General features: G+C 39.1%; 1 protein-coding gene across 2 annotated transcripts; it reads right to left on the reverse strand.

The window, feature by feature from the left end:
- Positions 1–40,812: 40,812 nt before the first annotated feature.
- LOC114474813 (neprilysin-like) lies at positions 40,813–97,234 on the reverse strand. 2 transcript variants are annotated; one of them, XM_028465347.1, is made up of 23 exons: positions 97,192–97,234; positions 88,988–89,164; positions 83,418–83,453; positions 77,831–77,992; positions 62,005–62,085; positions 60,973–61,068; positions 60,772–60,890; positions 60,571–60,636; positions 58,217–58,351; positions 56,634–56,735; positions 56,380–56,516; positions 55,324–55,417; positions 50,997–51,125; positions 47,894–47,992; positions 47,704–47,781; positions 47,418–47,521; positions 47,038–47,096; positions 46,831–46,950; positions 45,438–45,571; positions 44,998–45,063; positions 43,493–43,588; positions 43,259–43,335; positions 40,813–42,299 (listed from the first exon to the last, which is right to left on the reverse strand). In XM_028465347.1, the coding sequence occupies exons 1-23, from the start codon at positions 97,232–97,234 to the stop codon at positions 42,200–42,202; spliced, it is 2,310 nt and encodes a 769-aa protein (XP_028321148.1). In that variant the 3' UTR covers positions 40,813–42,199. The 2 variants fall into 2 exon arrangements, with proteins under 2 accessions (XP_028321148.1, XP_028321149.1); XM_028465348.1 differs by lacking the exon at positions 97,192–97,234 and adding an exon at positions 94,637–94,844 and having other exon boundaries at positions 42,200–42,299.
- Between the last annotated feature and the right edge of the window lie 21,350 nt (positions 97,235–118,584).

Raw genomic sequence — 118,584 nt, forward strand, 5'->3', positions numbered from 1 at the left:
ACATATTCAATATTTAATCATAAAATCAAAGAATAAAATAAAGAGAGCTCATAACAAAGAGAGGAGGACGGACAAGGGGGAGACGAACAAACATGAATGAGATGTACTGTGTGTGTAGCATGTTGTTAATGCGTGTAAGTTTGTAGTTATGGAAATATGTATGTGATCTATTGTGGGGAAAGTTGCTGATGAGAGTTCATTCTTGTACCTTGAAGATGTCAGGGTTGGACCTGGAGGTGCTGTTTGAGCAATGCAGCAGGACGTGCCACCGTTGGTTCTGTTTCGGTTCAACAGAGTGTAGCCCCTTCAGCCGATCCGGGCGGTTAGGCCTTCGCAGCTGGCTTAGAGAATGGCTCTTGGCTAACCCCAACGGGTCGCGGGCCGGGCTTCCTTTCGGCTGTTACGCACGTCACTAGATGCTGTATTCGTCCGAACCAAGCAGCTGTGGTTTCCAAAATCTAACTGTTTCAACTAAAAATAAAATGAAATAAATGAAAAGACTGGAAACATGAGGGAACACGTGTGAGCATGAACGCCCGCGTCCAAAAACTGAAGTTAGGAACGGCGTTCTTCCTTTTAAAAGCTTATCTTTGGGGTTTGCCTCCTGAAGAGGGAACTCCGTTGATTGGTTTAAAGTTGCCAGCATCTCAGCTGGGTGCCTTTGGGTGTGTCTTGGGTGTGTGTAAGTGTAAGACAGAGACAGACAACAAGGGATGATTCTAAACATAAAAGAATGCCTAATAATTAATTCCACATATTTCAAAACATCTTTTCAACATCATATCCTGAAATATCATGTATTACGAAAGAGTTTGATACCAAACACGACTAGGAAATAGCCTCGAATCACTTTAGGAACTAATTAATGCATTTTACCTGTAATTACTCATAACATAAATGTCAAAAATCATGTTATGCCTCCTCTTAACTATATGGTTTCCGTAGATACCTCAAACTAACGTTTGTGATGTTTTCTGGTATTTTTAAGCACTTTTAAATGATAAACACTTTAAAATAGCTTTCTGTTGTTAGTAAATTACATGACACGAGTGCAGACACATTTGCAATTTCAATTACAGTAGAAATCATTCCAAAAATGTTTTCATTTGTAACTTTTCAGTCCAACACATGTCCTTTGTTCTCATTTGAGCAGGAGAACTGGGGTTATTCCATTGTCCTGTGTAACCATTGGTTTGGGTTCGGGAGGTGACAACATCTGCAGGGGGTCAAAGGGGTCATTGGGACAGTTCTTTGATGTTACAGCATCCAGAGGTATCTGTTTGACAAAGGGGGAAGGAGAGGGATGTTCTTCTTTTGATCGTAATGTAGCAGGGAGATGATAACAGGAGACGACTGTTCTGGGATCCTTCTATCTTTTTGTTCGGCAGGAAGGAAAGAAGACCCCCCTTGGGGCACGTTTGCATTTCACAGCAAGAGGTAGACTCTCTGACTCCACGGACTGGTGAAGCCGGTGTTCTAAGTCAGGTCAACTTGGGGTTTTAGTTCCCTACATAATCCCCCTGTTGATAAGGTTTCAATGCTTTGAAGCTCTTATCAAAAAGTTCTTTTGAGGAAACAAAAGAGGGAACGAACCTTCAAGTTGAAGAAAACTGGAAACAGGTAAAGGTGTGTTGAGGTCCTCACACACCCTGACGAAAGTTCAGGAGTGACAAAAGTCCAACGTCCTTGTTGGAACTTGGAGGTGTTTCCCCCTGTAGGGTAGGGAAATCACTCTCACCTTGACGTTGAGATGAGCAGCATTGCCAGGAAGTCAATACTGGAGGCAACGCTGGGAGGTTGAAGCTAGAGCCCCTGGTGGTTGAGGATGGAGCCCCGGAGGTTGAAGACTGGAGCCCTGGCGGCTGAAGACTGGAGCCCCTGGAGGTTGGAGTTGGGCGACCATGGAGTCGATTCTAAGGTGCCGTTTGGCAGTGGGCACCAGTAGACCAGGAGGCAGACTAGGTGTGTGTACTATATGTTGCTATGCGTCCCTCAACAATGCTCGGTGCGAACATGTAATTTGGGATCAGCAGGATGGGGTAACATAAAAGTGTACACAAAACACATAGATAGCGTGGTATCGGTCAGTTACTCCTGGTGCACATCAATAAGACAAAGACAAAGCATGCAGGGTATAAAAGAATCAAATCTAAACACACAAAAGTAAGTCCCTAAGGGAGCTTAAACTAAATGAGAGAAAAAGAAGAGCTTTCTTTTGCTCTAACTAAATTAGGCCTGTGCCTATATAATGAGACGAGTAGGTGGTCTCAGTAGCAGGGTGTTAGATCTGCTAATGTTTGGGGCCTGATCAATGGGATGGCTGATTGGAAGTTTACGGATCAACCAGCACGGTTAAGTCCTGACCCTCGGGTGTGTCCTCGGTGGGCCCAGATAACGTAGTGGATTCTAGTTCCTAGGTCTGAGTTTATGTCGTCCTTGAGGTGGTAGATGTTATTGAACGTGACGACTGGTAGGTTAATTAGGAATGCTATCTCTCTGCTCGTAGGGTTTATTCAGCTCACGGTTGATGGCTTGTCTGTTGATTTTAGTGTTCTGTATAGCTTAATTTGGTTTTCGGTGGACCCATTTGAGCTTTGGTTCGGTTTTTGTGCTCGGAATCTTTATTTGGTACACCACTGGAGACAGTTTATCGGTGCCCAGGTAGGGTCCTGTCCATTTAGGAAGAAATTTTATTTATTTATTTATTTTTTCGGTTTGGTTGCATGATGATTGGTTTTGCCGGCGGGCGGAGTAAAGCTATAATGCCAGACGCGGTCTCCCACCTGTAGTTCCTCTTGTGAGGCTTTTTGGTCGTAGTAGGTTTTACGGCCTTTCGCGCTCTCTTTGAGGTGTTTTTGAGCAAACGCGAACGTAGCTCGAAGGTGGTTCTCAAGATCGGTCGTGTAAGCGGTAGCGGTGTTAGCTTGGTTTTGATTTTGACTCCTCTGTGTCTGGCGTAGGGCATGTCATGGGCATGTGCCAATATCACCCCCCTTTGGTTCTGTGGGGCAACGAACGCATGCGTTTGGGAGTCTGCAGAAACATGGACCAAGGTGCCCTTGACTATCTGTAATGAGCGACGGGCAGCGAACAGATGGCTGGGTGTGGAGGCAAAGTCCGAGGAGACTTTTAACGTTATTGGGTCATTGTCGGTGAAAGCGGGTTTTACCGGTGCGATGACCTGCGAGGACATTTGGGTGTCGGTTTCGGCAGCCGCACAAGAGCGCGTAGTAGCATTCACTGACAACGGGTGGGGCTCAGCGAGCTGGGTGGGGTCAAAGGACCAGGGTGTCCCTGATAGCGCTCCCTGTTTGGCGAGGGCATCGTTGATGTGTTGGTTCTGAAACGCAAGACCATCGGTAGCGAGGGGGTTGTTGGTTAACGCGCACAGGGAGGTACTTTTGGTCGTTAGAGTACGGTCTACGGTTTTAGTAGCCGGACGCATTTGGGCCGGAGACCGGCTGGGGGTCTCCTTTAGAGCCCGAGAGTGGTTCAGTTGGTAGCACTGAACTCCGTCGAGTGAGTCATGCTGCAGCGGCAGTGGTTGCCTGACTTGTGCCCAGATTTTCAGGTTTTGAAAGTCGATCAGGGGCTCAAATCGGTTGAGCAGATCGATACCTATGAGAAGAGGAATCTGGTTGTGGTCTGAGATGTAAAACGGGTGCACCAGGGTCAGGTGCCCTATGGTGACTTGTACGAGAGCCTTCTTCGTGATAACGGTGGCGTTGTCGCCATAAGGTTCAATGTCAGTGTGGCAGTCTTGGAGTATCAACCTTAGGTTGGCCTCCTTGGCTAGGCTGCGCAGCTCATTGAACAGTTGGGCGGACATGAGGGATATGTCTGCTCCTGTGTCAAGTAAGGCTTTGTTAGTGAGCACACCTTCAAAAGTGGCTGAAATGTAAAACTTTCGGGCGATTCCTCTTTCGTAGAGGTTGCACAAGAGTTGGTGAATTGGTGGTTCACCTTCAATGGACTGATGTCCATTGGAAAAATGGTGGTTTGGTGCATGTGTTTGCACCAGCAAGACAGCACGAGGCGAATCATCGTCATTTTTTCGTTTTGATTGTTTTGGTTTATCATTGGTTTTGTCATCTATCATTTGTTCAAACATTTTCTTGATGGATGCCATTTCTTTAGTGATTTGGTTAGATAACCTGATTTCTAAACTTTCTATTTCATTAGATTCATCGTCTGATCTTGATCTGTTTGGCTGCTGGTCGTATGACCTTTGATTATATTTGTGATACCGAGGTTTTGAGTGTTTGTTTCTGAGTGGAGGTGTTCGGCGGTCGTTGTCGTGTCTTTTCCACTGGTCAGAACGGTCGTAATCATACCACGGTGGTCGCGGTCGGCGATCTTGGTGGTGTGAGTTCGGGCGAGAATTTTGGTGCCGAAAGTTTTGTTTTGGCGCATAATCTCGATAATCGGTGTTATCTTGGTATCGTTTTGGCTTTATTCCATGGTACGGTTGCTGGTTGTACCGCGGAGGGGTCTGTGGTGCTTGCGGTGGAGGCATTTGAGGACTGTTGAGTTCCTTTTGAATGCCTTCCAATTGCAGCGAGTGAGAGTTATTCTTTATCGGGAACATTTCGCGAGGTGTGGATTTTGCCGAATTTTGTTTGTACAAGAGGAAGCCTCTGATTGCAAGATCGCGAAGTTTCTTACTGGACATGGTATAGGGATCTGCCGCGACGCCGAGATGGGTGCTCGTGCTGTGGTGAAGGTTTCTGAGGAACAGTTGTTTGAACTGCTCTTCTTCCTCCATACCAGGGTCGTTGCGATTACCAGAGTATGCCTGTAGCAAAGTGTGGTAATATTGTTGGGGTGATTCGTTTTTCCCCTGTTTAATGGTGTGGGCATAGTCGAAACCTGTTTGATGAAGTGCGTCAGAAAATTCATCCACCATGAGGCGGCACAGTGTTGTGTAATCCTTTCTGATCTGAGGTAGTTGACGTTCAATGAAATCATTGACAAGCCTGCTCGAGGTTGCTTTGATTAGGTAGATTTTATCTTCAACATTAGCCATTGGATAACTTTTTAGATAAAAATCAATGTCTCTCAAAAATGCTCTAGCATTTTGGGGTTCGTCGAACTTTGGTTCGAATCTCGGAATGTTTCTGGCGATTTTATCCAGGTCGCGGTTGGACGGTCGATTGCTATTCGGGGGCCTGGCGGGCGTCGGTCCGCCGTCAATAGGAGGGTCCGCGGAGGCATACCGGGATCTCCTTAAGCGACGCGGACGTACCGGTGGGTCGGTGGTGCGCAGGACTTGTCGAGTTGCGTCTTCACCTTCGGAGTCGAGATCGCCATCGGCCTCCGACATTGACAATGATGAGAGAGCCTGGCCGAGCTCACGTCTTGCGTCTAGGAGCTCTCTCCTGGTGAGGTTCAATTGTCGTTGAACCTTAGCAGTAGCTACTTTACCGTCAGCTACTTGTTGTAATAAATCATTAACCCTCTCTCGTTTTGCGTCTAATTCCTTAGAAAGCAGTTTAGTTTTGGCCCTTGAGGCTTTGATCGCCCCTTCTGCCTCAAGGAGGAGTTTCTTCCCATCATTTGACTCGTGTAGTTGTGCGTCTAATTCCCGGGTGGTGGTGTCGAAATCATGTTCGAGAACGCGTATTTTATCACCGAGTAGCACTTTGGATTTTTCTAATTCTTTATTCTCAGTGATTAATTGATTAACCTGATCTTCCGCTTCTTCTAGGTAAGTCACACGCATTTGGAGCAGTCCATTTTCTTCACGTGTTTCGTCATACTGGGCCGTGAGGTTCGCGCAGCGGGCTTCGCGTTCCTCGATGGCTTCGAGTTGAGCGTCTCGTTCGCGCTCGAGGGTTTTAACCCGATCCTGTTCGTATTTTAACTGGGCGGAGAATGCTGATATTACAAAGCCGAGCTGTTTAACCAGCTCCTTATCTTTCAGGTTTTTTGAAACGGCTGCAGTGACGCAATCGGCCACAAGGTCTCCTAATTCTTGAGGGGGAGATTCTCGGATTTTGGCATCAATTGTGGATTTTCCGTCCCCTAAAATTTCTGTGAGGAGGAATTCTAAGTTCTCGGCTGGATGGTCTTCTGAGGAGACAGACATGTTGATTTGTTGTGGATCAAAATCGTACGAAGAACTCTAAAGAATTTCAAAATTTCAAATAATTTTTCAAACAAAGTTTAAAAATTACAATGGTAGTAAATTGTTTTATCTTATTTCGTTTGTTCTTAGCAATTCACTGTTTGGTAAATAAAACTGAGTGGTAAACTTGAAAAAGTTTGGTGTGGTTTGTTTGATTTAAACAATTGTTCTTAGTCATTCAAGATTTGTTCTTAATGATTTAAGACTTTTATTTAAATTAACTTTACTTTAATTCAATTTCGTTGAATTAATCAACAGGTATTTTAATCAATTAAAAATGTTTTATTGAAATTAAATTCAAATCTTATTGAATTTATTTTAATCAATAAATGTTTTCCTCAATTAATTTAAACTTTAGTTTAAATTAGCTTTACCTTGATTCAGTTTCCTTAGATTAATCAGGTGTTTTTAATCAATTGGAAAAAGAAAGAAAAAGAAAAAAAAAAAAAATTTTTTTTTTTTAAATTAAATTCAAATCCTATTGAATTTATTGTAATCAATAAATGTTAATTTTAATTAATTAAATTCTGTTTAATTTATCAGTTTTTATTTCAGTTGTAATTTTCTTTAGGTTGATTTTTTAAGAATGGTTTGTGTTTAAATTCGGTTGTGTTGAATTTAATTACCTTAATTAAAACTGGTTTAACTTTATTAAACTTATTTTAATTAATAAATCCTTCTTAAATTAGTTGCTTTCATTTAATTAACTTCCTATTCAATTTAATTGTTTTTAATCAAATTGATTTGATTTTAATCACACTGGATTAATCATTTAGTAAAATGTGTATTTTACTTTAATCATTAGTTTATTTATTTAAACTGTTTTAGTTTAATTATTTTTCAAATTGGTTTAAATCTTGTTAAACCTTGATTTTAGTGCGTCACTTGTATTTAAATGAGTTACCTTAGTTTTAATAAGATTACCCTTTTAATGGCTTAACTTCCGTTTAGTTATGGGCCTTGTGTGTGCGTGCGCGTGCGTGCGCGCGTGCTTTTCTGAGAGATGACAAAATCAAATCGAGCACATTTAAAACCACACGATTTCAGCAAAATGACGGTAAAGACAGCTGTATCGATGCACAGTTGTCAAGCAAAACGTGTCTAAAGACACGCTGTAACTTAGATGTGTTTAAAGTCTCACTGGGCACGATAGGTTAGCTTGATGCTAACCGCTTAGTAGCAGGCTGCTGCTGCTAGGCTGAGGCTCTCGTTAGCCTGTTATTCGCGAGCTCGCCACGAGGGGCAGTCGCGTCTCAAAAAGGGACAGGAAGGCCTGTCTTTGTGTATGAGCGATGGCTTGACACACTTGCTTCCGGTTTCCGGAGCGTTACCCACGTGTTCCAACCACAATGAGCTAACACGAGCTAATACAACGATAGCTTGTCCGTTTTAAGGAACGGAAGATTCAGACGACTTACTCTTTGTTTGCGTCGGCAGATACCAGAGTTTCAGAGCTCTTCGGGGTAGCAAAGTCCTAGTTTGCACTGTCTGCGTATCTTTAACTTTTATACGGGGTTTTCCCGGTTCTGGCAACTTACTGTTTACCTCTGACGTCACAGTCACTGACGGCGCAGTGATTAATTTTAACTTTTTCTTTTGGCGCGGCGGCCTTTCATAACATTAGCGCTTTAAACACAGAGACACGGCGGTCTTATTTATTCAGTTTCTAAGCATTAGCGCGGCGGCTTTGCTTAGAATACAACATTGGTCGGGGCACGGCGGCTTCCGAACCAATCTGGCAACACGAGTGTTCAGTTTTTAGACCGGCTTTTGATTCCAATGATTATTCACTAACGCTGTGTTTATGGCTTCAGCTGGTCCCATCTGGGGTGCCAGAAATTATGTAGGAAGATGAGATGAGTTATTATTAATGGGTTATATAACTAAGAATATTAATTATGATTATTACTATTACTTCAAATTTGCGGGGTGCCACTCCTTTTAACAGGAGAAATATGTCTAAGTTTTTAGACTAAACTCATCAATGTGAAACCAGGGAAAAGTGAATTCTGCCAGACATCTACACCATAACCACAGCTTTAATGAATCAGAGGAATCAAATATTATGTTTAACCTTTTATTCAAAAGTCAACAATTAACACAGTCAAAACATCAATTGAAATGGGATAATTAAATCATGATAAAATGCATTTCTAGGCTAATAAAGGTGAGGATTATACGTAATAAAGTGAAATCACTAATCTAGAAGGATGCTAATCTACTAAATATTGAATAAAAATGCAGGATACATATTCAATATTTAATCATAAAATCAAAGAATAAAATAAAGAGAGCTCATAACAAAGAGAGGAGGACGGACAAGGGGGAGACGAACAAACATGAATGAGATGTACTGTGTGTGTAGCATGTTGTTAATGCGTGTAAGTTTGTAGTTATGGAAATATGTATGTGATCTATTGTGGGGAAAGTTGCTGATGAGAGTTCATTCTTGTACCTTGAAGATGTCAGGGTTGGACCTGGAGGTGCTGTTTGAGCAATGCAGCAGGACGTGCCACCGTTGGTTCTGTTTCGGTTCAACAGAGTGTAGCCCCTTCAGCCGATCCGGGCGGTTAGGCCTTCGCAGCTGGCTTAGAGAATGGCTCTTGGCTAACCCCAACGGGTCGCGGGCCGGGCTTCCTTTCGGCTGTTACGCACGTCACTAGATGCTGTATTCGTCCGAACCAAGCAGCTGTGGTTTCCAAAATCTAACTGTTTCAACTAAAAATAAAATGAAATAAATGAAAAGACTGGAAACATGAGGGAACACGTGTGAGCATGAACGCCCGCGTCCAAAAACTGAAGTTAGGAACGGCGTTCTTCCTTTTAAAAGCTTATCTTTGGGGTTTGCCTCCTGAAGAGGGAACTCCGTTGATTGGTTTAAAGTTGCCAGCATCTCAGCTGGGTGCCTTTGGGTGTGTCTTGGGTGTGTGTAAGTGTAAGACAGAGACAGACAACAAGGGATGATTCTAAACATAAAAGAATGCCTAATAATTAATTCCACATATTTCAAAACATCTTTTCAACATCATATCCTGAAATATCATGTATTACGAAAGAGTTTGATACCAAACACGACTAGGAAATAGCCTCGAATCACTTTAGGAACTAATTAATGCATTTTACCTGTAATTACTCATAACATAAATGTCAAAAATCATGTTATGCCTCCTCTTAACTATATGGTTTCCGTAGATACCTCAAACTAACGTTTGTGATGTTTTCTGGTATTTTTAAGCACTTTAAATGATAAACACTTTAAAATAGCTTTCTGTTGTTAGTAAATTACATGACACGAGTGCAGACACATTTGCAATTTCAATTACAGTAGAAATCATTCCAAAAATGTTTTCATTTGTAACTTTTCAGTCCAACACATGTCCTTTGTTCTCATTTGAGCAGGAGAACTGGGGTTATTCCATTGTCCTGTGTAACCATTGGTTTGGGTTCGGGAGGTGACAACATCTGCAGGGGGTCAAAGGGGTCATTGGGACAGTTCTTTGATGTTACAGCATCCAGAGGTATCTGTTTGACAAAGGGGGAAGGAGAGGGATGTTCTTCTTTTGATCGTAATGTAGCAGGGAGATGATAACAGGAGACGACTGTTCTGGGATCCTTCTATCTTTTGTTCGGGCAGGAAGGAAAGAAGACCCCCCTTGGGGCACGTTTGCATTTCACAGCAAGAGGTAGACTCTCTGACTCCACGGACTGGTGAAGCCGGTGTTCTAAGTCAGGTCAACTTGGGGTTTTAGTTCCCTACAAGTGTCTGTGGTATGAATATGATTGTGGTATGGTGTTAAGAATAAAGAGTAAGAGTCTGTCTACCATTAATACGTCTTGATAGTGACCTTTCTTGAGTTGTTTGCATTTTGATAAATTATAGATAATAACATTCAGTGTCGGCTCTAATGGGTCACTTCCTGGGTAAATCACTTCCTCTTCCTGTCAAATGGTAAATTAGTTAGCTTACCTGAAAGAGCACCAAGTTTAGACGACAAGTGTGATGCCTGTGAGTACCACTTTGTCTCATTGCATAATATGTCACCCATTCTTTAACTTTCTTGATATATTTATGGATGCTAATGCTAGGGAACAAACTAATACAAATGACAAGGGCAAATGATACACTAAGTGCTATGCTAATGCTATGCTAAGTGACATTAAGTAGTACATTGTATGTGATATTAATCCAATACATTTAATTGTGAAAACTTTGCATGTTGCAGTTTTACAGCAAAAGAGAATGATGTAAATTGGATGTGACAATTTGGCCAAAATGGGTTTGTTCAAGGTTGTCTTCCTTTTTTACATGAAATCTTGCCAAATTGGGTATTACCCATAGTGATGTTTTTATTCAATTTAATATCAGTATCCTGGAGCAACCTTTCCATGAGCAGAACGGAAATAACACACTAGGTGTTCTCTTAGATAATAGAAAAGTCACCGGGACCACCACAGTGCAGCCCAGCAGGACAGAGATAAACAACGCAAAGCTTACTCCAAACAGACTTTGTAGAGAGACTAGACTGCTGGTTACTTAATTAAGCTTTTTATCTCACCAAGTTAAATATGAGATTTATTACATAATGTGAACCTTTTTTGTACCACCCAATAATGACATAGAAAACAGAAAACCCAAGTATAGTATATATTCACTCACTCTATTAGAGTGAAACCGATCAGCTGCCACTGAAAGGAATTAAACAATGATCAGTATTAATGATGACCATCAGACTCATCTAACATTCATTGGTGGTGTCCCATCGTGTTGTACAGCAGTGCTTTGACAGAAGTAGCCACTTCAGGGTCAGTTCCAATGATTCCCCTGCTTTTCAAAGAAGCTCGGCTGACTTTGTTTCCTTTATCTAATTTTTTTGATTTGACTAAAGAGAAAACAGTGATCCAAGGTTTATTAGCCCTTAATTAGAGGAGCTCTTGACTGTGTTCAATGTGGACATTTATAGCCACATCTGGTTAATTTTAAAATACCTGCGTCTCTTCAAATTAATTAGTTGAAAATAAGCAATGTGATATTGTAATTTTTTTAAAAGTTGAATAAGAATAGCATTTCTTTACTAAATATGGTAGTTTTCCATCCAAATGATTACTGCTACATATTAGCAAAATTGCTCCTAAGGATATACGGATGTGAAATGAATAAAACAGCTTAACTTTACGTTATGTATATAACCCCGGTTCTATAAGTAATATGAGTGAGATGTCTCACTATGGGATGCAACCTCTGTCTGCAATCCTCAGAAGCATTTATTTCAATCTGCCAATCCTGATTGGCCGGTGAAGTGCGTCCGTTTGCTAGGGGGTCACCCACCTCCTATTAAAGGTGGGTGACCTATAAAAGGTGGGTAATAAAAGGCTGTCAGGCTGGCGTATGTGGAGACCACCTTCCTGGACGTAACAATGCCCATAGGCACCCCGTCCATCAGGAAGCCTGGGGCACGCCAGTGGCGCAGAGCCACGTCACACTCTGGAATAACCAAGACCCACCGTGCGCCATGACGCACAGGATCGAGCCCATGTGAGGCCACCCACAGTTGGAAATTCCTCATGTGAAAGTGACCAAGGCGGAACACGAGGATGGCCGAAGCTATCAACCCGAGTAAACGAAGACAATCTGAACTGAACAGATTTGATCCGTTTGGGACAATTTGAGACGTGCCCCGAACGTCTCCACCCGATCTGGTGAAAGATGCACGGTGAACGGCACTGAGCACAGGGACAGACCCAGGAAAATAATTTCCTTTGTAGGGGACAACATGTTCTTTTCCGCATTCACCACAAATTTGACAGGATATCCAGCAGAATGCGCGTGTGCACCCTGGCCTCCGCCTCTGATTGTGCCAAAAGCAGCCAATCTTCCAGGTACATAGCCAGGCGAATGCCCTGCTTCCTCAGCGGAGTGATCGCAGCATTTGTGCAGCGCACAAACACCCTCCAGCTCAAAGAGAGGCCGAATGGGAGAACGCGGTACTCGTAACACACACCCCGGAAAGCAAACGTAGGTACTTTCTGTCAGGGTGATACAGGTATATTGGAACGTGAAAATATGCGTCTTTGAGGTCGACAGACCTGAACCAATCGCCCTGTCACAGTAGGGAGGAATGCGTGAGCATCCTGAAGGTGTATTTCCTGAGGTACTTGTTCAGTGCCCGCAGGTCCAGGATGGGATGGATACCGGACCCCCCTCATTTGGGGACCAGATAGTACCTGGAGTAGAACCCCTCCCGAGACCGAGCGGGAGGGACCACTGACATTGCTCCCCTGCGCAGCAGGGAGGTGATCTCCTCATATAACACACGGGCCGACTGTCAGGGGGCCCGAAAGTGATTCATGCCGGCAAAACGGGGAGGGACTTGTCGAGGCTGTGGCGGGGCTGGCCGGGGATTGGATGGCCTTGCTGCTTTAAACTGTGGGTCCTGGGGAGGAAAAGCCCTTTGTCACGCCAGTGGAGACATGAGCGGTGGTTTCCTGGGGAGACAGACAGTGAGGCTTTCTGCCTCTGTCTTTTTCTCCTCACAGCACCCCTGACCAAGAGGGCAGTGGCCGTATACGTCTTAGCGGACAGGTCCGACTGGAGAGGGTCCGCTCTGGACAATGACACGGGTCTCCGAGGGAACACAGAGGGCTATCGCGGGAGAAGGTGAGCCGCAACGATGCCAGGTTGAGCTGGGAACCCCAGCTGGAACCCTGAGCAGCCACAGTTTGCATCAGCGGAGTCTCTACTTCACCCGCCTCCATGGGGACACCGTGGAGGTGAGGAGTCCTGCTCAGACAGGCGTCCCACTCTCCTGTGGAGGCTCTATGCGTTAAACACGACGCAGTGCTTACACAAGCCCAGAGTTTCGACCTCCATGCGGACATGTTCCAGACACAGGCAGTTGGGGCAGACCTTGTGCCTGTCCTTAGTGGAGATTTTATTCCCCACATGGACAGAGGTGAGCCCCCGTGCATCCCGCTCCGTTGGTGAGAGAGTCCTTAGCTTCTATCACCACATGACGCAGTTCGAAGAGCAGGTGGCTAGCTTACGCTACCACAAGGCAGCTAGCACATGTGCTTGCAGGGATGCAGGCCAACATGTGCTAGACCATCTGAGACGTCGAGGACAGCGTTGGTTTTTGAGACGGCAGCTTTTGCTTCTGTCCGATGCTCGAATACCGTAGTATCTGAGCTGGAGCCGGGCTACACACTTTTTAGAGAACCCAGAGGGAGGACCGACGTGCGCACGGGCCCGTAGGCGCCGAGGGCAGTGGAACAGAGATGACAGAGAGATGTGCTGAGGTCAACGTACCGGCCTTGTGGCAAGGCGCGTGCAGTGGGGTTAACACCGGAGTATAAGAGCCGCTGGGAACCAACGTGTGCCGGAGCAATAGCGTTGGTGGGAGCCGTCAGCCAGACCTGAGGCTCAGATGTTCACTACCTTTCAGCAGTGAAGGACAGTGCCTACAAAGCAAAGCAAGACAAGAGTTGTAATTTACCTACCTCACGACCTGTTGTGGTCGACAGCAGGCGCTAATTCTGCCAGCGTCCGTTGACTGGAATAAAGAGAATCCGCCTGTAGACAGTTTAACTGGCAAAAAAATGCGAAATAGCTGAGAAGAGAAGAGGTGTTTGAATGGTGCACGTCTGTCCGTGTCCTCCTTTTATAGGAGGTGGGTGACCCCTAGTAGACGGAGGCGCTTCACCGGCTAATCAGCATTGTCAGATTGAAATAAATGCTTCTGAGGAATGCAGACAGAGGTTGCATCCCATAGTGAGACATCACACGAAATATTATGAAATAGAACTTTGGTTTAACAGTTAATTTTATTGAGTGCAGGTAATTTCGAGCTATACTCCAGGTATTTATGTGCACTTAATCAAACAATAATTCAGTTTAATGATCCTCCCAAAGTATCTGCTTTGTCATTAATGTCTCCCTCGGCTCCAAGCGCAGGCAAACAGGTTTCTCTTCCTGCAAAGCACGGTGTGACTGTTTCTATAAACAGATATATTATAAAATCCCTCTGTGATCATTCCAAAGAGAGACAGACATGATGATAGTTTTTTTTTTATGTTTTTGAGATTGAATTGTATTCTTAGAAAGCAGGGAATACCACCTCTTGTGCACGTATGCTGCTGTTTTTTCTTCAAGTAACTTTATTACTGCAGATTCATTGGGTTGCCACGTGGGATCTGATGGTTCTATGTGGGATTATAGAGATTTCTTTTATATCATGTCCAAGAGAAGTAAGAGTTGTTTAAGAGCACTATTTCATTTCATCACATACACCAGCAATAGCAAAAAAAACCATTTCCACATTTACAAACAGTCTCAGGTATGTATTTAAATCTGTGACATTTTTCTACAATGCTAGTGACTTGAGAATCTGTGATTGAAAACCTGAAAATTTGGGAAAATTATTGTTTTTAAGGTACACTGTGCTTGAACAAATTATCAATTATTTCACATCAGTGATGATAGAGCAAGGGTATCAAATTAATTTTGTTCTTGGTGCCAAATCAGCAGGTCTTTGTACAAACTGCTGATGCACTGGATTTTTCCACATACAGTTGAAAAGTGGTGAAGTATCTATTTTCCGTTTCAAGGTAAAAATGCATTTTTGATGAATCATCGTCTTAATTAACAGCAAAAGAAATTACTGATATTGTGACTATCTGTCTATGTATTCCCTAATGGGTTGCCAATTAAGTTTCTATTACAGTCATACACCTGGAGTGTAATCCTCGACTGGTCAGTTTTCAGCTGCCACAGGCGAAGCTTTGCAGGTGGTCAGGGTCATTGCCAATTCCCTCTACTGCAAAGATCACAACCTGGAGTCTGTGATAAAGTGTCTGCATTGAATGGCACGAAGTGAAGGATTCATGAAATATACGGTGGGCTTTTGCAGAAGTTTGCAAAGTATTGCTTTTTGAACCCTAACATCCCTTTACCTCCGAAGTGTCCACATGTTTTACAAAGAACACTTTGTTCTCAGAAATGTCACTGTTTATTCACAGGAGTGAATGTTCTCTTTGAATTGTCTGCAGGTACTTTCTTTGTATAGAAGGACATCAAGAGGAAAACAAATCATCTGACTTTCAGTCTCTAGGGAGAAAAATACTAACTCAGGCCAAGCATGTGGAGAAAAAATGAAGAGAAAATTATGGAGTATTGAGAACTTTAATCAGAAAAAAGGGTTTAACTCCCTGTAGACTGCAGTTTCAGAGTAGACAAATAAAATCAGTTACTCCTGCAGTGTGTATGTATAATATCATTCAGAACAATATGTTAAATTAAGGTTTTATTTATTCATACAAGGTTTTTCAGGATATTTTTATCTCTTGACATGTTTCGTCTGTCAGTCTTCGTCAGAGAAGTTCTGCTGATCGCCTTTGATGTTTCCTTTGAAGTTTTGCTTGACTTCTGTGTAATAATTCCAGCAAGATTAATTTTGTCTTCTTAACATACTATTCGAAAAAAAGACAAAATTAATCTTGCTGGAACTCATTCAACAACAAACAAGACAATTATTTTCTTCCAAGAACCTGACAGAATCAGGCTTTAGGGGTGACTTTGTATTTACTGAATCTTATTATACAGAAACTAGGCGCATAGGTTAGAATGTGAGGATTATTGCAGACGGCGCAGTTACCACTGGGGGTAGATTAGAGTCCTGCTGACAATGAGAAGTGTTTCTAGAAAGAAGTAAGGCTGTCATTTTCAGAACACTCCCTGTGAGATGCAAGTGTTCATCCAATTACACCACAAGTGTCCTTGTTTCCATCCACTCATTCTCATCCTCTCCTAATTCATCTCTTATTCCCTTCTCCACTTGCTAGACCACCTGATCTCCCTCATGTTGTTGTTTCTTTTTTTTACCTTTAATTACTGTATCCTCTTTGACCATTGCAGCTATTATCACTCATCCCCTCTATTTGTTTTCAAAACTAATTATTTCATAACTTTTGATGAAGAAAATATTGGGGTTTTTTGTCTCCTGAATGAATCAATGAAATCATTTGTAGATTTGGTCTACTTTTAGTACAGTATTGTGGTTTGACGACATGTAACCTTTAAGTGGTGAGTTTGCTCCGTTGGTTTTCTCTGGGGTTATCTGGCTTTAAGATTTATTCCTCAGTCTAGTTTCAGTCAACGAAATTGATTAAGAAAAATAAAAAAAATGCCAAGTTCAGTCGAAAGGATTTTTTATGGCTAGAACATAAAAATCTATGAACTGTCTTTAGTCCTGGCCCATTGACTTTTGTCCTCTCTAGTATACAGCATAATTTATTCCATCTTTGTCTTTAGTAACTTCATCAAATCTTTTGGAATCTAAGGAGGACATCTAGGGACTCCCTTTTGTTGTTGTTCATAATTGCCACCATTGCAATAAGCACAGTTAATGTAAGCAAAATATTTTTACTTTTTTGGTCTTTTAACCACAGCAATCAGATATAATTTTGTTTGTTAAGCTATCAGTAGTATTATCAGTTTTATAAGATATTAAATCAGTAATGTTTTAAAATAACTGTCTTTGACTGAATGTCAATTGTAAAGGATATCAGGACAATCTTCATTTAATCTGATACCTGATCTTTGTAGGCAACAGGACAGAGGCATACATTATTCTCTACAAACAACATGAGAGAGATTCAAATTTTGATCTATCAGATGATCAAGACACAAGAAAGAGCTGGTACCAGTAGAATAATGCTAATTGTAAAATGATGAGGATGAAGAAGATGAGGGGATGTCCAGAGTAGTCAGATGAGAGCAGAGAGGCAAAAGGACAAGTATGATCTTCTGTGAACCAGAGGTAACTGCTACGGTTTAATCAGTTCCAAGATTTTTTTTCTGCATTATACATACAGGTAGAATATAACAAAATCTGTTTGAATTCAAATGAGGGATTTCAGTTTTACAAGTATAATGCACTATGTCAAGCAAAAATCCATCTAGAATAGAAAACATTTCATGTTCTTTCTCCTCTACAGGATGTTTGTTTGGTTGATACTAAGCACAATTAATGGAAAGATTGAAGGTTTTTTTGGAGGGTATCATCCATGGCATAAACAAATAATTAAATAAAGAAGCTGTATTATGCAGTGACCCACAGGTGGTGATTTGAGTGGGTCCATGGGAAATTCAATGGGTCCCCAATAAAAAAAGTATTTCTCTCTATTTCTTATATTCTTTTATTTCTTAAATTGTAGGGTCAATCTCTCTTAATGTTGATATGATATGGCTATAATTATCAGATATATTCATGTATGTTCAAAATGTATCTGAAATTAAACAAATACAATTTCAAATCAGAAAAGTTTATTGCACAACTGTCACAGTGGCAGGTTATATTGCACTTTTGTAGCAACATAAAAGAGCACCAAAATAAATGACTAAAATTCAAATGAAAACAAAATGATGTCTGTTGTACAAAAATAAAGTATCAATAAAAGTGCTAATTTTAACACAAATAAAACATTCTCATCACCATGACAGACTCAAACAATACATTGTCACCAAAATAAGACCGTAATCTTCTTGTCTGAACATCAACTAAATCAAATGAACTGAGTCAATCACAATGAAACTTAAAGCACAAACATTTTACTTTACAGTGCAAAGTCTGTTGAGAAAAATATAATGATGCAGATATGTTTGTGGTGCATTATAAGCAGCTAGTTAACTGGCCAGTTGTTGTTGTAGCGGCTAAATTAGCATGTACACAAGGGGATAATGTCTGCGCTGATTTAATGCATAAAGGGGTCCGCTGACGGCTTGCTTTCTTTTGCTAGTTACTGTGATTTTAAACATAAGTTGTTGTTTACAATGTAATCGTACCTAGCAACATCACTGCTTACTACTAAGAAGTTTGTATCTTTGACTTAGGGTCCTATAAAATCCGTTTTATTTTTTTCCAAATTCTGTGTTTTCCACTTTAATTTTTCTAATTCCATTTTTTAAGAAATATTTATAATTTTTTAAAGAAAAGATTAGTTTTAAAATCCTGTGAGAAAACAAAATAAATACTAATAAATAAATAAAAAATCATAATTAAACAAAAAATTATGTCAAAAATTAAGGGAGACACAATTAAAAGGTAGATATAAATTGTAGTGACATGGATTATTCTAATTGCTCCTTTTTAATTATTTATGTCATATAAAGATGTATGAGAACAGCATTAATGTCACTCAATTTGATCAACTTAGTTTAAATTAACCTAATTTAAATTATCCTATCTTCTGTAGCTCTGATGAGAAGTTGTTAGAATGTAACATTCTAATAACGTTGTTCCAACGGACTTTTATTTTGTAAACCGGAAGTTCCCATTGAAACTGTTGTACTTGAGGTAGCTTGCTGACTGTGAATGTTTATCTAAAAGACACGGACAAAAGGCTGGAATAACAAGAATTAAAGGACAATACGGACTGAGTTATTCTTAGTAAGCCAGACACAACACTTCGAACACTGAGCAGGGGAAGATGATTTAAGCTGATCACGTTCTCACGGAGCCCCGCGGGGCTACACGAAAAACGGACGAGGCTTTCAGGGGGAGGGTGGTGCACTTAATAAGGAAACATTTTGAAATGAAATCCGCGTTAACTTGCTAGTTGTTGTTGTAGCGGCTAAACTAGCATGTACACAAGGGGATCATGTGTGCGCTAAGTTAATGCGTGAAGGGCTCCGCTGACGGCTCATTTTTTTTGTTAGTTACTGTGATTTTAAATAGAAGTTGTTGTTCACAATGTGTCGTTTTTCATGGGAAAAATGAGGTGTGTCCCTGGGATGTATGGATATGGATTACTGCGTCCTTTTAGATTTTCATGTGTCAGGGACGCAGGATGCGTACCTAGTAACATCACTGTTATGAGATGTTTGTCTTACCCCATGGAGGTAGGAAATCTGGCTAATTAGATAAATCATTTTGATGGCACTGTATTTTCTAGGGTTTCAGGAGGATTGTTTTTAGGGAGGTTGTACAAAATATTCTGGTGTCCTATAGAAAAGTGAATTATTCAGCGCTAATCAGCATCCCAACCTGAGAGGACAGTGGTAGCATCTTTATTTTTTATCATTTTATCATGTCCAACCCGGCCCACACTTACCCCTTTATTATAAAATACTAATAACGTTGTGATCACCTTTTAGCTTTTAGGAACATTTCTGTCTCGTTTTACAAGTTCTTCTTGTTCTTCTTTTGATTATTTCCTCCAATTAAGTCCTTGGAACGCCTGATTGTAATTTTCCAAGGTCAAGGTATATGGTCAGATTTAGGCTTGCATCGTCCCGTGAGCTGCGAAAATGAAACAGCCAGGCTTCACATGATTGGGCACGGGACAGGTTGATCTCAGTTAGTTCTCTTTGTACATAGCCCAGTAGAAGATACTTGTGGAATGGACATTGAGTGTAGAATGGAAAAATAATTGAATAAAACATGGACACTAGCTGGTGATATGCACCTATTCAAATTGGTTTCAACACACCAATAACCAAGAAAGAAGAAGAAGAGAGCAAAGAGCAGCTAAAGAGAACTCAGAAAGAAAAAACATAGGGCAGAGACCGAGAGTGAAGTGGTCCAAACCTGCAGATAGGGAAGAGTGGGAAAGAGTTATGGGACACAAGCTCAGGCTTGATCACCCTGTAGCTGGCCACCTTTGATGAGGATGTCTAGTGTTAAAAAGGCCAAAACACCTCCTGAAGGAACACTACTGATGATGCGTCCCAAAAATTACATTCTTGCAATATCTGAGACACAGTTCCCACGCCACTCTCCAATGGTAAACCTCATGTTACTACCGTCTTTTGGCACCAAAGATGGTTTAACATCACGTCCCGTGTTTAATGATTCTTTTGCATCAGTGTTAATAATATCACCAACCACATTTTTCACATCCATGTAAAAACTGTTCTGCAGATTTTCCATAGTCTTTGTAGTGATGGGTAAAACAATGCTGGTTACTGGACGATCTTAAACAAAGTCACTTGAAACTGATTAGATATTCTGTACCTGTCCTTACGATCCACAGAGTCCCTTTCTACTTTTAAGAGACTGTGAAGGCTCAACTGTTCAGGGAACACTTGATCTAACCCTTCTAATCTTTTCCCTGAGGGGTAGAATGAGTCAGATGGTTCAAGACCAGCTCTAAATGAATATTTAGCACCAACAATGTAAAGTGTTGTTGAATGTTGAAGAGTATTGTTGATTAAGAATTGTTACTCGTGGAATTTACAAAGGTTTTTTCTCATTGCTGAGTTTTGTAGAAGTGAATGCACAGCTCTCAGTATTCACTCAAATTATACCTCTCATTTTCTGTAATCTTCCAATCAGAGTACTGCTTCAGCTTGTTCTCCAAATCAATTTTCATTGTATTTCTTTGGCAGAAAATAGGCATGTAAGGAGGAATTTTACATTATCACAGAAATTAATTATTCCATTCAGGATAGGGCAGGAAGACCAGATCAGTCCTCAGTTTGATATTTATTTAATAACCGGGTCCATCTGCTTTGTGGCAGACTAGTGATAATGTTCTCAGTGCAATGAGAAATGGCTGGCACAACCCAGCATGACGCAAACATTTTTAGTTGTAAGCTTCATTTGACTTGAACAATAGTGTCTTCTTTGTAGTACACTTAATCTGGCTATTTCCTCCCATTCAATTGGATACATTTTGGGATCTGTTTTGTAAAATGATATCCATTAACTTGTCATATCGTCATGAGAACATCCAGCTCTTTATGTGTGGAGTGGCAGATGTGATGCATGACGGCATTTGTATAATATTTTGCAGGCTTCAGTACTGGCATCAGCAGCACCTTTCAAATGTTACACAACCAATGTCTATGAGCAAAACCTCAACATTTTATTCTTTGGTTTCAGGATTTCATGGAAACATAAACCAAATTCAGGTAATGTCTTAAGTCAGGCATATATAAACTGGATATAAATATTTTATTTATTTATTACGTACATCTCTAAACAACTTCAGCCCTGCTCAAAACCACCATATTTAAAAGTTTATGGTGACATTTATGCGCTGCACTGGATGGTGGGTGTATAAAGAAATGTGTGACAGAGAGAAATGATAACATAAATGAACAACATTTGTCCAAGTCAACTAAAACATCCATAATACAGAGAACTCAAATACCAAAATGCAAATGCAACATTAATCTTGGTTTAGTAAAAAATTGCATTAATATTGTAATTAATTCTCAGTTATTTAGTTTACTGTTGTATTCACGTACAAAACCATAGACATAATATTGATATGTAAAGCAGGACACACGCATGAACAAGCAGATATGATGGGGATGGTACATCTCTCATATTAAACAGCATTATGTCCATGTAGCCTACATTACCATGGCTACCAAAACATCACTGTTTCTTTTTACTTTTGTAAGCTTGTTTGTGTTGTTAGAGATGTTGCCTTTAGAGTTTATCAAACATGTTTGTTGTTGGTATTTTTTTAAATCTAGGTTTATTTCCTGCTTCTTTTTCTTTGGAGTAAAATCCATACATTAAAGTTAAATTAATGCACATCATCCAGTCTGCATCTGAACTTTAGTAAAGAGGTAATCAAACCACGCCTGTCTGCCTTAAAAACCAGCTCATATACTGACATCTTGGCTGAGTCTCCAATTCTGTAATAGCCCTGCTGGCAGCTTTAAAGGGCATTTTTAGGTCTGTGTTTAATAACAGGGAATTAGTTTGTCTGGTTGTTGCAGAAGGTCATGCCACATCCACCTTCCACTGAGATTTGAATCTCATAATCCTGCATGGGTCTAATAGGGCCCAGTGCATGTGGTGTCATGCTTAACATATGTACCATATGTACACTCCAGTGGTGTGATGAAATAACATTTCATTTGGTTACCACAGTGGCATCATATCTGGGATTAAGTACAATAACCACGAGCAGTAAATGTTTATCGTGGAAAAGAAAAAAAAGATTAAAAACATGGAAGACAAACAGTCACAATCAAATATGCAGCCAATGTAAGCCTCAGCGTACGATCAAGTTGTTTTTAACTCAAAGTTGAACAATGATTTATGCTTTTAAAAATCCTAATTAGCTCCACTAATAGTGAAAATCGAACCCATGCAGCCTTGGCAAGATGAAAAATACTTTGGAAGCAAAGCTGGCATTTCTGCCCTCTAATGTGCCATTATTCAGATACACCACCTGGAGCACATTTATTAAAACATCCTCCATGTGTAGTAAATCATCTTTGCGTTAGCTTTGCATATGCGCTGCTTTGTGTACATGTTTCTTCCAGAATGTCTGCACTTGTTCTATAACGGGTACTAAAGGTTGACGGATGTTTGTTCACCATCGCTGCATCCAGGAACAGCTTGAAAGCTTTGTTGGTTTTCAAATATATGATTGAGAATGTCATTATGCAGCAAACTAGTTTTACATGTTTAGCATATATATTTTCTATCTGAATTTGACATTAACATACAAATATACATTTTTGGTAATTATTCACCAATGTGTTTTATGACCAAACAGAATGATAGAAGATGAAGTGTATGTCCAATAGGGTCAATTTCACCCCACTCAATGTTCATCATTCAAAAAATAATAGTTGCCTTTTTTTTTTTGCTTCATATTTCTTGACTTTTTCTAATTTGATGGGTACATTTTTTTAAGCAATAAAATGATCATGCTAATATTTTCCAATGTGCTGAATGCATATTGCACGCATTGGTGTTCCTCTGGGGTCATTTTGGCCCCAAAGCTTTTTTAGCTGTGTAAAACTTGTCTGTCTGTGTGTGACCCATGTCTAACCTTACTTCCCCACACCTGCAGTTGCAGAGTTGATAATAGTGGGAATTATTAAATTGTACTTCACGATGGGAAAATCCTGTGTCCTGGTAAAAAAAAAAAAATAAATGAATGCGATCCAATCGTTTTTCATGGTACATTGTGTTTCCACTAGAATATATGTAACAGTATAAATGTATGTTTCTCTGAAAAATAAAATCCTGATGGACGTGCATCCACTGGAGAAATACATTGTAACTTAAAAGAAGAAAGCCACAGAAATGAATATTTTGGGCTATGAAATGTGCAGTGAATTTCTCCAACTCATCAAAATAAAAAGCTAGCAACTATAGAAGGTGAAATTTCTAAAAAAAAAAAAAAAAAAAACAATTAACATAACTTTACATATGCTCACATTCTATTTAAAACCAAATAATTCCTTGTGATGCCACACACACCTAAGTAAGCAGACTGACTCTGTTTAACCTCTATAGACTGGCTGATTAACAGCAGCTGGTGGAAAACAAAACTGCACTTAATGACTATTGATTAGCTTTAGGGACTGTGGGTTTACATATTTTCTTTATATTCATGTGAGATTGTAAAAAATAGCTGCTAATATTTTAAACACAGAGACCGACTGCGTTTTTAAAAACAGAATGATCAGTTATTTTTAAGATGATCAATTTTAATGATTAAAGATCCTTGGCATAAACACACAGATGTGTTAAAGAACCACATGAGGTCACTGTTTTACATTCACAATGGAGCATGTAATTGATGGGTTTATACTTCTGGGGTTATAATGAAGTGATAGAAACATGCTGGCAAACAATAAAAGACATTTCTCAGTAGTAAAAAAAAAAGACAAATTGTTATTGAGGGCTGTAGAACTTTTTCCTAATGCATTTTTGATCCTTAATATTTTTCTTTTGGTGTGTTTTTTTTTTACACCATTTGTTTTTTTCCTAATGGAAATGTGTGTGTGTATATATATATATATATATATATATATATATATATAAAATACAGATGTGTAAAGTGTTCAAGTTTTACAGCTTAATATTTAATATGTTTTTGAAGGACTTCTAAGGAAAATCATGATTAATTTGAATATATACATATATATCAATATTTTAAATGTATTTTTTTTCTCCAGTATTTATACTGCTTGATTTTAACCCTTAATCTACTAATATAAATATTAAATTATATGAAGTGCATGTTAAGTAACTGTAAAATAATACAATTTTACAGCAAAATGATAGCTGCAACTTATAAAAAGCCAAAAATGTAACAATATTGTTTCAGTGCATTCATGTCATTTCTGGTCTGGCCCCGACACACACATTCCAGAGGTGGTGACCTTCCCCACATTTACCCACCACACACACACACACACACACACACACACACACACACACACACACACACACACACACACACACACACACACACATAAAACAAGGTTAAACAAAGGGCACCTTAAAGATACCTTCACTTGTGTGGTGTTCTTCAACACATGAAGTTTAAAAGTAGCTCATATGCTATATATAACATCTGCTGGTGCAGAGCCACCGCGGTCAGTAATGTTTAGAGTGCAAAACATTTGAGCCATCCAGGAACATGTTGAGGTGTTGTAATGCTAGCTGCAATGTGTGTTAGCATTGGCTCTCTGTAGCAGCAAGGGTGAGAGCTCGAGGAAAGTGGGTGGTGTGAAATTTCAGTTGTCTGCCAAGTGTTACCAGCCATGCAAAATAAAAAAAGGGAAAGCTTAGCAGATAATAGACAAATAAAAGATAGTCAGCCCATATTATTCCTTGAATGAGCATTGAAAACCATCAGATGTTGTTTCATAAAATTGATGTCCCTCTCTAAAATGAAAAGTTAACAAAGCATTGGGAAATGCTTCCTTGATTGGCTTTTGAGTTGCTAATCATTTGCCAAACAGATGACATATTTCAGATTCCAGCATGAGCTCCTCAAAATGTGCTTGGCCTTCTCCACCAATGTGAGGTATGCTTGCCTTCAGCCGAGGGATTTTTAGGTGAAACAATGCGGTGCAAACTACTGATGGCTCCAATTTTAAACTCTGCGGTAAGAAATAAAATCTCAAGTTTACATATAAGCCAGCATTTGTTCAACTATGTAGGTGGTTAACCAGGCTCACCCCTTAACCAACAGAATTCTTGAATTTCAGCTTTATGGTAGGGCCATGTATTTTTGTTGGTCTTTCTCTACCTTGTTTTTTTAAAAACATGTTTATTGCACTCAATTTAAAAAGAAAAGGGAAGTCTAAGCTAGCATCCTTACTGCCCAGGAGGATCTATTCCATAATATTTTTTGGGTTTTGGACCAAAACATGCTAAACCAAAAGGAAACCCAGCTGTTTTTTTCATTTAGTCTAACTGTTGCTCGCATTTATGACTTTGGTATTGTAAATCATCCGCAAACTCTGGTATAGGGTGTAAATGCCATAACACAACAAACACCCAACAAGAATCCCAGTTATGAAGTAAGCATGGCAGTAGATATAGGTGAGAGTTTATTTATGTTTTCGGGCATTATTGGAAAGGCTACTCAGTAGCACAAGTGTTAAAAAGGTGCCATATGATTAAACTGTAGCTGCCTGTATATGGTCTTTTTGAGCAGATTATGCTGCGGACTGCCCTCAACGATGGGTAAGAGGTTTTCTTGTCAGATCTCAGATTATGCAATAATATTTACTTTCATCATTTTCTGGAGTGTTGTAAAACTCATGTAACGGGCCTGCCTGCAAGGCATGTTTTCTTACTTCTGCAGGTACTGAGGGCGTGGCCTATTCATAAATTGGGATCACCTGTGTCAGTGCTCCAGGAGAATAAAACAGAAGCTCCAGTCTCTGGCTGCGTCTGAATAGTCCCTCCGATCTGCTTTACTATCCACTGTTCCTTCACCCCCGGAAATGTTAAAGTGGTGGCCATGATAAAGAGCGTCCGAGTTCTCTTTAAGATCAGGAAAATAGGGCTTTTTTTTTACCTCCTTTAGCCTAGGAAACCTGAGTGCTCACGGAAACTCACGATAACTAACTGAGATCATAAGTAAGTAAGTTACCAATGCAATAATATCCCTTAAACAACTTTAAATAATTAATCTAAAACCCATATATTATGATATATAAGATACATTATCAGATTATAACTGACATAAAACACACACACTGTGGTTCAAGAAAAAGAGATCAGAGACATTTTTAGCCACATTACAATTTATTCAACATAAGTGTGAGCAACCATTCTCAATGTGATGTTCTTTTAGTTTCACTTTTGTTCCTCGTACCCTGGTAGCCTCTTTTCCTTTGATTTACATTCAAACCTTATTATTTTAGTTATATGAGCGGCCGTCATATTACTACATCACCGAGTTGAAGTGAGTCTGATCATCAAAACAAATGTGATGGCCTACCCCTAACTCCTTTCCTAATAATTTCCATGACCCCGTGACGTCACAAAACGCACTTGATTTGCTTGGTTCTGACTCATAATTTGTTTTTGATGATTAAACATGCTGTTATGGACTAACCCGATGTCTGGTTCTACTCAAGACTCTAAACCTAACCTGGCAATGCAGCTTGCAATTCACTCTCTTTTTAGAATTTCATTCCTCACATTCACATCTTATTTCCCACATAAAATAAATTAGGATGGCTATTCATTAAGTTTCCAGCCCCATTTATTAATTATATACTTTAAGATGAAAATGAAAATAAGAAGAAATAAGAAGGAAATAGAAACACATTTTGAGATGTGACTTAATTTGATACAAGAAGAAGTGAGTAAGAAGAGGAAAAAAAGACTAAAACGTATAAAGGGTGTCCACAATAATTAGGTTTTAGAAATGTATATATCGTTGTGTTTTGATGAAGAGTTTCTCAGAAGTCAGTATTGAACATTTACTTCATGTGCACGGAGAGAGTGCTACATGTTTTGCTGATAGCACTTTGTTTAAAGTGTTTATTACATGAAAAAGTTAAGAAGCAAATTAAGTCTCCTTACGGTAATGTGGTTTATTAAAAAAGGACATGAACATGAAACCGATGACTACTCTTCATTTTGAACCTCGCTGTTAAGTCTGTTTGAGTTTTATAACATTATTTTTTACACAACAATGTGTTTTAATTAAAATAACAAAGAAACTGTATAAGATCAGTTGGATACTGTGCTGAACAAGCAACAGGATGACCCCAGCCTGCCCTTTTGCCTGGTCGGGAGCATGATAGCTGCACAGAATAACTCTCCATGGCATTTTATGTGTTTTCTCTTTTGTGAAACGGCTGTTTTCAGTTGGATCCCGGATGAAATATCAGGGTTAGTCACTAAAACCATTGTCTGGGTTTCGTGAAATACCCCCCAGGAGCACACACAGGTTCTTCCAATCAGCAATGATACCTCATTAACTCCAGGAGAAGAAAAACAGACAATGGCAGGTCCACAGGATGGGTCTCTGTCATGGCCTGTGTCATGACCTGGCTCAAGGGTTATGGCACAAGGAGGCAAAACACAACATAACCAATATATTTTCTATATAAATAGGGAGCAATCTAACACTAACAATGATGAATGATTATCAGTATAATCAGTAGTGCTGTGCTCGCTGTGTGATTGTGCGGTGTGTGTGTGTTTGCCAGTGACGTGCAGTCAGGGTCGGCAAGGTAGGCAGTGCCTACCCAAGGGTGAATTGATGTTTTGATTATTTGTTTTAATAATAACATATTTATAACATATTTATTTTTCCATTTCCGAGTACCTATAAGTCAGCATTTTGTGCTTTTCATAACCCAAATGACTAAACATTGCTATTTCCTGGTACGGTAGAGACGCTGCATTCCCATAGCGTCTTTTTTTGTGTTTGCGCATGCGCAGTCTATTCCCCAAGATGAAAACCATTTACGTCCAAAGGAAGCTCTCTAAGCTGCCTTTGGACGTAACCGTGCTATGCTAAATGCTATACATAAGTTCACAGTGCATTAGTGAATTGATAGAGGGTGGCTGTTGCTACATTCTATAGCTAGTGGGCAAGATAACATTACAGGAAGGATGACAGCAATCGAGATGATAAAGAAACTTTCTTTTGAGGAAAAACAACAGCTTTTAAAAGATGGGAGACCAACACCTGAGCTACCAGACCTTCAGCAAAGGAAAGGTCAGAAAATTTTTCGCATTTTCAACAGTGAATGGTACAAAACAAAGGATTGGCTTTGTGGATGCGCCTCATTGAGGCTGTTCTGAGTTGTAGTTGTTGTTGTCATTTTCTCCGTGTTTCTGTGTGTCATGAGATATATCTTGTTAGGAGAGTATGGAGGCTGCTATTGAATAATTGTTTATGTTTTTTTAATGGTGTTTTACGATGTTTATTTTGTTAGATTAACACTTGCCAGCTGAAACATATGGAATTGTCATTGGTGTTGACATTGGTGGTCTCGATTTGCAACGCCCTGCCTACCCAAGCCTAGTGCTCACGGCATGTCAGTGGTGTTTGCCGTGAAATGAATGGGTAATGCAAACCAATAGCAGGCACTGCAGGAAGGTGGAGGAGTTGGCAAAGCAGGCACAAAGTCACAAGAGTAGCCAGTGCAGGAGCAAGAGCAAAGGTTGTCACACACATTTCATCTGGAGTGAGTCAAGAATGTATGATGCAAACTTTTTTGTCCTCTTTACCCGCTTTGCATTTTTGTCAAATCAGGCGAACCCACTCTTCATATCACAACTTGTGATATGAAGAGTGGTCAAATGTTGGTTCCCTAAAGATTTAATCGACAAACTCAAAATAAGTGCATTGAAAAAAAAATTTCAAAAGGCAACTAAATTACTAACAGCGGAGAGGATAAAGCTAACTCGCTACCAGCCGGTGCAGACAAAGTTATCAGAGCTAGGGAGGATCCTGTTCCAGTTGATAAGCCACCAAGTGCAGGTCCTCCCTGGAATACTCCCGGAGCTAAGCCTAAGAGAAAGTCATATCCACTTCAAAGGCTAACGGGCCAAGCAAAGCACCCTGATATCAGTAATGAGACAGACTGGCCTGCACTCCCTTCCCAGACCTCAGCCTCGACTTCAACTCCCTTGTCTTCCCAGACACAAATGTGGACATCTGTTAAAGGCAGAGGTATCACCAAATCACTAACCCAGTTTCATGTAAAACTGGACAATTGATTTGTCCCACTGCTGAATGACCTAAGATCCTGCTCTAATGAGGGCAACACACAACCTTCTAGAACTGAGGACTGGAAATGATTCAGGAAAACAAAAGCTATATGGTAAGCCAAAGCGACGACCTCACACTGATAGTGGGAGACGTTTCTGTTAAAGATGCTTACCTAATGACACAGTATCAGAACTGGCTGACAAAATCTTGCATCTTGTGGCAGATAACCCACATTTGAATAATGTTGTGATTCATTTTGGATTAAATGATTTAGCCAAGGAGGAGTCTGAGGTGTTAAAGCAGGAGTTCACCCATCTGCTAAAAACTTGGGGTGTTTGCAGCCTAAAGTGTTTACTGTTCATCGGTGGCCCGATACCTCCAGTCCGCAAAGGAGAACTGAAATTCTCAAGCATTTACTCTTCGAATAAATGTTTGCCTTTGGCTTGTACTGCCCTTTCACTAAATTTTATAGAACATTTTCAGATTTTTGGTAACGTCATCATCTTTTTAGAGCAGATGGAGTGTCTAAACCACATCCAACTTATTTTACTTACACACTTTTACACCAGTCACATTGCTATCAGACCTAATAAAGACAAAGGACAACATGTACCAATTGGAGAACAAAACAACAAGGAAAGAACATGGCTTCAATGAGCTCCCATCAAGAAATCAAAATCACCAAAATGAAGAGGCCAACCCACCCCACACATCTCAGGACCCACCTGCAGTAGAACCGTGAATGCATTTTTCCCCACAAAGAAATCTCTACCCCCAAATTCACATACTTCCACCTCATCCAGCTTCTCTCCTACTCCTGCCTTCTTGGATTTAACTGCCCAGATGAACGAGCAAGACTGACAACCCACTATGCTCCCATCTTCTCTCCCCTGAAGAACCAATCAGCACCACCCATCCCTCCTCGACGATACCAGGCCCAGGATCACTCTTGATCCCTCAGGCTGATAAGAGCATGATTCGAACAGCCAGCTGTGTTCAACTTAGAGCGAAATCTGCCTGATGTGTGCTGGGTCTGGACTGCAATACCTCTATTTGTAGGAGAAAAGTCAGGACCTTATGGAGTTAATGCAGCTTCTTTATTTCCTGTGGTGACAGGTAACACAGGTAAAATTGTTAAATTAAAGAGAAACAAAAAGCTTAATAGAAATGGTATCAGTAATACTATTCTCAATGAGGACTTTATTTATTTCAATAAGTGTCATACTTGCAGGAAAGGTAGTGGAGTTGCTGCCATTTTTAAATCAATATTTTAAATTTTTCCTTTATTTATATAAGTTGCCTTTACTGAAGGGTGATTCAAGAGTTCGTTTTTAGTCATTTACAGACACCCAAAATATTCTGGAGAATTAATGGATGAGTTTGCTGAACTTTTTAATAATAACAGGTGACTTTGATATTCATGTAGACAATAACATGGACAATACTGTCAAAGAACTATATGCTTTAAAGGGGAAATATGATGAAAAAAAATCACTTTATGATGGTTTTGCTACAGTGGTATTGTAACCCCGGTTACAAATTGATATATAAGTAAAACACGATAAACCCAACATTTGTAATATTATTAATAATTAATAAATAAAATCATAGTTAAATTCATTAAACATTTGGTTAAAATTATTAAAAAGCATATTACAAAAAAAGAAATAGATGATAATAGCATAAATAGTTTATTAGATTTGCAATTTAAGAAAATACAATTGTTAACGTTAGGGTGTCAATAAAGTTTTTTAAAAAGAGAGAGACCACACCTAGCAAGCTCTGCCTTTCCTCTGATACACGTGGTTCAGCACGTAGCAGTCATAGCGCAGCAGGCCGAGCAGAGAAGCTAAAAGCTAAGCTAAACTGCGGTGAATGCACCAAAAAGCTGGGAAAACGAGCTTTGCTCAATTCCAAACGGAGGATTGGTATCTGGAGAGGATTACCAACTTATTGAGAAGAGTTTTGTTTTATAATGGAGACAATTTTCACCATGTGTCTGATTTCACTTAGCGCTGCAGGAAGCAGCAGAAAGCAGGGACTCATAGTCCTGGATTGGATTCGGATCGAGGACGACACAAGGCGAGCCAAACCCTGGAGCAGCAAGTGGAGCAGCACTGCTTGTGTTGGAAACACGTGGTCCAGTTCCACCGTCGAAGTTGGTTTCCTTTAAGTGCGGTAGGATCTGGAATTCTTCATTTCCTGGATTTAGCAACTGGAAGACGAAGTGGGTAGAACCTACACACCTGCTAAAATCATTGGATCCCCTACATAAAACAAAAAACGTCGGAAAGGAATTTTGATTATTATTTTCATTGGATTCCCTTCGTAAACGAAGAACGTTGAAAAGGATTCTTGATTTCTACATTTGTGTGAATTCAAATGTTATTTTTGTTGAAAACTGAATGTAACTTTTGAATTGAATTTTTGGGTAAATTGAATTTATTAAAGTTTGAGTTTTAAAAAATAAACTAAGCATAATAAAGTCCATTTAGGCCCTAAAAGGTACTTAGATTAGTGACCGGTCTTAAAAGGAACAAAAATAGGGAAAAATAGGATTTAAATAGACATTACTTTTATTTAAAACTTTATTAAAAACAATATAGTTTAAATGAGATAAAAGGGTGTTTAAAAGGTGTGTTCTAACTCAAGAGCCTATATATGTTTAATGTTTGTCCATTGTCTCTTTTGTAAATAAATTTGCCGGCTGTTCATTTAATTATTTTTGAATTCTGGCTTGTTACACTCAGTCACCACTCCGTGAGAGCCTAGATCTGGTCCAGTAGCTTTTATTTCGTTGCCTCACAGCATAGGTGCTACAGTATACATCCCTTTAGCCTCATTCAGACAGCCAAAGTTGAAAAAGTTTTGTTTCCTCCATCCCTTGTTATTCCAAATTTGTAAAAAGTCAGCTTCAAACGGGCAAGTTAAATTTTGCGTGGCGTGTGACGTCACCTGCCAAAAACTCCTCCTCCTAACAATCCTCTCTCCTCCTACCATGGACGTAATACACGCCTCCTAGAATGTGAGCTCCTCCCTCTCAAACTATCTTACAGCTAAAACAAACACTGCGGTTTAATATAGAATATATATATTCTATATAGAATATAGTATATATATTAAACTTTATAGCCAAATATGTAAATGCAGACTGCACTACTGGATGCCCAAACGGCACTATTTTTTCTGCTGCTTGTGTCTGCGATCGTTTCAGGAGTCACTGCTCTGAGCCACGGCCCCATTGTTTACACCCATCAGCTGTTAGCACTTCATGCTAATGCTATGCCAGCCATTGCAGAGGGACCTGACATCCCTTGTGAACTGAGGAGGAAATGGCGAGGATGTGGTGAGCAACGAGGCAAAGCGCCGAGCAAGGAGGAGAAGATATCAGCCTGTCCTTCATCATGTGGAATTTTAGCTCTATCTCCAATAAAATGGACGACATAACGGCGCTAACTCGGCATGAGAAGCTCACACTGCTAACACCGGACTCGGTTGTGGACGGCTTCCAACTTTTATGCGGTGACAGGACAACGGAGAGCGGTAAGCGGAAAGGAGGGGGTCTGGCTGTGTTTGTTAATGATAGATGGTGCAATCTGGGGCACATCACTATCAAGGTGCAGTTTGTAGTTAAGGACATTGATGTGTGTGTCCCTGTGGAGGAAGAGGATGTTCAGCCGCTGAGAGGATGATAAAACATTGTTTGTCTAACTCAAAATCACAATAACCACTTAAATAGCCATGTGTTTTACTGTAATGTGCAGTTTCTTGGCTGAAAACAATAACAAGAGTGTCTATCTGTCCAAAAGATAAAGTTGCCGGACCTTTTCTACATAAACGCAATGTGCCTGTGTTATTTCCATGTCATGATGGCTGAGTGGACTAAGATGCCAGACTTAAGGATTCCTCCTTCTGCTGCTGTGGGTTCAAATCCCACTTTTGACATATATATATATATTTTTCCATTTTAACATATTTAACTTGGCAAATTCCACCTTTAAAAATACATATACGAAACAAATAACATTTTAGGGTATTTTCTGGGTTAGGGTTAGGACTAAAATAAAAGGATTAGGGTTAGCGCTAAAATAAAAGGGTTAGCGGGGTAGCTAAAAATAAATGAGCTAAAATAAAACTGACGGAACTTTAAGTTATGTGGTGCACCTATCAGGTGATCTAAACTGGCCAATGAGGGGTGCTGCATACGGATAGACTGCCGGTCAATTGACACGTATTATTTACTGATAGCCACTGCCAAAGATAATCTCTAGTGATCAGTTGCTGTGTGTGACTAGTGTTTGCAGACACACCAACTCATGAACATGCATAAGTAGGCCACAAATCAGCCCGTTTTGAGAATTGCTTTGAAAGTGGCTTTTCAGAGGGTTAAAACTCCAGAAAACAGGCGAGTTTGGGAAAATAAACTTCAAATACTACGTTGTTGGGGTTCTTAGAACAAATGGCAAAAATAGCATCATACTGGACCACACTGTTGGTCATATACAACGTGTGACTGGTCCGACACACACTTTGAATCTGATTATCTAGTAGTGATTGTCTTCGGTAACAAGAAAAAAGGACTGCTGTCAGCGAGTACCTCGAGTCTCGATCTTTAAAAGCTGAAGACCAAGTCAAAAACCTTGGTGTTCTGATCTCAGATCTTACATTCAGCAGTCAGATCAAATCTATCACAAAAACAGCCTTCTACCACCTAAAGAACATCTCCAGAGTGAAAGGTTTAATGACTCAGAAAGATCAGGAGAAACTGGTCCATGCTTTTATCTCCAGTAGACTGGACTATTGTAATGGTCTTCTAACAGGAATCCCCCAAAAGAGCATCAAACAGCTACAGCTGGTTCAGAACGCTGCAGCTCGGGTCTTAACCAGAACAAAGAGGTCAGAACACATTACTCCAGTTTTAAAGTCTTTACACTGCCTCCCAGTCAGCCTCAGAATAGACTTTAAAGTTCTGCTTTGGTCCAGAATACATCAGTGAGATGTTAGTCAGGTATGAACCCAGCACATCTCTCAGATGTATGGACACAGGTCAGATAGTGGAGCCCAGAGTTCACAGTAAACATGATGATGCTGCATTTAGTTGTTATGCTGCAAAGAAGTGGAACAAACTGCCAACAGAGCTGAAGTCAGCTTCCAATGTCAACATTTTTAAATCAAAGTTAAAGGCACTTTTTTTCTCTACTGCGTATGATGGAGAGGGATGTTTTTGGTCATGTAATGTGTTTGTTGATGATTTTAAATGTTTTAATGATGATTTTAAATGTTATTTTGCTGCCGATTTTAGTGTTCGTATTGATTTTAAGCTGTTGAATGTTTTCTGTTGCACTTTTGACTATGTAAAGCACATTGAGTTGCCTTGTGTATGAAGTGCGCTATACAAATAAATGTGCCTTGCCTTGCCATGTTGAGTATCACTGACTTAATAACAGCTCTATCATGGTTTTGAATTAATCTAATAAACTAAATTGGGAGTCGACGGATACCCTTGAACACCCTCACTTTTAAAATCGCTGCCTCACCACTGGTCAGAAGTGTGATTTAATGCCCTCTACAGCATAAATTAATCCTGTATTTAATGTGGAATATTATTTTTAGTTTGTGGTAAATTAGTCCCAAAAATAGCCTAATGAATAATCTAGGAACATTTTCACATTATTTTGAAATCAAATGATAAATGTTTGAGTACTCTCTAGCTTATGCTCCTGTACCCCTAGGGCAGGGGTGTCAAACTCCAGTCCTCAAGGGCCGGCTTCTTGAGACTTTGCGATGTGTCCCTACTCAAACACTTCAGGTGGAGACCAATGTGTTGTGATCAAGCTCTGCAGAAGCATGATGACGAGCCATTCATTTGATTCAGGTGTGTTGGAGCAGGGACACATCTAAAAGTCTGAGGAATCCGGCCCTCGAGGACTGGAGTTCGTCACCCGTGCCCTAGGGGTACATCTACCCCTACTTGGGAATCACTGATTTTAGAGCATGTTTGACCAACACACACACATACAAGCAAAGTCAATTTCCTTGTTTGAATCACTTGTGTGTGACTATTTTGTTTTTTACTTTGGCCTACATTTTTTTTAATGGCCATAAAGAACCAACCCAATTAAGCCTGGCATGGTGCAAGCAAAGGCTTTTACCATACAAGCGAGTGTGCTTGTTGGTTTGAAGCAGTATGGGGTATTTTTGCTAAGTTGCCACTAAGGAGCAGCTATAATGATCTTGCATATTTGTTTCTGTTGTCAAGAACTTTAGACTAACCTCACTGTTGACTCTCCCAGGGTATTTAGTTTCAATTAGTGTGGGAAGAACTTGAGCCTGTGCTGCAATTAAATTGTTGTTCTCCTTAAGTGGAGAGTTGAAAATTAAACCCACATTCACAAGCGTTACATTTTTTTTGTTTTGAATGCATGATGTAGTCTACTATGGATTAATATTTTGAGAAAAATAAAGATATGTTCATAATCTGCAGAAGTGAAAGCAAAATATAATCTTGAACTTGAATACAAAAATGGGATATGATAATTAATGCCTCTTAGTTCATGCTCTTGCATGCATACCGATTTAGTTTTACCCCAAAACACGGTATTAAAAAGTCATTCTTGAAGAGAAAATATTGATAAACGATGGTAATGATCTTTTGCCATAACAAACTTAAACACTGATAAATGTAATGTGTCTAGAATACATGATTGGGGGAGAGTTATGAACAGTAACTGAAAATGGAGAGTTTACACAAGTAATATATTTAGTCAAACTCCTAGAGATGATTTATATGGACTAAAGCGAAAGGTTGATACATGTAAAAGCAGAGGTGTTTTGAATTTTAATGGTAACAGCCAATCATTTATACTAATTCCTCCAGAAAAAGCAACAGCCACTGTTTCCACGGAGCAACATACAGCCTCTGTTACATTTCAAAAGGTAAAATTAGGTCATTCAATATGACAAGCTGACATTTACTTACTAGAAACTAGATGCATTAAGAAAAATAGGATCTACATACTGTTCTGATATAGCTCAATAATAACAAGTCAGCTATAGTTGTCCATTTTTTTGATTGGACATGATTACAACTAGATAAAAAAGTTTGTCCATAACTGAAACCCGGCATTATTTAAAGAATGCCTCTAGCTACAAGTATCAAGTTATAGGTAAACAAGAACGTGTTTAGGATATGAATAAAATGCATCCCTGCCAGGCATGGCTCAGATGGGTTTGCAATTTTTTTATTTCTCTTCAAAGTTGACTCGTATTCTATCTTCCAAAAGACCAGTTGGGAGACATTCCATGACTATGAAGCATGCAACCATTGTACCAAAGAAGGGCAAGTATCCTTTTGACTGCAAAATATTGACCAAAATCCTTGCACACAAAATTGGACGTGTAATCTCTAAAATAATTGAATCCAATAGCGTGTTTGTTCCAGGCAGACTCTCATTCTTCATCAGGCTTCTGTGGTGACCAATTCAGTTACCTTAGACTATTTTCTGCTGCAACGATGGGTCGGACAAGGCTGTGGCCCATTCACAACAAAAATATGTTGTTAGCCTGGTGCAACTTTCTTGAATGTGCTCTTTCACGTTCATTTAAAGCAGTACTAATGTATGACTTTAAAACACGTTTCCTGAAGCCCTTGAATGTTAGTGCTGTCTTTTATTGGCTTGTTTACATGTTGGATGGATGTGTAAGCATTCACAGCACTCTCTTTAACTAGTACTTTTGTAATATTTTTACTGGAGTTTGTGTTTGAGTTTTAGTAGGATTAAACGGATGCTTTTATCCAAAGCGACGTACAAAACGAGTAGTTCGAGTTCAGGGACCTGCTCAACCTCTTACAGTGATAGCCGAGGTTGGATGTGAACCGTAACCCTCCAATTACTTTTTTTTTTTTTTTTTTTTTTTTTTTTTTTTTTCTTTTTACCTTGTCTGCACATGCTGTCGAAGGTTAACACTACAAGAAGTGCAATCTTTTGACAGCAATGCATATTTTATTATTGCAATTAAATAAATTTATTTATTTCATTGCATAATTGTGACCGTCACCAGCCCTCCCTAGGGAAGGGTAAGAAATACTTTATTAAAGGGAGGATGTAAAAAAGAGAGGGCAGTGTTACACCAAGGTGAGGGGTTGGAGGGGGGTGGGGAAGTTAACAGGGAAGAGGGATACAAGATAGGATATGGAATGGGTGGGGAATAGTTTTAAGTGATACGATGTGAAATTGTGGTTGTGTATATTGTGTTTATTGTTGTGTTGTCAAGCCAGTTTGGTGACCAGTGTGTGGTTTAGGAATAATGGTGGTGGCTGTGAACAGAGGAAGAGGTGAGTGGAAATTCCATAAGACAGGTATTTGGGAACAACGTGTCTAAGGTTGAGCCCAGTATGAGTGTTATCCCACAGCCCAAGGCCAGTGCATCCATGACAAATGTATTTCCAAGTACCGCCACTGCAAAACCCAAGAGCCGCCCCCGGGCCCGAAGAAGCAGTCAGGCCAGCAGCAAGAGCAGGCAGCCTAAGGGCCCCCGGCGACCACCCCACGGCCAAGCAGTCCCCCGAAAGCCCCCAAGATCCCAAGCCGAGAGGCAGCCATCGCCCCCCCATTCACACCCGAGAAAGCCCCAAGGAGCCAAGGACCCAGCGCACCACGCCACCGATCCCACCCCCAACCCCCAGACCCCCCACCCCATCGACCCCCCCACCCCCCCACCCCACCCCCGCGCCCAACCCCCCGAGGGGAGGGCCCAGAGAACTCCCTGCCCGAGGCCCCAGCGGAGGAGCCGAAGCCCACGCCCAGCAGACGACCAGAACCGCGCCGAACAGGCAGCCAGTGGGCACCCGCCGGCGAGCCCAGAGCCAGCAGGGGCCCGACCCCAGGCCAGAAGGACCCGGAACGGATGCAGCACCAGGAGCAGCCCGCCCAGGGAGGACGACCACACCCCAAGCCGCATAAGGCACCAGGGGGCCGCTGGGAGTCCCCCCGCCGGCCCCCAGGCACCCCAACCTAGCCCCCCACGGCGCCCCAGATCACCCTTCACTGATGCCGCCCGCGCCACGAGCTTCAGTTTTTTTTTTTTTTTTTTTTAAAGCCAGGGCCCCCTCCAAGGGCCAAGCCAGACCGCCCCGCCGGGATGTGGCCCCCTATTCCGGCCCCCGACACCCTACCTCACGGGGCACTGCCCAAGCAGGGGCCGTACCAGTAGGTACGCAAGAGCGCGGCACGCGCCACGCGCCCCGAAAGACCCCCGCCAGGACCGGCCCGGCCAGCAGGCCAAGCACCCCGGGCCCCAGGAGCACCCCCCGGGACCAGGACCCCCCAAGGGCAAGCCCCCGGGCCAAGCCCCCCGGGACGCATCCCCCACCCCCGCCCGGGACCCGGCCACGGCCCAGCAGGACCGCACAGCCCCGGACAGCCCACGGCCAGCAGCCCAGGGCCCGCCGCCCCCCGGACAGCGCCAGCCACGGAGCAGCACCCCCCGCCGGCCCGCGAGCAACCGGCGATCCCCACCGCGGGGACGGAGGCACCCCAACCCTCCAATTACAAGCCTGCTTCCTTAACCATTACGCTGTTAAAAAAAATAATAATAAGAAAACTATCTCTGATAATTGGTGAAATTTCAGAAATTGGTTTCTCGGTTTGTAGTTGACTGATCAAGAAAAAATGGGGGTTCACAAACATTTGGACCTTTTCGATTGTTATTAAGGGGGATAGAAATTTCTTCCAAGCCTTTAAAGTGCGAATGTTCATAGAACCATGATCTGCATCACTGATCCAGATAACCATGAATATCTGGCAAAGAGGAGATTTGGCGCTTGGCAGATGTTTGTGCTCTCTGTGTTCTTTTGTTATAAAATGTCAGTACATTGTCAACTGGTAATTGGAAAACAGGATCCAGTTTGAACCAGAACCCTTTTATGCAGATGCTTTATCTAGCAATAATTAACACAGCCTCTCAGTGAGTAGTTGTGGATTTAAACCTCACTCGTCATCACCCAAATGTTTTCCATGTTATAGACAGACTGGCATCCTGCTTAGGGTATATTCAGGTTTGCACAACAAGTCAGCAGGGAGGGTTCCAGCAAATGCTGTCCAGAAGTGAGCAAAGAAAATCATACAAGACACATTTGTCTCTTCATTGAATCTAACAGTGACGTGCAGTCAGGGTAAGCAGGGTAGACAGTGTCTACCCAAGGGTGAATTGATATTTTGATTATTTATATAATTTATAACATAATTATAATTTATTTTTCAATTTCCGATAGCCTACAGTACCTATAAGTTTGAAAGTGTCAGCATTTTGTGCTTTTCATGGCTCAAATGACTAAACATCGCTATTTCCTGGTACGGCACAGACGCTGCACAAGTCTCACTCCGCTGTAAGGCAGTAGGAGGCCACACCCTCTCCCAGAGGCAAATTGCAGCTCTGCCTCTGGCCCCATAGCCTGTGTTTATACAGTATGTGTGCATGCGCAGTCAGTTCCCCAATATGAAAACCATTTACGTTAAAAGGAAGATCGCTACGCTGCCTTTGGACGTAACCGTGCTATGCTAAATGACATATGTACGTTCAGAGTGCATTAGTGAATTGATGCAGTTTGGCCGCTGTACCTTCTCTAACTAAAAGCGGGATAACACTACAGGCAGGATGACAGCGCGAGAGACGACACCTGAGCTACCAGACCTTCAGCAAAGGAAAGGTCAGAAAATTGTTGGCTTTGTGGATGTACCTCACTGAACTGGCTGTTCTGAGTGGTGGTCTTGATTTGCAACGCCCTGCCTGCCCAACCCTAGTGCTCGTGCCACGTCACTGGAATTTAATATGGATGGATATGGATCATTACTACCCTAAATAGATCAGTATACTCTATGTTATAATCTATATAAAATACAGGTTAACTGTTTAAATCATTTTAACAGTTTAACCTGTATTTTATCTTTGCTTGAAACAAAGTGATATTTGCTTAAACAAGGTGTTGAGTAAAAGGTAAGAGGAGGTAATTTAAGGGGATGCTGGCATTTGCCACATTACGTATATTTTGGCTACAGTATATCAGTTACTTTACAACAGGCATAGGCAACTGGCGGCCCGTGGGCCGCATGCAGTCCGCGGTCAAATTTTTTGCGGACACCAAAACAGAATTGTAATTCCTGAGTTTGGAAGTTACACGAAGACCAACAGAACACACAAAACTCCAGAAACAGAGAAAACGACAGCAAAATGCACAGAATGTCAACAAAAGTACACACAATGATAACAAAAACACACTAAACAACCACTTGAATATAAAATGACTACAAAAACAACAACATATACAATAGAACTTCAAAGACACAAAATGCCAACAAAATTGCCCAAAATGACAGAAAAATATACAAAATGACAACATTAACACAATAAATATAACAAAAACACACATGATGACTCGAAAAAACACAAAATGTCTACAAACTCAAAAAACACCAAGAAAACCATTTATTCTTCCTGTATTAATGCTCAGATTGGTCATTATTCTGAAAAATGCTAACATGAATGTTGATAATGTGGCCCTCGGATTAGAAAATCACATTTTTGTGGCCCCTGCTCTTACAAGAAAAACTTTAATCTGAGCATTTTAATACATTGTTTAGCTGAGTAAAGACAGTCTCCGCTGTTGAAGCTGAGCCAAACAAATGAATGCTGTCAACTTCTCTCACAGAAAGAAAAAAAAAAACCGCACAAGTGAAAAAAATTCCAAGAACTTTAATAATACTTTTTCGTATCCTTTCATTTCCACAGATATACATACAAACTCGTACATGGAGTAGCACAACTGTAAGCCATAATAAAAAAGCTTGACAAACAGAAGGCAGCAATGATAGATGACTCACAGTGGCAGGGAAAAAAACAGACATCCAACCACGCAAATGCACACGTGAGGCTCGGAAAATATATGATAAGGGTCTGGAGTCTGTCTTTCGATTGTCAGTTCAGTGATTAATGACCAGCTGTCTTCTTAAAAGGCAACAACTTCATTTTGGTGTATTATCTTCTCTCTGCTAATGAGCAACAGCCACCTGTCTACCCCAGGAAACGTCATTTGCAATTAAACGTGGAACTACGCTTTCTAAATATGATCAAGGTTTAATACTAAAACACAAATAAATTTCCTGTTATAATTTACCTAATATAGTTTTATGTACGAGCAGTGATCACTGTTAATATGTTTATTGGCATTTTTTCAGAAAGGTGAAACGGTTTTGCTAGATCTACACAGACGTGCAAGAAGTCAATCAACATCCTTCATTTTAGAATGACAGTCTATCTCAGGGATGAGCAACTCCATCACAACGGGGGATTGTATCTGATCCGAGGGCCACATGATCGATGTCTTTGGAGCCATTCTGTAATGTGTTGTTGTTTTGTGTGTCTTTGAAGTAATTTTGTTTGTTTATGTGGTTTATGTGGTTGTTGTGTCTTGTCTTTAATTAGCCATTTTGTGCATTTTTGGATTTTCTTTGTGTGCTTTTCTGTACTTTGTGCATTCGTGTACTTTGTATATTATTTTGGGCTTCATATTTCTTGCAACTTACAATTTTTAGGGATTTTCTTGAGGGGGCGCAAAAAATTAGACTGCCAGTTGCCCATGTCAGGTCTCTCATTCTTGCATGCCTCTGTATGTATTTGAATGTGAGTGGGTGTGTTCTGTATTCATAAGCTTGTAAGTTAAGCACATTTGACAATCCACCCCTCTCCACCCAATGACTTGTACTCACACATACACACCCAGATTTAGACCAAATGAAAAGAACAAGATGAAAATGTTACAAAAACATTAATGCACAGAGTGACGGTATCAAGTGAAGAGGAGATTATTTTGGCTGAATGAATGAACCACAGTATTGGAGTTGGAGAGACAGTGCTCCGTCTGTCTGTGAAGGGGAAGTCTGCTGCTGTCCTTGGATCAAGTGCAATACTGCAGTGTCAGTCTGCCAGCCGTGGTCCACCCAGTCAAGAGCGGAATGAGGCTGCCTCTTTGCCACAGCCCCCCGCCCCCATGTGTGCTCCAACAGTCAGAGAGGTGAGGTTCTCTAGGGGGGGGACAGGGGAGGACCTGTCCCAGTGTTTTGTGGATCACCACACACGGCAGATGTTTTCAGGAACCATGTAGCTGCTTTTGTTGCAGCTGAATGCTTTGGCAAATTCTGGGAAATTTTGGAGGGAGCCTAGTACCCTGTGAAACATTAAAGGACAGTATTATGAAAAAATCACTTTATAATGGTTTTGCTACAGTGATATACATTAATTTAGCCTCATTCAGAGGGCCATAGTTGAAAAAGTTTGGTTTCCTCCATCCCTTGCTATTCCACATTTTGTAAAAAGTGAGCTCCAAATAGGTGAGTTGGAATTTTGCCCCCTTATGAGTCATAAGGGGGAAACTCCTCCTGACAATCCTCGCTCCTCCTACCCTACATAAGAATGTGAGCTCATCCCTCTCAAACTACCTCACCATGTAAAACAAACATGGCGAATGCAGGGCATTTTCACAAAAGTTTTGCTGTTTTGGACTGCATTGAACAATGGACAAATATATATTTACTACCCACATTAGAGCCTCTCAGGACCCAGTGGCTGGATTTTATCTTTGCTGGTCATGTACCAAGCAAAATTGGTAGAGTCCTGACTGGCGGGGGCTAGAAGTCTCTCCCATTGTATTTCCAAAAGTGCTCAGATAGGGTCGAACGTTATTAGTAGAAAGGTCTGGTCCCCCAATTTTCCAAAAGTCCAAATATGTGCATCTTTCCCAGGTAGTGTACAAAATGCGCCTGCTGGATGTGTTTCCCTCTATCAGGCGTAACCTTGGTCAATGGGAGTCGACGTCTGCAGACACGCCTACTCATGCATATGCATGAAGGTGGAAAAAATAGCCTGTCTTTAGGAGTGGTGATGGAAGTGACTTTTCAGATGGCAAAAACTCTGGAAAACAGGCAAGTTTGGAAAAATAAACCTCAAATACTATGTTGTTGGGGTTCTTAGAACAATTGGATGTGGGTAAAAATAGCATAACACTGGACCTTTAAGGAAAAGATTGATGGTTGGTTTTCTTATTTCAAAAATGATGCTTGGCTTCATAATACAGACATGGGTGCTATCTAGTTGATGTTGTGGAAACACTGCAGGCTTGAGTTTTACCTGAATTTTCCTGGACTGTGTACATCTACTTTAATGGAATTGACAGCTTGTTCTGGTCGATGTGTTCCACACCACACCTAGAAAATACAAAACTTGTTAGAACCTGTCAATTCAAGAAAGACATTTAACCATTAATCTCAAGCCTCAAGTTAACCATTTACTACATATTATTTACATATTATCATCCACTCATTCTCCAACACCATTCATAAAATGATCCCTATTGACTATTACCTGAGCAAAATTTAAGAAGAAAAGTTGATCATGGGTGAGGTCTATTCCAGGCAGGGGAGGCTCTTCTCCATATTGCTTCACATAGTTCTTGTAGGCCTACAGATATGACAGAACTATTTCACTATATCACAGCATATCTGCACTTTAGGTTATACGCATATTATCTGAATATTGAAAACTCATTGGCTAGTAAAATAACTGTGGTAAACAAAAAATTTTTTTAAACTTGATCATTATCATCACCAAGTCATTTTTTTAATGTGAGGGGAATACAAAGAAGTATACTGTATGATAAGGCTGCACCATTAATCGATATAAAATCGAAATCAGATTATATATTGAGGGGGATTTTTTAAAAGTCCAAATCGGAAAATTGATTATCCTGTTTAACCATGTGTAATCACGGCAAGAGTCGCTCTCCCTTTACAAACTGTTGAAAAGCAAGTTACAAACACATGTTTAACGTGATAGACCCCCCGCTACAACCTCTTCTTTTTTAAATGAGAATTTTTCTATTATTTTATCAATCCCACAGGGGATTTAACATTCTTTGCTAAAACTTTGCAGTTGCACTTTATTCCCATAATGGAAATTTGTTTCACTTGTTTCCAATTAAAAGAAAAAAAAACTTGCAATAATTAAATCCATCTTCATTCATCTTTTTTTTTTTTTTAATGAGAAAAAAAAACGACATCAGAATCGAGAATTGAGTTTTCAAATTAAAAAATCTGGATTTTATTTTGAGCTAAAATTGTGCAGCCTTACTGTGTTCCGATTAAATTTTATCACGATACTTGGGTGCCAATTTGATTCATATTAGGATTCTGATTTGACTTATTGTAATTTTAATTTCCTTATTTTCCCTGTCAAAAACAAAAAGCTGAATCATACACTTCTAGAAATAATATATTAGTCATAGTTCCAAAAAAAACCCCAAAACAGTGGACATCACAAGTCAGTTGCTCTGACATTTATTTTTTTATTTACAATGCACATGAAAGTGCAGTGTAAAAAATAACCTATGTCTACATGTGCAAACATCGAGAGGAAAAATAATTGAATCACAAAAATAAACACAGATTGAAAATTGATTCTAACTAAACAATAATAATAATGCATTGGATTTTATATAGTGCTTTATCATGGACACTCAAAGCACTCTACATTGATGTGCATTATTCTTTCACTCCACACACGGTCAATTCTGGGGAGGAACATTGTCATTTCTTTACAAAAAAAATAAATATGTTGAAATTGTATGTATCTGTATATACAATTACTTAAATCTGTTAGATAATAAGACTTTACAATCAATGAATGTTTATTACCCCCTTGTCCAAACACACAAAATCAGTTGCAACGTAATTTTCCTAATTGCGAGTGTATAATAACTAATGCCCAAGTCTGGGGAAAATGACTCATATAACACTAAGTAAGCCACAGACTGAATCTCCTCCTCTCACATCTGTAAAGCATGCCTATCAAACTAACCTCAGGCTGATTACCTGATATGCCTGCCTTATTCCTCCATTGTCGGCAATGTTCTCCCCAAGGGTGTTGTTGCCATTCAACTAGAGAGAGGATATAAAGAGAGCACAAAGCACAAAGATTGACAGAGAAATGGGGAAAAGAGAGACTCATTTTTCCTTTGTATTCCTGCAAATTACAGAAAGGAGTCTGGGATAAAGAAATATCCATTTAAAAAAAAAATCAAGATAAAAGGCACATTGTTCCAGGTAACAAAGAAAGGAAAGGGCTGGATGTGTCAAGACGAGACATTCAAAACAGAGGATAAATAGACCTAGAAAACTAGAATAGACAGATGGGATGGCAAACAGAAAAGAGCATTTACATGCGAAAAAGCAAAGTTCATGGTCACATCAAAGAAAATATCACTGGTACCATGATAATAGAGAATATTTTTTTTTATCCCGTAGGAACATACATTGAGTCCATTGGCCAAGTCCCAAGAGAAGTTCCCATATTGATCAACGATACACTTTGACAGATCCAGAAATTTCTGAGTGGAGTCTGCGGTCCACCAGTCCTTCAGGTCTCCATCTTTATCATAGTTACGGCCTAAAAAAAAACAACCACATGCACAGTCCAAGTTACAAGAAGAACAAAGTAAGAAATGTTCCATGTTTTGCAGACAGCACTCTGAAACGGCAAAGAAACAATACCACACGTTTTGATGTTAAAGTTCTCCTGACTTGACATTTAGCATGGGAGTGTATTAAAGCTGCTATTCGGAGTTTCTGAGAAACGGCTCAATGCCCCGCCCTAACCAGCTTCACTTTCTCCCATTGCCTCTGCCAATCTACCAGAAGCCACGCCTCTACTTTTCTGCACGCGCATCCCGGAACATAACAAGGTCGCATTGGGTCGCATTGATATAGGTCTATGGGTCAGGTAAGAGCCAAAATCCTATTTTTATCTGTTTGCTGTTGTGATGCGCAGCCTTGTTTCCGTGCACAGTTCCGCATTCACTTTGATTGACAGTCTCAGAAACAGGAAGTCAAAGCCTATTGGCTAGGCACACACGGCGATCGCTTCCATTTGTATAGGGGTCTACAGGACGAAGGAGGGACTTATATACATTAATGTATGTGAATGACCACCTGCAGTAAACCATAGTATATGGTATTTTTTCGCATTTCAAAAGAATCATACATAAACATAGATTTATCAGAAACTCCGGATATCAGGTTTAAGAGAAACTAAACCCCGAAACCTTTTTTCTGTAGAAAACACATTTATTTTGATATGAAGTAGTGTTATTGATTGATCATAGTCCAACTCTTGATATTTTAGTTAAAGTATTTCAATCGAGTAACAGTACTTGTTGAGTAGGAGATATCAGTACTCTTTACACCTCTGCTTCTTACATCACAAACCACCACTGTTGGCCCCGCCCCTACTATAAAAACTAGCACCTGTCTACTTGCAATCTGTGGCGAGTATTGGAATGAGAGGATTGTGACTAGAGATGTATGGTATTGTGAGTAGTGAGTAGGTAGTTAGCTTAGAATAGATTGTTCTTTGGATATTTTATAGTATAGATTGGGCATTTCTTAACTGCTCCGAGCCACACTAATAATCACAGCATTTTTTTTTTTTACATTGTTAGCCGAGACACGTCAGCCAAAACCTCAGGGTTTAGTTACTCTTTAAACCCTATAGCTGTTTTAGAAAGTGTGGGGTAAAGAGACGCTATAGTTTAAATAGCCCTACAGTGGACTGTGGAGCTGCAGGTACAATTAAAGCATTTATATCCTCAGATTAACTTGTCAAAACTGCCACAGGAAGAAAAAGAGCGACAGCGTGGAAAATCCTACCATTGTCATCAAAACCATGTGTGATCTCGTGACCGATTACCATGCCGATGCCGCCATAGTTGAGAGACTTAGCCTGGCCTTTGCTGAAGAAAGGTGGCTGAAGTATGCCTGCGGGGAATACTGACAGCAGAGTAATGAAATCCCAGTAAATGGCTATGCTCATAATAATGACTGACGAAAGTACTTGCTCATGCACATGTGAAATACCTATTTGGTTTTTGCTCGATGAGTAGAAGGCATTGACAACAGCAGCGCCTGTTACCCACCTATAAGGAACACAAACGATACATTAACAGCACCATTACAGCAATGATTGCGAAAATGTGTCACATTTAATCAAGCACATCAAATCGGCCTGCATTTATTATTAACCATGCTAATATTAGCATTCATGCTGCAGGAAGAAGAGCTCTGCAAGTGAGTGGGTGTTTGAGTGGGAGATTACAACATGCTATAGCACCATAAGCACCAGAAACACAAAAAGAGCTTCATTAATAGTGATAAAAGCCCCTCCCCACAGCAGTCTCTAAACAACAACTCTTTTTGGAGTGAGCCTTTTTATTCCTATTCCCCAGAGGAACTCTTACTCTTCTTTGTTGACTTTGACTCTCAGTTTCCGAAGGCGTTTCTTTTGCACAAACTCCTGGTTCTGTAGAATATTTTCAAAGTACTCCTCAGCACTGTAGCTCAGCTAACACCAACACAGAGCCAGGGGGGAAAAAAGTAGGATTAGCTACGATGAGAGCCATCAACACTTTGTCATTTATTCCTGAAAAAATTCCTCAAAACCAACTAGCGACCAGGATTTATTTCATAAAGGTATGTGGCTGGCAGCAGAGAACCTGCTGAGAAATGAGACGGGCGAACACTCACATCTTTGTACTCATTGTTGAGGTATTTGTCGTCCATGATGTTGCCAGAATAGCCGATCCTTTCCCGAATAGCTCGGGCCTACACAAAAGTAGACAATTTAACAAAATCCTGTCTTAGTCATCACATTCCCAACGAATAGAAAGCTTCCAAATTACATTTTCATTCCCTGGGTTATTATCATGTTTAATACCTTTTCCTCAGCCGCTGTCTTTGTCTCTGCATCCATCCAAGTCAGGTCGTCAAGGTTACTGATGAAGACCTCTCGAATATCTTTAATCATCTCCTCCATCTAACACACACGCACGGACACACGCACACACAAAGCCAAAACAGTCACAAATCTGTCTAATTTCTTTTAACAAGACTGGAAGTTTTTCTTCAAAGGTCTGTAACACAAAGTCTGTGGACATTCCATAAATGCCCTTAAACAGTGTAACTAAATCACAGAAATACAATTTAATGTATCTGACTTCATTTTAATGTATCTGAATATTACATAACTGAGAACCCCTCAAGGTTACACAACATCTGCATGGGAGTCTGTGTGCAACAGTGTGAGCAGTAGCAAAAGTGGTTATGTTACTGTAAATCAATTATTTTATTTTAGGGTTTAAAGGCAAGAAGACGATTACAACTAGAAATTCATTATAACTAAAGAGAAAAACGTCAATTTAATTTAAACCCTCACATTAAATTAAAACTATCAGTGGTTCTCTCCAATTTTTTTCTTCCATTTTGACAAATCTGTAAATCCCTTTGTCAATTATACTAATTTTATCTGAAAACACTTCATATAAGTCCATTTTATTATCTATATTTTAAGTCTAGTAGTTATATGATGTTGTGATTATAACATATTTATACATTTTATACAAACATTTATGACTAGAACATTGTATCGGTTGATATTCCTACACTGTCTTTACCTTTATGTCGCTAAAAATGGTTGTTTTATTTCTATTCTGCTTAATGGTAAATTAATATAATATCCAAAATAAAACATTTGGGGAAGTGAGAATCAAAAAAATGTGTTTTTTGCTCATGATTCAAACTGTAAAATATATGAATTTTCAATTACAAATTATTATCTAATGAGCAGAATCAGGTTTTTTTTTACAATTATTGTTTTGTCTACAGACTTACTTCGCAAAAATGTAATAATACTAGTGATACTAACACGTGATGCTAAAGTTACTAGACTAAAAATACTAAAGTGATACGGAAATGTACTTTCATCAACAGAAAAGGAACCCACATATATTTATGGCAACAGAACATTACATTAAAAGTGATTCAAATACAATCTCATTCGACAAGTGTGTTCTGGTACAGGTGAAATCTGATTCAATCCATGCAAGTGTTTATTCTCTATAGATTTTTTGCTTGATTGTTTGTTTATCTAATGGGATTAGATATTTCCTGCATTTTGGCCACTCTTATCCAGTGGTAAACATTGGCAGCCTGCACCAAATAACAGAGAAATAATGAGGACCAATAAACACAGTTCTAAATTGAACGAGCCAGATGGATGACTGCTGAATGATTGGCAATTGGACAATGAATTTGTGTGAAACAAAGGCATGGTCGAGTTATGGTCTGAGCTGCAAATTACAAAGTTGGAGGAGAAGGTCACTTTAGCGATATAATGAACTCTTGTTGGCTAAAAAAATTCTTTTGATTATATTTGGCGATGATTAATCATCAGATTTGTATATACTAAACTCTGAAGGTTAATACATTTGTGTAGAGCAGGGGTTCTCAACTTTGGGGTCAGGATCTTGGGGGGGTGGGGCGCCAGATGCCTTCAAGAAACTAAGAATATTTTTTTAACAATTGGAGCCAATTTTTGTACATTTTTACTGTTTTTCTGCAACTACACCAAACTTGTTCCATTTTAACCTATTGTCATTATCACCATACTTTTGCTCCTTTTTAACCTCTTTTCACCATAATTCATGCTTATTTTATGCCAATTTAACCACGTTCACAATTCATCATGCCCATTATTTGCCAGTTTAAACTAATTGTTCCTACTTTTAAGCCAATATTGACACTTTGAACCCTTTTTACCACTTTTCCTGTCTGTTTCTGGCCACTCTAATTTGTTACTTTTAACCAATTTCTATGGTTTTTAAAAAATCCCATTTCACCACCTTTTCCATCATTTTTGGTCACTTTCAACCCATTTTATTTCTGATTAAAACAAGGATTCATATCTTTAAGATGACTATACAGCATACTATTGCGCCAATAATAATGAACTTCCTGGATAACAGTGGATATTATTCAGATAAATGAATAAATGTGGCACTGGTTATCACACAATCATGGATGGGCCCCAAAAAGCTCTCCCCTTATAGATGGCCCTGTCTCCATATGACTGTTCTTCAATGTTCATGTCTGTGTTCAACCACCTTCAGGTACAGTAGGGGGTCCCGGTCTCTGGGACCTACATTTTGGGGGTCGAGGGCTGAAAAGTTTGAGAACCACTGGTGTAGAGAACCACATGTGATAGTCAGCGACGGGTTAACTAAAAACAGCAATGGTGATTTATTACTGCTTAGAGAGGTTTATGTGTCTTACATACAGGCCAGATATGAAACACATGCGTACACACACACACGCAGACACACACACACACACACACACACACACGCACACGCACACGCACACGCGCACGCACACACACACACACACACACACACACACACACACACACACACACACACACACACACACACACACACACACACACACACACACACACACAGTCTACATTCCTCAGGGTTTAAAGATCCATCCTCCGGAAGACAATTATTTTCCCTCTCTAAGACGCCCATAATAATGACAGATGTATGAAATCAAACACGTACAATCTGTCTCACATTCACAGTCACGTGGCGAGTCAAGTTGCAGCTACGCAGAAACACACATGCATGCATGCCTCCACGCTCACACGCACAGTTTTATGATCTACAGTGTGGGTGGTGGGATTATTCTAACAAAGAAACCTTTGGTGAGCTCTTTTTCTTGGGACAAGGCATTAATTAGCAGACATGGAAAAAAAAAAATTAAGGTGGTGAGAATGACTTACGTCAGATTTAATTTTCTTCTTTTAGTTCATCTAACCATGCTGTTTTTGTGAGGCACACACATTTCTAAGCTATATTTCAGTGAAATAGAAAAGCCTGACATCAATTAAACATACAGAAAAAGAAAATATGACAGATTTTCATCCAGGATTGAATCCATAATGAGTGATTAACATAAATCCCAGCTCCCACTCAACTAACCAGCTCTTTGCTCTTCTCAGAGAAGGCCTCGGTTACATACAGTCGTCCCACAGCGTTGTCCATGTTGTTGTTGACGTAAAGCACACACTGACGCCACACGGCTGCCTCAGACGTTGTGCCAGACAGAGCCTGCAGGGAAGATAACAACACACAAATCAATTTGTGATGCAGATAAATACTTGTCGGCATAGATTGTATGCTCAAGCTTATTGCTTATTTGCACCTATTTTATCTCCATTTTCTTTATTGATTTTGTCAACAACCATTTCTTACCTGATCCTATTCATAAGCTGTTGCTTTTGGGAGTACATTTTTCACAATAGAACACGATTGTTTTTTTCTGATCAGTGTTGGGGAACTTACTTTGGGGTTTTAATGTGTAGGGCTGCCAACTCTGTTCGTTTAGTCGACTAATTGGTCGATGCCGTCGTGGTCGACCAAGATTTTCATTGGTCGACCAGCAATGGCATCAATTTCAATACCGTAAAAAAAAAAAGTTCAGCTGCGTAGTGCGCTGTCCTCAGATCAGATCAGAGCAGAGAGGGAACACATTAAGACAGGCTTGAAACAAACATTCACTGGTAAATCAATCATTTTTCTGCACAATAACATGGATTAAATTTATATTTGATACGCGGATTATGTAAATAGATCCACTGCGGTCTCTGACACAGCGGGGCACTTTGCGCACCTGTGTTTGACGTGCGTTTGTTTCCCCGTGCACTGATGTGATGTTGACATCAACAGTTTAATAGTAAAAGCAGGCTTACCACTAAAAAAAACGTAAATATGTAATTTGTATGAGGAAAAAATAGGTTTTAATTGTTGGTTTCAGGTTGGGCTCTGATTTAAATACCTAATGTCTGTCTGACCTGTAGATTTCACTTTTGCTTTGTCAGGTTCTGGTCAAAAATGGTCTGTGTTTAAAAGCAAATCGACACCACAAAACGCCAAAACAAAATATTTGTCTCTCTTTTTCTGTCTCCTCATCCTCCTCTGCACCTGCTCATTTATTCTCAGTTTTTTTTTTTTTTTTTTTTGGTCAACTAATTGCTACATGTTGCCATAGTTTTGGTCAAACAACCATTTCCTTGGTTGACTACAGCAGTCGTAATGTGTTCTATTTTGGCAGTTACAGCCTTAAAATGTAATGTAATGTGTTTTGTGTCACATATTGCTGTTTCAAGAATATAGCTGAGTTACACTACTCTCAGTTGCTTAACACATTTGGCAAGATATGGACTAAGATGGTAGTGATGCAGTCAGGGATTTCCTTTTCCTTCTCTTTCCCCATTCTCTCGTGTTTTGTTTTGATGTTGACTACAAGCTCCTGCAGATCTTGTACACCAGTGTCCAACTTGATTTGGTGCACTTTATTAGGGGAGAGTTTGTAATTCGAGTTACTTGAATTGTAATGACTAATATATTACCATATTTTGGCTAATGAAAAAGTAAAGTTTTTTTTCTTTTTTTGTGACTTGTTACTTTTGGAATATGCGACCCCCAACACTGCTTCTAATGTAGCAACAAATCAATGTGTTTGATTGTGGACATAAAAAATGACAAATGTATATTTGTGCATTTAATGTAAAAAGAAAAAGTGCAATGCATGATGGCAAAAAATTTGATGTAATGCAAAGATTTTCTCAAAGACTTAGTAATTAGTCTCAATAAGTCAGTATTTAACTCCCATCAGTAGAGGTCGGTCGGGCGGCGGTCCTTCAGTTTTAAGGCAACCTCAGACTGGAACCATATGCCTCCATCACTGAGGTTACTTACCACCAGGGTTGGGATCAATTACATTTTTCAGTAACAATTACGTTTTCAATTACCCATGTTCAATTAGAATTCAATTATGATTACAGATTTTTCCCCAACTACAATTATTTTTTTTATCATTAGAAAGTCAATTACAATTACATTCATAATTACTTAAGTTCAATTTCAATTAATCACAATTACTTAACTTAATTAAATAACCTAATAAAAGTTAACCTTCCTCTTGTGTTAAGATTTCTGTTAGCATTTCTTATGATAACAGGTCTTAAATCAGCTGTATAATACACTGAAAACAAATATCTATCATCTGATTTCTTTCTTATCTATTGGTTACCTTGTTAGGCTTCCTAATCAATAAAAATATAGGTTTTAATATTTTTGGTGTGGGCATCTGAGCCTTTTTTGTGTCCTTTTTTTAAATGGTAAAAAGTGGGAAACCTTGATATGAAAAAGATTTTAATTGTTAACTACATATGTGTAGAACTGTACATAGAACTGTAACATGATATGCTTATGTATGTGTATTGGCATGTATGTATATATGCGAATGTATACTGTTTGTACATGTCTGCTGTATTCTGTTGTATGAAGTATGTGTATCTATATACTGTTTACACTTATGTGTAGATTTATGTGTATATATTTACCCTGAGATGTGGGGCGGTGGGAGATTGTGGGTTGTGAGAAAAACAGTCTTTTTTTTTGGTCAGTATTAGTTGTTTTATGTTTTGTAATCTACTGTGTGTGAAATATTCTCGGTCGCCCACGGAAATTAGATGTTGCATGTCAAGAGGCTTTCCACGAATACATTTCAAATTATTTTTATTAAGTATAGGGGTGAGGTAATGTGAAAGGACATGGTTCATAGTTTCATGAGCTGCAAAAAATAATAGGCCAGCACTTTATATGAAAATGAGCAGCTGATTTGAGTTGTATTGTTTAGGATTTCTCTTAAACTTAATACAAAAGGGTGGTTCCTAAATCTTCTTCTATCTTCATATTTCAGTTGCCAAAATCCTCATTATTTAAAACACAGCAGGGTTTCCCATTTCATTATTTAATGTCTGTAATTAATGTCATATTTCCCTTTTTACTGACACGCATCAGCAAAATTACAGGAATTCTTTTAATGAGAATCAGAAAATGCAGCTACAGTAAAATGGGACATAATAAATCATTGGATAAGGACCAGAGGGATAAAAATCTAGAGTGAGTGAGGAATCTGTAACTCTGACTATTAAGTGCATATTTTATTAGGGCTTTGTGCTTTAATACAAGGACAGTATAACAGTCTAAGAGTAGATCTTCTCTTGCCCTTCACTCAGATCTCATCCCAGGTTACGACAGAGAAACTAGTCGAGCATGAGAAAAATACAATCCTGTTCCATTTTTGAGTGACTTCTTTATGACAGGTAGATTTATCACAGAAAAGCAGATAATTTCTATATTCAAATCTACAATGTTTTATTTTTATTTTTTGCTGGTCAAAGAGAGATTACATTAGAAATATTAACCCTGTTTACTAACCTCTGTGAGGAAAATGTAACGTTTTCCCTTTGGTTATAGAAAGACGTTCTTAAAACCGTTAAGAAACAGCATACATTGTACATATAGAAATGATAATGCATTTTAATTAAATAACAAATATTTATTACCCAATTACCCTACAATGATCAAAGTATCATGATCTTTGCGGGGTAACTGAGTCAAATTTCATAAAGATCCGCCAATTACGAACGAAAATTACCCTGGCAAGAGCCAGATTGATGTGCAGATCTCCCTCTAACTCGAGTTCTCCACATCAATCTGGATCTGTGTCTGGTGAATCCTTTCTGAACCAGGGAGGGACATGAACAGAATGCCGATTGGGTGAAGCGCCTGTCCACCATGATTTGTTGTAGCCAATCACACTGTAACAAATTATGATGTCATCATCAGCATGCGGCGCAGAGATGCTGCTACAACAACAACAAATAAGGCTCCGCTGATGAAAACTTACGTCTTTACCGTCCAAAAATGCACAAAGCTCCTCTCGCTGTTGCTCTTTCAAAAAGGAAATGCTGGATTCTTCTACAACTGAGTTTATTGCAGCTTCTACACGATCATCCTCCTGCGTCGACATCTTTCTGTTTTGATTTGGAGCTATGCTAATAGCGATAGCCCAGCTATTTTCTCTCCCCGCAACTGTGCATGCGCCAGTTTTGCTTTGGTGCTTCTGCCTTCGTCACACCCGGGTATCCCGCCCAAAATACAACACTGCCTCATGATTGGTACAAATCGGTTCGGTTCGGTCTCAAAAGGCAAAGGCGGGAGCAGCACAAGATGCATTCTGGTGTTTGTGAACACTAGGAGAATCCATCTTGCAGGCAAGTATAAGGGTTAATTTATAAGAGCTGTTTTTGTTTGATAAATAAACCACCAGGGGAACATTCACTCTTCTTTCTGTCTTAGATCGTTCTGCATTCTGCTATTTACTGTTACCTAATAACCTTAGTTATTTTCTGTAAAGAAATGTACTAAAGCTGTTGTACATTCTCAGTGTTCTTACCTTACGAAAGGCTTTCTTGGTGTCTCTGTAAGCTCTACTCAGGCCGACCACCATGTTCATAGTAAAACGCCACACCATGTAGTTCTGCAGGTCTCTGAGATGAGAGAAATCACCCATTAATAATTTTAAAACAATACACAATCATTCCAAGCAAACATACATACATCCACAAACACATCATAATTCAAACCAGGGCCCAGTTATTCAAAAGTAATCAGCTCGGATAATGGATAACGAATTGGATTAAATTTTGAAAATGGGTTTTTCAAAAGAAAAAAAACGGATTAAGTAATGTAATTAGATCAAACCTTCAGTTGTGTTTTTCAAACTTTTTAGTAGGATTGGGAATACTTTGATCCAAAAAATCTGGATTAAACTGATCCCTTCAGAAGGGTGGATTCAATGTGGATTTCAGTCCCAAAATGTAATGAATCTTTAAAAGTGTATCAGATAATACTATATTTGGATCATGCAGTATAGCCTACAGTATATCCAATTTATTCATACATTTTTTCATCTGTCAGGCTACAGTGATTAAGTAGGCTATGAAGGATTCAGCCTTTCAGTATAGTTCTACAGTAAAGTGGCTAATACTGTATATCTAATTCTGTCACTAATTGAAGTAAATTCATCATCATAATCAACAATGCATGTAATGATAAAACAGGATAAGAAAGCAAAAGCAATGGCATCACTGGTTTTTGAAATTCGAAACAAATCCAAATCAGAAATAGTGTCTAACTATTTTGCTTCCCTAGTTGCACGTGCTGTTTGCTGGTTCTGGTTCTAGCAGAATGCAGGAGGTTGGTCAGGATCTCCAAAAGCTTGAATCGTCCTTCATCAATCAAAGATGAGCACTGGTTTTCAGATTTTGGTGATCCTGAAAAGTTTCTATTCGGATCGGATTGATCCAATTCGATGTTGCTTTGAAAAACCGACTCAGAAGTAGGATGGATTACGTGATTGTGGATAACAGAAAAAGGATTACCAAATCCGGATCCATTTTATCTGGATTAAGCCTTTTGCAAAACCAGGCCCATAGTCATTGTAACGCACCTCTTAGTGTATTTGGCCAACACTTGGTTGAGTCTTCGGTAATAGTTTGGAGAGTAATTTATGACTTTCTCCGTGTCAGAAACACTGATGTTGACTGCACCCATGATCTTAGCTGTGAAGTAAGTCCAGTTAAATACCTTCAGGGTCAGAGAGACAGGCCATGTAGAAAAAAGACAATACACAAAAGAAAATGGAAAAACAAGGTGAGAAACACACAACAGCAACCACAAAACGAGAACAGAGTTTATGTATACCTTTGATTCAACCTCTAGGGTGAAATTAGTGTTTAGGTCTCCAAGTTCCATCTTGTTGTAAAGCAACACTGGGCTGTTGCGGTCCTCAGGGGTATCGGTTGCCTTGAAAAAGAGCAGAACAGGATAAATGAAATGCAGGAACGGCAGTCACAACATTCTGCCGTTTCCTGACTTATGTGTACAAGAGCAGAAGCTTCAGATTTTTCTGTATCGAGCATATTTGGTGCCCCGAGCATTCAGGTCTTTATGTCACTTCAGTGCTGTGGTTGCCTTGTAAAAATCCAGCAGAGGAGCAGTTGATTGTTGTTTTTTCCAGCAAATAGAGCAGTTAAGAGTAAGAAATCCACAGTCTTGTTGTTTGTTAGAAAAATAAATAAATAATGTCGTGGGAAGATTAAAACTGTCCAAGTTAGAAACTCAGGGCATCTTTGGATGACTGAGAAAGCAAATGTCAAAGCAGAAAGTACAAAGTGATCATTTAACCCTCCTATTATGCTCAAATATTACACATTTTACCCTGGGGTCAATCTGACCCCAGGGATATTTGCCTCCAGGAAAGGATTTTCAGAAAATTGTTGACCAAGTTTTTGTGTCAGATATTTGTTGAATACATACAGCATATAACCCATTGATAATGAAACCTTTACCTGCTTTCTAGTGCCACCATCAGTCTTATAGTATATGAACCCTATTGGTTGTAGTGATGATATGACATTTCCTGCTGCACCACCATCAGGTCAAACTTTCAGTTTTAGAGTTAGTGTATCTTAAAAAAAATGGCATCCAAATATTTTCTAATTCGGGGTGCACATTCATGACTAATGAACTATATCGATTGATGTTGATAACCCCCCCTTTCCTCTCATAAACATATCTATTTACTATTTCAACCCTCAAAATCAGGGTCCTCCACACAAAATCACAGTCCTCTGTCTCAGGCACATTTGCCTCTACATCACTTTCACTGTGAAAGCGCTGTTCCAAAACCTCATTGACAATAAACCTTTTCCTCGAGGACATTTTCAAGAGAGAGAGAAAGCGTGCAGATTGCAATGCAAAGAGCACACCGATGAATGATTTGGATAAAAGGCTGCCTTGCAAGCTTTTATATGTTTGCTCCTCCTTTAATTTGCATGAACTACCAATGTCCTTGTGGCTCAGGATTTCTAAGTTTTACTTTGGCAGGTGTGATTAGAAGGTCACACTTTCACACACAGATACAAACACATTCATGCCCAAATTGACTCCAAGGATAATAGAAGGGTTAAATAATCAGGGTGTGACCAGATTAAGCTTTTAGCCTTTAAAATGTCAGTAAACTTCTCTATATGCATTGTACGCTTAGGGTAACCAGTGTTCTCTCTATTGCAAAGCTTTGCCCATACAGGTATGTTAAAAGAAGCACCACAGACAGAAATAAATTAGGTTTACAGCACAAACAAAAAGCTTCAATAATAATAATAATAATAAAAATAATAATAATGTTATCCTTCATCCACTCCTGCATGCATGTATTTTTTAAATGCATGTCTTTCTAAACAGTTGTATTCTAAAAAAAAATGTGTGTACAAATTCATGCTTACATTAGCAATGTCTTTTTCCAGGTCCATAACTCGTGCAACATCTTCTCTGATGCGGGTGTCGCTGGTGTTAAGGCCGCGGTCAAAGCGAATCAGCTTAGCCAGATCAACCATGAACTGCTCGTAGGCCCGACAAGCCTATAAAACACACACACACACACATACTCATTAAATGAATTACAGCGGTGTATAACCACTTGGAATGTATTCAGTGTCCGTTAACTGGTACACATAAACTGAGGCAGCCTTAAACTAGGCCCACATCGCTGCATGCATATCAATTAGGATCTAACAGCTAAGTAGAACAGTAAATCAAAGATATGCTGTCTAAATTGACATATAACAATTCAATTTAGCTTCTTGTTTTTTTCTGTCTTCTTTTTCATTTGAAAAAATACAATTGTTAATGTAATGTCCATAACGTACAAATATTTTAAGTCCCATAAAACACAGTGACTGTACTGAATATATATATTAATTCATTTGTTGTTCTTTTAAAAATACAAGTTTTTTTTGTCAAGTCATGTGACCTGTTTTTGGATTGGTTCTTCTTCTCTTGCACAATTCTTCTTCACAATGTAAATGGTGAAGCGACACTGCGCCCAGCAGTTCATGCATAGTACTGCAGCAAAAACTAAGCAAATAGCGGCCGCCGGCCTGATTTCATCATTAATTTACAACAATGAACGACACGTGACATCAACGCAAATTTTTGTAGTCAACATGATCAAATATGTTACTTATCATTTTTGCATTATTGTATATGTTACACACATTGTGGTTGGTGCAAATCTTGAGACGGTCTGTATATTTAATTCTTTCTTCTTTTGCCCCCCTGGAAAGAATATCAAACTCTGCCTATGACTTTGGCTAATATTTAGACATTTTCATTAAAGTTTGATTAACTCATTCACTGCCATTGATGTACATATACGTCATTTCAAATCCAAATGTTCACTGCCACTGACGTATATGTACGTCAATTGTATTTTTCAATGGGGGTTGCTAGGAGATACTATGACGGAGCTCTCCCTTGAATATTAGCCTTGTAATATGATGTAGTGACCAACTGGTGCCATGTAGGTGGCAGCAGTGCACCTTTGGATGGGAGATTAGCCGTGATGGGCAGAGGTCAGAGGGAAAATGGTGCTAGGAGAGAAGACGATGAAGCTCACAGCAGCACACATTCGAGCAGAACATGTGTGGACCTAAGTCGACTATTGAGAGTGTTACGATCGTGAGAAAAAAGGATCAACAACCCGGACCAAATGGTGCGACTCGGCATGTCAGGGAGGAGGTTGAAGTTGCGTGTATAAAGACTGAGGGGGGGACATGGAGGAAGCATACTGTAAGGCTACCATACAACTCTGACCCAAATAGCAAAATAATAAAAATTTTGCCATCAAAAGCTTGGTTTCTTTTGTTTTATAGAAGGAAACCAATGTTCAGATGTTTGAGGTGTCACTAAAGCAAAAACATATGGCCTCAAAGTCACTGACAGGTTGATTTTTCCACAAAAAGGCTGTTTTCTCAGCTTTTTGCTCAGAAACTGGCATTTTGTGCAAAACTTGCCTATATTCAACTGATAATTACGGAAGAACGAGACAAGCTATAAACAAAGTAGAGAGTCTGTTCTTTCAGAATCTGGTTTCAGATTTAACATAGTCATAGTACAAAATATTCTGTGGGTCTTCAAAGATTAGCCAAAATGCTCTAAAATGGCTGGCAGTCAGGGGGAGCTGTTCTGAAAATAGCTAGCAGCCAATTAGTTAAAATCTTGTTACATGCATACACTGCCGGTCAAAAGTTTTAGAACACCCTAATTTTTCCAGTTATTTATTGCAATTCAAGTCGTGCAAGCCCATTGAATTACTTGATATGGTACAAAGGTAAGTACTGAACAGCCAGAGGTTAAAAAAAGGTGTGGTTACCTTAAACTGAAAAATAATGTACATTTCAGAATTATACAAATCATTTCAGGGAACACAAAGTGGGTTAACAATTTAAAGCTGTTCTGAAGTAATGAAGGTTGAAATAGCCTTGAAAGCTGGTGCTACTAATTCCTACAGGTGTTCCAACTTACTTGGTTACTTCCAACCCCCTCTGTCTGCATAAAAGCAGTGTTGGAACACACTGTGGTATCAGACCCTCATGAGCATCAGCTAACAGTATTGTTCATGGATTCCATGATTTCCTTTTTCAACTCAAATTGCTTATTTGTTCTATGCTTTCATTTCAGAGTGCAATGACACAATAAACTGAATAATCTTCAGTGAAAAACTGTAAAAAGTGTGGTGTTCTAAAACTTTTGACCGGTACTGTATATATAACTTTAGTACTGTATACAGTCCTCTTACCTCAGCATATGGCCCATTGCATGCGTAATAATCTCTGGACATAAGACCAAGGCTTGTCTGGTCAAACTGAAAAAAAAGTGAAGAAAATAAAATTGTTTTTGTTTTTTTCATTTTTAAAATAATCGAAAATGTTATATATAATTGGTGAGATGGTTGATTTTAAATTTCAAAGGAGTCTAATAATTAGAGGAGCACACCCACATGAATGATGTGTGCATTTGAGTCTCGGTCATCAGTGCCAACAAAAGAGTTCACCAAAACAGGAGTTCCATATTTTTCATTTAACTTGGCAATGACATCTTCCAATCTCCACATTTCTCCTGAAGAAATAAGACAGAAGCGGTGACGGTGAAATTATATACATAACATTTCCTAAATGCTACCATTAAAAAGAGACTCTACCATAGGTAGCCTCCCAGTTATCCACAGCTATCGGCCAGTCAAGCACATCAGGCAGCATGTCGAGTAAAGGAGTGCCTCCTCGGAGCTCAATCAAAGCTTAAAAAAGAACAAAACAGACAAGTCATACTCTTTATTATTAAAATTAATCTCTTTAAAAATTCAGATGTTAAAATGTTTTTATTTTCTTACATTGTTTTATAATTTTTGAAAATGAGCAAGGGCGTCAGTTTGTTTTGGAAAGTGTGTGTGGGGTGGTATCTAAAATCATTTTTCATGTGATTTTCTCTTTTACTTAAAAGTATGCATTTTAATGATATTTTTGACTATCATTAATTAGTAGGGGAAGCACTGAAAATACACTGAAATTAAGTTAAGATTCAATTATTTGCTCTACATTCCAAAACAATCTCTTTCTTTAAAAACAAAAAATGCATATGTAAAAATGTATGGAAATATTTATTTATTTTTTGGGATTTCAGTATAAAGTGAAACATTTGGCTATGTTTGGTGTTTTCAAGCTTTAGGGGGGTTGAAATTGTTCAAAAATAAATACAGACCACGTGCTTGTTTTTATTTCAGAACAATTTCCTTCTTTAATGTTTTTTTTCTCCCTAATAATAAAAAAAAAAATTCACAGCTGCTCACCTCCTTTACCTGTTTCCAAAACAAATAAACTTAGTGGTAAAAAACACATTGTAAATAAAATATGTGTGACTGTACATTTATCACAGAGTGTTAAATGGTCTACTCATGTATGGTGCGGGAAAAATAACCCTTGACAAAACGTGGGGGATACATCCCCCTGTACCCCTAAACTGACGCCTATGCTACTGAGTAATGCTAACTATTAAAGACAGTATAGTCCTACTCTGACTTATACAACTATTTATTTATCTATTGAGTATTGATTTACACACAGTGTTGACATTTCGCCAATACAATCAGCGGATATGACTGATTAACTTTCATTGGTGCTCAGGACCATCAAAGACACAAAGAGGAATGATGGACATCCTGTTTTTGCTGACTCACTCTCATTGGTGCAGGATCTGTAAAGGGTCTTAGCCTTGGTGAGAGCGTCTGCTTCCCCTTCCACTGAGTTCTCAAGGACACCTACAAATAGGGCAGAAAAACATAGGAAGCATGAAGGAAATACCCACAAAGTTCAGAAAAGCACACGTAAAAACCACTGGGTTTAAATTCAGGGCTTTTTTCTTCACAGTAGATGCTAGCTGTTATCCAAGTGCAGTTAATCATTCTTATTTAAGGCATGCTGTCTTTTTTTCATGTCAAAAAATGACATGTTTCAATTTGCAGCCTAGCAATATGTACAGTAGCAACTAACGTTAGCATAAAAATGAAAACAAGTGCGTTTAAAAGGAAAAGACAACAAAGTTGTGCAGAACAAAACCAGAAAATCTACTCAATTGTATTTCAGTAGCAAGATTTAAGGTTTATGTGTAGTAACAGTTTAACTGAATGACACTTTGAAGAGAAAAGTAGATTCGCATATTAAATATAATGCAGCCAAGGAACAACGAAGTTGAAAAATCTGGGTTTTATTTTCGCCAAAAAGAAACCTGAACAAAGCCGCTGACAAAAATACCACAAGTATTATGTATGTATATATATATATATATATATATATATATATATACACACACACACACACACACACACAAGTTATAGGGCTTAAAAGAGTTCAACCAAACATAACTCGATTACAAGGAGCAACAAACCATGGTGTTACAATTAACACACAAGTGGAGACTTACACGATATATATTGGATGCTGCGCCCATCAAACTCAAAGACAAAGAAAATCAGCTTTAACATAAATTAATTGACAAAGTTAGGTAAACTAAATGCATGCACTTCACCTACAGTAGATACTATGGCCCTCATTTATCAACATTGGTGCACATTTGGTCGTACACAGGACCAACTTGTGATTCATAACATTCGTATCTGACCAATTCCAGCTTACAAATGATCGGATGTTGACAAATGTGGATGAATTTGATCGTCATTAACTTGAACTTCCTGGTTCAGAGGCCCCGCCCACTAAGGTCAAACAAACACTGGCAAGAAAAGAAATCCTCACATCTGAGGTGGAGCAAAACAAAGATGTGCTTTTTGATCGTGTGAAAATTGGACTTAAAAGGTGTAGTTTTGCGGAATTTCTGTTCTCTCAATTTGGGCCCAAGAGGGGCATGTGTCGATTTCTCCAGCCAACCAACAGTAAAGCTCAACAATATTACAAGCCCAATAGTAGTAAATACAATCTGACAGTGCAGTTCCATTCAAGTTATCTGATAACTGGAATAGAAGACGAGGGGTTTGACACATAGAGTAATGCCGTACCTTGTGATAGCTACGACCCCATCCTCCCCCCGAAGCCAAATAGCCACAGGTTCTACTGCCAGAGCAAATAGGAGGGGGGAGAGGGGGCATCCGTGTCTGGTACCACGACAAAGAACAAATGAGGATGACCTCACCCCATTTGTAAGAACACAAGCAGTTGGAGAATCATAAAGCAGCCTAATCCAAAATTTGATAAAATGTAAAGCAAGTACTTCCACTCAACCCTATCAAAAGCTTTGTCAGCATCCAACAAAATCACCCCCTCGGGCACGTCGGACCCGGGGAAGCTAATAATGTGAAGAAGTCGTCTGGTATTAAATGATGAGTTTTGCCCAGCCATACACCCAGTCTGGTCTGCAGAGATCAGCGTAGGCAAAGACTGCTGCAAACGCATTGCCAGGACCTTAGCCAAAATTTTCTGATCCACATTTAAAAGACGACACACATAGATTTACCATTTATATCAATATCAGTTGTATGCAGGCTTTAGGCAATAAATAACACATTTAAAGAAATTAACAAAACCCTTTAAAGAAAGCCTTAAATTACTAAATGTTGTCTCTTGTCTGTGTATATTATGCCTTTGGCATATTTCACATATACTTCATCATATTATTGATGATGTTTAAGGTATAATTTACATTTTAAAAGCATGAATGATACACAGCAGTGTTAACCCCGGTCCAGCAGAAGCAGCGCTGCACTCGTGTGTGTGTGTGTGTGTGTGTGTGTGTGTGTGTGTGTGTGTGCGTGTGCGTGTGTGCATCGTTGAACCGTTCCTGCTTGGAGAGTAGCAGAGTTTACCAGCGGGGTTATACAGTATTCCGTGAAAGGAAAACCAAAAAAGTGGTGTCAGTAATAAGATTGGCTTTTTGGGAATTCAATTAATTTGGTTTCATTAGTTTTAATAATCAGTTTTGATCTGTTCTGATGTGTCTGCTATTGCTTGAATGAGGTTAGTTTAATATTATTTTCAGTTTCAGTTATATTAGGCTTTGCGGCACAGCAAATCCAAACACTCAGATTTGCAAACACAAGGTCAGACCTGACGTGAGATCTGATTGTAGCGTACGATCACGTCACAATTGATAAATACCAAAGCTTGCGTGAATATAGAAGTACGCCTGCTATACACAGATCGGAAAGGATGAACGTTTGATAAATGAGGGCTGTTATGATATCTAAATACAAATACACAATATAATAAAGTGTGTAGTGTTAACTTTTAAGTGACTAAAAATGAGAATAACTGAGCAGGGGATTGTGATGTGGATGAGCTTGTGCAGCTTAACTTTCAATGTATGGCTGTGGCCATCACAGCTATGTTTAGAAGTAGGTAACAGTATCACTTTGACTAAACCAACAGGTTTCAGTCATATCATTAGTCGGTAAACTTTACAGGAATACATTTACATAAGTCTACCTTTGAAAAAAGTTAGAAAAAAACATGCCTTTAAATCTTGCATTGAATTAAATGTCATTTTAAAAAATGGAGAAGTGCTTGTAGGCTACAAAGCAATAGCTGCTATGCAGAATCCCTGCCTAGAGCTGTGTATGGTCAGTGTAAACTGGTAAATAAAAGATTAAACATGAATGTTTTATTAGCTACACGGGGGAAAAAAAACAAAAACATTAAAGGTTTAGCTGTCAACAATATTCTTATCACATAAACACAACTGAAAAACGACACACTTATTTTGATATGTGGTTAATACAACACATCCACTCAGCATGCTAACAGATAACGTTATTTGAAAGAGGCTTTGGCTAATGTGTAGTTAAAATAAAAATCAAGCACCAGCATCAAAAGCTGTAGCTGTAACAGACCATTTAAAAACAAGAGTGAACACCAACGCTCATTTGAATGCCTGCCTTTATTACCTTTCCCCACATCTGCTGTGCACATATGGACACCAGTTAGCTCAGCCTCAGGCTGCACAGTGTTTTCAGGTAGATCTCTAATCAAAATGAATAATAATCCTTTAACAGTGAACATGCTTGGCAGAGGGGGGAATAAGCCAATGGGTCCAATGCACCTTTCCTGTGCTACTTTGAGGCACAGAGCTTTAAAGTTAAACAAGTCCTTCAGGAGCAGCTGTCAATTTTGGCAGTTAATATTAAAAAGAGCCTAAATGAACTGCCTCATTATTAAGTCTCACATTCAACACCTACAGTGTCAATTTTTCACTGAAAACTGTCTATGAATGATAAGTAAGTAAGTAGTATGTGCGCTGTGAAGCTCACGTCGACTCATGGTGTATATTAAGGTAGAGGAATATGGTGTTATTGTCCATAAGGTTTTTTAAAAAAAACAAAACATTTTTGTCTTTATAACAAAGACTTCAAAATAAATCTGAAATCAATGGTGACTCAAGTCAATCACCTTTATTATGCATTATGGCAATCCCTCCTAGAAAATCTCATATATACCTTCATAAAATCTATCAATCATTGAAACAATGACAAAACATTGCCTCCTCGAAATAACAAGAAACTCAAGGCTTACGGAACATGAAATAATCATCAGTATATACACTTCAATAAACAACTGTGAAAGATATCATTCCATCATCCCATGTTGACTTTGAGCTTTATTCTGTCTGTTGTCTGTGCAGACGGGAGGTGATGAGGTGTAGACCAGAATGATGGAAGACTATCCACATATCCACTCTCCATGTACTTAAATAATAAGAAATACAATAAGAGTTATATATTGTCATTTTAATGCACGTATTCATCAAAAAGTAAAACTGAAATATTCAGAAGGTCAAACAAACACGCACACAATTTAAACTAACATACAATAATTACTATACTGTTCTAAAAACCACACACTAAAAGCTCTCAAAATATAAAATTCTTAAGAAAAACAGAAAAAACCCAACCAATTACCATAAATACATCGTATTAGCATTAAAGAACGAAACATTTTTTTTAGAAAATGATTTTTTTAAGTGGTTGTTGTCTTTCATTTTGTGTATTTCTTGAATTTTCTGTGTACTTTTTTGCATTTTGCTGTCGATTTGTGTGTTTTGGGAGTTATTTTGTGTATTATGTTGGGCTATATATTAGGGATGTCCTGATACAACTTATTCATTTCCGATATGATACCAATATTGCAGCCTTGCATATGAACTGATACCGATAATGATCTGATACAATATCAGCATAAATCATACATACTTTCATTACTTTTTTTTTGGTTACATAAACTTTAACCTTCAACATAATATCTACAGTATTCTACAATTGAATAAAATAAATAAAAAATGAATTGCAAAAATGTTTTTAAAAATTTGGAAATTTGAATTCGATATTCGTTTTCAGGCTGATATCGGACCGATTTCCGATATCGGATTGGGACACCCCTACTATATATTCCTTCCAACTTCTTGAAATACAATTTCAGGGGATTTGTTTTGGGGGGCTGCACAAAATTAGACCAAGGGCCACATGTGGCCCCCGGGCTACCAGTTGCCTGTGTCTGATTTAAGGTATTTACTGCTGATTTTAAAGGTTTTTACTGCTGATTTTAAATGTTTTTACTGCTGATTCTAATGTTCCTATTGATTCTGAAACTGAAATGTTTTCTGTTGCAATTTTTAATCATGTAAAGCACATTAAATTGCCTTATGTATGAAATGCGCTATACAAATTAATGTGCCTTTACTTTTGGCCAATGTATGACGTTGTCATATTAGCAATAATGCTAGTATGCTAATTATTGTGTCAAGCTAATTCATTACAAAGATTATGACAGAAACTCTGAGATCACAAAGCTTGCATCTTCACAATGAAGTGTAGGCCTTCAGGAGATACTAGACACCTTGATATTTTACTATTCACTGACACGCACTCATTGTTTTTTTTTTTTTTTTTGTAAACGTAGCTAACAGTGAGATTTATGCTTCTGCTTAAATGCTTCTGTCGTTTTATTAGGTTAAATCATTTAACCTATCTTACAGAACCACAAGACTCTTTCTTCACCAGCCTTGGGGTTCTTTTTCCGTGAAGATTCATTGGTTGACTGAAGAGTTGCTCTGCAAAAAGACCGTGATGAATAATGCATGGTGTAAATCTCTTTCTAGCTATAAGTGCCTTGTGTAATCAACTGTCTGAGCATGCAGAATGTCTGTAAAACTCTAATCGCAGGTTTAGTGTTGCTGATTTTAATGACGATTCAGAGCAGCCTACACGCTTTGTGTTTGCATTATTAAAACAGTGCCATTAAAATTCGTCTGCATCCATGATGTAGCTTAATTTGATTCAATGTACATGTAAAAGTTTTATGGATGCATGCACATGTTTCTGAAATAAACATTTTCTTTATACTAACACTGAGGGGGAAATTGGCCGAGACCTATAATGCTGCTGATGGAAAGCTCAACAAGTGTGCATACAGGGACTATAGAATGTCTCTTAGAGGTAACAATTTTGAAGATGGAATATTCAATACATTTGTGTTAATAACAACTTCATTTGCATAAGTTCTGTACTTGCAAAGCTGCCAGCTGTTGACATCGACCAACTGAAACTTTGTGGAACTGTTTCTGTTCCCATTTGGTTTGGCTCCTTCCTAATTTTAAGAAATGTGAAAAACTACATAAAAGATGTTTTTGTGCCCCATTTTTTCCAGTTGCCATCCTTTAATAAGGTATAACCGGATAAAAAAAAAACACAGTAAATTCAATTTTAACACGGTTCCCATACAACAACAAAAATGTCATAAAACAAGTCACGTCACTGAGACACTAATGTGTGTAATGTGAGAAAACCCAGTATTTGTTATGTATTATTCATACATATATCACAATATAAAAACCCTCAGCTAAAAACAACCTATGGAACAACAATTTTATGGTCTTCTTATACTACTCAGCAAAACACATAATCACATTTTTAGGATAAAAAAAATCTTTAGGTATTTTACAAGTGTCTCCAGTGATATATTTATATTCCTGATAAATAATAAAATAAATGTATCTACAGATTTACAGTTCTCATCCATGCCACAACAATGAGGCATCACTAATGTCACAGCACGATGAAGACAGTTATATTTTCCTTCATTGTGACTGAGCCTTAGGTTCCAAAAATAAGGAAACTTCAATAAACCATTTACATGGGTAATTTCCAAACACAGAAAAAATTCTAAGTATCACATAAAAAGTATTTATCACAACACTCATTTTCTTGCTGCGGAATTTTACAGTTTAAGCTTTTGGGAGACAATAGTTTTTAAGATGAATACGGCTTGATTACAATGTGTTAAGATGAGTGAATGAACTATTTGCCTATATCTCATTATGTCTGAGATAAATACACACAGACAGGACTATCAGCAGCCAGTGGTGCTCAAGTCTGGTCCTGCAGAGCTCCTATTCCACGTCTCAGACGCTAACCTGGATTATCATAATCTAGTTCTAACCATACATCTATGAGCCTGTCTTGTTCTCTTCATCTGCAGTGAAACCATCAACCATCATGTCATGTGCGTTCAGTCACACTCACAATTTTTCAGACACAAACACAACTGCTGTTATGTCTCACCCTTAAAATAACCCAGTCCCAGTCATGGCTGAGTTCTTTTGTTTGCCACATTCTTCTTTTTCGATCATTTTGATATGTGGTCAGTGGCTTTTTTCGGGTCTTTTTGCCAGTAAGAAAGATTCTTGTTTGAATGTTTTCGCAACTGTAAGCCAAGGCTTTTTGTGTTTACATTGCATTTTCTTGGTAGAAGAAAAGAAAAATAACTCATGGTTACGAATTTGTTTTTGACCAAAAATATGGTTTCACTCAAGCCATAAATGTGTAGAGAAACTCATATTTTTACCTCCTGCAAGAAAGGTATTTTTTTGGTTGTTTGTCTGTTAGCAAGATTATGTCAGAAGTACAGAAGACAAAATGGTAACCAATGATAGACCTTACGCCATGGAAGATTCCATTCAACTCTGGAGAAGATTCAGATCATGTCTTGGTTAATAATTGACTGATCTTTATGAAATTTGACACAGTTATGCCATGCTAATTCTTCAATTACCCCACCAAGTTTCTTCTGGATCGGGTCAAAACTGCGCATTTCATTGTGACATTACCTACAAAAAAATTGGTTAATATTTGCCCCACCCTCTTATCACTAAAGCTAACACCAAAATAGTAATGAATTAATTCTAATCTTTTGAAATATTGCAATTTGCTGAAACCTGAACAACAGAACTGTCTGTCAAAAAAAGCCTCAATAATTAAAGTGATTTATTATTTTATGCATGACATCATTTCCTGTCAATCAGTTAATTTTTTTCCCCCCTTTCTTTTGTAAATCAGTCCATTTCCTCATGACCTTATGTGCACTATTAATGTGCTCATTTATTTGTAATGAAGTCCAGATATAAACTCCCTGCACAGGGCACTTCCTGCAAAAGGGCGCTGATCATCTGTGTGTGATTGGATTACTGACTGCCTGGTGCTAATGTTTAACCACAGCACAGGCTTACCCTTTCCCTCTGTCTGTGTGTGTGTGTGTGTGTGTGCGTGTGTGTGTGTGTGTGCGTGTGTGTGTGTGTGTGTGTGTGTGTGTGTGTGTGCGTGCGTGTGTGCATGTGTGTGTGCGTGTCTCTCTCTCTCTCTCTCTCTCTCGCCCCATGTGCATGCTTGGTTGTTATTTAAAATTGATTTTGTGCCACCTGATGTTTGTTTGAGGAACAACGTCCATCTAAAGCACCAAACGTGATACAGAATCCAAATTGTGAGTTTCTACTTTCTGCCTTGTCATTTTGTCTTCAACTGCCCTTCACTACACATTGCACATTTATCTCAGGTAAAACTGTAATCGATGTAATTGTATTTCATATTACACTACTAAGCCTTTTTATTTATTTAACATTAAATACTAAGTGACTGGAAGTTTGGACTACAACGCAAAGGTTTTGAGATTTCTATTATCTGATCTTGTTTTCCCACCACTGTTCACCGTAGCACCATTTATTAGGGCTTGGACCATACATAATACTGGGCTCACAAAAACAATATGAAACCATCTTTTTGGAAAGGGAAAAAAAAAAAACACACACACAAAAAAACAACAATATCCAAAATATAACCATGCCTTTAGTTGACTTTAACTCTAAACATACTTAAATATACTCTTGGTATGACCTTTTCAACTCAACTCAAATGAAAATGAAATAAAAAATAAACCACAACATAAAAAAGACCAATTTTTCCCATTTAAAGTGCACAAAGTGCTGCTCTGCATATAAAACTCAAAAACCGAGACCAGATCCTGTCATCATGATGACATTCTTTAAAAAATATTCTTCTGTGTGCATGGTCTTTGAATAACAAGTTCTTTAAAACATCAAACTGGCAGTTTACACTGCCCAGATTTAAGATAGAGACATGTTCTTCTTCAACACTATTAGCATGTCTACATTTTCTGGCAGCAATTGAGATCTTTGGACATTGACTATGTCTCATGCAGTTCAAAAGACTCACTTTGGGACAGATGTAGTTGATATGGAAAGTTATGTTTCACCAACATCCCTGCACACACTCCACCCCACAACTTCGTGATGACACTCATTCCACTGACGATATAACTTCTTGTGAAGTTTTTAATATTGTGATTTCTCAAACGATATATCATTCCAGCCTTACCATTTATCATCCTGCTGGATACGAGGCTGTACTTGCCTGTCCTGCGTGTGTTCTGGTTGGTTGAATGTCTGGTTTGGTCAGGGTTATATATTTTTTTTTACAGCGACCCTCTCTAATCCCAGCTAATGTTAACAGCTTTTGAAGTGAATAGTTCTTTCATCTGCCATTCGTCTATCTGTTGCCCAATGAGTCTCCAGTGCTGCGGAGCTGCTGAATCTCTGGCTTCTCAACTTGCATGCCCGAGCCAAGTCTAGTTGTCAGTTCCAAAGTGAGTCTGCCTGTTCCTGCCATCACTTTTCAAAAATCTCTTGTTGTGAGACATTTTTGAAGGGCCCTCAGTGGATTGGGAATTAGCAAAACTGTCCTGACGAGATTTTGTAACGTGGAGTTTATGCAAATGGTTCACTCAGGGTTTACGTTTTCTTGTCGTGGTCTTAACAAGGATTTGTATGTTAGATTAATTTGAATCTCTGTGTGTGTGTGTGCGTGTGTATTTGTGTGTGATCCTCATCTCCTGCATGTTAACTCCTGGCAACTTCTCCAGGGTGTACCATGCTCTTTATCGTGAGTCAGCTGAGATCGATTCATGCACCATGTCCTAATTGGATGAATGTAACAATGGAGGCTTCTAATGTGCATTGCTGTTAATAATTTCAGCACATACAATGCAGGGAGTAACTATTTTAGCAATTTGTTGGCACTGGAGGGAAACAAAACTCATCATTTTCCAGCGTACAAACAATAATAGAAAACTAATAACTAGAGCAGACTCCATCATTCCTTGAATCAATTGTTGTTTTTTTAGAAGCTACTGCACCCCAACCTTTTTTTTTTTTTTGCTCTTAACATGTGTGTTATTTTGACAACGACAGTAATAGTGTGAAAGAACATAGCAGGTGAATTTGTGCTTTATGCTATGTACACCTTTTAACGTATCCAACTGTAATGCAAACACTGTAAAGATTTTAGTCGCAAACAGTGATCCTGCCTGCAGGTAGTACCGTAGTTTAGCTTTGATTTCTTTGTGAGCGGCTCACTCGTTCCATCACGTACACTTTGGGCATATAGCTAGAGTATGTGCCTATTATGTCAATGTGTGTAAGCCACTCTTTTAGCTCCTCTGCCTGTGTATAACTGCTCTGTCATGTAGGTGCTAAACTGAAGGAGGAGGCAGAAAAGTTGCATTAACACAGTGGAAGCTTTTTTTTTCCACCTTGTCAAAAAACTGTTTATATGACAGAACAAGTTTCAGGTATTCTTAGAATTTTTAATGATGTTTTTGGCTTGGTTTAAGGTGTTTGATGATGTATTTTTGCCAAAAAAAAACAACCACAACAAAAAAAAAAAAAAAACTGTTTAATTCTTAATGAACTCATGAAATCACTGTCTTTCAAAAGTGTCTGCGCATTGTGGTGCTAACTACGTTTTTTTTATTTTTTTTTATTGATTTTATTTTATTTTATTTCAAACATGAACACAACAGCAGTGTATCTACCACAATGAGAAAAACAGTATAATTCAAATAAATAAATCAAACAAAGCAAAGAGAAAACAAATGGTTACAAAATCCTACTTGTGAAGCCTGTGCATGTTTAAAAAAGGAGTAGGGGGAAGTATAAAAATATATGATCTTACTCCTTGTAACATCTAGTACTATACATATAATCTTCTTATAATATACACCTATTTACACTATAATTATACACACATATATACACATAATTTATTGATATCTATCTATATAATTATACAATTCATGTATCGCACTATACATTCATCTGTCCACACATACACAAGTATATACACACCTATTTACAATTTTTTCCCTTTAACACTTGTGCTTCCAAATGATACACTTTAAGCATTTATGTAATGATGTATTTATGTTAGCAGCCCTCTCTGATGTCACAGCTACCTTACAAAAGTACAGATGATGCCAGATTCTTCATGAAACATGACCTACATGTGCTGCATACTGCTGGCTGGATTCCTATTCGTAAAATGAGATGTGGCATCCAAAGCCACCACTGAGGTGCATTTTTTGATATATGAGGAGCAACTTACAAGTCTGCACTGTCTACACATACTACACTAAAACTGATACTCATATAGGTTGAATGTACGCACATTGGCTTTGAGGTTTCCAAGAAAACGTCATGGTGTTTCCAGAATATGTCACCATCTGCTCGCAGCGAAGCTCCGACTGCTCTCTTCTATTTCTTTCTTTTTTAGTAGCTGTGTTTCTAATACAGATTCTCGCAAAATAAAAGCGTTATTTCTAAATGTCAAATTGGGCTTTGAACGTGTCTCCATTGATGGGTATTATGGGCAGGAACCTTTTAACTCCTGTGAAATTTTATCTCACGAGACTTAACTGCAGGAAAACGGACACTCCACACCTCCTTTTTGCACTCCAAATTCCTTTGTTGTTTGCTGTGTGATGTGGCAGTACTCATTTTTAAGTATAATGCTAAGAAATGACTCGGCGTCGTCTTCTGTCTACACGTACCACGCCATGTTTTCTCGGAGAGAAGTGGTCACGTAACCAGGTACGTCACATTCTGTGGCGTGTAATTGTGGAAAAAGTGTTTTGAGATTCTTGCCGGGGGGGGCAAAATAAAAAATAGAATTAAATATTTTGACCGTCTTGAGATTCTCGCTAACCACAATGTGTACATACATATACAATACATATACAATAATGCAAAAATTATGAGTAACATAATTGGTAATGTTGACGAGAAAGATTTGCGTTAACGCGTCATGTTTTAAATTCATGATCAAATCAGGCCGACGGCCGCTTTCTGCTTCGTTTTTGCTGCACTGCCATACAGCGTCACTTACATTGTGAAGAAGTATTGCGCAACAGAAGAAGACAATGGTCACACAACTCGAGCGCCCCATTAATATATATTTTGTACAGTCACTGTGTTTATGTACATTATATATTAAGAATTATAGTTTTTCTAATTAATTTAGGGAAAAATGTAATGAAAACATTTGACCACTGAGGGGGATGCTCCCTCTGCCCCCTGGAAAACTCTGCCTATGGTAAAAACTTTTTAGAGATAGTTGAGTGTTTTTTTTCGAAATTCAGGTGTTTTCCATTACCAGTTTTGTTGCGCTCTTAGATTTTGCCCGTGACCATAGGTAACGGAAACCCAGCTAGTGTTGTGTTTTCAACCAACACTTACCATCTGAGCTAGGGGCACAAATCTTTCATCAATCCTAGCTGCTTCTTATACATCTCCTTGTCCACTTCCCGACCCAAACAAGTCACTAATTAAAACGCTCATGGTCAATTGAGCCAATTTATTCTCAGGCACAGTGTGCCACACCTGAGGGAATTAAGAACTTGCAAAAACAAAACTTGCATAACACATCTGTGGACACAAGCAGGATGCAGACTCTCATTATGAATCATTTATGGCTTTTTACAGGAGCTTTGAACAATCTGAGGCATTTACAGGCAGCCGCAGATCTTCACAATTATCTACACACACTGACGTTCATGAAACCTTTTTTTATGACTGTCATGCAGCCTAGAGCGCTACTACATCCAGGTGTTTTCAGGCTCCTGCAGCTGTTGACAGGAAAAGGATTTGCTCGTCAGTGGGCCGTGGGTAAGTATGTAACCATGCAGGCGTCAGCCGCCAGCCCTGAGATCAGAGGTTGCGTGTTTTATGCCACATTCAGAGAGAAGGTCATAACTCTAGTGAGGCGTCACGCTGCCTGTGTCTGTGCATCCACACACATCAAACACTAAGGAAAATCTCAGTTGAGAGCTGACGAGTGGGGCTAATCAGTGCCTGGTTTTGCGGCAGCTTTTTCAAAAAACTGGTGCAAAAGTTATGGCGTTTTGAGGCGTTATTATTTTCTATAACTTTGGCTAAACTGGTCAATTTGCTAAAAAACCTGATTGCCTTTGAATTCTTTCATAATACTACAAAAAACAGCTTAGATTCACAACAATCTTACAAGATGTGGATCATTTCTATCACATTTTAAAGGTTTCCAGTGCGGATAATTTACATAGAGAATCAGTTTGTGTAAATTTTTGAAACAAAAACAAAAAAATCCAAAAATACATAAATGGTTCTTTCCTGTGAGAATCTCACCAATGCACTCGACTTTTGCTACAAACACATTTACTGCAGAAAGATCTAATGGTACATTCACACCAAACGCATTTCAGACGTCACAATCCTGCCTCGCGCGTGGTTGGATGCTTGTGCTCATTGAATACAGACGCTCGTCACCAGTGTCAAAGATGGAGAAAAGTTTGGAGTTCCTTGCTGAACACGCCGCCTCCGACCCTCGTTCATCGGCTCTACATTATCCAGAGAGTGGCTTGGCTTTATTTGCTCCTCGGCACCGTTTCTGGATTCACCAGAACTGCGCTCGGACAAGAGTTGCTTTCAGCGCTACTTCCGTCTCTCCCGTGCCCAGTTTGACGACCTGCTGACCCGCATCGGTGCTCGCATCTCCTACCAACAACACATGCATGCCGCCTTGGATTGTCAAACCTAATATTAAGAAGCCAGATGAATTCACTTAAATCTAAAATTCAACAAGAGGCGCACAAACAGGCTCCCGAAAAAAGAAACCAGCACGTTTGTGTTCAGTGCAGCAGGAGACATTCCAACAACTGATGACTGGTGATAATTTAAAGCACCTGAATGACTCGGATCATCTCTTTAGCAGGGCTGTTACTTTCCGTTGTAAACAGGGACTTTAGAACAATTAAGACAATGATTCAGAGACATCAACCTTTGCACTTTGCCTGGAGCTTCTGCTTTCCTTGCAGAAATGTGTTTTTCTTCCTCTTCAGCAACAACAGATTGAAGTAAAACTATGTCAAGGCCACAAGAGCCCTCAGTGACACACTGTGTATGCAGTGTGTCACTGAGGGCCCAAACAGTAACAAAATGCCATCAATGCACTTGTTGAGCAATGTTTATTTTCTTTTCCACCCCGTCTGTGAATTTTATGAGCCAAATGGAAGGCAGGAAGAGAGCTGAGCAGTGCAGCAAGGATTTTCTGTTGCTCTGGGGCAACATTTAAAGTACAATATAGATTATTTGTACTGCTTTTTATACAATCCCTGTGCTTTTGTTAAAGGGTTGACTTTAAATACACTCAGGGTATTTGGAGATATTCTAAAGCTGCAAGAAAACACCAGCAGGAGTTTTATTAGGACACATACTTACTTACAGGAGACGAACACAAACAGCATCTAAAGTGTAATGAGTGGTATATTGATCTGTTAAAGAAGGAAAGTTAGGAGAGTCCGCTTCTTTTTTCAGCTTCTTTTTATAGACAATTCAATGTCTGAGCATCACTGTGTGCAGCACTTTAAACTTAGATAGCCCTGAACCACAAAATAGATTTGACAATGATCTGTTTAAGTGCAGAAGCCTCTTCTCTTCTTCTCACCAGAAATAGAGATTAAAACAGGAAACAGCTGTAGTTTGACAAGCATCTGTGATGCTCCCGAGGTGGAAATCTAATGCCAAGAAATGACATACTTGTCGGTTTTGTCAACTAAATGGTTAGAATAAGGAAGCCCTTTTTTTTTAGTTTAAAAAATGTATCAAGATTTCATTATTTTTTGTCAACAAATAAAATCCCATAATATTGTGAAATTCAAAAGATATGGCGTCTAAATAAACGCATTCCTGTTCATTTGCACCTTCTTTTATTGTCTTAATTTGAAAAGTAATCTATATGTTATCACTGGAAAGAGAGCAAATAGCATTGTGTCTCTTTTCATTTCCCAACGAAACAATAATAGTTTTACCTTCATGATTAAACAAATAGAAATTACATGATAAGCATAGTGCTCAAGGCTGGTTAAACCTTTATTCTTCCTACCTACTTTGTGTAGCAAATTTTAGGTATTTATTTTTACGACCTATGTATGTATGTATGTACGATGTTGTGATGTAAAATTCCTCGGTTTGATTGTTTTCATAAAATTCTATAATAATGTGAAATTTGCAACTTCTTTCATGTGTTATCAATTGAAAGAGAGCAAATAGAAAATGAAGAGAAACACAATGCTAACCAAACAGTATTTGTTTTCACCTTCAAGATTAGACAAATAAAAATGAGATTATAAACATAGTGCTCAAGGCTGGTAAATCCCTGACTCTTCCTACATCAGACTTTTTCTTGGCCCTCTGGGTCACACTGTCTGTACTGCAATAGAATCCCCGGCATATAAATTGTAAATTTACGGTAGATAAGAGGTAGCAGTAGTCTGAACTTTAAGACCTGAAAAGACTTAGCAGTCACAAGCATAAGGCTTGATAAGGTGTCAAAAGCAGTAAGTTGATCCACAGAGTATCACTCCCCACTGCCAGAACATTGACAAGAGTGTAATCTTTGCTAAAAGCTGGCAAAGCACCGCAAACGTACACACACTGGCACACATTGATAGATGCAATTAATATATTTCTCGCCACAATGTGCTGACACGCAGCAAAGTACCCTGAGCACACACACACACACCCACACACACCCACGTGCACACATAGTTGACAGAATCCCAGCTCACAAACTCCCATGACATTAATGATATCTATGGAGCTGCAAAATCCCTGAATGAGAGTCCTCTTTAGAACATTTTCTATTCTTTATTCAGGCGATCACACCAAACATAGCGTCTCTTAAAGCTAAAAGTGGGCTGTCAAAGATTTATAACTACTAAGCTGCTTTTTTTCAACCCATAATCATAGCCAAGAAGCTGCATTATGGCTTTGGTGCAAACACAACTTCTGAAGTATAAACCCATTTGTGCACTCAGAGATCTTTATTGTTTTAGAAGAAGCCTTACCTTTGAGAATGACCTCCAGTTCGTCCCGTAGGATGTCAAAGGTGCTGTATCTGGAGCTAGTCTCTGGGATAATGTTCTTTTTAAGCCAACCTCCGCATGCATACTGATAAAAATTGTCACAAGGGTCCACGCCCGCATCCATGTTCTCAATGAGGCGAGACGCTATAGAAATAGAAACAAGCACACTGAAAAAAGCCACACATCGTTTTTGTTAAGGAATATACACAGACACTACTGACGAGGGGATCAATTATTTAGAAAAATGTATCTAAAGTATAAACATTGATATCCATCGCCATTATGACTTACACTTTTTTTTTGTTAAAACACAAAACGTTAGTTGGTGAGAAAAAATGTATTTCACAGAATGTTTTTCATGTAAATGCTTTAAACAGTTAGGCAATATTTGTATAATAATAAATTCTCAAAATGTATCAATATCAGGGTTGGGATCAATTAGAATTGTAATTGTGTAATTGACAATTAATTTGATCTTTACATTCACACATTCTGAGTTTCAAACAACAGCATGTGTTACTTTTTTCCCCCAAGATAGAAACATACCCTGCCCTGCTGCAGCACACATTATTAGGTTTGTAGTTTTTTATTTTGATATATTTATGGAGATGCAAAGTTAATGTAATACTCAACTAAGGAGTAGGACATACACCGCGATTGCGTATTTCCGGTTATTGTGAAAAAAGTCTATTGGAAAAATTGCTTTTTACTGTAATGATAATTGTTAATTGTAGATGTACATGGATGATTGTAATAACCCTAATCAATATTAAGTTTGTATTCTTTAATGTGAAAAAAAAAAACAGATTATTGTCTGATATAAATCGCAGGCCTCTAAATCGAATCAAATCAAAATCGTATCGTGGCAGGCTTTGGGACATCGGCAAATATCGAATCGTTTTTCTGATAATCGATATCGTATCATATCGGTATGAAACAGGTGATTTACACCCCTACTAATGACATAAAATCCTTATTGTTACAACACTATCCATGACTTTTCTCTCCAGTTCTCTTCAAATTTAACAATTGGTGGCTGTAGAATGCCTGTCTAGTTATTACCAGGACACAGTTATGAACTTTTTGGCTAAACTTAGCAAAAACATGGAATGAATAATCAGCTGAGCAGTGTATTAGCCAAGAAAAAAATAGTTTCTAGGTTCACAGTCTCCATAAATGCCTAATTTAATTTGTATAATCGGTATAAAAGCTGACACATGATATCATTTGAGGTTGATCGTGAGTACTTCTTGGCCAGGGGCCGCTAAGATGTCACTTTGACTTTGCCTTGAAGTCAGGTCTAGTAACTCAATCTGTCATAAATAAATACTTTCATTGAACAAAAGAAACAGATTGATTCCACATTTCTAGGTTTTTTTGGTTGTTTTTTTCCTAGGAAAACAAAAAACAAAAGCAACACAGGAATAAGTTAGAGTTGTTTAAAAATAGAGAGCGCCGGCTTGCCGGTCCGTGGCTGGCGGGATGGCCCTGCTTGGCGGTGGATGGCGTCCTCTCTAGTCGGGGGGGCCGGGGCCGCCTCCCGGTGGAGAGTGTTGTATCGTGGCGCCGGGTGGGCCTGTGCTGGCCCTGGTGCGGGCGCGGGCCTCCCCCCTGCTCGGCCGCTCCCCTTGGCGGCGGGGTGGCGTTGCTCCGGGCCGGCGTGCGGCGGGGGTCGCCCCCTGGGGCGCCGGGGGATGGGGTTGGTGCCTGGCTGTGCCCGGGGGTGGGGGTTGTCGCCGTGCTCCGCGGGGCCGGCGCGGTCTGGGGGGTGCCGTGGGGGGGGGTCTCTGGCTGTGCTGCTCCGGGGCCCACAGTGCCACTTGCCCGTCTGCGCCATCTACCCTCTCGCGTGGCCCGCCATGCGGACGGGCCCGGCTCACACCGGACAGGCCTCCTACATGTTCACTTCACCACACTCCCAGCTGGTCTGGCTCACTCACAAAATGCACCACACACCCATACCCAACCCTTGGGGGGCTGGATGGTGGGGCTGGGGGTGGAGGGGGCCGCCACCTGTGTTACTATGTAGTGGCGTGGGGGCGGCACTCCCACCCTAGTTGCCCTACTAATCCCTCCAATTTTAATCACATCTCAACATGCCACCCCCCGGAGGGTGTATTATCACTTACACCCTCCGGCCTATTACACCACATACACATAAATCCACAGAGGCTGGATGGGGAGCACCGCTCCCCTCCATCCCCCTTCTTTTAATCACACCCCATACATTCACCAAACACACACATTCACACAGGGGATCGGGAAGTGCCTCTCCATTGGGGAATGGAGAGGCACCATAACAGGGTGGTGGGTTGGTACACACATTTGGGCCTCTCCGGTGGGGGCCTGGCCCCTCTGTTGGTGGCTGGGCCACTGCATAGAGTAAAAATACATCACGATGGTGCGGTCGGGCGTGGCGGTGGGTCTCGGAGGGGCTTTGCCGGGGTCTCTCCTTGCGGGGTCTTTCCGGGCGGTGTCGGCCTGGTGGGGCGCGGGGGTGCCTCTCCCCCTTGGGTGTGGCTTGGTGCTTGTTTCGTCTCCTGGTGGCCTTGGGGGCGGGCCCCGCGGTGTGCGGGCCCGGGGCGGCCTGCCTCGCCGGTTTGGGGGGTGGGTGTGCTGGGGGGGTGCTGGTGTCCTCACCGGGGTTGGGGCGGGGTTGTTTGGCGCCTCGGGATGATGCTGTTTACTGGGGGGGCGGCGCTAGCTGTTCCGGTGGTTGAGGTTGCTTTCGGCCGCCTGGTGGGTACGTCCTGCCATCTGCGGACTGGTGGGTGGGTCCGGGGCATCTTTGGCTGGGGGCTGCTGTCCCTTACTTGATGTGTGCCGTTGGGGTGCCTCCGTCCCCGCGGTGGGGGTCGCCGGTTGCTCGCGGGCCGGCGGGGGGCGCTGCCCCGTGGCTTGCGCCGTCCGGGGGACGGCGGGCCCTGGGCTGCTGGCCTTGTGCCGTCTGGGGCTGTGCGGTTCTGCTGGGCTGTGGCCGGGTCCTGGGCCGGGGTGGGGGGCGCGTCCCGGGGGGCTTGGCCCGGGGGCTTGCCCTTGGGGGGTCCTGTTCCCGGGGGGTGCTCCTGGGGCCCGGGGTGCTTGGCCTGCTGGCCGGGCCGGTCGTGGCGGGGGTCTTTCGGGGCGGGTGGCGCGTGCCGCGCCCTTGCGTACCTACTGGTACGGCCCCTGCTTGGGCAGTGCCCCGTGAGGCAGGGTGTCGGGGCCCGAACAGGGGGCCACATCCCGGCGGGGCGGTCTGGCTTGGCCCTTGGGGGGGGCCCTGGCTTTAAAAAAAACTGAAGCTCGTGGCGCGGGCGGCATCAGCAGGGGGTGATCTGGGGCGCCATGGGGGGCTAGGTTGGGGTGCCTGGGGGCCGGCGGGGGGACTCCCAGCGGCCCCCTGGTGCCTTATGCGGCTTGGGGTGTGGTCGTCCTCCCTGGGCGGGCTGCTCCTGGTGCTGCATCCATTCCGGGTCCTTCTGGCCTGGGGTCGGGCCCCTGCTGGCTCTGGGCTCGCCGGCGGGTGCCCGCCGGCTGCCCGTTCGGCGCGGCTCTGGTCGTCTGCTGGGCGTGGGCTTCGGTTCCTCCGCTGGGGCCTCGGGCAGGGAGTTCTCTGGGCCCTCCCCTCGGGGGGTTGGGCGCGGGGGTGTGTGTGGGGGGGGGGGGGGGTCGGTGGGGTGGGGGGTCTGGGGGTTGGGGGTGGGATCGGTGGCGTGGTGCGCTGGGTCCTTGGCTCCTTGGGGCTTTCTCGGGTGTGTATGGGGGGGGCGATGGCTGCCTCTCGGCTTGGGACCTTGGGGGCGTGCGGGGGGCTGCTTGGCCGTGGGGTGGTCGCCGGGGGCCCTTAGGCTGCCCGCTCTCGCTGCTGGCCTGACTGCTTCTTCGGGCCCGGGGGCGGCTCGTGGGTTTTGCAGTGGCGGTTCTTGGAAATACATTTGTCATGTATGCACTGGCCTTGGGCTGTGGGATAACACTCATACTGGGCTCAACCTTAGACACCTTGCACCTTGTTCCCAAATACCTGTTTTATGGAATTTCCACTCACCTCTTCCTCTGTTCACAGCCACCACTATTATTCCTAAACCGCACACTGGTCACCAAACTGCACAATATACACAACCACAATTTCACATCGCATCACTTGGAACCTAACAACTATTCCCCACTCATTCCATATCCTATCTTGTATCCCTCTTCCCTGTTAACTTCCCCACCCCCCTCCAACCCCTCACCTTGGTGTAAACACTGCCCTCTCTTTTTTTTACATCCTCCCTTTAATAAAGTATTTCTTACCCTTCCCTAGGGAGGGCTGGTGATGGTCACAATTATGCAATGAAATAAATAAATTTATTTAATTGCAATAATAAAATATGCATTGCTGTTAAAAGATTGCACTTCTTGTAGTGTTAACCTTCGACAGCATGTGCAGACAAGGTAAAAAAAAAAAAAAAAAAAAAAAAAAAAAAAAAAAAAAAAAAAAAAAAAAAAAAAAAAAAAAAAAAAAAAAAAATAAAAATAGAGAGCGCCTAGAGATCTGTTTCCCCACCTCAAGCCTTTATACAACACTAACCTAACAAGCCGCTGGAGATATGACCAGTTCAAATAACTTTGAGCAAGAGAACAAAAAAAAAGTTTTCTATGAACTTCAAAGGGGTGAAATATTTTAGTAATAATGTGATGACTTTCAAGAACAAGTTAGGTTTTGCTTGGTGAATTTTGAACAATGCTGATAAAGTCTCTTCTCTAGAATAATAGAATATAAAAAGCCTTCAAGGTTGTATTTTTTAGGTCAAATATGATAATGGGCAAAAAAAAAGGAGAATTGAATAACTCCATGTTGAAATTGATAGAGCTGACATCTCGAAATCCATAAGGCGTAAAGTTGGTTCAGTGTTGTTCAAGACAAACGGGAATGAAAATATAACCCACTGAGATAAGCCCACAGCAGTCCAAGAAATGACCCAAAAATGAACAAAAACAGAAATTAAGTTGCATCTGTGTTTGAAAAATAAAGAAACTTTATGACTTCCAGTCTCTTAACTTTAAATATAATTATGTATTTATACTGCCAATTTTTTGACACTAAAGTAAATTCCCTATAGATAAACTGATAAACACAAAGTAGACAAGTATATTTTCAAACACAATTTTCTAATACATATCGTACAGTTGCATCCATATTGACAGATAGCAACAATCATATTTTAATAATAGCAGATCTGAGCATATTTTAGCCACAAATACATTACTTTAGTAGTATTTTCTTTTTTTTAGTCTTGGTTTTTTCGTAAAAATGAAACTAAATTGATAATCTAAGTGCATATTACACTGATTCTATATGTTTAGTTCATCTTGATTTGTTCAGAAGTGATAAAGAAAACACCTGTATTTTAATTTAGCTTGGCCTGGTGAAAATGCATCATCATTTCTTACTTTCTCACTAAAAACAAACAAATGTCTAAACTTTGTCTGAAGTAACTGAGCTTTCAGCTGAAGATTAAAAACATTCTCACTTATTTATTCTCAATCAAAGCCCACACATTTAAACACTAACGGGAGCACAGTGACAAACAAGCACATTGCCTACCTGACTGTGTGCAGTCAGCTGTGGTGCAGATTTCATCTACAGGAAAATAAAAACAAATGATCACACAGTGAGACTTCAGCAGTCATCCATCGTTATGATGAAGGCTCATTCACACCCTTCATTTCCCACTTTTCGTTCATTTCCTTGTCATCCTGTGTGCACATGCGACGACTCAGTCTGTCAAAAGGAATTAAGGTGCGAGGTACGTGTACCGACACACCGAGATCCTGGAACATGGCCTTAAATCTACTATTATCACATAATGTGAACTTGGCTGAATGCATTCTCTGTGGCATACACAGACTACTTGAGCTTTCTTTTAATATATTTTCCTCTTAGATTCATGAAACCGTCTGCACATATTGGTGAGATTTCTTGCTTTTAACCTTATCTGACCGTGACTTTGGTTGCTCTTCCTGTGCAGGTTTTCTCCCACACTAAAAGACGTGTGTCAGTGTTATTGGCAGTGTTTGGAATAACGGCGTTTAAAATAACGACGTTAGGTAACGGCATTTTTTTTTCAGTAACGGGGTAATCTAACGAATGACTTTTTACGCAGTTACAAAGCCGTTAATGTTACTGAACGTTAAATGCGGTGTGTTACATGCATTGATTGAATAAACTGTTATCCGAAAGCACCCCTGGCTTCATACGCAGCTGTAGTGAGGAGGTGGGTTAAAAACAAAATGAGCAATTATGATTGGCTAAGGCGGCGTCATGTGTCATGGTAGCCAATCAGAGCCAGTGTTTTTACATGTGCCAGCACACGCGCCACACACACACACACACACACAACCACTACAGATTGGATGAAGCAGCAGAGATGGCGAGCGTGGAGCAGTCTGATGAAAAGTTGTCATTTTTAAGGTGGAGATACAAACACTACTTTTAATTAATTGTGGTCAAAGGCAAGAACGTACATGTGAAGTGTACATTATATCCAGGAGAGAAGACTTTGTCGACATCCGTTGTAAGCAACTCAAATTTAATGAAGGACCTCACGACACACGGATCTAATAAATCGGAATTCTTTGACATATAGCTACTTTTTTTTTAACAGTAATGCAAATAGTTACTTTCCTTGGTAATGAGTTACTTTTATTATAAAGTAATTCAATTAATAACTCAGTTACTTTTTGGATCAAGTAGTGAGTAACTATAACTAATTACTTTTCTAAAGTAAAGTTCCCAAAACTGGTTATTAATGACTTTAAAGTTAATGTGTATCTTCTCTCTGTTGTGATGGAATTTCTGCCTATTCACAGTATTTTCTGTATAATTAGCAGCACCCTCAAAAGTTATTCACACCAGTACTAGTAGTGGTACAGTTGTTGAGGAAAAACTGATAGTAATTATTGTTTTAACACATAGTTCACATGTTCTACCAAAGCTACAAAATGTTTTTTTTTGTATTCATAACCTGGACATCAGTTGTTTTACTTGGAATCACATAATCTATATTGTTTTTTGCGTTGTTGTTGTTTTTCTTTTTTTTTTTAAATGTAATTTAATGTACAAGCTACACAGCACTTTACTAGCATAAACTTGGCTGCTTGGAAATTGTTTTTATATTATTGAAAATACTACATGGTGGAAAATTGTTAACTGTTTGTGTTTGATTTATTTATTCTTTTGTTTTTGTTTTCTGTTTCTGCTAAGATAACTGGAAGTAACTTTGTATACTCACACATATTAGAGGATTTTCTATTGTTCCTCAACTGTCATGTTACATTAGGTTCTTAGAGCCTAATAGTGTGCTGAACTAAAATGTCTATGGAAGTGATTTACAAACGTTTTAATGTAAATAACCATTGTCTACTCCTACAGCGATAAGACTACAAGTGATAATTAAAAAAACACAACATATTAGGCTTGTCTTATTTAGTATTGTAGAAGTTTGCAGGGTTTAATAAAAAGGAAAAATGGAATTAAAAAAAGTAGCGAGAGATAGAGAGAGAACATTGTTTGCATTTATTGGTAGTGATGAATACAGAACAGTAGTAACTAATATCTAATTATCTAATGTCGGATGAAATAAAGACTTTGAACTCAGAGGTGGATTCACTGACGTCATTTGATGAGGTATATTAAGGGCTTTTGTTGTGAAAAGAACAACGTGGAAGTTGCTTTTGTGTTTGTGTGTCAGGAGTAGTGAAAAGTAAAGAGGGATATGGATTTTTAAAAACATTTGCTATTTTATTTTTAATTTAGATTGGTTTTTGAGAAAGCTATAATATCTATACAGCAAATAGGGATAGTGACGGTAAAGACATACCTGTCACGTTTTGGATTTGAAAATAAGGGAAATTTTCTGGCGCTAGAATCTGGGAGGTCGACCTTTATTAACATTGAAATGCTGTGAACATTCCTACAAGGACTGGGTGATATGGACCAAAACTCATATCTCAATATATTTTCGCAAAATGGTGATATACAATATAAATCTCGATAATTTTACCAGATAAAGTCTGACCAGAAAGACAATTCTGGGTTAAATTTGCTGATGCAAAATGCCACACAGGGACATTTATTAACAAAAAGCTGCACAATATGTGCACTCATTAATCCATCTAACTGAGCTTTACATTCTGTTCTGAGAAGTAAAATCAGCAACTCCTAAAACTAGTATTTTGTTTCATATGATATATTATAGCTTTCTATATCGCCAAAATAGAAAACTCTTGAATCTCGATTTATCGCCCAGCCCTAATTCCTAAATTATAAAAACAGCCTAAATAAAAACATAAATGTGTATATGAAGCACATGTGTTTATTTAATATACTTACAGTTCATACACAAGTCAACACATTTTTGTTGCATATTTACTGTTAATTTCACATTGCTTGTCTTTAAGTTAAACATTAACATTTTATTTTCATTACATATTTACTTTTAATTTCTCAAGCTCACTCATGTGGTTCTCTGGTATTCACTAATGACTTAGACACATTTGTTGCAGACTTCACATTCTTTAAAACTTTTTGAAAGCAGTGTATATTTGTGGCGCTTGTGATTGGCTGATTTTTCATGGTGACTTACGTCGTTCCTTCCGCTGTGGGAGACGCTAAAATCTCAGTTATTAATCTAACAGAACGTATAACAGTGTCCCATCCTGTAAACTCTCTGTTCCAGTTCCAATTTACACCAGTTCTTTGTTTTTTTCGCCGGAACGTCTTCATTCATCATCTCTTATCTGAGTTGTTTTCAGTAATCTTGCGAGAACTGCCACTCAGGCCATTTCAGGTGGCAGTTCTCGCAAGGCTGGTGACAGCGTTCAGTTTAGTAAGGCATCTTTAAATGATTATTACATTAAAATACGGGATATTTACGGGAAAATACTAATACGGGAAGATGCCAGGAAAGGGGTCAAATACGGGAGTTTCCCGGCCAAAACGGGATACTTGACAGGTATGGGTAAAGGTGAGACTTGCACCATGTTAATGACAAGCTCTGGCTATGCATTATATATTACAAGTATTTTAATGCATATTTTAAAGGTTTCTTAAATTGCCTTGCATGCTTTTTCTTCTGGCTGTCTCAGTGGCTGTGCTTTCTTATCGTGCTTTGAAAGCTCTAAGTTCAAGTATAATTTGTCATCTGAACAAAGCACAAAGCCAGGGGAATGGATCAACAGTGCAGGTACACAGTTTTAAGAATCAATATTTAAACCTCTGAAATACTCCCAGCCAAGAAAAAGTCTTAAAAAATCTGTTCACTATCTATCTTTAAAAGCAAGGAATCTCTGTGTGTCTGTGCCTCAAATATCTATGGTGTTCAGGGACAGACAGAGCTTATACTTGCTACATAGCTGCAGCTTGGTTCAAAGCTGTGCAATGTCGCATTAGTTTGGACTGCAATGCTACAGTCAATGAATAATTTCATAAAATTGTCTACTGCGAGCGAAGCAGAGCCACTAGAGTCAGGTGTGCGCCAAGAGCCAATCACTGCACAGCTCTGCTCCGGTGCGTGCCAGAGCTAATCACAGTGGCGAGCTAGAGTCACGTGTGCGGCTAGAGCCAATTGCTGAAGACCTGGAGTAGCACCAGACGTGCGCACACACAGCCAAGCAGACACGGGGTGAGAGATAGGAAGATAGTTTAAGGCTCTTTCACAAGTTTAGAGCTCCTGAGGACTTCTCTTTTGAGGAAACATAATTTTTGACTGTTCCTTATTTGGTGATTACGTTTCAAAACGTTTATTTTAATTTTATTTTGAAATCAATGCAGGTTGCACTGGATGGAGGGTTAGACCGGAGAGGGGGAAGGGCCGTCTGAGCAGCCACACTCACTGATAAACTAGCAAAGCTCTCAAGTCTCACGCATTGGGCATGAGACACACGCATTTCAACCTGATGTGAGTCACTGAGAGCGTGCATGTGCGCGGCTGAAGCACTTGCGTGTGTGAGTTATTCTTAGTCTGCTCGCTAACTTACATCTGTTTGTATATTAATTACTAACCTTGGATGATAAGCACCCCTGCACTAAGAAAAGTTAAATGCTAAATAAATAGTTTTATTTGTACGAATGTATCTGTCTTTTATCAGATTCCACCTAAAAGGCAAGCATACACTGTGTGATTTTTTGCCCATTTTGAGCCAATTTTCAACCCATGTGTCTATTTTTTGGGATCGTGCGAGTCTCTGCTAGATTGTGGGTTATGCATCGTGTAGTATACATGGGGTCACAAGAAGCGATGACCACCTCACCTCACAACCAGCTGCCGATCAGCAATCGTATGGTCAAAAGGAAATCAAACATGTTTGAAATCCAGTCGCTCCTCGTACGGGTATCTCACAGTTGAAGCAATGCCACGGACCGGCTTACCTTAAACTCTCACACTGCACACTGAACACTGTGGGGCCACTGTGGAATTGACGGACCGTACTGCCCATGTCTGTCCAGCCAGCTCCTGGTCCATCACATCGCCATCTTTTCTTTTTTAAAGCTTTTTTTGTGGAGATTTGCGAGTGTCTCTCCACTTCCGGGTTCTTTTTCTTCGTCTGTTTTAGTAGCGACGCTTCAGAGTTCTTCTTCTTCTTCTAATTTGTACGTTGCATTTCCGGAAACAAGACCCCGACGTGTCGTGTATGAAGTACAGTATGAGCAGTCAGATCGTGTCAGAGTGTCGGTCAGTACAGTGTGAGAACATGAATCGTGAGCTGTGCACATTCGGGCTCTGCACATGAGTCGCACAGTTTGAGCTGGAGCTGAGTACAACGATTAAAAACAATTGCACAGTGTATCCAAGGCTTAAACCGCCGCATTGGTGCAAACTTTATCAATTTATCATGCGCATGTCCCATAGAATGAAACCAGGGAAATTGCACACGCTATTTTGCTTTGCACCCGCACATACACCCCTTTATAACACTACAGAGTACAGAGTATGTACACCTTTTTGTACATTCAACCTTCAAACACATACTCATTTAGCCATAATTGACAACTCTACTTAAGCTCCAACATGAATACATATTTCCGCCGGGCACTGTACTAGTGTATAATAATTACAGGACTCACTTTGTCAAGATTCCAAAGCGTTAAAGCACAGTTCTCCTACGAGCACTCACCAGTCTTCTGTGTGGCAAACAGGATGATGAGGGCAACAATGATGATGAAGAGCAAGGAGACGATTGTAATGAGGCCAATTTCGAGAGAGGTCCATCGAGGCTTTTTAGCAGACTTGGGGGTGTTGGTCTCTGTCATTCTCAAATCTTCTCCTACAGCTGCTGCCTGTATCAACTCACCTAAGGGAGAGAGAATGAGTGAGTGGAATGAACAAAGAGCACTGAAACCATCAGGTAAAGGAGAGAGTGTGTGAATCAGCAAGCGCTGTGGTGATCAATCAACCGTCATTTTCCAATGGAACACTTATTTGAACATGTCCTGATTTGCAGCTGCTTTGATGTGCGGAGTGGGCGGTGATTACCTGGTTTATATCCTAGATCAGTGGTTCTATAACGTTTTTGGCTCAAGTAGCCCCGTTTCTCTTATTTCTGAATCCAAGCACCCCCTTTGTCTAATTACAACATTTTACTCAGAATACCAGTAATAGCGATAACGTTTTTAAATAACATCATTTTGAAAATAAGTAGGATTAAACAGTATTTAGCATCGTGGTTGCCAACCTTTTTTGGATCGTGACCCCATTTTGATATCAAAAATTTCAGGTCAAATACACTTTTTTCTTTGTTTGTTTTAATGTGTTACAAAGCCTTCAGGATTAGCGACAAGTTGCGCCAGCTCAGATATATTTGTAGTACATTTTATTTTAAAGTATAGTATAGAATACTATTAAGATTTTGGCTTGTTTTAAATGCAAAGAATACATTTTTAAACATTATTTATTCTTGTTTTTTATATCAATTACTAGACATTTCAGGTGACCCCATTTAAATTCCAGACAACCCCACATGGGGTCATGACCCCAAGGTTTAAAAACACTGATTAAGAGCCTCCAGAATAATTTTTTTTCTATAGTTTTTTTTTAATCATTTCAGTCTACTTCCGCCTAGTGTGGGACCAAGACTGACCTTTGGATTTTCAGTTCATGTTCTAATCAACATCATTTCATCATTATTCTGATTATCAATTTTAACTGAGCATGAACATTATAAAACTGTTAATTTTCCACTCTCTCTCTCTCTCAAGTACCCCCTGTAGTGCCATTGCATACCCCTAGGGGTACATTTTGCCCCATTTGGGAAACACTGTCCTAGATTATCTAATGACTGCTTTTCTATGGTTGGAATAGGAACCCTAAACTAGTTGTTTACTGTAGAATTACAGTATAGTGTTCTTCTAAAGCCAAATAATAGCTTTTGGTGAGATACATGGTTTTAATCCTTTAATTCATGTGTCAAACTCAAGGCCCAGGGACCAAATCCGGCCCTTTGGAGCATCCAATCTGGCCAGCAGGAAAAGTACCGATGACAGAGAAAACATGAATTATTGTGTTAATTACCAACTAATTCTGATATCTCAGTCCCTTCAAATTCAAGCAAATGCCACAGTATTTGCAGTGCTTACAGTTTTTCTGTGCTTATATCACATGATAGCAGTTATTTTTACTCTCAAATTGTTGAAAGATTTGAGAGTAAAATTTGAGATATTTTGCAGGATGTTTTCCAAAATCCTGCAAAATATGGGCAATTTTTTTTTTTTTTAAATGGTCAAAAAAATTGAGGATATTTATAGCAAATTAATGCTGAAATTGCTCGCCTGTAATCTGCGGCCCACTTTAGATCGAACTGGTCCGTATTTGACCCCTTAACTAAAATGAGTTTGACATCCCTGCTTTAATTTAAGAATATGTTAAAAAAAAAAAAAAAATCAGCCAATGCACAAAAATTCCTATAAAACCCTTGATTTGACAGCACAACTAAATAAATACATTATATATAATTACAAAAAAAATTGACTAAAAGATTAAGTTAAACGCATTTTTTTAACCAGTCTTGAAACAGTATGTTAAAGATCCAGTATCACTGTATAATCACCAGTATCACCATTATAAAGTGATTTTTTTAATTATACTGCCCCTTTTTTTCAGGAAATTTAATCTGCTGAGATGTTTCGACTGCCAACTGACTGCCAAAAGTCCGAACAGTTACCTTTGAATGGAAACCAGTTCTAGAGTGGGACAATGTGAAAATGCCCCTTTGTCTTTTTGAGGTAAACAGCTAAAATCATACAATAATAAAACACTGCCAATGACATTCAGAAGGTAACCACGTGCATGTTCTCCAGAACCTATATCAGACTTAAAATGAGATTCTTACCTCAAAACTGATGAAAAAAACTCCATGAATTTAGTATGTAATTCCAGCAAGTTCATTTTGTCTTCTTTTTGGGAAAAAATGTGTTATGGTTTCATTAATTCAGTCAACTATTTTTCAGGACATGTTATCCCCTGACATGCTTTGACTGCCAACTGTCAGTCTTCCTCAGAGGGCGTGATTGCTTTGATGTAAGAATTAAGGACACATGAAAGCGATCAGTCGATGCTTTAATGCTTTCCTTATGAAATAACTCCTAGGGATTCATCAACATACCTGTCAAGTTTTGGATTTGAAAATAAGGGAAATTTTCTGGCGCCCAATACGAGCAGTCCCACCCGCCCAACCAAGCTCCAGTATTCCTTATATTTTAAGATAGATGTACAAGAAATCTAAAATACCCACTTGTCAACCACTTACTAAATACATTTATGTGATTAGAATCTGGTAGGTCGACCTTTATTAACATTGAAATGCTGTGAACATTCCTACTAAGGCTGGGCAATATTGACGAAAACTCATATCTCAATATATTTTCTCAAATTGGTGATATATATATATATATAAATCTCAATAATTTTATCAAATAAAGTCTGACCAGAAAGACAATTCTGCTTTAAATTTGCTGATGCAAAATGCTACACAGGGACATTTATTAACAAACAGCTGATCAATATGTGCACTCATTAATCATCTAACTGAGCTTTACATGTTGTTCTGAGAAGTAAAAGCAGCGACTTTGAAAACCAGTATTTTGAGCTGTAATATATATATATATATATATATATATATATATATATATATATATATATATATATATATATATGAAATATTATAGTTTTCTATATCGCCAAAATAGAAAACTCGATACATCTTGAATCTCAATATATCGCCCAGCCCTAATTCCTAAATTATAAAACAGCCTAAATGAAAACATAAATGGGTATATAAAGCACATGTGTTTATTTAATATACTTAGTTTATATACAAGTCAACACATTGCATATTTACTGTTAATTTCACGTTGCTTGTCTTTAAGTTAGACATTTACTTATTATTTTATTACATATTTTCTTATAATTTCTCATGCTCACTCATGTGGTTCTCTCGTATTCACTAATGACTTATTAGACACATTTATTACAGACTTTGCATCCTTTAACACTTTTTAAAGCAGTTTAAATTTGTGGCTGATTTTTTTCACCGGAACATCTTCATTCATCATCTCTGTTCTGAGTTGTTTCCGGGTTTGTTGCCGCTGTCATCACTAATCTCACGAGAATTGCTACCCAGGCCGTTTCAGGTGGTAGTTCTCGCGAGGCTAGTGACGGCGTTCAGTTTAATAATAATTAAAAGGCATCTTTTAATTATTATTACATTAAAATACAGGACATTTACGGAGAAATACTAATACAGGAAGATGGCGGGAAAGAAAGGTAAAATACGGGAGTTTCCCGACTAAAACGGGATACTTGACAGGTATGTTCATCAAAGCAATCACTAGATGCCTCTGAGGAAGACATGTCAAATGATGTCAGGAGATCAAACTTCCTAAAAAAAAGTTGCCTGAATAAATGAAAGACACCTTAAAAGGGGCAGTATTGTGAAAAATTCCTTTTATATTAGTTTTGCTACAGTGATATACATTCCTTTATCAATCAATCAATCAATCTTTATTTGTATAGCGCCAAATCATAACCAATGGTATCTCAAGGCACTTTACAGTAGAGCAGTCTTAAGGACGGACTCTTCATTTTATGGATACACACATATGCATATATACGTATATACACATACATATGTATCCCACACCCAACATGAATTCATCATGGCGGCAAGGAAAACCTTCTGTTAAGCAGCAGGAACCTTGTGTGGATCCCATTCCTATGATGAACAGCCATCCACGTTATGCTGTGTTGGGTGTGTGCAGAGAAAAGGGTGGAGACAGAGCCGCTGAGTCTCTGTAACTCCACACTGAGGATCCCACGGACCTGCAAGACAAAAGCCAGAAGGAGTACAGGAGCAAACACACAAGGGAAGAAGCAGACATAAAGGGAGTGTTTGAAAGAGGAATGGGACCCTCTCCGGTCCCTCTCTAACCTAAATGACCTCTCTCTTTTAGCCTCATTCAGAGGGTCAAAGTTGAAAACATTCTGTTTACTCCCTCCCTTGTTATTACACATTTTGTAAAAAGTCAGCTCCAAACTGGCGAGTTGGACATCACCTGGCAGAAACTCCGCCTCCTGACAATCCTGGCTCCTCCTACCCTATAAGAATGTGAGCTCCTCCCTCTCCAACTATCTCACAGGTAAAACAAACACTGTGGTTTAATATAGAACATACATTATACTTTTTTGTCATATATGTAAAGCTACATATATGGAATGTGTTCTCTGCATTTAACCCCACCCTGAGGAGCAGTGGGCAGCAACGGAGTCGCGCCCAGGGAGCAGCTGCAATCAGTTCCATCTATAGTAACCGTTATACCGCCTCGTATCTCCTTTGAGATGATCTGACATGTTTGTGACCCAATGCAATGCAGCGGTTTGACAAAACAGTGGACTATCATCGTGAATGGACTATTCTTGTAATCAGTAGTGGAGAGGATGACAAGACAGCAACATAGCAGCTCTTGTAAGTGTTTGAAACAGCTGACTCAGATGACAGACTCCGCTGCTGCTACTGCTGCTGCCTCACAAACACTGTGGAGCAGCGTTTGTTGGACTCACAATCACAGTACCCACATAAAAAATCCACGTGTTTTACTGAAATGTGCAGTTTTTTGGCTGAAAACAATAACAAGTGTACGCACAGCAAAAGAAAATCGCTATGGTAAGCTGAGGCATGAAGTCTGCGTCTACAGACACGCCCAATCATACGCATGCCTAAAGGCCCCAAAACAGCCCGTTTTTAGAAGCGTCATTAAACTGACTTTTCAGAGGGCAACAGGCGAGTTTGGGTTAGGTTTTTGGGCTTCTTAGAACAAATGGAGATGAGTGAAAAATAGCATAATACTGGACCTTTAACATATTATTTCAAAGAATAAGACAAATTAGTAACACTTTACTTGAAGTTTTATACATAAAGGCTGACATTACACTGTCATTATTATGACATGACACCTGTTATTAGCATGAATGAGGTGTCATGAATGTTGTTATTAAGTGTTGTTCATTACCCTAAACTTAACCCTTTGTTACCGTAACCCCTAACCCTAACCCCACTAGATATCTCCACCTAACTCAGAAAATGCCAACATATCTCCAAAGGTGTCATAATTTAGCCAATTATGCTAAATGACAGCTTAATGACAGCTTTAATGACACCGTATTCATGTTAATGACAGCTCATTAATGACAGCGTCCAGTAAAGTATTACCGACTAAATGCACTTGCTGGAATCATCAGTCCTGAAACAAGAAGTGGGAAAAAAAAGTCTTACCCCAGTGGCACCACTGTCCACAGACAAGGAAAATCTATAAAGAAAAGCACACTTCTGAAGAGCAGAAAACAAGCACAACCCTTCCTTTGCTCTTTCCCTCTCGGGTGCTGAAGAAGAACTTCACAAATTCAGGAAACGAGCAGTTAAATATATCTCTGCAGGACAACTAATAATACCTAATCCTTTAACCACACGCAGCACACCGACACTAACTCACGACCCACGTTTTACAAGCTCGTGTCATGTGTTGTCAGTGCGGATGGGTGGATCCCTTGTCAGCCCCACATGGCCAAAGGACGAAGTCTCCTTTACCTTCGTCTGAACACACTCAAAGCTGAACACATGCACGTCGCCCACACAGGCGTCCACTCCTCTAGTCATCTTCATTACTAAGGTCTGGCTGTGTCAATGAGCCTATTGTTAAGCAAATCCCTTCATATTGTGTATATCATCCCCGTAGGATGCTTCACCACCTCCACACCAACTCGGAAATATGCATGATTTCACATGGGGCTGTAGGATTTACAACAGGAGAGAGAGAGAGAGAGAGAGAGAGAGAGAGAGAGAGAGAGTTCTCCATCCACACGAAACATGAAGGGATTTAAGTGATTGAATATACACAGGAACTGAGATGATTCGAGTTGATATATTAATCAAGTCTTTGCGCAGCAGCGTCTGTTTTCTAGAAGCAGGGGTCAGAAAACTTCATCTGCGAGCAAACAGATCACTGTGACAGCAAGTCCCACAGCTCCAATAAAACCATGTGCAGGGACTGCATACCCTAGCATACTCTCGCTCTGGTCCTGACACATTACATGCCAAGAGATCGTGGTATGTATGAAATGGAAAAACAAGAGTAAAGTAGTGAGTAAAACCCAAAGGGATAAAAAAAAGCTAATAATCAGAATGGGGACTTTATAGGGTACTTAATCATGTTTAAGTGACTGAGACTGTGTTCCAAATGGCATACTAACGTACTGCTTATACTAAGTCTGACGTCAAAATGAGTACCTAGTGTTCACAATAGATAGTATTGAAAGTTTGAGTACATGAGAAATACCCGGTTGTATACTATATCGGGACAATTATTGAGTGTGCACGGTGGGCACACTAGTCATACTCAACCGTCCCATGATGCATTACGAGCAGAACGTAAAATTGTTCTGGGACTGGCTTCAAGTTAAAAGTTAAACATCCCCCTTTCAGAACAAAAGCATCTCTTCTTGTCTTCCATTGGTTTATAACGCTTTTGTAAATAGGGCTGTTGTTTTGAAGTTAACCGGAAGTTTTGTCAGTAGCACAATGGCGGAGCTCCGAAAATCTCTGAAATGTGTTTTGCGCAAGTTTTTATGGATCAAATGACCACATGTTGATAATGTACATAGTGGGAACACTCACCATCCTAATCATACTGATAGTATAAAGTAGACAGTACTGTATAAACTCATTGAGTTTGTAGTGTATAGCATGGAGTGTTCCATTTTGAACACAGCCATACTCTCAGCATGCTGATGCTTACACTCAACGTAATGCTTTCTGCTCTGTTTCTGTAGTGAGGATTAGTTCCTGGAGGATGTTGACTACATTTTCTGGCATGTTTAGTCTGCAAAGGTGCATGAGATAAAAAAAAAAAAAAGGTTTTTCCCCATCAATCTAAGAAGCACAGTTAGTGCTGTGTGGTAATGAGTGTTGGAAATGAAAGATGAACAAAAAGTGAAAATGTAACTTCTGTATTCTTTTCCTTTCTTCATCCGTCCATCATGATATATATGTTAAACATAAACACCCTTACGTCTTGTGAGACTTCACAAAGCTCCTGCAAATTAAAGCCATCATTCACTGAGGCACTACCTGAGTGCTGCACACAAACACACCAATTGCAGTGCATGCTCGAGTCGCATGCATAAATTCCCTTTTTTTTCTTTTCTTTTTTACAACCCAAATCCATACAAGCCATAAACATGTCATATACTTTAAAGAACTGAAAAAGTGAAGGAATGTGGCCTAGTTTAACTTAAAATAACACCTTCTCTGGGATATGACTTGCAGCTTGGGACCTGAAGCTTGCACCAAAAGACAAAAAAAAATCAGACTTAAAGCTCAACAGTGTTTTGAGCTATATAAAGTCTAATTAATTGCTCTTTTGTTTTTGTTTTTTTTGTTTTTTTAATCATTTGATGTAAAAAAAAAAAAAAAAAAAAAAAAACTAATACTTGTATATAAAAATCTATATAAAAATCTATAAAAATCCAACTTTCTGCAACAGAACCAGTTGTATTTACCACACTGCTGATGTCCAGCTGTTTTCTACCAGGACAGGTCATAAAAACAGTCAAAACTGCTCATCTTCAGCACGCGCTTAACGGTGCTTCACGTGCACTTTCATGCGTGTAAATCCCTTCACCTCCTGTTGCACCACATGGACCGGGAAACACGATGAACTTGTGCGGTGGGTGCGTGCTGGAGCCCCGTGTGTCACCCACAACCACAATGCGCACCAACGATCATGCGCACGGGGCGCACCGGACGCGCAGAAGGAGCGCGGCAAAACTCACCAGATATATCGGGAAATTTTCGGTCGATGATATAAATGGGCATCACATCCACTGGGTCTCACATCAGATTATTCCACGCGGGGAGCGCCAGCTGCTGATGGATCCGATGTAGAGGCTGATTTCACCCTGGATTACACTCAACAACACTCTCCTCCCAGCTCTCTTTTCACCTTTATTCTTCTTTTTTCCTCTGCTTTTCTAACCTGGGTGTGCACATTCGAGCTCACACGCCTAGAAGCAGCAGTGTTTTTTTCCCACAACTATAGCCGACTGCATGTCTGGTGCTCGCTGCATCTAAACGCTCCATCAGAGTCCTGCACCGCACAGTCGGTGGAGTAGAGGAGATGGAGCATTTATAGAGCGGCTGACACGCGCTGGTGAGGCAGTGAGGTGCTGCTCAGAAGTTCCTCATCCAGGAGAGGTTGAGGTTGCCTCCTCCATAGGGCGGTGTTTTGAAGTGACCCTGTCAGCAGCACCCGGGGCCACCAGGCACAGGGCACGGATAGGGGAGACTATGGGATTAGTGGCCATGATTTAGGGTTCAGGGAAGGATTCTTCAAGGGTCTTAATGCCTAAAATACTGTAAATTATTATTGTTATTTGTTTTAAATAATTGGACATCCTCCCATTTATTTGTTACACTATAGTGCATTATCGTATCTTAGTGCAGTGGTTCCCAACCAGGGGTACGTGTACCCTTGAACATATTGCATTAGGTACTTGGAAGCATCTATGAATTTATTTTTAACATAATGACTAATTTCATATCCTTTTTTAGACACTATACATTTATCCTCCTACTGATATTAAACTGCATCAATGGAAAATATAATATGGCCCTATTTTCCTAATATGTTGATAGTTATCAAGCCACCAAACATTTAACCAAATATATTCCCTGTGTAATGTAGAATAATCCTACACGTGAAATGTCCCTATGTGCGCATGTGCACTAATAGCGTAGTAAATATTTACACGTATATGTACAATATTTTGCTACCGTAACAATGTTAACCCCTAACCTGTCCGTAGGTTTTTTTTACACGGTATCCAACATGAGGGACGCGCATGCGCAGTTCGCCAGGTGCGCAATCTCATTGTATAATTATTTTACGGTCGGGTTATTTTACACTACCCTGGATATAAAATGAAGTAGCTATGTATGAGTCACACTAGGAAAAAGATTGTTACTTACTTTTATTATAATTCTATTTCTGTGGACGATGAGATTTAGTCATACAATGTCAGAGGGTAAAGCAAGCATGTACTCACTGGAAAAGGCAAAAAAATAATAAAAAATTGTTCTAAATCAGAGTAAACTCTACAAGTTGACGTGTATAACTTAGCAACATGTTGCAATGCTGAAGCTGCAGAAGAGAGTTCAGAGGCAAACATGTAAACATGTTCATAAAACAAAGGGGTATTAATTGAGCAATAGCATACTTTTCATTTGAAAAGAGGTTTGCGGGTTATACACTCGACAGAAAAGGTTGGGAAACCATGTCATAGTGTTTTAGTACAGTGCCTTTAAAATATATTAAGCATGTCCCGATCTGATATTGCAAATGGATATCGGTCCAATATCAGAAAAAAATGAGTATCAGATTACATAAATAATACCAGTGGTTATTTTGCACTTTAATTTTTGTTGTTGTTTTTATTTGATTCAGTGAGCTTTTAGTTAAGTTTATTTTATTTAATTTTTTTAAAGAAAGATTTGTGCTGATATGGTATTGATATCTGTATCGACAAATCCTCAAAGCCGCAATATCAGTATTGTATCGGAAGTGAAAAAGTTGTATCAGGACACTCTATGTGGTAGTTTCCTTTATTGAGTAATTCATTAACCAAACTTGTAATCATATCAGTCATGTTCAGGGCTTGGAGGTGCTGGAGACTAACCCAGTTTAATTGGGTAAAAAAACACTGTGCACTCAAAATAAGTTCCCAGTCCAACACAAAGAAAAGCAATTTAAAGCTGTAGCATAAAACTCAAAGCATGAAATCTGCCTCTGTCCATTTCGATCTGCAACGTAATTCCTGGAGTAAGGAAAACAATCATAAAGGAACAATAACCCTACAATTTTCTGCATGTGAGGATGTAATCCTGGTTATTGCATCTCTGAACAGTTTGATTACATAGAATGTCTGTTTTTAACCATTTTGGTAAACATGACACTGTACTTTCTGCTTTACTTGTATCTTTTTTTGTTTTGTTTAACAATGCAGGTCTCAGAGTAATACCATGAATCTCAGCCTTTATCAAAAACTGTTCATTATTTGAAAACCACATAGTTTTACTTATTCCTTCAATACTTATTACAACATTGCATATAATTTATGATTTTCAGGGTAAATATGGCATAAAGCCTGTCCCGTTTAGTTCGAGAAGACACCCACATAATTTGAACAGTAACGTCAAGCAAATCTTCTCTTTAACTGTGTTTTCTGGTTGTTGTTAAAGTTGTGTGTCACCGATAGCTTTAACAGCAAAAAAAACATGTTCTTTGAATGAACTTTTCTATCATCTTTTTTCACTGTGTTGTGATGACATTGACTTCACGGAAAAGTTATATTTATGTGTATCTATAAACAGATTTAATTAAATCCTTAAAATGTTCAAGTGCACATCAACAGTTTAAAAAAAAAAAAAAAAAAAATGAAATATTAAACACCAAAAATCAAACATGTTATAATGAAAGTTGAGAACAGTGAGAATTCTGATGGTAAAAACAGGTTTGTAACAATACAGGTGCACAAAAACCACACCTGAAGTGCTGAATAACATTAACTGGGTGTCTCATTACTGCTCTCACAAAGCAACACATTCATTCTCTGGCAGACACTCGTAGACTGATTACATGAAAATGCAAATTGTGAAAGTTTCCTATTGTAGTCATTTATAAGAATAGCATCATTTTCCTATCTGTCCCTTTTTAATGTGTGTATTAAGATAGTTCTTGGTGACCCGAATAAGAGCTTATGATTGGATGAAAATCCTATTTTTCATATTTTTATCCATTTTATGTATTTTAAATCTGTTACCACAATAATTTTTTTATTAGATAAAATCATAGTGTATGATCAATGAATCGAACACCATTTACTCCAAAAAGAAAGGAAAAAAAGGTCAAAATAGCTGCTTAAAACTTGTATTTTTAATCTCCAGCGTAAAAAAGCCATTTGTTGACATTTTTGCGAATTGCATTGTGGGATTTTATTCCTGTAAATGGATGCATAGAAATGTTTTTACTTGGAAAAAAAATACTGCGTCTCTACATCCCATAATGCAATGTGCGAACATATCACCAAAGTGTTTGTCAGAAATGAAAACAAACTTGAAAGTTTTTGCTAACACTTTACTTGAAGTTTTATAAGGCCGTCATTACGCATGATACCTGTTATTAACATGAATACCAAACCGCACTAGATCCCTCCACCTCACCCCAAAAAAATGCCAACATAGCTCCAAAGGTGTCATAGTTTAGCAAACTACACTAAAGATTAACTAAACCCTTGCCTTCTGATGACCTGCCACTAGCGGACAAATTTTAAAAAAATGCCTTGATTACGGGCGGGGCTTCTGACGCAGTAAGACACGCCCACATCACCGCTACAATGGGCTGTTTCATGTGGAACATTAGACTTCCTCATTAAAACTGTCAATCAATGCTCACTGAGGGCTGTGATTGGAGGAAACCCTGCTCCCGCCTCTCAGCTTTTATAGGAGGGGCGGGGCCAACAGTGAAAGTTGATGACTCAGGGCAATCCAAAGAATCAGTTTCAGCCAATAGCAAAATTCAATTGTAATAGCTGGTGTTCAACCCTTAGAGGCCATTATATCTGACATTTTACAACTAAATACGCAAAAATAATACTTTTACTAAAATGTTAAAAGTTGGACTAGGATCAATCAATAGCACTACTTAATATCCAAATGTATTCAGCAGAAAAAAATGGGTTTGGGGTTTAGTTACTATTTAATGACACCTTATTTAGGCTAATGACAGATAAAGACAGTGTAATGTCAGCCTTATGTATAAAACTTTTTTTCTTATTTTTTGGAGTAAATAAGGCATGCACTGATTTTATTTGATTAGAAAAAATGATCAAGGCTAGCAGCTTTAAGATGTTTAGCTCCTTTAAATGTAGCAACATGAAGTTGTAGTTTCCTTTTCCATCCCAAAGAGTGTCTTCTGCTTCTCGCTCCGCCATCAATCTCCTGCTTCTTCTGGTGGAGGATAGCGGGGGGAAAGGAGGTGCATGTGCAGAACACCGTGTCCGATCTCAATTGAGCATGCAGCTACTATAGCTGGATTGCCAATCACGTGATGTGGGTGTGTTAATCGAGCTGAGGATTGTCCAATTCCACTTGAGCTAACTTGTTTACATGCAGTCAAAAATCCAGTTACCTTCCACCTAAGTCATTTATTCAGTTTTCTCTGTCTGCATTTAATCCCCCTGAGTGAGACTTATAAATACATTTCCTTCTATCACTGTTTTTCCATTTCACTTGGTTGATTCGGAATACAGTGCATTCATTTGTAAACTACAGGCTAATGGCTTGTAAAAAACCTTTGGACTCAATCTATTTTAAATGTTTTAGCGCTGTTGAATGGTACTACTTTTCCACCCGCTCTTTTTTTCACTGTCAAAAGGCACGGCTCCATGTGAGATCATCTCTGGGTGAACAGAAAACAGCAAACAATGGGATGTTTAGACATAAAGTGAAAGTCGGCAATAAAGTGAGAACAAAACAAGAGGATCACTTCAAAGATTAAATGACGTTAAAGTCAAGATTTGCTAAAACATGATTGCGTTTGTTATCAAGGACTGGATGTATTTTGTGTGTCAGTGTTACACAACGTTTGTGAAAGTGTACAGTTAGTTTCTAAATCCTGTGTTGAAATGAAATGTACCAAACCAGTTTTGAGTCAAGCACTGAACATTTTACCAAAAGGGTGCTTTATAACAGCACTGTCGCTGCTCATTAAAGGGCTGTTGGTATGAAAATGTTAGACTTATTTTTGGATTTTGCATGGCCTCCCAGTGCCTGCATTTTTATTTGTTTATTTTACACTATTTTCTTCCCCACAAAAAGGAAAAATCTTCATGTTGGTTAAACTGGATTCTAAACTTGTCTGTTTCGTTCCTTGTGTTGTGTCTGCTTTTCCACTTGTGTTACCAACAGGTATAAAGGATAGATTAACAGCCAGATTTGTAACTGTTACGAAGCAAGTGACCACAGAACAGATAGAAAACACATTATCCAATGAGTACATTTTTTAATCCGACTAGTCACTTTATATTTTGTGATTAAGTCACTTTTGAAGACATTTTACATGCAATAGAAGTGAAATAACCTTTGGTTGGCTGAATGTTTCATTTTCTAAAAAATGTGGTGCATTTTTCTATTTTGTTGACTCCAACATGTAGCAGAAGATCCCAAGTATGGAGCAACATTATGACCATAGGCAGAGTTTGAGATTCTTGCAGGGGGGCAAAAGAAAAAAAACAGAATTAAATATATAGACTGTCTCATGATTTGCACCAACCACAAAGTGTGTAACATATACAATAATGCAAAAACTATTAGTAACATCTGCGATGGACTGGCGCCCTGTCTAAGGTGTACCCCCGCCTAGCGTCCAGTGTGAGCCGGAGATCCCTGCAACCTGCAACCCTGAAAAACAGAAACAAGCGGGTCTGAAAATGGATGGATGAATGATTAGTAACATAATTGATATATTTTGACGGCAAAAACTTGCGTCGACGCGTTGTTTAATGTTGTAAATTCATGATAAAATTGGGCGGCGGCTGCTTTCTGCTTCATTTTTGCTGCAGTACCAGACATGAACTGCTGGGCGCAGTGTTGCTTCACAATTTACATTGTGAAGAATAATTATGCATCGGAAGAAGAACCAACCTAAAGTCTCAAAAATTTGGGACCATTTCACTGAAAACGTATACTACACGTCTGAGGTAGAACTAACATCTGCGACATGAAACTAACAGTAATTTGTTAGAATCAAAGCAGTACATGTACATTATATTAAGAATTGTATTTTTTTGAATGAATTTGGGAAAACAGTAATGAAAAATTTTAACCACCGGGGGGAAATGCTCTCACGTATCAACGGCAATAAAATATTCAATCATGTGAATCAAATTGTGAGCTAACAAGTTCTAAACATGTTCTAATAATAAGCATGTTATATATTGTAACTCAACAGTTTTGATTGCTAATCTAAGTTACGTTCAGACTGCAAGGCAAATTTATTTGTATAGCGCATTTCATACACAAGGCAACTCAATGTGCTTTACATGATAAAACATTCAATTGTTTAAAATCAATACGAACAATTAAAATCACCAGTAAAATCAATTAAAATCATCAGTAAAATCATCAACAAACACATAACATCAACAACATGACCAAAAATCTCTCTCTCCATCATACGCAGTAGAGAAAAAAAGTGCCTTTAACTTTGATTTAAAAATGTTCACATTGGATGCTGACTTCAGCTCTGCTGGCAGTTTGTTCCACTTCTTTGCAGCATAACAACTAAAAGCAGCATCACCATGTTTACTGTGAGCTCTGGGCTCCACTATCTGACCTGTGTCCATAGATCTGAGAGACCTGCCGGGTTCATACCTGACTAACATCTCACTGATGTATTCTGGACCAAACCCATTCACAGATTTATACACCAGCAGCAGAACTTTAAAGTCTATTCTGAGGCTGACTGGGAGCCAGTGTAAAAACTTTAAAACTAGACTAATGTGTTCTGACCTCTTTGTTCTGGTTAAGACCCGAGCTGCAGCGTTCTGAACCAGCTGTAGCTGTTTGATGCTCTTTTGGGGGATTCCTGTCAGAAGACCATTACAATAGTCCAGTCTGCTGGAGATAAAAGCATGGACCAGTTTCTCCTGATCTTTCTGAGTCACTAAACCTTTCATTCTGGAGATGTTCTTTAGGTGGTAGAAGCTGTTTTTGTTATAGATTTGATCTGACTGCTGAATGTAAGATCTGAATCAATCAGAACACCAAGGTTTTTGACTTGGTCTTTAGCTGCAGACAAATCCATTTTTTTTTTGTCCTATCTTAAAGACAGTTTGAACAGCACAAAGCAAATTTGTAAAGTTCAACACAAGCCACGTTCACATGTGGTCCTAAATCCGATAGGTGTCCAATATTTTGTAATGCGACTGCTGTCAAAACGGCCAGGTTGCATTTATTCAACCTTTATGTCATCAAAATGCGATAAACATCACAAATCTGCGTCCCAATAGGAATGGTCACGGCAGAGGGGGCGCAGGGGAAAGTGGAGGGAGAGTGAGGTCTTATAATTAAACTGATAGAAGACATTTAATGTTATATGAACTAGCACTCACAAAAAAATTGGATTTCTCCAAAAAATGATCAAAACTGTGCATTAGGACCTACTGTCTGAACATAGCCTAAGGCTTCAGTCAAATCAAAATTTTATCAAAAGATTGAATTGTAGGCATGACATCACATCATTTCCAACTGACATGCCTTTGATCGCAATCTGCTCAAGTGATTTAACAGAATAGAAATAAAATAAGTTTGAAAAGATTTTCAATCGACTTTTCCCCCATGTTTTTAATGTTGAAGTTTAATCTCTGGCTGAGTTGGTTTTATAGCTTTATTGTCAAATATGTATGTGAGACCTGACATATGAGTTCTTAAGGAAGCCTATTTTCACGTCACCTCATCAAACCGCTGACATTTTATTGCTTCCAAGCAGGAAGAGTGTGAGTTCTCTCTAAGGAATTGCCATCTGTGTGTGTGTATGCCTTTTGAATATCTGCAAAGACAAACTGACAGGAGTTTCCACAGCAGCAGCCTGTCAGTGCATCTGAAAGATTCTCTGTGATCAGACTCGTCATGGTTTGTTTTGCTCTGCCCCGCACATAAACCTATAGATTTTGTCCTCTGTGGGCCATCAGAGCTTGGCTTATATACTCGTCAGTACATTTGGCATGTTATGGACTCCTGGAGAGTATTATATTTTAATTGCACTGGGCCTGGGATGACACAGGTATTAAAGCCTTTTTACAGCAAAATGAGGTGCGCATGTTTGCAGACACAAATGTGTTCTCTACAGTATTTATCATTTCTCACTTAACCTAAACAGTGCCATACACGAGTTCTCAACTTTGGGGTCTGGACTCAATTTTGGGTCACGAGACACTGGGAGGTGGTGCCACATTTCTTCAAGAAACTAAGAATATTTTTTTAACAATTTTAGGAGCAAATTTTTGCTTAGTTTTACCCTTTTTCTGCAACTAGAGGAAACTTGCCATATTTTAACCAGTTTTCATCACTTTTCCTTGCCATATTTTTGCTCCTTTTAATGCATATTTGCCACATTACTTCAATTTTTGCCACTTCTCCATCAAATTTCAATGCCTTTTCTGCGCATTTTTTTCAGTTTAAAGACCCCATGTCATGCTATTTTTCACCCATCTCCATTTGTTCAAAGAACCCCAAAAACATAGTATTTGAGGTTTATTTTCCAGAGTTTTAGCCTCTTAAAAGTCACTTTCTGAGAAACTAAACACAAACAGGCTGATTTGCATGCCTACTTATGCATATTCATGAGTGGGCGTGTCTATAGACATCAAAGTGGGAACGCGTCCTCAAATTGGAGTGAAGTGTTTGGGATCGCCCTGCAGTAAGAAAGGGGCAAATCACCCTCTAACTAATGATTGAGGAAATCAATGAAAACACTTTAGGAATGTGTATGAAGCCAAGCACTTTATGATGTTTAAAGCACATAAAAGTTTATTTAGCATAACATGGGCCCTTTAAAGACATTTTTGGCTCTTATAAACTCTCCACCACTTTTCCCACCTAATGTTGCATATGTTGACTCATTATTGTCACTTTAAACCTCTTTTCACCATATTACATGCTTATTTTTGCCAATTTAACCACATTCATGATTAGCCATGCCCATTATTTGCCAGTTTTAACCAATTGTTCCAATATTGACACTTTCACTCTCCTCTTTATTCCCCCTAATAGGTGGCCCTGTCTCCACATGACTGTTCATGTCTATGTTCAACCACCTTCAGGTACAGTGGGGGTCCCCGGTCTCTGGCACTTTTATTTTGGGGGTTGCGTGCTGAAAAGTCTGAGAACCACTGCCATACACTAATAAACAGACGCATGTGTCTATCCATTGACATCATGTGTTTAATATGTGTAGAATTCCAACACAAACCACAATTCTGATTGAAATCACATGTTGTTTTTTTTTTTTTTTGTATTTGCTGGCGTAAATTGTTTTCATTACTAATATTCATCCACATAGTGACATAGTTTGACAGTTTTGTAGTTATTAGTTTCACACAGTCTACCAGGAAAAGATTATGTATCACAATGGAATGTCTGTTAGTCACACATTCAGGAAGTTATGTTTTCATACTATAATAAACCCAGGCTGAAATGAATAAGAAGCACGTGTGCTTTATAGAGGAGCTGATATATGATATGAAGGCTCTTTTGTTTGATTAAAGGTCACACAGATGAGTTTTTCTGTCAATGTCTCCACTTAGCAACTATCAAGGATGTGAAGCCTCCTTTCAAGAACAGACAAGGTGGTCAAGTTCAGCACAAATCCCCTGTCAACACTCATGAACATCCACTCATAATTTTAAATCAAAGTACAGAACCACAAAAAGGACTGAAACTGACAGCACACACAGCAATAACCCGCCGTCTGCCATCCCATGGTGACAGTGTGGCATACGTACTGCAGAGGGAGAGCGGGAGGAAAAAAGATGGAAAGAGAGCGATAAAGAAGAACAACATAAAAAGTCTGGATTTACCAAATACATACAGACAAGCTCAGCCAGCTTTGGAATAGTTATTTATTTAATTATTATGTTTGAAAATAAGGGTTTGATATTCCACAAAAAAATCCAATTGAGTCAGCCATTTCATAAGAATGTCTGCTCTAAAGTTAATGATCTTTTAAGTGCACACAGGGAAGCAGATATCAGATATCACATGATCACCTGTAAATATTTATGTTTAAAACCACCAACTGGATTTTATTTTTGTATTAATTTATTTTAAGATTTTCAGTCATTGTGCTAAATTTAATTAGGGCAATTTTGTTGGGAAATTTTAGCATTTAAGCCTTCATGACATTTGCAAGGTGTGGGATTTTGCAGATGCATAATTATGATGCTGCTTCTCCTCTACTTTCACATGCAAACAGGAACCAAACTGCCAAAAAATAAATAAAAAATCTGCCATGGCAGCATGGATAAAGGATTGGGGGGAAAAAACAATCAAAAACAAAACATCACTTTACCTGTTTGTCTTTAAACTTTTTTTTTTGTTTCAGGAAAACAGAATGTTGAAAGCTCTTTTTGTTTTTGCTGAAGCATTTCTAATTATTTTACTTTTACTGTTCTTTGAAAAATCTGCAATCACCGTTTTGTATGAATTACCGAGGGATCTTTGACACCATCACATTATGGCATGTGTATTTCTAGATGTTCTATACCAGAGATGGACAACTTTTATTACAGCGAGGCCACAAAAATGGTCTGATCCAAGCGCCACAATGTCAACATTAATGTCCGCATATAGGATTATGATCAATGGGAGCATTTACATGGTAATGAACAAAGTTTTTGTGTATTGTCTGTCTTTCTGTGTTTGTTGTTTGTTGTTTTTTTATGTACTTTTTTCTTTCATTTAGTGGATTTTTTTTTTTAAATACATTTTTGTTTTTGGAGTAAGTTTATGGATTTTCAGTGTACACATGTCTGTTCAAGAAGCACCTAACAGATGTGTGACCATTAAAATAATGATGATGAAGAGCTACTCGTTGTATTCAGGTGTGAGAATGTTGGAAGACAAAAATAAAAGAAAGAGAAATACATTTAAGTTTAAATTTCAGCTTATCATTTATACGGATTATTACAATGTAAAATAAAGTGGAAGAAGAAGGTGAATCTGATCAATACAGTTTATTGATAAAATTCAATTGATTTATTTTTGGGGACATTTTTCTTCCATTTTTTACAGTTTTGTATTTTCACTCTTCTTTCCCACTTGTTTTATGGTTTGGATACTAATTACAGTCTTTTGATTTTTTTTTAATTTTACATATCCACATGCTTTTTGTTTTGTTTATCCGTGTGAAATGAAGCCTTACTATTGGAAACAATATAATCACATTTATTCTGATCTTTAAAAAAAAGCGTCATAGTTATTATAATGTAACATCAGCATTAATAAAATATCATGCACTTTTGAATTGCTCTGAATCTGTAATTTTTACAGTGCAATGTAAAACTTTTACTTTTCATACACTGAACTAACAAATGGCAGCAATTTTGTTTACAACCAATCAAAGTTCTGCTATGAATTTGAAGTAGTTTATGTGAACCATTGGATGAATAACCCTCAGAGCAACAACAAGCACCCACTTTTACATTTGAGCTTGTAGCATAAATGTTTTAATTTTTAGAGATAGAGTACTCACAAATGCCTGCATGATTAATGCAATTACTTCTTCTTCTTTTTTTTTTACTTTTCTTTGTCATATTTTCATGTTGCCCTTGTAATTGCTTTTTTGGTAAGATTATATTTATCATAGAAAAAGTCATAAATCAAGCATTGTTTCCCGTTAATAGTCATCATCCAAACTTGCCTGCGCTTGTGTGTGTGTGTGCATGTGTGTGTGTGTTGACATATAGATAAATACCTCTGCTCTTAAGACCTCCCATGTCTATCTGATAAACTTACATTATTATTACAGTCATTTTGACAACCAGTGAATCACTTCATCTGAATTGCAGAATGACATGTTCAAGCTTATTGTGCTGCTATGTGACACACTTCTTCCAACAAAATTATCCTCTTCCTATTCTTTTTTAATCTCTTTCAAGCCAATACATGTAGACTCCATTCACAGATGACAGTATCACTGTATTTTATGGTCTGAAAAAGTTACCAGGGTATGTTTATTTGCTTAAATACAGGTTATCACATATGCAACAACTGATTTCACTGTGAATGACAGTACAGTACAGCATGCACTGTCTGAAGGTAATCTTTGTTTCAGAATGTGTTTTTCTAAATGTAAATAAACACTATGATGAATTTAGGCTAAGCAAGAAGACTGCGAAATCATTTAAGAAACTGTTTGGGAGGGTAATTAGAAAAAAGGTTTCCATCTGAAAAGGTGAACCAAAAGTACATTTTAAAGTAGAGGGAGTTGTTTTATAAATGTGACATCAAGAAATTACATGACAGGAATTGCAAAAACTGCTTAAAAACCTGACTGACCATATATGACAGCTGATCAGCTGTTCTTTATGAGCTGCAACACACAGAGACACTTGAAAATATATATTTACAAGTCAGCCACACTTTAAAAAGCCGTGCAATCTTTATAAAACCTTAATAGGAACCTTTAACTTGTAAATATTTAATCCAATTGAATCCAATACGACTTCATTCATTCAACCCCAAATACAACAATAAGTCGTCTCATTGTACTCGTACTACTGGATAAAAACATTATGTTACCAATTTGTGCTTGACTGTGACAAATTGTTAATTAAACACCTTTTCCAGATGTCTCACATACACTGTGAAAAATGGTAGCGCTGTGATTTTTTTTTTTTTTTTAAAGCAGTGCCAGTATTGATTTTACAATGGCCTCACAGTTTTATGAGGTGTTGATGTGTTGCCTGAAGTGTCTACTGTTTGCTGAATTCTTCCTCCTCAGCTGATGGCCACACACTTAGTTAATCACTACCACTTTATGATGCAGTACACACACACACACACACACACACACACACACACACACACACACACACACACACACGCGCACACACACACACACACACACACACACACACACACACGCACACACACACACACACACACACACACACACACACACACACACACACACACACACACACACACGCACGCACACACACACACACACACACACACACACACACACACACACAGGGGTTTGAAGTGTACACGGACTCAAAACAACAAGATTCTTCTTTTAAACCTGACGACCTGTAAGGATTTCTTGCGCACATGTTCTGCCTGAATCTAGATTGGTTTTGCCTTGTTTTCTTTTTATTTATTAATATATTGATTGATTGATTGTGAGTTCTGAGAACCATACCTGGCAACACCAGGTCATATCCACCCCCCCATTAGCTTTCTATGGCCCAGGAATATAGAAAATAATCGTGTTATATAGTTGTTGTGCCTTTGCATCCTTTCCTCTTATCTGTCTCACAACTGTTTCTACATTAATCCATTATTGATGTGTGTGGCGGGGTTCGATTTTCGTTCAAAAAGAAGAACCACGACCATCCATATGGAAAGTCGACTTTCATTTATTTTTCCAAAAATGGTGCCGGTGCTCAATATTTACAGTGGAACACAAATATTTACATCGAGAGAAAAAAAAAACACAACCTGGCCCCAGCTCTACTTCCAGCTGAGAGGCTTTCAGAAATGTCCAGGTACATTGTTCCCACATGCACCTCCAGAGAAAGACTGCCCTCTATGCAGCTTCCTACACTGCTTTTAACAGGTTAGCCCCTCCCATGGGTGTGGTTTAAATTAAACCAAAAACAATATTCACATCCTTTTCAAATGATGACTGATTTTCTAATAAACAAATGCATTTTTCAAATCACATCCTAAATTAATCCCCATATAAATGTAAAAACAATTAAGACAAAATAACCCCTGATCACATGATCTCCCACCCTGCGCTACTGCCTTACATAATCCCTTAGTTAACTCCTCCCCGTTTTGTCCGTCAGCTGCTCAGAGACGTCATGTCACCGGTAAGAGTTTCCGTGTGTGTGTGTGAATGTGTGAATGTTTGTGCAGCAGGTGAAGCCTAGAACAGTCAAGTGTGCACTCCTGGCTGACTCTAGCAACAGTTGGGGAAGAAGGAGATGAGTTAAATGCATGATGTGAGGAGAAATACGGAGGGGAGAAAGAGAATGTGTGTGACGTGTTTGTGTGTGTGTGCTGCTGCTCGGTTAGTGACGGCGCTGCTCCGTCACAATGTGTTCGAAATAATATACTACTCATACAAAGTCTGACGTCAAAATGAGTAAGTTGTGCTTTCACAATAAATAATATAGAAAGATTGAGTACGTGAGAAATGCCCTAAGTATATTATATCGGGACGTTTCGTAAGTATGGACTGTAGGCACATGAGTTATACTTAACCGCCCCATGATGCATTGCGTGTGGAATGTAAAATCATCCTGGGGCCAGCTTCAAGCTAAAATCCAAACATCCCCTTTTCAAAATAAAGGCATCTCTTCTTGTCTTCCATTAGTTTTTAACGCATTATTAAATAGGGCTCTTGTTTTGAAGTTAACCAGAAGTTTTGTCAGTAGCGCAATGACAGGTCTCCAAAAATCTCCAAAATGTCGGCAGGAAATGTTTTTCCGCGAGTTTTATGGATCAAATGACCACATGTTGATATTCTGCTTGGTTACTTTCTCATGTACAGGTAAAATGCTTTCAGAATTTTCAAAGGTGGCAAATCAAGAGAGAAATTTAGCCTCAGTTTAAGTTTACTTCTAATTTTTGACATTTTAGGTTCAAAATCTATCTTAGGAAACTTGGAGGTATACTTTAGTGGGAATGGTCATCATCCTAATCATACATATAGTGCATAGTAGACAGTATATACTCATTGAGTGTGTAGTTATAGTACTAATGCGATTTCAAACACAGTCTCATTCGCTCAGCAGAACTAACTGTCTGTATCAGTGAAAAATCTGCTCAAGTAACTTTGTAAAAACTCATCCAAACATCATTATTTGCCATAATTATTCCCATCATTTCTTGAATGCAGTCACGAATCAAAATGTAACTCATGTCCAGACTAATTCCATAAGAGATCTGCCCCCATTTGAACTTCATTTTCTTAAGATGACCCCTTGGCTGATTACTTTTTCTTGATTGTTCTGTTTTGTCTGGGCACACATTACCCAGCCACATTTGTCTTGTCCCGCCAACACAATCTGTCGACCATTGTAGACATTCCTACTCCTCAGTTTGGCTTTCGTCGTCTCCACCGTCACCTCACTCCTCTTTATTCCAAACTATTTGACAGGGAACATTTTCACCTTATTTGACATTGAACGGTCTGGACAAATTATCCATATCTCTTTTTCACTCCAAATGCAAAGAGGATTTCTACCACCATTAGTATTTTTGCCTTTCTCAGCTTGTGAGCATATGGTGGGTTATGGAAATTAAGCATCATCCAAGGTCAGGACAGTATGATGGTGAAGCACACAGCACGTGGTGGAGAGAGATCAGTTAGTACTCTTAAAAGATTGTATATTAATGTGTTCTAGAAGCTTTTATCCATAGGTGGAGTTTGAGATTCTTGCCAGGGGGGCAAAAGAAAACATAGAATTAAATATATAGACTGTCTCAAGATTTACGCCAACCACAATGTGTGTAACATACACTAAGACAAAAATGATTTGTAGCATAATTGATAATGCTGACTACAAAAATGTGCGTTGAAGCGTTGTTTAATGTTTTTAAGTTCCTCCTTTGTCCTATAGACCCCTATACAAATGGAAACGATTGTCTAATACGCCCAGCCAATAGGCTTCGACTTCCTGTTTTTGAGACTGTCAATCAAAGTGAATGCGGAACTGTGCACGGAAACAAGGCCGCGCGTCACAACAGCAAACAGGTAATTATGATTTTGGCTCTTAGCTGACCCATAGACCTATATCAATGCGACCTTGTTATGTTCCGTGATGTGCATGCAGAAAAGTAGAGGCGTGGCTTCTGGTAGATTGGCAGAGGCAGTGGGAGAAAGTGAGGCTGTTGAGGGCGGGACGTTTTTCAAAAACTCCGGATATCAGCTTTAAGAATTGTATTTTTTCGAATTAATTTGGGAAAACTGCTATTGTAAGTTTTATTCCTTTTCAAATTAAAACACCACACACACAATTTCAAATAACTGTATTCTATATTTTCACTTTCTCAAATTCAAATATTGTTACAAAAAATGCAGAATAAATATATCTGAGCTGGGACATCTTGTCACTTTGTGCACTAATCATGGCTACTCTGTATTTGTAACACAGCGTAACAAACATTATTGAAAACTGTGTCTAAAGAAAAAATGTCTCTGTGGTTGTCAGAAATGTGTTATCTAAAACAACCTGAAAAAGGTTGGAAACCACTGCCTCAAGCAATCGTCTTTGTCTCAGTTGTGCACTGGATAAAAAAAGACTTGGCAAACAAACTTATATAATTACATATATGGAATAAAATGCTAGTAAGCGCCTCCACAAGCTTTTGAAGAGTGCGTAGGTTTTATAGCAGTCAGCTAAACCTTTTAAAAGAGTTGTGTGTGTCAGTGACAGCTGATCTTGAACCAAATCTAACTAAAACTCTGCTTCAGCATTTGTTTTGTCTGATGCAGACATTTGTTTCTTGGTTTAAGAACATTACACTGAAATGTTTATTGAAGACACTGAGATCCACCTGTCAACTTTTTTAGCTGTCAGTCCCATTTTAATCACCCACTCACTTAAAAAAAAATAAAATAAATAAATATATGTACTAAAAAAAATATATATATATATATATATATATATATATATATATATATATATTTGAAAGGCAACTTCAGAAAAACATGTCAGAAAAGGTAAAGATGGCGCCTGATATCATAAAAATGACTGAAATCATGTGACGGAGAGGAATGTCTGTCTGTTGCAGCCAATCTCTGTCTGTCTCCTAATGATTATTGCATCAAAGGATGAAAGAGGATGCAGGAGTGAAATGACCCCCTTAGAGAAACGGCACTAATGGGTCCATGATTAAAACTCAAGTCTGCTCATTAATGAAGAAATATAGAATTATTCAGCTTGGCATTTCACGCCCCCATTATTAAGCTGCTGCATTTATGCCATTATACGGGGTAGTTTGAATAAAGACAAAACACTGGTTAATTACTTTATATATATATATATATATATATGTTTTAGCATTATTATGTTTACATCGATGTCTTCTGCTTAAATGAATAAATCACACGCTGGCTATGTTCTTGTCTTGTTTCCTTTTTTGCTTAAAGGAATTGATTTTATTTTGTCAAGCTTGGTGGAGGAATTTGTTATGCTGATTAGAGTGATGCACGTTGCTTGGGATGAAGCCTGGAGATCTTAAGAAAGAGAAAGCTAATTTGTCACATTGCTTTCCAGTCAGATGCCTTGAGGATTTTTCATCCCTGCAGGAGTCCAGTGGTAACTACGTATGTGCTTAGCTTAACTGGATCCCCCACTGAAGACAAGCTGGGCTTAAAGTTTATCGCATAAAGGATTAGTTTGGATTAGTAGGATAGTTTTTTTTTGTATAAAATTACTGCATCCTTCTACACTGCACAGACAAACAGTCCATCAATAACTCATACATATAAGGTATGCTAAAATCCAATTTAATATAGTTTTTAACTGAAGAAGGAAGCCAAATTATACACCTTATGCTTGGAGGTGCTACTATAGCTTTGCTTGTGTACACTAATTGTGGTGAATCCATTAGTTATGGCAGCTGATCTTTCCTCCAAAATGATTTAATTAATAAGCTAATTTATAATAGTATCTAAAAGTTGAAATTATTGGATGAGTATATCCAGGGATCTTGTTGTAGAAAATAAATAAGCAGAGACTTATTTGGCCAACATGTTAAAAACAAGAAAAGTCCATGCAGTAAAGAGACGTCACTATCCTATCCTACTCTGTGACATCACATCTATGTCAAAGAAAGTGTTTTTGTATTTGGGTGCACTTCCTTTTTGATAAACAGATTGGATCTTCACTCATCTCCACCATATGTTAAGGTTTCATTTCTTCAGACAACTGTGTACTTTGATCTCCTGACATGTTTCGACTGTCAACTGCCTGCCTTCTTCAGAGGCGTCTGCTGATCGCTTTGATGTTTCTGAATAACTGACACCTTAACCAATCTTAATGGGAAGTGTGTCAAACAAGGAACTGGTAAATGTTGGACTCGTTTTGTCCAAACAGAGGTGCTGTTTTTGTTTATGGGATGATGTTTCTGTAGTTTCAAAATAAGAGAAGACAGTAAAGATAACTAATATTGAATATTGAGGCTTTTGCAGACTGTAACACTGAAATTAGACATGATGTTACAAAAGCACCAATAAACCAGTTTAGGGTGCACTTCCTTTCTGATAAACAGATTGGATCTTCACTCATCTACACCAGTATACTCATCCATCCATTTTATGAACCACTTGCTCCTTTTTTTTTCTGGGTCGCAGGGATCAGCTGGTGCCTATCTCCACCTTTCATTGGGCGTTAGGTGGGCGTACACCCTGGACAGGGTGCCAGTCCACCCCAGGCCAACATACACAGACAACCACTCACACTTATATTCATTCTTACGGGCAATTCAGAGAATTCAATCAACCTAACAGTCATGTTTTTGGATTGTGCGGAGTCCGAGTACCCGCAGGAAACCCACCAAAGCAGGGGGAGAACATGCAAACTCCACACAGACATTTAATTTTAGCTGTTGGTTTGTATCTCTTTGTGTATGTGTGTGTATGAAATCCTCTTCCACAAAAAGCCAAAGACGCTGAAGATTCTCCTCAGTCTAAATTAAACCAAGTATCCAGTTTTCTTCAATTGCAGTTTTTAATCACAACACAAACCTGTGGCCTAATCGCTTTTTTTTTTTTTTTTTTTTTGCCTTGATGAAATCACTAAATGTCGTTTGTCAGCAGTGCAGTAGCGCCACCTCGTGCCAAGTCAGAGCTTTGACTGCTTTTGTGTTTAATGCCCATCAGACATGAATTGATGCAAGCAGATGTGCACCACTGGCAAAGGAAGAACATTTGCATTCTTTGGATTGTGAAACGTGATTACATTCAACATTCACAATAATTACACAGGAATTGATGCTCAGCCCTTGGGTGATTCCACAAAGAAGTAACCACAGATTTTCACAGGAATTTAGGCCTCCTTAAAAACGTCCCACCACTTGAGTATTCCCTGCATTAATGCATAAAAACTAAAGGGTCTTTTTTTTTTTAAACATGTTTTAAGGTTACCCAGCAGACACTTTTTTAAATAATTGTTGTTGAAATCCACATTGTTCAAAACAAGACTTTTTGAGAAACTGTTTTTCTTTTTCAGCTTTTGAATGCCTGAGGCTTTAATTTTCTTTTGTCAGTGTGTTTGAAATTTGTGTAACTTTGAATTTCTTTTGGTGATTGAAATCATAAACGATGCCAAAACCATTTGCCAATGCAAATTACTCAATGACTACACTCATTAAAACAGGAAAAAGAAAAAAAAAAAAAACTCATTAAAAAGAGTTTTGCAGTTTCAAAGTGCAGTTTGTCTTAGCTCCAACAGAGAGGTCAATTTGAATAATTATAGCTGAAGTTAGGCAGTAAACAGTATGTTTATGGATGGTTTTTTTTCTGAGCATTTTTTATGTAAAATATATTTGTTAGTGAGAGGGATGTGGGACATAGTTTGGCTCATTAATGTGGATGTCACCTTCTCTTTATGCCCAGTGAGAGGAAAGACTATCGACATAATATTCATGGTGTTAAGGTGTGCATGCATTCTTGTGTGTGGCTTTTAATGTGATAATTAACAAGGTCATATTAAAATAGGTGTCTATTGGCATCCAGGCCAAAACACTTTTTTTTTTAAATTTTGGACTTTATCTAGAATATGTTGGAAGGAAATCATTTGCATTTAACCTCTATAATAAAAACGTTTTTCACTTACATTGTAAATGTATTCAGACATTCAGTTAAAAGTTTCCTAATTCAACCCTAATTCTATCTATCTGTCTGTCTGTCTGTCTGTCTGTAATCATTTATTTAGTTTTCTTAAGTTGCTTTGGTACATTTCTCGAATCATCTTCAGCGTTTCACAACTGTAAGTAAATTTCTCAAAAATAATTCACGGGAATAGCTATTATTATTATTATTATTATTATTATTATTATTATTATTTATGTTTTTCATGTATTGTTATAAATATTATTATTTAAATGTACATGTACATTTAGGTTCGTTGTTTCCTTTTTTTTGTTATTTTATTTATTTTTATTTTTTTAAATTCAGTAGAGCTTGTCCAGTAAGGTCAGAGTACTTCCTCTAAAAACATTTAAATGTGCTTTTACAGTTTCTACTGTAATATGTTGATGGACCATGTCATAGTAATACAGAAAGGAAAATACATCACTGCAGAGCACAAATAAAGAAAATAAACCTGAAGTATGAACATATAAGAACAATCTGTAAACTAGTGCTGTTGAAGAAAAGTCTGAATGATTGAGGACACAGTTGTCCTCCCAATATTTTGATCTTCAGTCAGCCTCAGCCATTGTAAGCCCACGAATGTGAATGTGCTTATCTCATCAGTATGTCCTCAGCCTCTTCTGCCACCTCCACCATACTCTTCCTCTTCTTCTTCTTCCCTGTGCTCCAATTCCTTGTCCTTTCATTGTCAGACATTATATAAATGATAATATAGGAAGCAGCAGAGAATTGTACAAATCGATTTGCATGGATGTACCAAAGTATTTGCAATTTCTTCAAAGGAAATGAAAAACTGTTTTCTTTTATGCGCACAAGTGACACGATGTGAAGATTGAACAAGTCGCTTTGATCATTTCAATTCTGATCTGAAAAAGAAATGTACCAAAGCAACTGTGAAAAACTGTAATGTGTGCACAACATAACAGGAACATAGCTAACTTAGATGGATCATGTTCTTTATAGTGTAGTTATTTACAGGTGAGATTGATTAAGCATGCATCAACAAAGGCAATCAATAACAACATGTTACAGCCATGCATCAAATAATTTAAGCCAAAAACAAGAAACTAATTTTAAAAAGGCAGTAGCTTTCCGTACGGTTGCCGTATCAATATTATTCTAATCGTACTAAGCGCCCTCATTTGGCCAGTTTTGGTCACGTGACTAAAACTAACCCTAACCCTAAGATTGTTGCAATATTGGGTTATAACCTAACCCTAACTCTAACCCTAACCCTAAACCCAACCCTAAACCTAACCCTAACTCTAGCTCTTACCCTAACCCTAAACCTAAGACGCTACGTATGTGTACTTCGGTAACCGTACCAATAGCACCGGGGGTTGTCCATATGGCAAACGTACAAATAGACACTTTCTTTAAAAACTAACACCAAATGGTACCTTAAAATAAATAAAGTCAGCTTAAAGCTGATATCCAGGGTTTCTGAGAAATGTCTTGATGTCCCGCCCTCAACAGCTCCTCATCCTCCCCCTGC

Source organism: Gouania willdenowi, chromosome 13, assembly GCF_900634775.1.
Source record: "Gouania willdenowi chromosome 13, fGouWil2.1, whole genome shotgun sequence".
NCBI classification, from domain to species: Eukaryota; Metazoa; Chordata; class Actinopteri; order Blenniiformes; family Gobiesocidae; genus Gouania; species Gouania willdenowi.

Coding starts and splice junctions, on each gene's coding strand:
- LOC114474813 (XM_028465347.1), bottom strand. CDS start 97,234: ATGCCCATTTATATCATCGACCGAAAATTTCCCGATATATCTG. Junction 60,637..60,771: donor CAAATGCACACATCATTCAT/GTGGGTGTGCTC, acceptor CTTTTTTTTCAG/TTTGACCAGACAAGCCTTGG. Junction 55,418..56,379: donor TTGGCCAAATACACTAAGAG/GTGCGTTACAAT, acceptor CTCTCATCTCAG/AGACCTGCAGAACTACATGG.